General features: G+C 38.5%; 3 protein-coding genes across 3 annotated transcripts in view; 1 reads left to right on the top strand and 2 right to left on the bottom strand.

The window, feature by feature from the left end:
• Window positions 1-421: 421 nt before the first annotated feature.
• Window positions 422-31,376, top strand: LOC121862431 (nucleoporin NUP188-like; the record flags this gene model as incomplete). The annotated part of the gene is given in 18 exon segments (XM_042360727.1): window positions 422-570; window positions 4,358-4,500; window positions 5,049-5,211; window positions 5,326-5,515; window positions 6,147-6,354; window positions 7,043-7,264; window positions 8,796-8,949; window positions 9,698-9,846; window positions 11,617-11,748; window positions 12,168-12,289; window positions 12,530-12,687; window positions 13,248-13,471; window positions 17,342-17,467; window positions 17,779-18,072; window positions 19,457-19,573; window positions 19,829-20,032; window positions 24,703-24,888; window positions 29,648-31,376. Coding segments are annotated over 18 exon segments (3,100 nt in total), but the record flags the coding sequence as incomplete, so codon positions are not given.
• An 11,321-nt stretch (window positions 31,377-42,697) lies between these two features.
• Window positions 42,698-65,511, bottom strand: LOC121862430 (translation initiation factor eIF-2B subunit delta-like). Its single transcript, XM_042360725.1, has 8 exons — window positions 65,441-65,511; window positions 62,193-62,230; window positions 52,622-54,256; window positions 51,465-51,652; window positions 51,108-51,287; window positions 48,520-48,697; window positions 46,347-46,527; window positions 42,698-44,835 (listed from the first exon to the last, which is right to left on the bottom strand). Exons 2-8 carry the CDS (start codon window positions 62,202-62,204, stop codon window positions 44,618-44,620), a joined length of 2,592 nt encoding a protein of 863 aa, XP_042216659.1. The 5' UTR covers window positions 62,205-62,230; window positions 65,441-65,511; the 3' UTR covers window positions 42,698-44,617.
• Window positions 65,512-88,726: 23,215 nt separating this feature from the next.
• Window positions 88,727-122,020, bottom strand: part of LOC121862657 (small G protein signaling modulator 2-like) — a 106,292-nt gene continuing 72,998 nt past the window's right edge. Inside the window, exons 21-27 of the mRNA XM_042360977.1 lie at window positions 114,455-114,562; window positions 108,253-108,485; window positions 107,822-107,946; window positions 105,933-106,112; window positions 91,895-92,004; window positions 90,583-90,750; window positions 88,727-89,920 (exon numbers count right to left, since the gene is read on the bottom strand). Of these exons, the coding sequence (XP_042216911.1) occupies window positions 89,832-89,920; window positions 90,583-90,750; window positions 91,895-92,004; window positions 105,933-106,112; window positions 107,822-107,946; window positions 108,253-108,485; window positions 114,455-114,562 (1,013 nt within the window). The 3' untranslated portion in view covers window positions 88,727-89,831. The remainder of the gene's footprint in view (window positions 89,921-90,582; window positions 90,751-91,894; window positions 92,005-105,932; window positions 106,113-107,821; window positions 107,947-108,252; window positions 108,486-114,454; window positions 114,563-122,020) is intronic.

Raw genomic sequence — 122,020 nt, 5'->3', positions numbered from 1 at the left:
CTCACTTTTATAGGTAAACCCGTTCGTTATAGGAATATTGGTAGTAGGATCCGTTTGTTATAGCATACCCCACTGTAATCAATTACCACCATCTGTAGGTTTATTAGTACAGTACTGGTATATATTTATGATTTTATTTAATGTTTGTCTCCTTGACTAAAAGCTTGGGGGATGTAATAGTAATTTCAGTTTGTGTTAAAGCATAATATGACAGGTTCTTGCTCAGAATTGCAGGTAGCCCTGTTAATATTAGCTACAACCATTTCTGGTTAAGTTATTATGTAAGATTTCCAGTTGCTTTCATAGTTTATATTCAACATGTAACCTCACAAATGTTTTGGTTGTCTTTGATAATCAAGTACGTACCCATAATTATTTTATTAACTAATGTGATAAGTATTGACAAACATATTATGTGCAGAGTGTCACAGGTGACCCGACCCCCTGGAGCACTGGTAGCAGCACTGCTGGAGTTCCTGGCAGAGGTTGCCACTCAGGATGCAAAACAGGTGTGGGCAGAACTTGAAGGCAGCCCACTACTGCCCTTCTTAGCTTCTTCACAGAATACAGGTATAGGTTCTTTGTCACCATAAGTTTGATTGATTAAGCTTCATCTTTTTTTTTGTGTATAGTACTGCTCGGATATGAAGAATAGATGTCTAGAATGTCAGGTACAGTAAACCCTTGATAACTCGGCACATATGGGGCTCTCTGCCTTGCTGAATTATCCCCAATTCCGTCTTATCCAGATGCTCCCCCCTTCAAAAATTACAACAATAAAAAATTATTGACCCATATCCATATGTGTACATGTAATTACTAAATATAAAAAGGTAACACTTACAGCACTGTAGGTGAAGAATGAAGCATCATGGTAGGTGACACAGAGGTATAGTAGGTGACACAGATTGTTGGACTAAATTATAATTTTTACCAAAGGGGAGACAGTTGGGATACCTGAAACTTCTGGAAGATTCAGATAGTTGGAATTTGGATGAAATGAATTGAACTGTAAATTAAATAAAATCTAGGACATTGGATTTACCATAATAGTGGAGATGTTCTGCATACAGTGGCTGGCCTGACATGAATGGGGGAGGTTGTTGGGTGTTACTGGGCTAGTACGGCAGGAACTATATTTAACCAGGGGGTGTTGAATGTATAGTACTTTATACCTCAAATATTGGGGTGTACAGCAACCTCCCTTCCCACGTCCATGTACTGGGTGGAGTGAGCCGGCACACACCTGACCACAACAATAACAAACACCAGACTGACCAAGAGTGGAGCGAGTGTTACCCACGAGGCCAAATATGATGAGATTTACCCAGATAACTTTACAGTCTCCTCGATTTACAACGAGGTTCCGTCATGATGACCAGGTCGTAAGTCGAAAAGGCGAAAATAATTCATAGAAAATCTAAATGGGTGTCTCTTTTTCTTCTCAGCACCACGAGAACTCTCACTTTTACGCTTGCCAGCCATTTTAAAGGGAATTACAAACGAAAATTTTGTCAGTACACAGTGCGATCACTAACGTCGGGACTCGAAAATACGTAATGTGAAAAATATTTTATACAACCATGGCCGTCATATGTCCGGGTTGTCGTAAGTCGAGGAGAGACTATATATAACAAGAAATTTCCCGAATTACTTTTTAATGAATTCCGAGATCATATCTGTGCCAAATTATATGAAGTTTAGAGAAATGAATGCTGAGTTATCAAGGGTTTACTTAATTCTGAGGATTGTGTTCAGTAGACAAAATAATTAGCAGAGGTACAGTAGTAGGAATTTGGCTGTTTATTTACAGAATATAGTAACCTCCTGATAAGAAATGGAGTGGTGACACCTAAGCACTGTTTACTATTAAAATGTGTCTTGTAAAGCTGAAGAACAAATGGGAAGTACAGGGTTATGTTTATGGGGCTGGAGCCTCAGTAGATTGAATGTTGAATTTTATTTGTAATTGAAGATATAAAAATTAACTTAACTGACTGACATGTCATGCAATTCATGAATAATATCTGAAATGATCTTAGACTTAAACTGAGGCTGTAACCTAAATAAAAAATATATATATATTACAGTACATGCAAAGTGCTAATATGTGGATCCCAGCAGTGAGCATAATGTTTGGAAAAAAAACATGTGAGGGAGTAGTGAGGGAGTACATACTCATAACTGTAATGAAGTATTAACTAATAATTTTTTTAGATAATTTATTCTTCAAAGTTCCATAACCAAATTTGTTATGTTTTTTTTATTATCTGTGTATATAACTATTGATGCCTTCAAATTTAAACATTCTTGAATATGGAAAAATGTGCAGATGTTAATGACTATCAAGAACATGTGCATAGTCTAGGTCACAGGTGACAAATATCTTAAGTCTAAACCATTAAAATCATGGGAGAAAGACCTGCTGCTAAAAAAAAAATCTGTAATGGTATTTGCAAATATTTAATGTCCCCAGGGAATTGTAATTCTTCAAAAAATAAATGACTGTGAAACAACAGGGAAAAGGACTACCATAGCCTAACATATTTATTACAATCCATGGAGGGAATGAATGATTGAAGGGAAGGTCAGTGTTGCTGCAGATGTGGGCCACCTTACTGCACAGTGAGATAAAACCTGCAAGAATGTGATAACTATTTTTGTTTGTGGTGGATTAGCTGAGGCAAATATAAGATTGTGCCCTAAGAGGTACTGAGAGTTTTGGTGAAGACTTGTGTATACCAGTGGTTCCCAACCGTTTTTGGCTGCGACCCTAAATTTCCCAACAATACAGTGTCGTGACCCTCAGGCATATAATATATTATATAGCTTGAATGTTAAGCAAAAATTTGTTTGACTTTATGATAAGTACTATATTTTTTAAATTGTCTGAAGGCCCCTCGCGACTCTATTGAGGACACCCCGCGACCCTGATTTGGGTCGCGACCTGAGGTTGGGAACCGCTGGTGTAGAGGTAGGCAGAGATGGTTCAGGAATGTGGAGATAAGTGAGGAGATCAACTGGGTCCGTGATGACACACACTCACTGCTTGCATCTTATTTTTCAGAGTGATCTCAATGTGTTATGGTTGGTGGAACCATTTCAGACCCGGTTCCTTTGCAGTTTGGAGTCCCATAGGGATCAGTTTTGGGATCACTTCTGTTTACAGTCTTGCATCTCTGCTGGATGCTAATAGTGTTGCCTACCATTTCTATGCCGATAATAAACACTAATAAATGTTGCGGATATTGAGGAGACAATGAAATCCGTGATGTCTGATATTAAGACTTGGATGACTAGGAGAAAACTTAAGTTGAATGACGACAAAACTGATTATTGTCATCCGAGGAAATAGGAGAGAAGACGGCACAGATGATGTTGGCTCTTTAAACTTTGGGGAAGTACAACTCAGACCTGTCCATTTTGTTCATAATCTTGTCATGTACTTTGAATCAAAACTGAATTTTAAAGAACATATAAATTCAATGGTTAAGAGTTGCAAATTTAATTTTTGAAATCTATAAGTTGTGAAGCAGTTTTGGGATAGAGTGTCTTGTGACATTATTACATTCACTTGTTTTGTCTCGGGTTGACTATTGTAACACTTTATGGGTCTGTCTACCTTAAGAAAGTTCAAACAGTGTTGAACAGGGTTGACATGCTTTTGCTCTCCCACTGAGGACTTCCACTACCCCATTACTGATCAAATTGTACTGGCTTCCAATTAAAGCTAAGTTAGAGTTCAAACTCTGTCTAATGACTTTTATGACACTAATGTTTGGTGAGCCTAAGTATTTGGCCAACCTAGTAATTCCACTGACTACACATAGTAGTGATGATCCCTCACACCCTAACAGTACAGGAGTGTTCATTTACTGCTTGATCCTTTTCCTATACAACACCCAGATTGTACAACCAGTTGCCTGCATCCATGAAGCTGCTGACTTCTGTGGAGGCCTTTAAGTAACAACCTAAGTTCTCTTTTTTTTAAGTTTATGATCCTGTATAAGGTACAGTGATGGAGATTTACAGGGTTTAGGAAGTGTTACAGCTTTTGGATATACAGTATGAATGATGTATTTTAGTATATTTTTTTTATTCTCAGGTCTTAAGAAGAACTGGCACTTTTCAGAAACAAAAGACCAGCTATTATTATTCTTATGCTGTACAGTACTGTATTACTGGTACTGGGTCACATTAGATATCAATCACATGTTGTCTTCCCAGTGAAGTTTTGAATTCAAGGACCAATGGACTGCCAGCTCAGTACAGTATCCATCTTGCCACTGTACCCATGAACTGCTACCATGTTTTTGTTCTGTGGTTTGGGTTTTAAACATCTATGCTTTCTCCTTAGTTGGAGTCAAGAGAGGCAAGGGGGACCCATTCCTCGGATATCGTGCAGGAGGCCTCCGTGCCTTGGTCTGTGGAGAGGAAGCAGCCATGGGCAAATATCCCATACTCTGTTCTTATACTCGCTTACTAACTGCAGCCATCAAGGTTAGTTTCAGTATTTTATGTCTATAATCTATATCTTTTATGCTTTGTTCTTTATTAAATAAGACTTTTCTTTTAGCTTATGATTTCATTCTTTCTTTGCCATTTTGTGATTGATGGAACAGTAGTTGATTCATGTTTTAGGGTGCTGCTGGCAGTATCCCCAGGGTTAAATCGTGAAAAAAATCAACTTTTCCAAAAAATAATAAACAAAATAAATAAAAAATAAAATAAATAAATAAAAAATGGCGGGAAAATAGGTGGACGTTCTGGAGCATCACTCGGGGCCTAAGTTAAGGAGTTACATTGGTTTATTAGTGTATTATTTTACTTTATTAGTATTGTATGTAGTACAGTATAATACATTTAAAGAAATATTTATGTTTGCACAGTAATTATAAATGGTCCTCAAGCAGAAAAATCCAGCATTACCCAAGCGGTTGGTCTTCCCATCCATGCACCAACCATGTGAGGATGCGGCTAAACATGGTGCAATCTTTCATAAAACATTTAACAAAAACTCAGCCAGGATATAATTCTTTCTTTTTCAGGGAGGTGTTAGCAGTGGTTGTGTAAGGGGTGGCGTTGTATTTATGGCCAGAGAGGTAACAGGAGCTCTGCTGCGCTGGTGTTACAGCAACCAGGAGGAGAGGGAGATTGTGCTTGACCACTGCCTAGCCCTTCTACACCATACACTGGAAGCTTCCAAGATGGGTGAGTTTTTTCTGAACTGTTAGTCTTTATTTATTTCATTGATTGCATGAATATTGTATGAATTATCAGGGTTCCACATGAATACTTCTATACTCATGGTCAATTTTCTTACAGACACCAGTGTTCGTGATCTAGTAGTGAGGCAGCTTGTAGACAGAAGCAGTGCTGGTCAGACACTGCTGTCAGTGGTTGTGAGTGGGGCAAGTTTAGAGTCGGCATTAAACCACCCAACACACTCCCCCATATCTACCCACGCTCACAGACTCACACGTACGGCCCAGATGGCTCTTTCCATTCTCCACAGGTAGCTATTGTTTCTTTATATTTTAAATGCCACACTCAGAATAAATGTCTGGTTTGTATAGATTGGTATGTGTACATTAATGTGTGATGATGTTCATTGTTTACTACATGTGCTCTGTTTTGGACAAGATGACCACCTCACCATGCATATGCTGTTATGCTTGATGTGCCTTCACATTTGGAATGCCCATCCTGTCATTGGGGTTAATTGCTTTGTGTGTTACCTAACAAGATAGTGTAATGTTATTTTCCTCCTAGGGCTACATCTTTCCTTCTCTTCCAGAAAATAGGACTTTGCAAGCACAAACTATTACCTATTCATATCACTTTGCCCATTGTATAGTACAATACTATCTTTCAGGATTGAAATCTGGTCTTGCTTCACAGTACAGTATCTTGATCCTGTTGAGGGTGAATTTAGGCTTTGTTATTTCAGAAAGTTTTTAATGTATATATGATGTTAACCTGTTGGACTATAATGTATATTCATGTCAAATGACAGGTTGTGTTACCCAGGTTCAGCCACTTGCTTCTCAGTTATGATATGTATTTTCCCATGAAAATAAAACAAAAGTGTTTATGATATATGTTACCTCTTACAGTAATAACATGAACAATTCATTAATTTCTAGGTTAGTAGGTGAAGACAGCAGTATGGGAGGCCTAAGTCAGCTTCTTCGTGCTGCACCGTCCCTGGGAGTGACGCTGGGTGGTGGAGGACGCTCACTTGGCAGTAGCAGTCCTCCACACTTGGCGTTAACTGTGGCTCTATATGCCCATCAGCGGCTCAACCCTCGACTCTCCTACTTGGCTCTTCGCACTCTTACACGGTTTGCCCAGGTATAGTTTTTGTCTTTTCCATTGAAATTGAAATTTTCAATAATTTCAACTTACTTTCTTGGTCAGTTCAGAATTTATAATTGATTCCAGTGTGTATTGTGCATTCATTACATCATTTAGCTTACATTATCAGATGCAAATTCTTGCAGTGATATAAAAACAGGTTATAAACAACCATCTCTAAATTCCATTGCTGTTTCACATATTTGCCATTTAGGTTATTTTGAACAGGTAGCCCACTCTCCACACACCAGAATACAGTCCAGGAGAATTGTCCTAAGAATTCTCCCATCCCATAGCTTCCTCTTAACATCACTCTCCATCGACTGCCATCCTATCTTACTTGCTAATTTCCTCTACATCAGACTAATACAGTTTGTGTATCCCATAAATATTATTCGTACACTCATATTTGTACATAGAAGAATTTTCAGCTTTGAATGTCTTGTAAACACTGTTAATAGCATATAACATCATACTTTTCTCCCTGATATCACATGTTATCCTTATTGTTTTTTTACAAAGTTATATTTTAGTTATTGATTATCATTCACGAACATATAAATTTACAGTTTATTGCCTGCCTTTCTATCTGCTTGTATCAGTCTTCTTACCACTCTCAAGTAATGGGTTCATACAGTAGAGAGATACTGTAATGTGTTTTAATACTTTTTGCTTAATATTTCAGAAACTTGATGTACCTTTGGTGGCATGTTTTGGAAGTGAAGCCGATGGGATTCGAGATGCACTCTTACGACGCTTAGACTCGGCAACAGAAGATGTACGAGTGAAGGTCGCTCTGTTACGTCTCTTAACGGCTTCTACAACCCGCCAGCAGGGTCTTACAAATGCTTTCCTCACCCCACCTGAAAAACTACTGGACCCTCTTACTTCTCTTGCAAATCCATCAGTGAGTGTTAGTAGGTTATGTACTTCACCATATTAACATTATGGCTCTATCAGTTGCACATGCTCTTTAACATGGTGACTTAATTTATAAGACACCCTTTAAATGTAGCTTCATTGCAGGGGCCAATAGATATTCTACTAAGCAACTTTCTATTTTGGTTAATAATACACTTAAAATCATTCGTGATAATTAAAAAAAAATACTGTGATGCCTTACATAGAAATTCAGGAGTTAATATGCTCTGGAGTATTAATTTTTGTGGTGGGTTTAAATTGTGACAAGTTCAACTGCTTACAAGTTTTTTATTTTTCCACATTACTGTATATACAGGGGGTATATATGAGTTTAGGACTTGATCTAGTTGACAATGGTATTATTAGTATAATAGATAAAGTTCATAGTACTAAATAGAAGTTTATATGTCTTAAGGAGAATGATGGGTTCTTTTCTAATACTATCTACTTAGGTTATTCTTGTTATTATTGTTTTCAGCTGATAAGCTAAAGAAAGCCGTTAGTTTTGTCTTGTCCAATTCATGTTTCATTTTGTAATATTTTATTCAAGCAGATTAAGGGAATTTCTATGGGCTGTAATTGCAGTCCTCTTGTAGTAGATGTGTTTTTATGTTTTATTGAGTACAGGTATCCCCTGATTTATGATCTCCCTATCTACGATATTTTGTGTGAACGATGATGATGTGCAGTATTAAGACTGTTTACAATAAAAAAAAATTGTGTGAATGATGGTCATTGTTCAGCCAATGGGGAATATGAAACGCATCTCTGTGCGCAATTATCAGGGGAAGTCTACCTGTGCTCTGCCACCCGGTGCACTACAGTCCCAAGTTTTGTTCCATGGTGATCACACATGGCCATGATCGTGTAGCTCCACGTTTATCAGTCAGCATCGGTGTTGTTACTTATCATTGGTGTTTTTTTTTTGTTTGTTTTACCTTACAGTGAGAAGACATCACTTAACATACACATTGTACTCTGGTTTGGTGACTGTGAGATGATTTTTGCTATGTTTTTTTGTTACTGTTCAGTGCTTTTCCTTTGTTGTTGTGAGCAGGATTTGAGCAGTGTTGGCCACTATCATTGTTTTGGGTGGCAAGTTATGAATCTTTGAAGTGAGGCAGAGATTAACTGGCAACTGCTGGCACATGGGTGTTTTTGTGATGCAAGAAGTGGTTGGGTGACAAATGACATGATTGTGGTGGTGCAGTAGTAGATTATTGTGGTGCACTGTGGGTGGTAAGCCCTTATGTAGGTGATGAACCAGGCTGTGGCATCGTGGGTGTGGGTGGGGGGTCAGTGAGGACAGGAGGAGGGTGATGAGGCATAGATAATTTCAAATTATTCCAAGATAATAATAGCAAGTTGATTGAGGCGCCCAATACCGCCTGTCTTAAGACGACAATAACACAATTTGGGTAAATCTGCCAAAGACGATGATAACAGTTAAAGGGTTAAAGTAAGGCTGCAAATTATTTATTTGTTTTACTTATCCTCAACTTCATATAATTTAACAGACAAGAAATGAATCTGGACGAGAACTTGCCTTGGCAGTAGTAGAACTTTTGGATGCCTTATGGAGTGAGAAATACACTACAGCCACAGTATACCTCCAAGATAAAGAAGATTTCTGGAAGGCTTTGATTCATCCCATCACCACTGGTAAGCCAGGTGAGCAATACAGTATTACCCTTACAGTAAGCAACAACACAAATAAAAGTTGACTAAAACTACCCACCTGGAAAACTGTGTGGCCCTTCATCACATCTTATCTGTATTGGTTGTTATTGAAGAGTGATAATAATGTTCTCTGGTTGGCCTCAGTTGCCAACAAAAACTCAGCTGTGAGAGAACTTTTCCCTCTCCAACGATAATGTCTCTCTCAAGATTCTCACTTTACTCACACTCGGTGCTACATGATAGAATTTATTGATTTTCACTGTACAGTTTACAGTATCTCCTCATTGATGTGTGATGTTTGTTTCTGTGTCTTGTATTATTTTACATACCAATATTATGCAGGTTCATTAAACTTAAGGTAGAAACGAGTATTGGAATAATTTAAACACCCAACCTACCCTTTTTAAAGTGAACTTTTTTCTTTCATTTTAAAATCTTTAACTTAACACCTGTACATTGTTTTTTTGTCTATACCTGTACAGATATGCTGATTAAGAGTTTGAATAAATGGTGTTAATTAATAACCCTTAAAATAGAACATTTTGAGTCATTTAAATACCTGTTTTTTATTTGAAGAAAAAGGGTTTTCAGAAATTGTCAAAATCCTATTTTGTACAAAATTTCACTATTTATGGTATATTTTATTCCTGACTTACAAGTTCTGGTTAATTTTTATACTGCACCTTAATAACTTGGATATTTTTGAAAGCATAGTAACAGTATTTTTATTTTCCTGCAGGTGAAGTTAGTGACGCTGTAGTGGGTCACTCCCTCAAAGTCGTTGCTCGACAAGTGTTCTCCAGTAATACTAAACCCTCGGCTTCACTCAGATCAGCCATGGATCAGCTGTGTAATCCTGATACAGGTGCCATCTGTCAGTGGTCTAAGGTGAGAGAATATTTTAAATCAGGGGACTTGTGTACTGTATTTGTCATGATTTAATGGCATTATTATCAGTTAAAACCAGAAGTGTTTAGACTGCATAGTTCAGCGCATTTTGTAAATGAGAATTGGTTAGTGAGCAGTATAAGTTCACTTACCATGTCAAACGTAATTTTGTTTGTCATTATATAGTACTGTATACTGTAGGAGGATTTTTTATACAGAATTTGTCATCGCTACCAATTTCAAAACAACTTTGCCAGCAATGTTGAGTGTAACACCTAAATAAGCACACCACCATCCTCAGCTGTGAATTCAAACAAACTGAATGGTGCGAGCGATTACCTTAAGGGAGGGCAGTCAGGGCTCACCACAAGGGGCGGGGAACGGTGGAACAAAAGACACGGGATAGGTTGAGATGCAGGAAGGAGGGGGGTGTGTTATGATCATTGAGTGAGAATGTGTCTCTGCCCATCTCTCCAAGATGGCTGCCTGAGCTGACTCCTGTGGGTTGGGGGGGGGGGGATTTGAATTTTTGCTGGGACCCAAATTCGTATAAGCGGGTGAAGATTTCATTAAATGAGAGAGAGGTGGTAATTTGGGAAATTTGTTGAAGTGAATTTTCATTTCTTGAACATTCATTATGCGAGGGGTATCTATAATGTGATTGAGTAAATGGAACTACAGTCTCTCCTCGGCTTACGATGGGGTTCCGGACCGACGACCAGGTCGTAAGTCGAATTGGTTGTAAATCGAAAAGGCGAAAATAACACATAGAAATTATAAAATGGGTGTCTCTTTTTCTTCTCAGCACCACGAGAACTCTCACTTTTAAACTTGCCAGTCATTTTAAAGGGAATTACAAACAAATATTTTGTCCGTACACAGCGCGATCATTAACGTCGGGACTCGAAAATACATAATTTGAAAAATATTTTATACGACTGTGGCGGTCGTATGTCCGGGTGGTCGTAAGTCGAGGAGTTCCTGTATATCACTCGAGTAGGAGTAAAAAGTGATGTGGTCGCCTCGGCGCATGTGTCTTACATCTGTTATCACAGATTGTGCTTTACATTAGTACAAGTACTGTACAGTATCAACTATATTGCTTTAAACTACAATGTGTGGCAAGGGTGTGAAGCATTCTGGTAGTGGTGGTACACTAGTGGAAGTGAAGTAAAAGAAAGAAAAGCTGTAACTCATGAACAAAAATAAGATGTGATAAAGTGGTATGAACCCTCACCTCCTCCACCACTCGTCTCATATAACCATCGTCTCTTCTTGTGGTCAAAATGTTTTGATTTAAAAATAATTCATCATTAAAAGCTGTTGAGGGAGTCACACTCCACCACGTATTATCTCACCATGTTCGTCCTTCACTGCTCCATTTTCTATCATACATCAACACACACTGACACGTTGTAACAAGCATTTTTCCTCCTGGTAATGTTCTTATTCTATTAATGAATGATATTGTTAAACTAAAACACAGTTATTAATAACAAACAATATTATGAGAGTGAAAGTAGGACCCATTTTGGTCATGTTGGTGTTCTTGAACCTACTGCCACCCAACTCCTTAATTCCCATTGAATCAATGGTTAGTACAACATAATTTTTCTTTAATGTGGTGTTTTTCAGGAATGCAGCTACAGCATTTTAGGAGAAGTGACTGCACTCAGTTTAAGTTTAATTTCCAGATTATAGTTGAATTGACACATTTATAGAAATATTTGAAGAGATTACATCATCATTAACAACCGGTTTCCTCCTCAGCACATTGTAATGAGCCTTGAAAGTGGATCCAGCTCCAACAAAGATGTGAGTGAGTTATTGTTACCAGCATGGCGTGACTTCGTGGTGGTGCTAGTGGCCCGAGCCAAGTCTTGGCTGAGCAGTGACCAGAAGGTGTGTATGTGTGATTAACTATAATTGATGGTCAAAGGTAAGCTGTCATATTGTTACCATATGCAGTGAATTATTGTGAAGTGTTGGAAATCATTGTGGGTGCTGAAGATAAATTTTTTTTAATAATTAGGTAAGTTTAGGGTATGAGCAAGAATGTGTAACAATTCTAAGTACTGTACTGTACTGTATGGTCTTCACTCCCTCCTTATATTTTGCAAATTTGTCTTGCAACTCTCTTGTTATTTCACATCTATGAAGGTTCTGAATCCCTTGATCCAAGTCACACAAGACTGGGAGAGCAGTAAACATTATTAATGAAGAGACATTTACTTACTACATGAGTTATATATCTATTTTAAGAATGTAAGGTATTGAAATATAAGTATACTGTACTGAATTGTAGTTGTTTTTCTCTTTAGGTGAACCTGGCAAGTGATATACTTCATGCCTTGCTGCACCAGCTTGAACTGGATACAGTAGATGAAACATTAACCATCCTATTGGCTGAACTATACTTGTCTCTGGTTAAACATTGTGGAAAGTAAGTTGTCAGTACAGTATACTCTTAGTTATGGTACTACTAAGGATTATCCTCATGTGTTTCTCATTGTAAGTTTGGGTTGCTTTTATTCTGGGAATTCTCATCATAAAACTTGGACCCAAGTGAAAATTTACTGAATTGTATTAAAATATTTACATTGCTTCTTGTTTGAGAGTAGTTGATGGCTGCATATTTACAATCTTTAAAAGCACATAATTTTATTATTACTTTGTATTACAGGCAGTTAGCAGAGAAGGCAGACATATATATCAGAATAGGGAAGCTGTTAGTGATGGTGCAAGAGGCTGTTATGTCTACACCAACTCACTGTCAACTCTTGATCTTGGGTGCTGCACTAAGGATGGTTACTCTCACTGAGGTCTCTCACCAGTCACAAGGTACTCATTTTTGGAGGGCAGGATATGTTGTCTATTGTGGCTAATTTGGGACTTTAGATTGTAAACCAATATAGTTACTGCTGTTACTTGTAGGTTATTGGCTGACTGCCACTTGATTCAGTTGGAATATATTAGATGAGTGACTTCAATCTTTTAAACCAGTTTAAATTAAAAGTGGTTTAGAAAAGCCTGAATAAGTGTACAATATGTAATGTGCCTGGATAATTCAGTATATGTTTTCCTCTTCTTCTTCTTCAGTTGACACATCTAAAATCTCAAGTACAGTAATGTATTATTATACTGCTATCTTTTACACCAATGAGCCACCACTGGAGTATGGCAGGTCTGGAGAAAACATACAGCATTAGTCATTCTATACCCATAATGAATTACTGTATGTGAGTGGAGTTTCTGTATCATTGGGAAATTCCTTAGCAACAGTGACAAGTTAGGACATATAACACTGAGGTAGAAATGTTGATCTTAATGATAACTTTAAATAGGTTGTAATTCATGTTGTGTATGACTAATTTACACACCTTATTTATGCAAATCTGCAGGTCAAGTTTTGTCATTACTGAGCCCAGTGGTGGGTCTTATACAGCAGCACGGTAGGCTGGCTGGCTCAGAGGGTCACAGTTGTACCTCTGCATCCACCCTGGGTGTTGCTACATCCCTCCTACATCAGTGTCTCTTGCGCTGTCCTGTTGACACCGCCCAGCTGCACCTCACTCACTCAAATGTCATACCTGCACTTCTAAATGCCACCGAGATCTACATGAAGGTATGAACGCCTGCTTACTTGTTCTGAGTTCAAGGTAAACCCAGGGTCCAAAGTTTGCTTCCTCCCAAAATATAGCAGTATTGACCCCACATGAGATAAAACAGCACACCCACACTAGACAACAGTCAGGGTAAGTAAGTTCAGAGACTCATTCCTGTGATTCAGTTTCACCGGGTGGAGTTGAACCTTTGTCCATGACTGTACATATCTGGACTTGTTAAATATATAGGAGGTAAAATAATGCACTTACAGACACACTTGCATCATGTTGAAAATTCTTTTATTTTTGGACATAAGAGTATTCACATTTATGAACATTATTCTCATGTAAGGAAGCATTCATAGCTTGTACAGTGCCTAAGGAGGTACAAGTGCAGTATATGGTTTAATTTTAATGGAGAGTCCTCATATGAGTTACAATATTTGGTAAAGTGCTCCAAAACTGAGCGTAATAGGAATTACCGTATAAACAGCATGCCCGTAAAATTCGCGGGGGTAGGTTCTCAAGTTGGCTGCTAATAGCCACATCCGTGAATAACATTTGGCTACAGTTTTTTATCGTGTGCAAAGAAATGTATATTATCTTTATGTGTTTGACCTTAGGACAATTATTGTGTGTGTGTGTGTGTAATAATAATAATAATAATAATAATAATAATAATAATAATAATAATAATAATTAACGGTTTATTGAAAGAGCTTGGCAGCCAGAAGGCTGAAAATATACAGTTACATATTTGGGGAATGGGTTTCGAATTACAAATTATATACAAGTAACATAAGTGATACAAATAAGATACATAATAACTAGATGGGGAAAAGCTCAAATTACAGTTCATTTCAACATAGTGACAGTGCAAGGAGTAGTGTTTACTGGGAGTGAATACACTGGTAGTTATTGATAATTTTTACAATGGTTGGGACTGGGCTGTTCTTATAGCGATCAGTTCGTGCACGTATGGGCTGGATGCGGTTTTGTGTGTGTGTGTGTGTGCGTGTGTGTGTGCGTGTGTGTGTGTGTGTGTGTGTGTGTGTGTGTGTGTGTGTGTGTGTGTGTGTGTGTGTGTGTGTGTGTGTGTGTGTGTGTGTGTGTGTGTGTGTGTGTGTGTGTGTGTGTGTGTGTGTGTGTGTGTGTGTGTGTGTGTGTTGTGTGTGTGTGTGTGTGTGTGTGTGTGTGTGTGTGTGTGTGTGTGTGTGTGTGTGTGTGTGTGTGTGTGTGTGTGTGTGTGTGTGTGTGTGTGTGTGTGTGTGTGTGTGTGTGTGTGTGTGTGTGTGTGTATGTGTGTGTGTGTGTGTGTGTGTGTGTGTGTGTGTGTGTGTGTGTGTGTGTGTGTGTGTGTGTGTGTGTGTGTGTGTGTGTGTGTGTGTGTGTGTGTATGTGTGTGTGTGTGTGTGTGTGTGTGTGTGTGTGTGTGTGTGTGTGTGTGTATGTGTGTGTGTGTGTGTGTGTGTGTGTGTGTGTGTGTGTGTGTGTGTGTGTGTGTGTGTGTGTGTGTGTGTGTGTGTGTGTGTGTGTGTGTGTGTGTGTGTGTGTGTGTGTGTGTGTGTGTGTGTGTGTGTGTGTGTGTGTGTGTGTGTGTGTGTGTGTGTGTGTGTGTGTGTGTGTGTGTGTGTGTGTGTGTGTGTGTGTGTGTGTGTGTGTGTGTGTGTGTGTGTGTGTGTGTGTGTGTGTGTGTGTGTGTGTGTGTGTGTGTGTGTGTGTGTGTGTGTGTGTGTGTGTGTGTGTGTGTGTGTGTGTGTGTGTGTGTGTGTGTGTGTGTGTGTGTGTGTGTGTGTGTGTGTGTGTGTGTGTGTGTGTGTGTGTGTGTGTGTGTGTGTGTGTGTGTGTGTGTGTGTGTGTGTGTGTGTGTGTGTGTGTGTGTGTGTGTGTGTGTGTGTGTGTGTGTGTGTGTGTGTTTTCTCTTCATATGTCTCAGTTCATAGTTTTATATACAGTATCTGTATTTCTAACCCACATTAGAGTATTGTAATGATTTTTCCACAACTTTTATAGCATAACTGTTGACTTTTAGTAGTTGTGGAACTTATCCTAATTTTCCCATAAGATTCACTATACCCGTATGGCGTATGCGGATTGTGATTGGGTTTTTTTTTTTTTATCACACACGATAGTTGGCACTTAGTTCTGGAACTCTTAATTGGCAGGGTTGATGTAAACACTTGTTCTGGGCATTCTTTATTGTTGAGGCGTCTATATACACAGGTACTTAGTTTTCGAGAGAATGTATTGTGAATTCTCTCCAAGGGAAGTGTTTGGAGTACACTTTTATAGGAACACTTTAAGTGAAGTGTTCACCCTTGAGCGAGTGGTAATATTCTGGCTGTCTCCAAGCGTGAGAACGAGGAGAAGCCATCAAGCGATGTTATCTTAGTCAGCGTGACCTCGCTCGACTCCTGATGAAGCTATAGTCTCGGGGGGCATATATAACAGGAACAACTACCGAGTCATTGTTGAATAACTTAGTGAATAATTTGGTGTTATATATTTGGGTGAATATTTACATAATGCTAAAGATGCTGTTTCAAGATTCGCATTATGTTGTGTTTTTGTAGAATGCAACCATCACATAAAGCGAGTGTCAGGTGTATAAACGTTTATCTATAGGAGCTGTACTAATTGTGTTTGGAAGATTAATTTGATATCATAATGATCCTAAATAAATTCCCTACAAGATTGTTTAAAAAAATAACCTTAAACAAAATATTTTGACAAGTTATTCAGTAATGTTAGGAACTCAATTCTTTTATGAAAAAACTTAATAAATGTTTAAACCGGAGTCTATAAAATCAGTTCTAGTTACATTGGAAACACTATTTTATACCCAAATAATCTTGAATAGTTTATCTAAATATACTATGTTTAAAAACAAAAATCTATATGATATGGGCCATCAAATGGAGGTATTTCTGGGGGCACGAGGCGGAGTGTGACAGCCGAGACAGTACACACTGCTGCCAGACATATCAGAGCTCCTTCCAACTCCAGTGGCTCTGTGACTCACCGAGTACAGCTGTACTGAGAGCCAGCACCAAGCTGCTAAAAGTATATAAGAGACAAAGCAAAATTTACTTTTTAACCGTATGTTAAAGCCCTAAGGGGTTAAAAAAAAAGATCATTCATATGATGTATAAAAACCCTGAGGGTGTTAAGTCAGGCTAAAAATTATAGTAGGTTCAGTTTTCTTAGGTACCTTTACAGCTCCTCCCCGACTTACGACCTACTCAACTTACGTCCACCCGCACTTACGACCTGCCTCAGTCGTACCAAAATTTGGTCAAATTACGTATTTTCGAGTCCCAAAGTCAGTACACAGACAAAATTTTCATCTGTAATTCACTTTAAAATGGCTGGCAAGCTTAAAAGTGAGTGTTTTGTGGTGCTGAGAAGAAAAAGAGACACCCATTTTAGATTTTCTATGTATTATTTAAGCATTTCCGACTTACGACCTGGATGTCGGTACCTAACCCCGTCGTAAGTCGGGGAGTACCTGTATTTGGAAATCCCCCGTCCTCTGGAATCGAAAAGGCCTTCCCCTGCAATTTTTCATTTCATAATGGCTACAGAATACTGTATTCCTAATTACTGTATATGACTGAAAACTGCAATTTTTAGGTGACTCTGTATTCCCTTCCGTAAGATCTATGTTTTATAATTGTGCCAAAGATAATAATGGGGTGATGACTGCTGTGTGTATAGCTGGTCTAGGTGGGTACTTGACCATGATGAAACTGCAACCTAAGTTAAGTTAACCCTTCTCACCTAGGTACAATTATAATCCACCTCTCCATAGTGGGGGGATTCCTATGAAAATAAGTAAGATTACTCTCCCACTAATGTCTCTATAGTTTATCCTCACTTTATGTTTCCAGATTGGTGAAGAAGAAGTAGTTGGGGAGTTGCTACGCCTTCTGGCCACACTGTCTCGCATCTCTCAACTGTCCGAGGAATTTTGCTCTCAGTCAATATCATCAACACTTGTCATACCACCATCAAAAGTGAGTCCAGTGATTAAAGTTGAATTTATAAAAAGTTTCCAGAATTAGATGTACTGTATATAGGATGTCATTATACAATAAGTAGACTTATGAGGGATTTTCATGGCAGTTTTGTACATGTTTATTTGTTTTGTTTTTGAGGCAGTACAGTACATTACAGTACAGTACCAGGAAGAATGTGTGTTTATATGAGGCAGTACAGTAGTGTCATAAAAGATATCTCTACTGTAGCTACCCAAAGGGAACTTCATAAATTTCAATTGTGGAATATTTTAATTGATTTAGTTATTGTTTCTTCTGCCTTTTAACAGACTGATCTGCTTAGTGAAGTTGTTTGGGGTGTTGTATGGGGTGTGCACCATGAGGGTGTAGGAGGTGTGGAAGGCAGTGTGAATGTGGCTGCTGTCCACCTGTCAGCACTGTGTGGGTCCCTGGCAGCTCCTCATCGACAGCCGGGTCTTGCCCTAGCAACAGCTGCCCTCGTAACAGCACTTGCTCCTCATGCCTCGCTGTGGATTGTTCTGCACCCAGCATCACACTCTCAGCTGACAGCGGCCACTACACGATGTATCAACTTAACTACACACTTGCTCTGCACGCCCAGGGTATGTATTATTTTGTAAGATGAAATTGAATGTGGGGGGGGGTTTAGCCCGCTCAGGTACAGGACATTGATTCACGTCGGGGCCTGGGGACAAAAAAGTAAATAAATGAATAGATAAATAAATAAATAAATAAATAAAAATAAATTAGACCGTAGAGAAATACAGAATAGGAAAAAATAAAACAAATCAAGAGTGAGAAATGATATATAGTACAGTATATGTTTTGTTGTCAAAGTAAGAGAAACAATTGAGACCCTGCAATTGTATATATATGAGGCAGGAAGTCAGATCAGCATCCTGGGACTTGGTCACATTATGCTTCCGGTATCTTTCTTCCCAGGCGGTAGTACCTCCCTGTTTGATAGCTGCCTACTACCTACACTTGTATCCCAATTCATAAATTTATCTGTAGCAAATTCATTCCAATAACATACAGTACCAATTCATATTAATAAACAGGTATTGATTTGTTTTGATAGACTCCAACTAATGACATTAAAAAAAATATATACTTTAATAGTTGGACAAGGTTTATCACACCTTTCTATGGACTCATGTTATCTTAGCTCTTCCCCACAACAACACTGGACTGTGTATCAATTCTCACAACTCCCATAATGCTGCTCTAACTATCCAATTCTACTGCTCACTCTTGATGGAGCAAATAGTCAATCGGGCAGTTTCATTCCACACTTTACACTCGTACTCTTTCCCATTAATTAATGTTTTCGAGGCTCCATATTTTCTTCGTTGTTGCATTAATGTTTGGTTAATTTCAGTTTTCTGTCTCCTTTGCAACACATTGAATCAAAATACTTTAGATCATTCACAACCTCCAGCTCTTGTTCATTCATAGTATTATTACACTACAACTTCTTTCAAAAACCATTACTGTACCTGTACGTTTCTCTTTCAAGCTATAAAAAAATCAGTGTCCACAAGCTACAAATGACAACCTCTCATTTTCTTAAGAAGGTTCTCAGATTTCTTCCGAGAGCATGATGGTCATTAAATTATAAGATAGAAGTTAACAGATCCCTGGTGAATTAGCTTAAAAAAAAAAGACAAGTACTGTACAGTATAACATAGGCAGGTTATAGAACTATAAAACCTTTACTGACATTAAACAGCTGGTAAAAATTATCTAATATGCTCCCATATGTGGAAAAAGTGAAACACAAGGAACATGAAACATCTATTGGTGCTGACTGACAGTTATATGTTAAGAACCCAATAACTAATACTAAACTAACCAAAATAAACTGTTTCATTTGTAATTTTTCAAACAGAAAGTAATATACTAATATAATATAATAAGTACAGGTATTCTAATGCATTAATGAGTTGTTGTGAATTATTTATGTTGTATTGTTTATTGTGGCAGGTAGTACAGATGGAGCTGAGTGGTGAGAGGACCAGTAGTAGCGTTACATCTGATTCTTCTGCTACAACAACAACTATTTCTCCCAACACAACTGCTGTCCTCGACCAAATGTTGAAAGTTAGTTCTTAAAATCTGTTTCTTACTCATTTTACTTTCTAATGTTCCAATTGCACTTTCTTTTTTTTTTTTTGCTCATAGTTCTTGTTTGGTTGATTGTGGCTGTGACTGTTTATCAAAGTGGGATATATGGTACAGACAAGACTGACTTTTAGGTAAATGTTTTTGAATATTGCCCAAATATTTGTTACAGTAGAGGTGTAATATTATAGACATACAGTATAAGGATGCTGTGATTATCATTATGACTTGCAGGTACTGTGCGCATGTCTTGGTGCCATCCGGTCTTTAGGTCCTGATTTAACTGACCTTTTGTGTGGGCCGGGCATAGATGTGGCAGCTTGGACCCTTTTCTTCCATCCATCTTTCCGTCCAGTGTCTGCTCATGACCCAAGTGCTCAGCCTAGTTTGGCTTCTCTGACATCTGTTCTTGATCTCTATGATAGTCATGCATCCAAGGTAAGTTAAATGTAAAGGCATCCCTCAATACCGAATTGATTGGTTTCCTTGAAAATCATTTGGAAAGTGAATAACAGAACAAATGGGAAAATTTGGTTCAGTTCCCCAATAAAAAGAAAACCTCAATATTATACCTAAAATAAATTAAATTTTTCACAAACAACAAAAATACCCTACTTAACTACCGTAGTACCTAACTACAGTACTTTAATTTTGTACAGTGAGTGTGATAATTCGTGAAATACAAATTTGCATTCTTAAATTTGTCCATACCTCTATTGCTACCTCTTTTTTTTTATATTTAACAGTCAAATATTCATAATTCACCACAGTGTTTATTTACATCAATACTTCAGAGTACTGTCCTCATATGTGAGGGTTGGCCTAAACATTTTTGACCTGTTTTTACCAATCCTCTAAGGTTTTATGTCTTTCTGGAGACCCAGTTTTTAATTTAATTCATCCATCTCAGTCTCTGCCTTTCCCTGGCTTTCATACTCTCAACTTTGTCCATAAATATTTCTTTTATTATCTCCGCATCCCAATTTATACTGTGTGATTAAAGTACTCTATCTCATTTTTCTTTTTTCTGTGAATTTTAATTGTTTCTCTTGAAGATTTACTAATCTTAGTACTTCTTCATTTGTTTTCATTTTCAGTTTATCTTATTCTTATCATTTGCCTATAACACCACATCTCAAAGACCTTCAATCTCATTTTGGTGTCAGCTGAAAGTGTCCACACTTCTGACCCATACATCAGTCCTTGTCTTATAAAGACTTTCAGTGGCTTTTTACTCAAATTGAAGTTAAAGTCTCATTAGGTCTTTTAGATCAGGGATTCCCAACCTTTTTTTCACTGCGTACCGTGGTGTATACGTACTTCTAATATTTTTACAGAGTGGTAAGTGTGGGAGGGGCATAATTAACAGATTTGAGGACAACTTTAAAATGCAAAGTACAGTGTCTTGTGCTAATGTTCCATATGCTTTGCATAACCAACAATTATATACAGCATGCCCTGATAATTTGCGGTTCTCGTTTATTCGCAAATGACACCCTGGATGTACCCAAGAATGTTTTCTTCTTTTTTCTTTTTTTTACGGGGAATTGTCCACCCGGACACAGGTCATCGACCCACAACGGGGCCTAGGGGGCGAAAAAATAAGAGTAAAAAGAAATTAAAAATAGAAAAGAAAATGATTATATTAATCTACACCACAAAGATGCTGGAAAACCAGCTTTTTGAAGTGAGACAGATTGTATGAGTATGGAAACACAGAAGAAGGCAGAGCATTCCACAGTTTGGCTGTGTGAGGAAAGAAGGATGAACTGTAACGGGTTATTCTAGTGTGACCGACATCCACAGAGAAAAGGTGGGCACCTCGGGCAATACGAGTGTTACGAGCCCACGGCCTTGCCGGCGGTACACAGGATGCCAAATCCACCGAACTTTGCCCATTAAAGTACCTGTAAAAGAGAGAGAGTGAAGCAACATTGTGGCGAAGAGAAAGGGAAGAAACATTATCAACTAAAGGAGGAGAGATAATAAGATAAAATGCCTTTGATTCCATCTTATCTAACAGTTGTACAGAAGAGTCACCCCAGATATGAGAGCAGTACTCCAAGTTAGGACGAATGAATCCCTTATATACTTGAAGCAACTGCTCAGGAGTGAAGTAGCTATGACATCTGTACAGCATTCCCAGCTTTCAGTAAGCAGCTTTAGCTATATTGTGGATGTGTGGCTTCCATGACATAGTAGAGGAAATGGTGAGGCCTAGCATATCTATTTTAGAATTTGGCAGAATGATTGCATCCTGAAATGTGATTGGTTGGAGATCATCTAATTTGGAAAGTGTAATTGGTAAATAGTGAGTTTTATTACTATTGAATTTGACCAAGTTTCTGCCTCCCCATTTGGAGATGCTGCACAGAGCTGCATTGAGAGATGAAACAATATCAGCTCTAAAAACAGATCTTGTTTGAGAATTAGGGGGAAGGGAAAAATGTGAAGAAGATTGAAGAGTAGAATCATCAGTGTAAGAATTGATAGAATTAGTTGTAGTGTGAAGTAAATCATTGATAAAAAGAAGGAAGAGAGTAGGTGAAAGAACAGAACCCTGTGGAACACCACTATTGGTAGAGAAAGAGCAAGAAATTAATCCCTTGACAGCAACTGCCATGGATCAGTTCTCAAGGAAGCTAGAAATTAGAGAACAAAGTGGGGGAGAAAAACCATAAGAGGGAAGTTTAGAAAGCAAGACTTGCGGGTAGTTTTAAAGTTGCTGGTATTTTCGCGGCCGGGACAGGGAGCCATTCGTTCTAGAGACAGTAATTTCCTTTACCTGTAATGTAAATGTGTGTGTGTGTGTGTAGACACTCAAAACCCATACAAATAAATAATAATGGGAAAATCCTCTCACAAATAATAAGAAACAAAACAAAATTTAGAAAAAATATGAGTCTACCCTCAAGTAAACTCCGTGCTTTGTTATTAAAGTTGAGTTACCTTTAAGAACAAAGCATGGAGTTGACTTTAGGGTAGACTCACATTTTTCTACATTTCAATGCATTTTGTTGTCTTGTTTCAGATTATTTGTGAGAGGATTTTCTCATTATGTATTATTTATGTGTTTTTTGTGTGTGTGTGTGTGTGTGTGTGTAGTGTGTGAAAGACGCAAGCAAGGCAGGCAATACAGGTAAAAAGAAATAATTGTCCTGAAGGGCAAACAACAAAGGAATAATACAGTACTATGCATTTCTTTAAGAAGCAAGTAAAAAGTGTTCTTGTTGGTTCCTGTGCTGTTTCTTGAGTTCTACAGTGGCCACCATAAGTTGATGCATATGCAAAACCTTCTTTGAAGTCTTAGGCATGTCTGCTTCTGTAAAAACAGCAAGAAAGTGTAGCTTCAGCTAAAGTAGAGTGAGCATGGTGCACTAGGCTGAGTTGTGCCTCACTGGCTGGGGAGTGGGGGTCAAGTGAACACAGCTATCTTCTGACTCCCTGGCCCCTCTCTCGACCACCACACACCTTCCACAGTGTTGCCACGTTGTATGTTTTTGCTATTTCAACAAAAAATCATTAAAAAATAAAAAATTTTTTATGAAAGGTTGTATTATAATTCTTGTAAATATATCTATTAGAAAACGGGCATATGAAAGTGGAACACTCGGGATCTGACATAAATAAATAATTTTTTTTCAATACCTAGAAGTTATCATACCTCGGTGGTATTTTTAAAAGAAAATTAATAGGTTTCGGGGGGCACTAATTTTTTTTTTTTTTTTTTTAATTTGGAGATTTTTTTTAATAAGTGGGAATTTTTGGCAGATGAACTAAAGGTGGGGTGCAGACATCAAACTGAATCCCACACAGACTTTGAGGAGTCTGTAACTTCTCAGTCACTAAAACAGAGTTCAATGTGAACATTAGTGACGTCCTCTCACTGTAAGGTAAAAAAATGCCAATAATGACCGATAAACATTGAGCTCCATTTGCTTACACACATGTAACCACGAGGCAGCATTCGGGTAGGTGACGCCTCAGCTGACAAATGAAGTGAGTGATGCATTCCGTATTGCAAATAGGGAAAGGGTCTTAATATATCTCCATTGTTAATGCAAATTATCATACATTGGGATTCATAAATAGAGGTTTACCTGTACTGTATATACAGTACTGTAATTTAACTTCAAATTAAAAGAGAAGCCGAATCACAAGTTAATGCTCTTCCCTGACCACTCACTCCCACCACCAACCACTACCTCACAGTACCCACCACCACCACCAGCCACCTCCCTTTCCCCCTTCCCCTCCAACGTTCGCACACTAACTGTTAAGGACATAAGAAATGATTATCTTTATGTTTTTGAGCTTATGATAATCATTTGTGTGTGACTGTAACAGTAAAAGAAATTGAATTAAAATACTTACAATATATCTACTAAAAAATTGTGAGTTGAAAAATTACAACACATCTCAAGGGTTGGTCCTGTAGGGAGAGAGGTAAGGTGATGTAGTGATGGTGGTTGGTGACACATGTTCATTACGCAGGGCTCTACTTGGACCTACTCTTCTCAAGTGTTTTTGACCCGTGTGGGAGAAGGCCTGTGTTCACACGAGCGTGTTTCTCATGCTTCATTTCGTCTGCATCTGACAAGACTAATCACAGGCACTTCCAGCCCCTACCATAGATGCACCACAACTGATGCACAGGAAAAACATACTGTACTCATCATATGAAGAATTCTAGAATGCTCAGTGTATTTTTTCTCTCTGCATAGGATGAGCGTCTGTCCCATTGAACTTCATTAATTTCTAAATCTCACGGGTCCATAAGCTCGGAAAAAAAATGCTCGTGTTTGAAGCGGGCCTTGTGTCGGAATATGAGAGCTGTGGCTAGCCTGCCAGGTTTGAAATATTAATGTAGGGCAACAAAGTTTTTCATTTGTGAATAAGCAGGGTATGCTTTCAGAATATCGAATAGCGGTGTTAAAATATAAGTTGCGGTTTAACAGGGTTGCAAATAGCAAGGTATTCGTGTATTATTTATCAGAATTTGTAAATATAAATACTGTAGACCTCAATTTACAAAGCTTTAAAAGTTACCAATACTGTATTTCACATGTATTATATACACGAGTAATTTGAAACAAAAACCCCAACAGGAAAGTCGTGGAGTATCACCATGTCGTGGCGGTGCGCCAGAAGTTGGCTTAAGTGTGAGAGTATTAGCCACTTCTGCAGAACAAGCCTTGTTGCTGCTTCTAACACAGTCTACCTTGGCACTAATGAGTGCTGAAACTTCTCCACGTGATGCTCTACGTGTTCGCCATGGACTGGCTGATGAGATGGTATGTTCATTCTTTTTGTAGCTATATTTTACAATATCCACTTTACAATATACAGGGATAATGTAGTGATCCGAGAAAAGGACATTCATTAGTGAACCTCTTTTAAAAAGGTACAAACCCTGTCTCATGATCCAATACTGAGCCATTTTCCCAGTAACTGACATAGCACACAAATAATATAAAGTACCGTATATGTTATTATAAGTCAATAGAAATACAGTATAAATGAGTACTGTACTCATCAATACAGGCTGGCCTATATTCAGGGCATGCTAGGTTTGTGGTTCACACCCACAAGTCATGAAATAATTATTTAATCATTTAATGTAATTTATATAAGCACCCATGGCATTAGCCTTAATTACACATTGTGTTTACCAAAGTTTTTTCTTGACTTTTTATTCCACTGCTATGAAATGCTGCAGTTGTGTTGACATATCACTGCACACTTTGGGTGGGGATGTGGTAGGGTCTAAGGTGAGTGACCGAGGTGGGTAGCAGGAAGGAAGAGACAGGGTGGTAATGAGTGAAGGCACATAAGTTTCTCTGTAGCACATTGTAGAGTGTCTTTCCATTCCATATATCCATTTATTGTGCTGTATTTTAGAAAGTCAGTACAGTATTTAAAGCTCACTTTGACTATTATTTTGGATGCTTTAAAATTAATTTAATCATTCTTTTATTTTACATAAATGTGTGCTCACTGTGCTATTTATATACTTATTATAGGACTAATTATCGTAACTACTAATCTAAAGTGTTGAATAGCAGAACGATAGAAATAATGTAACAAATTTAGTTAGGAAGTTATATATACAGAATGTTGCATTTAATTTAGGTTATATTTAGTTAAAGTAATATTTAATAGTTACCCGAATTGTAAATAATTACCCCTGATTTAGATAATAGTTTTGCGCGAGTCTACATTCCTTTGTCAGCCATGCATCCTGTCATGCGTCCTACCTGCCATCGTCAGTTCCTTAACGATCCTGACCAGAGAAACACAACACTCACCACCTTCAGTAAAAACCGGTGATCATAGAGGGGCTCACCAACTAAGCTCCACCATTAATTACTGACCTCCATCCACATAAACAAACCTTGAGTATCAATTTATATTGTAGGATATCCTAAATTTATACTTTGTACACAGTTTGATGTAATATAAACTCCGACAATGCTACTTAAGGTAATCACCCATTTCGAGTGTTTATTTAATGCATTTAACGTAATGTAAATATTTCTTGTCCTGATATCAACCAATTCAGGACAACAACCATTTAGAAGTACTGTACATTATGCCATTTATTTTATAGATCTTAATGATCAGTACACACTTTCAATACTCTCCATAACACCACTAGTGTTTATTTAGACTGGAGGATGATGAGGTGGCCTGTGAGATGTTGCTGTTGTTATATTTATAAAACTACAAAAGTTGGGGAAAAATCATTTTGGTATGATACTCCAATGTGACTTAGAAATAAATAAAATTAAACAATAAAATAAGAAATATGAAGGGATGAGCATGGAGGAGGGGTGTGACCATGACAAGATAAAGGTTTGGGAGATGAACGTATGTGTGGAGGCAGTGGGCTGTAAATACATCATCACTCACCAACCCAGCCATGTTCCCTCCCTTCCCCGATGTGACTAAAGTGTCTTGTGTTACCTGTAGGATGGTTTGAGTGTGGAAGTACAGTAGCTATTTTTTGTGTATAAAACATATGCTATTGTATTTTATTGTTTATCATAGCAGTTTTTTTTTCATTTTTGGCATATACAATTTGAATTTTGTATGAATTAGGCAGAGTTGTAAAAAAGTACCGAACTTTGTTACTTAAGTAAAAGTAGTTATATTGTCAAAATGTTATTCAAGTAGAAGTAAAAAAGTATCTAATTCATAAAGTACCTTTAGTACTGAAAGTCAAAAGTAGCAACAAAATTATTACCTCAAATATTAAAATAAATCCCCAGTAAATTATAAAAAACTAGTTAAATAAAAATAAAAGACACAGCATTACATTTGTTTATTTGCAAATCTTTCTATTAAGATTAATCAGTAACTGTATCTCAAAATTATGGCTGTCCAATCAAGATCTTTTAGGCCTAAATATAAGCCCAGCATGATCTATCGAAAGGGAGTACAGTACATTTAGAAGGTTTTCTCCCTACAATCCATCGCAGGGATAGTGAACAGGCTGAAAATATTTGGACTTATGGTCCGCAGACATAATGTTGTCTCTGCTTGCATTTGGTTAGGATACAGACCTATCTGTAAGGATGTGATTTCTCTGTTCTGTTTTTTTTTCTCAGGTTTTTTCCAATTTTTTCCCATCGTTTTAGGCGACTCACGTGAATCACGTAGATCCGTTGAGAAAAATTGGAGGGGGTATGACCATGATGAGATAAAGGTTTGGCAGTTTATAACAATAATTGACCCTCTAGGGTAGATGGGTCTGCCATGTGAGGACGATGAGCCAGTATACAGATACTGCTCGACTTACGACCACCCGGACATACGACCGCCGCAGTCGTATAAAATATTTTTAAATTACGTATTTTTGAGTCCCGACGTTAATGATTGCGCTGTGTACTGACAAAATTTTCGTCTGTAATTCCCTTTAAAATGGCTGGCAAGCTTAAAAGTGAGAGTTCTCGTGGTGCTGAGAAGAAAAAGTGACACCCATTATAGATTTTCTATGTATTATTTTCGCATTTTTGACTTACGACCTGGTCGTCGGTCCCTAACCCCGTCATAAGTTGAGGACTGACTGTATAGTGGCCACACTACATGCTCATGCATTAAATCATATACTCTATTACTCATTGGCTGAGTATTGCTTGTTTTACATTCCATTCTTCGATTTTTTATTATTTAATTTACCAAAGATCAATAATGTCATACAACACCACTATTAAAAGCATTATAATATGCCCCTCCACCCTATCCACTCTCTCCCACCACCACTGGCAGGGAGAGGTGCTAAGCATTTTTCAATATAACAAAGTTTCTATAATAATTTTTTACTTTCTGATGATCACAAATTATTCTATAACCCGTACCATATTACACAGTTGTATAGGCAACTCAGTAGGGCGTGTGTGTGTGTGTGTCCCCCAGGAGGTCTGGGCTGTAGGGCGTGTGTGTGTGTCCCCAGGAGGTCAGGGCATGTGTGTGTGTGTGTGTCCCCCAGAGGTCAGGGCTGTAGGGGCGTGTGTGTGTGTGTGTGTGTGTGTGTCCCCCAGGAGGTCAGGGCTGTAGGGCGTGTGTGTGTGTCCCCAGGAGGTCAGGGCATGTGTGTGTGTGTGTCCCCCAGGAGGTCAGGGCTGTCCCCAGGAGGTCAGGGCAGGGCGTGTGTGTGTGTGTGTGTGTGTGTCCCCAGGAGGTCAGGGCTGTAGGGCGTGTGTGTGTGTGTGTGTGTGTGTCCCCAGGAGGTCAGGGCTGTAGGGCGTGTGTGTGTGTGTGTGTCCCCAGGAGGTCAGGGCTGTAGGGCGTGTGTGTTTGTCCCCAGGAGGTCAGGGCTGTAGGGCATGTGTGTGTGTGTCCCAGGTCAGGGCTGTAGGGCATGTGTGTGTGTCCCCCAGGAGGTCAGGGCTGTAGGGCATGTGTGTGTGTGTGTCCCCCAGGAGGTCAGGGCTGTAGGGCATGTGTGTGTGTGTCCCCCAGGAGGTCAGGGCTGTAGGGCATGTGTGTGTGTGTACCCCAGGAGTTCAGGGCTGTAGGGCATGTGTGTGTCCCCCACGAGGGGGACCCTACATAAAACTCTCCAGCAATAGGTTGAGAAGCATGTTAAAGCAGAAGTTGAAGCAGGAAGAAAATAAGAGGAAATTTTTGTAAAAGAAACAGAATCAAAGAAAACAGTGTGAGGAAATGGCTCAAAAATCAAGGAAGAGCAGAGAGGCCTTCCAACAATAAAAGCAGAAGCGTTTATTCTCCCTGATAAAATTAGCTGATGCAGTTAAAACTAAGAATAAAACCAAACCAACTTAGTGAATATTACTTGGGAAAGAAAACTGGTGCATTAGAGTTAAATCCCTTTGGTAAATATTAAATTTTGAATTCTTACACAATACAGTGCAAAAAAATCTTACCTTTTAGTTTATCTTCTCTCAGTAATGGTGCATAATTAAAAATATTAAACATTCAACTTGAGTAACGACTAAAATTTGTAAAGGAATTATTAAGACTATATGCTTGAAAACTATTGTTGCAATACACATACAGTACATGTTTGATTATGAGTACTGTGTATTTTAACTATTAGGCACTCACAAAATAAGTAATGATGTGAGAAATTTAGTTTAATATGGTAAAAACTTTCGGGTAGGTGTTTCACCGGACCCCAGCTCAATTTTATTTTAATTTTTTTATTTATTTATTTTTTCTATGAACCAATCACATCCCTGCTGTATACAATAGTCTGTTTTAGCTGTTATCTGAAAGGAAAGCACATTCAAGAGATTGTCAAAAATTATACCAAACACTACCAATAAATATTTTATAATTTTGTCATTATGAAACATTAGAAAAATCAAAGTCAAAGCCAACACTAGTAAAGGGATTAGTACATATTAATGAACATCCAAGGGGGACTTTTGACTCCTTATATTTATCCCCCAGCCAATGGGGGAGGATATACTGTCAAAACATTTGAATCTGCATTCGCAGTACTGTACTGTACTGAGAATAAGATTTTTTTTTCCTAACAGTGCTATATAATAATTAAATAGGATTGATTAAGAATCTCTTCTGCAGAATTCATTCTTCATGAGATGGTTGGGTCGACGACCAGCAGTTTCACCTCTACCATCAACCAGCACAGCTGTGCCTGGAGTCAGCAGTTCGGTTCATATTGATTTAACATACTTACGCCTTGCCCAGCAACTTGTAGGAAGATTGTGTGCCACTAAATGATAGTAAGTTATAAATATGCTGTAGTAAATACTGTAAGAAGAGCATACCAATATCATAGTATTGAGGAATTTGTCATCCTTTTGTGATAGATGGTGTACTAATCCAATACTGTACACTTATATACCACAACAGAAGAAATAAGTTTTCAGTGAAATGTACAGTACTGTGATTCTGGAGTTATAGGAATATGGTTAATATTCTCTATGCTGGAAACTAAAGATGTGTGAAGGCCTTGTGAATACAGTGCTCACCTCCTGTTCCTTGGGTTGCTGGTTTGTGGCCATGTTACTCCCAGGTCACCCAGTTGTAATGGTCACCTAACTTTACAGTTGGGAAGTGAAAGTCAAGTGCATTGCTAGTAATGTTGCCTTCATAGTGTACTAAAGCTTGGGAGACAGTGTGTTGTGTCTAGATTGACCCAGATATATTGGGCATAATAGAAAGGACAGTTATAATATTTGATTGTACCATTCAGACTTTAAGTGATTATTGTTTATACTGTACCACCATTAAAAAAAAATAATAATATATTTATATGAACATCTTTATCTTGTCTTTCATGTACAGCAGCTAAAACAACTATCTGTATATACTTTGTGGGAAACAATACGAAACCATGGACGATAAATTTCGGTATGTGAAGGCTGTCACTAGTGATGCGTAAAATTTCGGAGCATATCGACTCCCACCTGCACAGATAGTTGTTTTAGCTACTGTACATGCATAATTGTATAATGTCTTTTCAAATGGGAATCAGGAGCACAGTGTCAAGTCAGTATAATATCTCCTCGCCTAATTGGTATCAGTTTGAGTCCTGCTGCTGGCCAATGAATAGGGTGCCTCAGTTGAACTATTATAAGAAATGGTGCTGTACCTAACTACAATTGGGGAAATTCAAGGCAGTAGAGTGCAGTGCCAACCACACTGTCTCCTTAGTCTGCAGTATTCACACTGCCTGTAACAGGCAGGCAGGCAGGTCCATAGGATCCATTTTAAAGTTTTGGAAAGATAAGCATTTTGATATACAATAGTGCTACAAAGGATCGAGATTACTGGTATATTGAGTATAGGATGAAAATCATGGAACATTTTAATATTTTTTTTATTGCTCATCCTGTTTCATACTTTTGAAGGATACAGTACTCTAGTACTCCAAACCCATTTTTGGTGATGTATACTACTGTATTTATGTGTACAGTAAAAAACCCATAATTTCAAATATGAGTGACACCTTCTCCTGTGGGAAAAATACAACAGTACTTTTACATTATCTGTCCCAGTCAAAATTAATAAGTTTCCGAGTACTCCGGTACTAGATTTAGGGTTATCAGACAAAATGGCTCAAACACTTGGCAATGATGGAAAAACAAGTGGGAAAAAGCTTGTGTGATAGACCATAAATGTGTACACACACACACACACATGCACGTATATATATATATTTGTTGGGTATGAAATATGAGTTTTTTTTACTGTAAATGCCTTGTTCTGAGAGTTTAAGTGATACTGTACACATTTTGTATTGGTTAGAAAATACAGTAAAGATTTTTTTAAATATGTTTTTAAAGAAGATCTTTCATTGTAACCTTTGTAGAAGAGTTTAAATTGATAGGAAATGTTATCTATCAATCTTGATCCATTCCCCTCTACATCATTTGGAATAGGTGGTTAAAATATATCACCAAGACATAATCCATTCTTAAGTACCAGAAAATACTGTCCAGATACTTTGGAAGAGATACACCACGAGTACCAAGAAAAAGAAGTGTTAAAGAGATACTTAAGTGGAAAAAATTTGTTTTTTCAGCAACCTAGATATTCTTTTAAGGTGTACAATGGGTTTAACCCATTATTGGTCAAATTAGAAGATCTACATACTGTTCGAGCGACAATAAGTACTTAGCGGCCAATGTTGACCTGACGCACACAGCCCGCGATTTTTTTTTTTTTTTTTTTTTTTTTAGGTTAAGGTGGGGAATGAATGGAAGGCATGCTGGGGCTCAGGGCACAGTCAGACATGAGGGATAGAGAAGGCACAACGTATAGTCGTGGGGGTAAAGGTTGGAAAAGAAGTTTAACGAGTTAAACAGAGGGGGATGACACCCCCTTGTTTTACATATTACAGAGATTGTTGGCTAACTAAGAAACATAAGAAAATAAGGAGTCTGCAATGGGCCGGTTGGCCTGTGCATGGCAGCTCCTGTCGAGAGTTACTACCACTCTATCATCCATGAATCTATCTAGCCTCCTTTTAAAACTCTCCAGAGTTCCAGCACTTACTACAAAGTTGCTAAGCTTGTTCCACTCGTCCACCACCCTATTTGTGAACCAGTTCCTTCCTATCTCCCTCCTAAACTAAACTTATCCAACTTAAATCCATTGCTACGAGTCCTATCCTGCTCGGATATTATAAGAACTTTATCTATATTTCCTCTATTGATTCCTTTCACCCACTTAAATACTTCTATCATATCTCCCCGCACTCTTTGTCTTTCTAGGGAATGCAAGTTTAATTTCTTTAATCTATCCTGACATGGAAGGTTTCTAAGTCCCGGAAACATTTTCGTCATTCTTCGCTGCACAAACTCCAGCGAATTGCTATCCATTCTATAATAAGGGCACCAGAACTGAACAGCATAATCGAGTTGCAGCCTGACTAGCACAAGATATAGTTGCAATAAGACCTCTGCACTTTTATTATTTACACTTCTAGGTATTTCGAACATTAACGCACTGTTTTCTAGGCCGTAGGTCCGGGCTTACAAGTACCCCTAAGTCTCATTCACAAGTCGCCTTCTCTAGGTTGATGTTGTTATGGCTGTATACATTGACAGTATTTGTTCTTCCAATATTAAGTATGCTGCACTTGCTGGTGTTGAATTTCATTTGCCATTTTTCTGACCACTTCTGCAGCTTATTTAGATCCTCCTGTAGTGCATTTGCATCCTGCCCTGAATTAATCTGCCACCCTATTTTGGTGTCATCCGCAAACTTGCTTATGTCACTGCTGATCCCAATATCTAGATCGTTTATGTAGATTATGAAAAAGAGTGGGCCCAGTACTGACCCCTGGAGAACCCCACTGGTTACACAGCCCCACTCAGATTTAACACCATCCACTCTGATCCTCTGTGTTCTATCGGTGAGCCATGATTTTATCCAATTTAAAACTTTCCCCTCGATACCATGAGTCTTAACTTTTCTCAGAAGCCTCTGATGCGGTACTCTGTCAAACGCTTTGCTAAAGTCTAAGTAAATAACATCGTAATTTTTGTCATTATCTACTACCTGGAAGACTTTAAAATTCCCACGGTACCTGAAATGGTCCAGAAGGATTGATATATTTAACATGGCAACTCTCAAGACACAACAGATTGTTTAAGTAACTGCTGTCCCTCCAAAATGTTCTTCTAAGACAGATGATCCTCATGTGGTAGTGAAGGAAACACAGTAGTTAGTGTGATCACAGGAGTTTGGTAGTGGGTGCTGAGGCAGTGGTCACAGGAGTGTTGTGGTGGTGGTGGGTAGTGTGAGGTAGTGGTGGCTGGTGGTCACAGGAGTGTGGTGGTGGTGGTGGGTAGTGTGAGGTAGTGGTGGCTGGTGGTCACAGGAGTGTTGTGGTGGTGGTGGGTGGTCACAGAGGTGGTGTGGTGGTGGGTAGGGAGGTAGTGGTGGCTGGTGGTGGGGTTAGTGTGAGGTAGTGGTGGCTGGTGGGTCACAGGAGTGTGGTGGTGGTGGGGTAGTGTGAGGTAGTGGTGGTGGTGGTGGGTAGTGTGGAGGTAGTGGCTGGAGGTCACAGGAGTGTGGTGGTGGTGGTAGTGGAGGTAGTGGTGGCTGGTGGTCACAGGAGTGGGTGGTGGTGGGTAGTGTGAGGTAGTGGTGGCTGGTGGTCACAGGAGTGTGGTGGTGGTGGCTGGAGGTCACAGGAGTGTGGTGGGTAGTGTGAGGTAGGGTGGTGGTGGTGGTGGGTAGTGGTGGTCACAGGAGTGTGGTGGAATAATAATTCCACAAATAAATACATTTATATCATAATCATAGCATTATTTTCCAGTAATACACACTACAATACAACTACACTACTTTTAGCAATATTACTTTGATGCAACCTGATAAAATGAACAAACAATGAAAATAGAACAAACAAAAGTAGGTAATTATGTTCAGGAAGCTTCCCTGTGGCCGAGCGTGTGGCGTGACACACAAACGTCATCCGGGGTGCCCTAGATGATCGTTCCGGAACATCAACCGGGGCTGGATCGGTTTGGCCACCCCTGTTCTATATCCTCCTCTTCACCAGCAGCTTGCTCCTGTTCCATCAACATCAGATCTTCATTGGACGGATCTTTTTTGTGTGACTCCAACAACTCGACCACACCATCTTGATCAACGTCCTTGAACTGTGCACAATTTCTTGTTGCACCTCATTCAAGGTTTGAACCTGGGGAAACCTTGAAAGTCGTGGATGCATTCTGGCCATAAGTTCTTTCACACACCATTTATTGTTGTTGTTTTCACCTCATCCCACGTGCAGATGCTTCACTCTCGCTCTCCAGTCAAGGTCACCACGTGCTCGACTACTGTCTACCAAGATGCCTAAGCGTACTAGTACCCCTCCCCCTATTTCAAGTGAGAAAAAGAAGAGGAAAACCATCAACAATGGTGATAAGGTGAAGATTCTGAAAGAGCTTGAACATGGAGGGAGTGCCTCTGTTGTTGCATGCTGCTACAGAGTTAATGAAAGCACCATTTGTGGCATCAGACAGACGAGATTCATGCAGCATTTGCTGAACCAACAGTTTCCAAGACCACCCAACACTTACCGGCCACCACTTTACCAAGAAATGGAAGACGCTTTCAAAATATGGATTGAAAGCATGCACTTTTATTGGCCTCCAGAACCTAACCCTATTTTCCCCATTGATTAGATGTAATTATATATCGCAATTTAGGATATAATGAATATCCTTGGACCTTATCTCGCGTTATATCCTGACCCTACTGCATTATACATCCAAAAAGATGAATAAACTAAATAATTTTGTATTGTACAGTACTCACTGATGGACGGAGGTGGAGCGAGTGTGTGGTAGAGAGGAGGAGGGTGGCCAGTCACTGCGAGCCAGAGGGTGGCTCCTCCTTCCGCTATGACTGAGTGAGAGAGGGTGATGTGCCGTACAAAGTAGTCCATGACGACATTATAACGAATTGGTTGGGACGTTGTCCGTATCATGGTGTATCTAAAGAGTAGCGACGTTATTACGAAACAACGTTGTCGGGAGCAACATTAAACGAGGACTTACTGTACTGTATACTATTGGACACAGGCGAGTCTGTACAATATGATGGCATTGTTGAACTGCAATATGACCAAGAGTAAGGGAATACTAACTATAGTCGTTTCCTAGCTGATGGTACTAGGCTAAGACGTCCCCCCCACTTCTCCGAAAGTGTGACTTTGTTTGTGAATTCGACGGTAAGTAATCTTTATTTCAAACCTTTTTCCACTCATATCTTGAAAGTTAATGTTTTCAAGCAGTTATATCTTTATAGACATTAAATTCAGCATTAAAATGAGCCAGAACTGGGTATCCTTAACAGTTATAGATGGATTTATTTGTGATATATCAATATTAATCTAACATGTATGAGCCAATGAGCTGCAAAGAGGGCAGAGCTTGTACCCCCAACTAAAAAAAAATCGATTATAGTAATATTGAGAGAATGCAAAATGAATAGTAAATATTTGTAAAGTAAACTACATAAAAATATCAATTGCCCTTCTCATGTGAGCCTTTCTTGGTGGCTGAGGAGTTAGTGCCTTATCTTGTGATATGTCATAAAAACAATGCCTATACATAAAGCTATTATGTATACTGTACACTCGTAGTTAGTATCGTCCCTAATGCCTTTCTTGGTCTATACATGACAACTCTTCCTGTGTTTCCCTCCCAACTTTGATTGTCTGTCCACCAATTTTTTATCCAGGTAATAAGGTGAATCAACAATGTACCTGTTTTTCTTAATTCAAGACTCAGCTTTACCCCATCATTTACAGCAACAGGTGGCTGCAAACCTGAGGGCCCAAGTGTTGCATCATCAATGGCATAATCAAGCAGCCATCCTCTTGCACTGCCATCACTAGGTGGTTGCCTTCCATACTACTATCACACTGTTTCATACACAAATACAGTCACTCCTCAACTTACGACCACCTGGACATACAACCACCCCAGTCGTACCAAAATTTCTTCAAGTTTACGTATTTTCGAGTCCCGAGTTAGTGATTGCACTGTGTACTGACAAAATTTTCATTTGTAATTCCCTTTAAAATGGTTGGCAAGCTTAAAAGTGAGAGTTTTGTAGTGCTGAGAAGAAAAAGAGACACCCATTTTAGATTTTCTATGTATTATTTTCTCATTTTCGACTTACGATTTTTTTTTTTTTACGGGAATTAGCCCACCCGGGCACAGGTCAAATGACCCACAATGGTGCCTGGGGAGGGGGGAAGAACAAAGAAATTGAAAATAGAGAACAAAAAGGTTATATTGTGTTAATCTACGCCACGAAGATGCTGGAAAACCAGCTTTTTAAAGTGAGACAGATTGTATAAGTATGGAAACACAGAAGAAGGCAGAGCATTCCACAGTTTGGCTGTGCGAGGAAAGAAAGAGGCACTATAACAGGTTATCCTCGTGTGACCGACATCCACAGAGAAATGGTGGGCACCGCGGGCAAGACATGTGTTACGAGCCCACGGCCTTGCCGGCGGTACACAGGATGCCAAATCCACCAAACATTGCCCGTTAAAGTACCTGTAAAAAAGAGAGCATGAAGCAAAATTGCGGCGAAGAGAAAAGGAAGAAAGATTGTCGACTAAAGGAGGAGAGTTAATAAGACGAAATGCCTTTGATTCCACCCTACCTAATAGTTGGACAGAAGAGGAGCCACCCCAGATATGAAAGTAGTACTCCAAGTTAGGACGAATGAATCCCTTATATACTTGGAGCAACTGCTCAGGAGTGAAGTAGCTACGGCATCTGTGCAGCATTCCCTAACACCGTCGTAAGTCGAGGAGTGGCTGTGTTACACACTATTGTATGACACAAATCACTGTGGTCGGTGAGGATACTCCACAAATAATGAGAAAAATCCAGATGTGGCAACACTCTAGCTCTAGACCAGGTAGGCACGTATTGACACAGACTAAACAAAGCTGAAACAGATGCATCTCACTCTTCCTGACTGGGTGAGAAAGGGAGGGGAAGGCAGCTCCCATGACTTGGGTTACCAAACACTACCACTTGTCAAATATTTTACGCACTTGACATATTTTGGGGGGAATATATTTCTCCGTTGACTCTGAAGCACCTAGATCCTGCATATGTAAAGTTTTTGTTCCACACTAAGTTGCATCAATATCCTGGAATAGAGTTAATTAAAAATTCTATACAGTTGTACCCCACTTAACGCGGTCAATAGAACCCAGAGGGTCCCGTGTTAAGTGAAATCCGCGTTAAGTGAACAACAGAACATATGGGATTAATTCCAATAGAAACCGGCCCGACCCCCAAACTCCACTTTTTGAAGGCACATACCTATGTTGTAGTAAAAATAACATCTTAATTTTATGATGGTACATGCACACAATTAATACTTAAGAGAAATAGAGAAATACAGTCGCCAAGTTAATGTCCATTGAAATAATGGACTCAACTCCCTCCCCCTCTCACACTACACTGCCGGCTCTTCCCTCTCTGAGAAATTTTTGGGGGAAAACCACTAAATTTTAATAAATAATACCTCAAACTAAAGTTAGGATAATATAATTGACATTGCTGGATTCCTTGTAAGACCAGGAATATTTTGAATATAAATGTCATATATTTTGCACAAAAGATAACATATTTACTCAAGAGTGAACATTTTATCTAAAATTTGTATGTCTAATGCAAAATATATGATGTTTATATTCAAAATGATCACCAAATTATAAGAATTCCAGCAATGTAAATTATATTCTGGCCGGGTAATTTGTATGAATTTTATGAGCTAAAACAGGCAGTCAGGCAGGGTGGCGGGTGGGGCAAATCTAAAAATAGCGTCTGGAGCCGGACACTCACCGCGCATATGTGGAAAAAATCCGTGTTAAGTGAAAGTTCAGCTCTGGCGAGGCACCGCGTATATGATAAAACGCGTTAAGTGAAACCGCGTTAGGCGGGGTAATACTGTAATCAACTGTTCACTCTATATGATGGAATAACAGATTAATAGAATAAATGTATACAGGAAAGCCTCTGATAATGACAGTTCTACCGATGAAGATTCATATTTAAAACCCTGGTTAATTAAAGACCCAATTCAATTTACAAAGTTATTTTATAAATATTTAAAACAAAAATAGAATTAAAAGTAAAATAAAATTACATTTTCATATAAATAATAACTAAATCCTGATATGTATTATAAAATAAATATATACGGTATATAAAAAACAAACACACGCCTTCGTACGAATGCTGCCGGGCAGTTGCAACTTGGTGGACATTTTTTATTTTTTTCATGTACAGTATAGTCTGCATTTAGGCGGTCAATTGAACCTGTGGAGGATCGCGTAAAACGAGAAACTCGTAAATGAAATAACAGAGCATATGGGATTAATTGAAATAGAGACTGGGCCGACCCCCAAACTCCACTTTTTCCGACACAATTACGTACGTTGTAGTAAAAATAGTATCTTAATTTTATGATGGTATGCACACACACATAATATAGAAGAGAAATATCAATAAGAGAATAATATACTGTACGTTAGTAGAGATGGGTCGGCTTACGAGGATGGAGGCTGGTTCTCAGCAGCGCAAAAGTTGCATATCAACTCCTGGTCCATGGGCTGGATTAACGACGAAGTGTTGGGAGGAAGGAAGACCACTTTTACACTGGGGTGACGATCACCAGTAGGGGCGAGTGTCCTGGTGCGTTGTCAAGCAGCAACAAAATGTTGAATGGCACATTATTTTGCGCGCAGAATTTCTTCACGTCGGGAACGAAACAGTCGTCAAACCAGGAGAGGGACAGACCAGTGAACATCCACGCCTTATGTGAGGTTAGCCAGTGGACATTTAGCATGGTCATGTCCATGTTCTTGAAGGCGTGCGGCTTGCGGGCTGTGTGGATCACCGACAACTTGAGCTTACAGGTATCAGAGGCATTGGTGGTAAACAGGACGGTGATGCGCTCCTTCTGCAATTTCCAGCCCCAACACTTGCTGGCAGACTTGACAACGAAGGTCTCGAAAGGTAATTTCTTCCAAATCAGCCCGGATTCATCCATGTTGAACACCTGGTCGTCAGTGTACTGTCCTTCCTCCAAAACTTCTCGTAAGAATGGAGGAAAATCCATGGCGGCAGCATGGCCAGCACTCACTCCTTCACCAACAATGTTAATGTTGGTAATCTTGTTCCTTTTCTTAAACCCTTGCAGCCACCCAGAGGAAGCAGTGAAGGGTTTGGGGTCTGCAATTCCCATCTTGCGCGCCACTGATGAGTACAGTTCACGAGCGTAGTTCTGCACTGCCCGCGTGTCGGCCGCCATGTTCCGTCTTGCCTGACGAATTAAGTAGCTCACCAGTAAGTTCTCAGTCTTGAGCAGCACCTTATTCTGACAAGACTTCCCCATTGAAGCACCTGCAGACTTTGTGATGCTCATGTGTTCTTTAATCTTGGCGGCATCCTTCTTGATCATCCGGATCGTAGATTCGTTCACGCCATGCTGGCGCGCCAAATCAACTTGTCTCGTTCCTTTCTCTAAATCTTGCACGATCTTGTACTTAACTTCATAACTTAGGGCACGTCATATCTTCTTGGGCTTGGGGCGGCTTGGTCCAGGTAAATCAAGGTTTTTCTGGGGTGGTGGGGGGTCCAGCGGATGCCATTGTCGAACAGATTAGCGGGCACAAGAGAGAACAGTATACGTGGTTACTGAGAACAATGAGACTGACGCGGCTGGGTCAGTAGCTTCCCTCCCGTGCCAGGCCATGTCATATAACATTAGACCAATCACAGCTAGCGACGGAGGGAGGTAAGGATAAGTGGCCCAATCACAGTACGATGCGTCATATGACGTCAGTGATAACGCAACAGCGACATACTGCACATCCATATCCGCGCCACTTCCCGCGTATGGTCGAGAATGGACCGCGTGAATAAAAAATGCCATGGCGAGTCTGGACCTCTGGCTGCTCTCCGCGTAAATGACCAAATTTACCGCGTAATTAAAGCATTTTCATTCTATAATAATAATAATAATTAACGTTTTATTGAAAGAGCTTGGCAGCCAGAAGGCTGAAAATATACAGTTACATATTTGGGGAATGGGTTTTGAATTACAAATAATATACAAGTAACATAAGTGACACAAATAAGACATATAATAACTAGATGGGGAAAAGCTCAAACTACAGTTCATTTCAACATAGTGACAGTGCAAGGAGTAGTGTTTACTGGGAGTGAATACACTGGTTTATTACAAGTTATTGATAATTTTTACAATGGTTGGGACTGGGCTGTTCTTATAGTGATCAGTTCGCACGTATGGGCTGGATGCGGTTGTGTGTCGAACAGCAATTCTCGGACTAGGGATCTCAGGTGGTAGTAGGAGCCGGTGTCGAGGATGGTGTAGAAGCTTCTACCAAATTTGCAGATGAGGTCGTGGTGATGGTCAGTGAGAGTCGAAAGGGTCAGTGTGTTGAGCTTCTTGATATGTGGAGTAGGAAGGGGAGAGAATAATCTTGCATGCCCTCTTTTGCACTTTTTCTAGGTGTTTGGTGGCATTTAGGGAGGAAGACCAGGTGGGGGAGGCATAGGTGAGCTTGGGAAGTATGAATGTTGTGTAAACACTGAGGAGCTCGGGTGCAGGAACTCCGAGGGACTTGAGTCGGCGGAGGATGTGGAGACGGAAACTGGAGGATTTGACAACTTCACTGACGTGTGGTTTCCAATTTAGTTTGTTGTCTATGGTGACGCCGAGGAGCTTCGTGGAATCTACAACCTGGAGTGTGTTCGGAGCTAGAGTAATGGAAGGAGGTGGGACAATGTCGGAGGAGAGGTTGATGTGCATAACCATAGTCTTGGTATGGTTGATGGTGACATGGTTGTTGGTGGCCCAGTTTTGGAGACTGTTCAATAAATCCTGAAGGGCGGTATAGTTGGGAGCAGAATTGTTGACGCTGATCCCAATGGTGGAGTCGTCGACATATTTCCAGCGAGCAGGGGTTTCTCTTAGGGCATCATTGATGAGCATAAGGAAGCAGAGTGGTCCCATCTTGGTGCCTTGGGGGACGCCACAGGTGAGTGACTGAAAGGTGGAGACAGCCCCTCGGAAGCATACAGCTTGGAGTCGGTCACTGAGAAAGTCTGTAAGCCATGGTATAAGACTTCTGGCAAGGCACCGCGTAAATGACCAAACGCGTAAACAAAAACCACGTAAATGCAGACTATACTGTATCTGAACAGGACAGGACCAGGAGAAAAACTTTCTCAAGTATCTTACAATATTTTTGTGCCCCTATTCAATATGACTAAGACAGCAAGTGATGGTTTAAAAGCTAAAAGAAAGTGTATAAGTTTAGCAGAGATATTAGATGTATGAAAATGATATGAAAAGGATGAGAGGTCTGTGGATATTTCGCACACTTTGGGGATGGCGGACTCAACAGTCAAAACTATCTGTAAAAATTAAGAAAAAATTTAAGAAAGTGCTCAGTTGATGAAGAGAATTTTCAGGAGTTATTAAACAGTGACAGAGAAGACCTGACTAATGAAGAACTGTTGCAACTTGAACAAGAGCACGACCGGAACACAAACACACCAATAGATTACCCCTACCTCACCTTCTCGCAAATTTACGACAACATTGGCTGTGTCCTTAAGTTTTCGACTTTACCACTATTGGTGAGCATGAACAGTAATAAGAATTGCTTTCATATTCCTATGTAGAGAAATAATGCTATGTTCTCATGTGTGTGTATGTACATATGATGGCCTGGTGCAATCCATCTCATGTTTTTTACTTTACCCTCAAAGGTTACTTCTACTGTACAATCAAAGACATAAGTCATGTCGCGGTTTTATCTGAAGATTAAATATAACCCGTGAAACATTATGAGAGGCCCCTACCACAAGGCAAAGTGCACCAAAAGTTAAGCATATGTTTTCACCAAATTTCATAACATGAATTTTGTCTTTTATTGTACATTAAATAACATTAATTAAAACATACATATTTTTTTCTCATTAATTTCACTACAGCAACAACCAGGGTCTTATTTTCTTCAGTCTCAGATGAAGTACTGTCATTATGGGAGTAAGCAATGACAACAATAATGGCGTCCCATCTCCTCTTGTGTGACCATATTATTATTCATTTATAAAAAAGATGCATTCATAAACATTATTTAAAGAATATAGTTTGCATTTTTCATTAATTGTATTGTTTTGGGGGAAAAGAGGGTAAAAAGCCAAACAGAAGTGATGAAAAGGTCACACTTGGGAACGCATCTCATTATTATTGCTTTATTTTAATGGTAATTAATGATTCATGATACGATGATTCACCTTACACTGCAATATTGGAGGAAACATTACCATCGTTATTCAGGGCTCCACTGTATACTGTACTGTACAGTATACTGCATGTTAAAAGTGAACTGATGTTTTAAGACATGTTGTAATATATCAAACCCTCATTAACACTTTTGAGATTTAACTCTCATTTTGTGATACATTACAGTACAATCTTGGAACTCGGCAATGGTTCAGTGCAAACGTACAGTAGCTACATGAGTACTGGCAAGGCAAATCTAGATCTAGGATGTGTAAAAGAAAAATTCAACAGTCAGAGGGGATGTTTGTCTTAATGTCTAATAATCGTTACACTCAAAGATTTTCATCATTTACCGAACTATTCCAATTATTTCTGATAAAATAAATACCAACACCACAAATAAGCTAAGTTTGAAGCTCTAGAAACTGACCTTTAGTACTGTCTTAAACCATGAAGCTGAACAGATACTTTTTAATCACAACATTTAATAAAAAATAAATAAATAAATAAATAAATAATCAAAAATATTCTTGTTAATCCATTTGACCTCAAAACATATACCATCTATAGTCATGTTTTACTACAACTGTGAATTTAAAAAGTATCCATATCTTGCATGATACCTGAAGTAATGCTATTACAAAGACATTTGGAAAATAGTAAATATGCCTAAATCTTTAAATATTACAAGATGTTCCTTTATACAAAATAAAAATGCCTATCAACTATCTGTAACTGCTTTTCACGGAGACATTTTAATGAGCAAAATTTATTGTACAGACCAGCATCCTAATTTACCTTGGGAAACAATAAACTCAACTAATGTTGAATGTAGTACATTGGTTAACACTTTATTCATCTGTATGAATAAGTGCAAGAGTACTAATGCTTATTCTGTATGTACTGTATACATTCCATGGGATGCTATGGGGCAGTTTAGTGCTATACAGTAGTTCCCCAAACAATTGTGATTATTCATATACCGATGATTTGAACCATCCCTGAGACATTATACTGAACCTTAATTTCAATCACACAAGAACTTCCACCCTTTGGCCTCATGAATTGTGGCCTGTGTCAAAAGTACAAGAATGGATACTATCAGTGAGTGTTTGCAGCACTTCCCTCCGGTCACATGGGCATTTTGCAATTATCACATGCAGTCAGTGTCTTCATATTTTTCAACAAAAGAAACTTGCATTCTTGTGTAAAATGTTACTTCAGTATCTCCTAGCTTGACTGCTTTTTATTAAGGTTTACAGTTTAAGTAAAGCTGTTTATAAAATCATTTTTGGGTGTTGTAACAAACACTTCTGAGCCAACTTTGATCCACCGTTAACCCGGTGTAGGACGGGTTTCTCTCAGCTGAATAAAATACCTAAGTGTGCCGCTGCATTACAAAGGGTTAATTGAGATTGGCCCGACCAAATCTATCTTGAACCCTTCATTGATGCGGTCTTCCCTGCTGTTAATAGTAGTAGTCCAGTAGAATGACAAAATGGACTGATCCAAGTTGTCAAGTAACCAGTTTGTTAAAGTGAAATATCAGCATCAGTTACCCATGTGAGAATAAGCTAGACCAAAAGTACTTTAACAATGGCAGGAATTTCTGGACATCCTCAAGAGAAAAAACTGTGACTAAGTTTCATGATTTTAAGATTATGGTTTCCCAAGGCTTTACGATACAAATATATTATTGCAAAAGGGGCATTTCTGTCAAATAAACCACTTGTTTTAGGTTTTCAGTACCATCTGTCTATTTTGAGAATGATAGTCAGTATATTAATGGCATTATCATTAACAATCAGTGGGTTAATTTTGGATCACGAGCATGATTTTGTAGCCTGTCTCCACCTCAGCTACAGTCAACTTTTTACTAGCTTTCAATTTATCCTCCTATCTGTTCCTCAGCCAATAAGATTTAACATTTATTTATTTAAATCATTCAAATTACACAGGTGTGATTGAAATGTGTATGTCTCCAGAACTGTTGGAAGGCTTCATGCCATTATCTCTGCCAGTTTCACCCTCAAAATGCACACCTGTGCACAGCATTTGTTAAATTCTAAAATAATACGGTAATTAAAAAAGGCAGCCTGATATAGTGGATGACACTATCCTCATGAATTGAATAAACAATAAGAAACTGGTCACTATCCAACAATCAATCCTGACTTTTTTTCATTTTTTAAAAGCACCAAAATACTAATATTAATCTTGCCCAAGGATATCAGCATAGTTACGACGGATAATCACAGGTACAGCAGATGTTGGCAAAACACTTTGCTCTGTTACAAGAGCTGTTACCAGACAGGCTGGAGTCACATCATAGACAAGGCTCACTACATTCAATTTCTGCATTTGTCGCCAATCAACAAGAAGACCACAGTAATCTCTTGATGGACAGAAGACTACACGATCTGCATCTCCTAGGGGTGGGGGATTAATATTAAAATGATGAATCATGTTAAAAAATTCACATTTGTGGCTTGCTAAGAAACACTTTGCAATCCTTAAGAGACACTATCCAGCCAACCTAGCAATACATACTCATTTGAAAAAGATTCAAAACTGGAGGTATGTGTTATGCCCACTTCAGGGCTAAGACTTCCAAAACTTTAATAAATTCAAAACCCATAACACTAATGACCCATCTAAAGTAACCCAAGTGATTGCAAACTCTAATCCTCTGACAACTCTCAGAGACAAGAAGTTACTTGGGGATGTGGGTTAGGTCTGGGTCTCATTTGTATTCTTAGTGAGCCACAAGAGACTTAAGCAAGCTCAATTCACTCTTTCTGCCTCATGGTCCAAGGAAGGAGAACATTGGTTGAAGGAAGCACAGCTATAAAAGTTTAACTTAAACTATATCAAAACACAATTCAGTTATTATGTACTAATAATTAGCTAAGCTTACTCTTACAATAATTCCTAAACAAAAGGAAGACCACCAACACATACTGTGATGGAATTACTTTCAATCATTTCCCCCCAAACCTGTACAGGCAGAAGACTTCTTTGACTACCATAACTTCTTACCTAATCCTGAGGCTCCAAATATTGATAAAAGCTAAACAAGAAGCATATCCTAACAGATCCATAAGCATCTACAACAGCATTTACCTCATTTCTTTGGAGTTTGTTTGTAAGACTACTTAAAATTATAATTTTATTATAAAAAATATCATTTAGAGTAAATGTAAAGTACTAAATAAGTATGACCTGTAATAAAAGGAATTGTCTAATTAGCCAGGAGTTCTCGGTAGGACAGACTGAAGGCTACGTAGCAGGGAGGTTAAGTTAGATTGGAAAAATCATGTATTTTGATATACAGTATGAGAGGAGCTAGGTTTACACGAGTATAGTCAGTGCCAGCCTGTGTCTGCTATCCTCACATTTCACAAGTACCAAGCTTATCTTACCTAAGTGCAGTACAGTATTACCAAAAATTTTAAAAAGTTACCCAACAATAATTTAGAAGAGGTGTGCGGGTTAAGGAGCAGAATTGCTGTATTTTATGGCATATATGATGCACTTTTATCTGAAAATGGCAAAAATAAAATAAGCCTGCATACGGTAATGTGTTGTCTAATGGTAGACCCTGCTGCCATATGGCATCACAAAAATTGTGACCAAGTCCCAGGTTGCTGATCTGACTTTCTGCCTCATTTACACACAATTGCAGGGTCTCAATTGTTAAAGACTTACTGCATGATATTCCATATTAGTAGGAGTAAACAATAAATCTTAAATCCACTAAAACGAAAAGAAATAATGCTTAATATTCCCTATTGAAATACCATAAAATACAGTAATTCATGACACATTAAACAAATAACAATATCTCCGGTAGCCGAATCCCTCAAACCCGGACCTCTCCGATAACCGGAACTGAAATTTTCTTGGAAAATTGTTCCCAAAGCCGGAAGTTTCCACTCACCTAATTCATTAACCACCAGTGAGTCAGTCAGGTCATTATTGCAGAACTTATATGTGTGACAGAGCACAATAAAAGGTGTGTCATGAGTGACTGCAGCGAGGGCGAGGCTGGCAGTTCCACACATTCCTTGTACGGCTCCATTCATCATCACTGCTTCAGCTTCTACCACCACTTTCGTTACCTAAACAGATTTTTTTATTTGTAATGTAAGAATTAGGAACATCTTAAAATGCTAATGAAAAACTCCATCTCTCAACATGTATAGTACCCATGTTGCCTCATTCCACCCAGGTACAGTACTTTCAGGAAGCCGCTTCAATAAATTAACCTCAAAGGCTGCCCAAAGCAATGGCACTATAACCCTTCCTGTCACCTTACAGTACAGTATGCTGGTTACCTTCTCATCTCTTTTAACTTTACCCTTAAAATGGCTCTTTTCAAGTCTTAGTTACCAGTATCTTATAAACTTCAACCAACTTTTTTTTTACTTCTGTCATTCTTTTTTACTTTTGTAACTGTTCCACATTTATATATTTTACTACCTATCTTGTATTATTATCATGTCTTCTCCTCAGTAGTATTTATCAGCCTTATCTTTGAAATGTTTGACTCTTTTATATTTTTTTCAGTCCAATAGTTACATTTCTTTCTTATTTTCATTTATCACATATTTTCTGCCTCCATTATGCTCTCTTTGGAATCCACTACATACCAATAGCCTCCAAGTCTCATCAGACCTTCTGCACTCAAGTCAGTATTTCTCACCTTTTATAGTGATACTTAATATCCAGATTTCTCAGCTTCTCTCCATCCATCCTCATTTCCCTTTTATCTAATCCTTTTGGATAATATATAAACTGAATTAATTTCCAACTTTACTAATACAGCACAGTAGCCAAAATTCGGCAGTACAGAATAAACCCCTCCAAAAAGTCTTGTTTATTTGTTCCCCTTTAGTTACCTACACTAATACACACACACAAGATTTATTTACCAACCTCTCTTTGTACATCAATTAAAATTTTCTATGTTTATACTTACAGCCAGCACTCACCATCCTCCCCTGATACCTGTCACTCTCATGCTTGTTCCAACCAAAATTGCCTTCCTTCCTTCATCAAAGTCTTCTATACAATATAGTATTCATATATTACACTATGTACCCAAATTTTCTTACTTCTTTATCTTATTTACCTTATTCATGGAAGTATAAGAATAAATCAAGACATATTCATCTATAAAATTTAAAATTTCTTAATTTACACATACTGCCCTGCCACACAAGTGTGAGTCTTGGTGAAGTCTTAAGTACCATTCTTTGTGCCCTACCTCTATACTCCCCTTCTATATCTGCCTATCTAAGCCCTTCCCTTTCTTATTTTCTTGTTTGTTTCTATTTTTCTAAAGTCTTGTAACAGAGAAGTGCATTTTTAATTCAAGAAACATCCAATAATTTTAATCAAATTAATAGTCTACTAATTCATTCCCTCCTTCTCATACAGCCCAAAACCTTTTTTGACAATATTGTGTCTTCCATCATCACCATCAACAAATAGCTGCCATTGGTGGTCCACTTTAACCAAGTGACACAGTACAGTACAACCATCAATATCATTACATGTACACATAAATCAGTCAGACCGGTTTAACAAAAATATAACTTGAGAATAAAACTTTAATCCAGTTTTTGTACAAAATTTCCCTCAAGTTATCTATATAGCACAGGGGGCCCCCCAAGTTCACGGAATTTTATTTCACGGTCCTCAATTATTCGCGGATGACACCCTGAATGTACCCAAGAATGTCTGTGGGTAGTTTTAAAGTTGCCGGCATTTTTGTGGCTGGGACAGAGAGCCATTCGTTCTAGAGACAGTAATTTCCTTTACCTGTATTATATATATGTGCATGTGTAGACACACACACACATACAGAAAACAGGTAAAAGAAATAATTGTCCTAAGGGCAAACACATAAAGGGAATATATGTACACAAGTAAAAATGTAACCCCGCCCCCCCCTCCTCGCAAATGCTATTCAAGGATTTGGCAATTCGCCTTCATTTTGAGAGCCTAACCCCCACGAATTTGGGGGGTTCCCTGTATGTATTATTTGTACTGTAAGAGGAAGATCATGTTGCCAGAAATGAAGGTCTCACATTATAAGTCACACTCACCTTGTGCATTATGTGTGTAACATCTGTGATGAGTCTGTAATAGGTTGTAACTCCCAAAGCTGAGAGTATCTTGACCATGGCAGCACCAGAAGGAGGGTATGGAGTGTCTGCCACAACAACACTAACTCTACGGCCCACATTACATGCAGCTTCAACCACCTCAATCACCAGGGCAGAACTAAGAACAAAAAATGTAATGGTTGGTTTTAGATGAATTGCTTTAATACACTGAGTAAGTAATCAACCACTGTATACTGAAGCAAAAATTCACATGACAGGAATTGGCTTCATTAATCTCAAACCATGTACAGTACAGCAAAAGAAAACTGTAATACCCCATTTTCATTATTTTTCTTACTAGCTTTTGTATAATATGGACACGAAGTAGTACCTTAAGCTGTGTATTCTTATATTACTCTATTAATTATGTATAGTAAAGTATTACAAAACATGTGTTAATCCTATGTAATATTTCCATTTATTATGCACCATGTTATGTATGTGAATTATCATATTTACATATTATGTATTCAGCTTGTGAATGCTGGCATCTGTACATGCCAGCACGGAGTGATACAGAGAGTTGAGATCACTAGTCCTTATGGTGTGGAACCCTACGTCTATTTGTTTCCTCTGCATATCTCCCGTACGAGAATAAGAACCTATATTCAAGATAACAAGTGTTTGTGTATACCCTCAGTAGTGTAGAACATTTTGGGGGTACCAAAGACAAACATAGATGGCGCAGTGAGATTTCTCAGTGAGATACAGAGTGAACTTAGCCTTCCCGCCGGACTGTGTTAATGGAATCTCGTCTTCAGCTTCGCCAAGGATTTACAGCCAGACTACAAGCCTCAGGACTTACAGCGTTGTGAAGTGCTATGCTGTGTACAGTGCTGTGCTGTGAAGTGAAGTGTTCTGTGAAGTGCTGTGTTGTGTATTTTATATCAGAATTGTCTGTGCAAACTGCAGTCAGATGACTGAGGGAGCGGCCCAGCAGTACGTCCCCTCCCGCCTATGGTCATTGGGTAACTGAGCAGCGCGTTGCGGAATAAGAACCTATTTTCAAGATAACAAGTGTTTGTGTATACCCTCAGTAGTGTAGAACATTTTGGGGGTATCAAAGACAAACATAGAGCTTTAATCAAACTCACACGTGAAAGCATTACCCTTTAGAGCAGTGGTTCCCAACCCCTTTTGGCTGTGACCCTAAATTTCCCAACAATACGGCATATAATATATTACTGTATACAGCTTTAATGTTAAGTAAAAATTTGTTTGACTATGATAAGTACTATATTTTTCAAATTGTCTGAAGGCCCCTCGCGACCCTACTGAGGACACCCCGCGACCCTGATTTGGGTCGCGACCTGAGATTGACAACAGCTGCTTTAGAGTGAAAGAAGGTTAAATTAGAGTTTTATTTTCTGTACAGTATATGTCTAATGATAGAACATCAGTCCCAATGACTTGACCTGAGTAACTTGAATTCTCCATTCAACTAATGGCTTACAACATACAGTATTTGCTATATAAATACTATTATCCATTCAGTAATGAATATATTTTTCCTTGAACCCCAAAATCTTTAAAAAAAGTCTTACCAAAACAAATTGCCTGGAAAAATAAGCAATACTTGACATGTCTTCTGGCAGTACAGTAGTTGTGTCCAGAGATACAACAGAAGGTAAAGATTTTTAAAAACTATTATGTTAACTTTTTTGTTTGAGTTATGTGGCATATATTTTATTTTATTCAATATTATGAACTAGAAAAATTCATAAGAAAAAATTCACTTATTCAATAAATATTTTCCCTCATAAGAACTTCAACACCTACTAACATTAACACACTTTCCTGAGAAGCTGTTTTTCACTTAATGTTCTTTGTTATTTTATACATGATTATACATTATATTATTATTTACATACATCATTGGCATGTGTGATAGCTTGGCTAATTTGATTCACTTTTTCCATCATAACATTTGAATTTTGTGTCAAGGGATTTCGCTTTAATTATACATATAAAATACAGAAATTTAAACAGTAAAAGAAATTGTTGTTACAAACCCCTTCAATCAAGGGCTTCTGGGAACATATAAAATTTAGAATTTGATGGCTAAGCAGAGGGAGAAGGTGAAACTAAATCTTTGACACTAATACTGCAGTTCAAGCCACCCAACTGTTTTGTCCTTTTAGTTCCCTTTCCCAAACAACCTAAGATAGTGGACAAGTAGTAAGAAAGAGAAACACACAGCTTCAAATATTTCAATCCTGTTCAAATATGTCCAACAGGGCTGGATAAACTTCCAACCACTGGTAGTAGTTACAGATGATTAGTATTGACACGATGGTCAGCCTAAAAATTTCAGGTGCGTTTTGCATAAAATAAATTTTCTTTTCTCTTAGTTGGAAAACAAAGTTCAATAATGCCACCAGCCTCTGAAAGATACACCCACTAAATCCCCCATCCACTCATACAGACAGCATCTTCAGAGCACAAGTGATGCTTTCATATATAATTTCTTTCATGAAGACAGAATTCATCATAATTACTGTATACGAAAGAGAAGGATGATTACTTACTACCCAAAGGTGAGTATAACATCTCCATCCTGGATAAGCATGGCAGCATGTGAGGCTATAGTACTGCTGCCCAGGTTAATGTTATCTTGCACATATTCATCTATGGCTGTTCGCAGTTCATCCTTGGCTTGTGCTTCAGGCATGTTGGGCTCAATGCTGTTGATCTTATGCTTTAAAAATCTGAAATTCACAAACACAAAATTTATGCAATTTTGGAAATTCTTGTGAAGAGTACTGTACTGTACCATGCTCACAAAGAGTGGTACTGTACCTTCCCCTCTGCCAGTATACAAGGTCTCTAGGGTTATGTTAATGAACTTAAACTTATCATTATATCATATTACCAAAATATCTCACCGTATGGCATTGTCCATAGCAATGGCTTGAGGTCGACAACCATTAAGGAATGCCACATTTGGGAGCAGTTTTTCGGCCAAATCTCTGGAAAGATCACATGACTCTGGTGTTCGATAATCGTGAATAAATTGTTTAAGAGCCGCCAGTGTAGAAACAACTCTAGCTGTTGATCCATCCACAATACGATCCTATGAAAATTAAAAATTTTTAGTAAGGGGTCAAAAAATATATAAGTGATGGCCCAACATACAGAGCAGACCCCATGGATATACTGGCAAGCTATGATCTCTTCACATGCTGGAGACTTTAATCTATTTACAACATTACCTAATGTACTTTATTCTAACAAAAATATTATCAAATTTTGTTCTTCAAGTGATATTAAAATGCTGCTCAATACAGGAGCGGTACATTTGACTGAGAGAAAGATTACTAGACACATTCAAATTGGGGAAAATGTTATGAAAACTGAATTCCTATATAAAAAAAAGAAAAAAAAGAAAGATCATTCATTTGTTTCCCTAATTCTTTAATGTATTATCCAATAAATATGAGTTGTATAGAAAGGTCTTGTACACAAGACAAAGTATGAACTACTATAAGGTATCCCTTGCTATATGAATAGGTTAGGTTCCTTGAAAACCCTTCGTTAAGTGAATGTTCAATTATTGAATAACATTCTGTATGGGAAAAAATTGGGCTTGGTTCCCCAATGACAAAAAGATCCCAATATAACACCCAAAAAAATGAAATAGATTCACAAACAACAACAAATCCACATAACTACTGTAATTTAGAGCCCAACACATTACAAATTAATAGAATATAAATTTGGTACATTACGTTAAGGGACTATATTTGTGTAGGTGAGAACAGCTTTCATATAAAGTAGTGAGAAAGAGGTGTAAGAATAGAACATTTGTACAGTATAAGCAAATACTCAAGAGTGAACATTTGTATAGAGAGAGATACCTGTATTACTGCACGATTAGATCACAGTGACTGCTCAAATGCTAAGCTTCAACTAAATTACACTTCAACAAATATTGGAGTTGAGAAATATGGTTAAGATACCAGGGTTAAGATGGCCAATATATGAATTAAAAAGAAATTACATATAAAGTATACCAGTATATACTTTATATAAGATAAATTACCTTCATCTTTAAGCCAAGAGTTCTGACAGCTGGATGGATGGTGTCACAATTGACAGGTAATAAGGGGGGCTGGGAGGAGTATGGAGTGAGGTGACCCAATAAAGGAATCCTACGGTCAGACGGTCCCTTACTGAAACTCTTTCTGTCTTTTAATCGCCTCAAACCTTCACCTTCAAGTTTCTTCTTCTTCTGGGGTAGTCTTATTTTATTGTTACTAGGGTGAGCCTCTTCCTGCCCCTTCTGCTGTTTTTCTGCTTCTTGTTTGGCTTTGGCTGCTAGCTTTGCCTGTCTCTGGGCCTCCTGCTTTTCACGTCTCTCTCTCTTCAAATCCGCTTTGGACTTGCCAGCTGCATCACTCTGATCAGTTCCCTCAAGTGCTACAGATAACTTAGTATGTTGCTGGAGTTGCCCCTGTTGGTCTCCAGGCTGTATCTGCTGAGTGTTGGTAGCCATTGACATTACCTTCTCTTCTTGAGATTCCTTTTTCTTGTTCTCTACGTTAATATTTTTATAATTCTCCTTATCATTTTCACTTTTAGCTTTTTCTCCACCTTTTTTCTTTGCCTTTTTTGCTTCTTTTCGACCTTTTCTCTCACACTCTATTTCCTCCTTTGTCTTTTCTCCTTTATGCTGTGATGTAGTAGTGGGGGGAGAGTCTGTGGTTGAGGGGGGTACCTTCACTGGTGGTGGTCCTGTAATAGTTTGGCTAGTTTGTGCAACTGGTAATTTTATTGTGTTATTACTCATAGCCTCTTTACCACTGTGCTGAATGACAATATTCTCCAAAAGATTACATAAATTATCTAATTTATTTGTTTCAGACATGATGATGCCTTTATCTCCTTCAGATTTTAATGTGATAAAATTGGCATCAGATGTTCCTTTTGTCAATGATGTGCTTTGCTCTTTCACATCTGACAGTGAATTAGCCTTTTCCACACCAACAACTGGTATGAATGATGACAGTGTTTCTAATGTCAACAGTTGTGATGTAGTAATGGGAGGCAAAATGCAGTCCTGTGCAGGTGTTGGTTGTGGTGAGTTAGGTTTCCTGTGTGACTGCTGATTTTTGGAAGATCCCACTTTGGTTTGTTGTTGTTGTGGTGGTAACTCTAATGGTGCATCAGCCTCTAAAGTTATAACATTCTCTGATGCTTCTGGTGGTAAGCCTAACTTTGGAGGACTTGAGAATTTTGTATTTGGTGACTTGGGTTTTGGTGAGTCTGCTTTTGCTGATCCTAGTTTGGAAACTGGTCCATTTAATGGTGACTTTTTTGTCAACACCACATTTGAAGTGCCACCTTTTGGTGTCTCTGGTTGTTGGGGTCCAGTGGCGCACACCCCTGGCTGTGGCTGCCCTGTTTTCACTAATCTAGCACTGAGGGCTGATCTCTGGGGAGTTCTTTTTTTTGGTGATAAAGATTGTGGACTCCCTTTTTCTGGTGTGTTTGGTTGCTGGTGGCCTGCTACAAGGGGCACTGGTTTTGGCACTTCAACTTCTGAAGGCACTGACACAGGTCCTCCTCCCTGTAATGGCTCTCCTGGGATCCTCCCTGGACTAGGAGATGCACATGCCCCAGACTGAGACGTCCTCTTTTTGGATCGTTTTCTGGGTTTCCTACGTTTGGATCCTTCCTGTAAAATAGAAACTGTCAGTGTCAAATCATCTACAAAAAGATCATAACCAATTTTTTAATTAAATAATGATAAATAGGCAAGAAAAATCAGGCTACTTAAAAAAAAAAGCATAACTACCAATATAAAAATATAAAACAGCTACTAAATGAAATCTCATTTCACAGCAGACAGGAGACGGCTCGTGATTTGTGAGATTCCTCCACTATGGCAGATCCTGCCTGTCTTGTATTCTTGAGGCCAATACACTGCCCTGCTGGATCATTCCTGCTGCAATAATAGTTACTAACACAGTCAAACCAGGATTAAAAAGGTGGGGCCTCAACCCTCACCAGGTGCTGGAGTTACTTTACAAGCCAGCAAGCCATCAGGGATGATGATCCCCGGAGCCAGTTCACTTGACATGAGCCGATCAGTCACCAACTTAATTTATGAACTTCAATCCTGACATTTTCTTACCAATAAGGAGACCTAATATGGGATCCCAAGTCATGTATGAAGAGAACCAAACAATAAACTCCAACTCAGGACTGTTATCACACCTCAAGAAAAATAAAGAAAACTCGAGCTATAAGAGCTTCAGTCTGATGAAGATTCACCGCCCAGGAGGGTCAAAGTCCTCACTCAAGTAGAAAGACAGTTTTCTGGGAAGGTCTTTAAAAGTACACAGAGTCTCCACATTGAGATGAATCAACTTTGAGGCCTTACAAATTTCTATGTACAGCCACTCCTCGACTTACGACGGGGTTAGGGACCCCAATCCAGGTCGTAAGTCGAATGACGTATTGTAACATGTACTATATAAGAGTGTACATGTACGGAGGGAGTTCATTGGAGGACTCGCTATTCAAATAAAAGTATCTGAAGGCGGACTACGCGGGGAAACCTGAACTCTGAAGGTGAGTGAGAGTGGCAGCCTCACAGACATCAAACACTGGGAAATACTCCAAGGCAACCAAGCAGATAGAAAAGGAAACCTCATCAGCTACTTCCAAAAAAAAGGTAAGAGAGTGAAGGGAGGACATAGTGTAAATATTAGTGAAGGGAAGATGAGAGGACAAAATACCTCCAATCATACAACTTACCAGTAACTCCCCTCTTCCCTCATTACAGTACAAGAACCTGATACAACAGACACCCAACATCAGTGCGGGGATGAAAGGTCATGGCGACAGCAACCAAAGAGTTCCCAAGGACACACTAAGGATTCATAATATTCCCGAGAACGTACCCAATACGGATCAGAGCGGACGGGAAGAACCCGAAAAAGACAATAACAAAATGGATCGAGGAAATGGAGCCGAGGAAGGAATTCCTAATGAACTGGAATCCAGAAGTGATCCTCTACCAAAGCCAAGAGAAGACAATGGCCTACTGCCTACACCTAGTGAATGTGAGCAGCAAACAAACGAGGGAAGAATTGTATCAAGTACTAGCAGAAAACAAGAGGATATTCCCAATACAGGGACAAATACACAACCACCCAGCCAAGAAGAAGCCCACTATCATGGTAAATATAAAGAATGGCAAAGGAGGTCTGAAAGCACTACTGACGGGGTACTAAAAGGAACAAGAATACTACCTGACGGAGGAATCGGATCCATTCTCGAATTTGATGAAGATACAAGAATGAAGTATCACGATATTTACACCAGAGAAAGAGGAGGACAACAAGCTAGTACTAGCAGCGGAACACCAAGAGGAACAACAGAACTAAAGAAAAAGAGAAGCAGAGACAGAAATGGAGGAGATACTACAAGATGCACAAGACGTAGACTGGACTTTGATGATGGACCAGAGGCACACGAAAAGGGAGGAACTTCCAACACTACTGAAAAGCCTACCAGCGAAGAGGACGAAATGGACACGGGGGGACTGGAAGAGAGTGAAGATGATCAACAAATGGAAGAAAGGAAGTACTACACCTTCATCACAAGAGTCAAACTAACACTAACAAGAAAAGGAAAAACACCAAACTTCACCTGTACGGATCACGGTGACCACTGACACATCACCTTCAAAAGCACAAAGAACAACGTTGCAAGAAAAAGAAGAAATATCTGCACCTATCTGGAGCTTAGAGGCCATGCCAGCGACGAAGCAGCAGCATCAAAAATACTTATTCGACTATTCTCCAGGTGGATACAGTATCTTATCCGCTACTGAATAGAACGACTTCAGTATTTTGGTACCGTTGGTGCTGAAATCAGAAATCTAGTAGCATACTTGAGCGACAACAAAACAGAAAAAGAAATAACAGAGCACTAGGACAAAAAAGAAAGGATACAGAGTTTGACTACATCCATCAAATGATCATAACAAAAAAAAGCCAATACAGTAATAGAACTACTGAAGAAACAAACAGAAGAAGAGTTCAGAACTATGTACAGTACATAGGGAGTACTGTACATACAAACACAAGATAAAGAGTTTACTCCAATATACAAACAAGATGAGTCAAAGAGACAAGAAAATGTCGTCCAAATTCACACAAGAGGTACAAAAACAAATTACTAAATCCATTTTAAATGACCATCCTATAAAAAAGATGTTGCAACTCCCCACAACAAATAGCACTGGTAAGAAATCAAGATAAAATATTAAGCTTTAAAAGCGAAAACACAGGAAAGTTCAAAAGAATTTCCCCATCACACCAACCAAAAAGACAAAGGCTTTTAAAAAGCCACACCTCTAGAGGTCAGAGCCTCAGAGGACTAAAACCTCTCTAATCTGAATTTACTTCAAGATTAATTGCATGAGGCATCCAGACTGCCCTCAGATCTGGAGCCCAAGTTTGTCATGTCAAAAAGTCCTAACTCCTGAAAGCACACATTCTATTTATGTGGCTGAGCCAAGTAATGGGCAAAGCAGTATACTGTACAGTGGTCCCTCGATTAACGAACGGTTCAATTGACGAAATTTCGGTTGACAAATTAGCTCCCATAAGGATTTTCAGTTCCATTAACGAACAAAACTTTGTGCGCATCAGCTGATCGGCTAGTCTGCCAATACAGTAATTGGTTCTATGTTTACATTCGTTTCCAGTGGAGTAAATATCAAGAAAGTTGTGCTCTTGAATATATTTTCATTTTTTATATTAAAATTATTGGTCATTCTGAAATTTAGTTAACATATTAATAATATATACAGAACAGGGAACAGTTTTTGTGTGCCCTTCAGCTGATCGAATCACCCACCAACGCTTCTCAATTCAACTTTGTTTACAGTAAACATCGAATTTGTTGGTCTCTTGAATATTTTTGCATTTTTTATATTAAAATTATTTGTAATTCTGAAATTGAGTTAACATATTGATAATATACAGTGCAGAAATTATTATGAAACATAAAGAAGGCATTAGAACCAATGCACTCTGTAAAGATTATGGCATGTCATTATCAACTGCCTCTACAATCAGCTGTTTGATATGTAAACAAAGCTGCTGGGAATACGACATACACACCTCAAAGTTAGTAAAATACAGTATTCTATTGTTTTTCTATTTATTGTACAGTACAATACAGTACAGTACTGTATTTAGTTTATATTTAATATTTTGTTAATTCTATTACCGGTATACAGTACTTTGTATGTATACTTTTTCTGTGAGTTGGAACCAATTACCCAATATCCCAATTGTGTTCGTTAATCGAGGGACCACTGTACCGTACAGTGTATGAGGAGAGGTAGGAAAGTCAATCAAGCAGCTGAGAGGCTCAGACAGGTCATGTCATGGCTACTGAGCCTCTAGGCTCCAGTAGCCCCCAGTTTGCTCGTGTCCAGTCTACAGAGTGTTTATGAAGAAAGAATTCATCCAAATTTTTGTGTTACCCCTGTATAAGGAACAGTACTGTCCTGCTTGTAGTGTGTTATGTACATTCACCACAATACCAAAATTAGGCAGTGGGCAACAACTGAATCAGGGATGGAGCTGGCTTCAATAACCATATATTGGCTGGGAGAGTAGCTGCTAATATAGCAGTTACACTGGGAAGAAAATACTGTACTGTACAGAGTATCTGCCTCCATAATGCAGATAGCAGTCTGGACAAGGAAGGCTCTGCCACTGGGTATGCTGGAAGTAGAATCTCACAAGTTTCTTGTTGAATGACCATAAACAGGCCACAAAAAACTATAATCATAAAAGAGGTAGTAGCTACTTATTACCTATTATTATGATGGTGCCAAGTGGACACCAATAAAATCATTAACTAATTAAAAGTACAGTACAGTATACTGTACTATATAGCACTACATTAGCAGAATGTACAACAAAAATGCCTAAGTGACAACTATGCTAATGATATAAAGCTAAAATGACCAACAGGAATTCATTGACACTATTAACACAACATCTGTACAAGTTTGGCAACAACCAGTTCACAGTACTGTACAGTATATCACCATAATCAGATCTCACAATAATCATTCCTAACACTATCAAAAGCACTGTACAGTACAGTACTGTACTGTATATAGTGCAAACTAAGGCTATAGGAAACAGTCAATGTAAAAAATAAAATAAAATAAAAACACATATACTGTACTGTACACAGTAACTGGGTCAACACATAAAGAACCACAACAAAACAGATAACAATCCCAGATACAGCAGGAAAATATAGAGGAAGAGTAAAGAGTTTACAATTCTGTGCAAAATCCAATGTTGCATTATCAAAGGCTGATCTGTTTAAGAGCTAATCCTCTGTGGTGACAGAAGACCACTAACACCACCAGCAGGTCTTCAAGTTGCCACTTGAAGATAAAATACGAACACCCAACATCAGTGATGGCTACTTGGCAACTAAGGTAACCTCTTATAATGATGATGCAGTATATATATAGAGAGAGAGAGAGCGAACAAAATAAAAAGAGAAAAATGAAAATCATATTAAAATTAATTTTTAAAAATCCAAACAGTAGAGTAAAGCACTGCATCAGCTGATTTCTTATGTTGCAATTGCAATCATCTGGTAAACAGGACGACACCTCTGCCAAGAGTAAGCGAATTACTGTAGTGCTTCAGACATTTATGATGCCTCTTATCAGAGTAAACCTCAAACAGTCTTGGTTGCAACTGAACTTTGAGAAAATAAACTGTATATTGGTGATACCACACACCAACTCAATGTCTTTTTTCTGATGCTTGGTGTCATATCATTAAATAGGCCAAGTCACATCATGGTACAGTACAGCATTAATACATATCAACAAGTGATTTCAAATTCAACATTTTAAATCATCAAGACTTCACATGGAGAACAGATCAGTGAAATGGTTCAAATGAAGAGTCAAGAATCAGTACAGTATGCAAATACGGAGAGAAACAGACAACTGGCCCCGAAATCCTTTTTTCTGGTGGAGTCAGTACCCAGGCAGCTCTAGTATAGAGCCCCGGAGTTCTAGGACAACCCCCTAATGTAAGCCTGGGTTAATCTGTTGGGACATACCAATCATCCTTCTCTACCTCTTTCACAGTTTGCCCTAACCCCTTGTATACAGGTTACCCTTTGGGTTGAATAAAATTGTCAGGCATTAACAAGATAAAATATCAAAAGTGACGTCCCTGTTGTGAAGAGGTTAAATGAGAGGAACTTGGTGGTTCTTTTAGTGCCATGACTGCTCCATCAGCACTCACCACCCCAAGGCTATTGTTTGACTTATTTAGTTCCATGGCTTATCTACCATGGGAGGGAGGAAGGTTTCTGGCCTGTCTGGCAACAGGCTCCACGAGAAAAGGCATTTCAGGATTCTGTTGAAATCGTCTCCAAAAAGTAAACATAACATGCAGGTTAGAAATAAAGACAAAAACTAAGGATTACAAAGTCTAAATAAGGAAACTACAGGTATGAGGATTCCATTTCACTAACAGTAAGCTATCCACCACTATCAAAAGGGACATTAACCTACCTGCTTGACACACCAGAGAAACTAAGTGCCCCTAGAAAATCAAAGCCTGAAAATGATAATATAAAGATGAGGAGGTTTTTTTTTTTTACTCAACTCCTAACCTAAAACCAGTAAAGGAATAAAAAGAAGTTTTAGTCAAACTTAACCAGGAAAGCATAAAATATCCTACAAGGACAATGTGGATCCCACTGGGGACAATGGACTGTAGTGATGGCCATTGTGACAACTGAAGACTCATTTCCACTGAAAGAATCTCAGCTCTCTTGTCACTTTTACATTATAAATAATGAAATACAGTGGTATAGGGGAATGTTGGTGGTCTGCTGAGGTACTGTACTGTGAAGGATGCAGCCTGGGAGGACAATGATCTCCCTCCTGAGTAATGCTGCCAATCCAGGTATGATCCCTTCTAGGTGCTCACAAAATACTGAGATACTGTATATGGTTACGATAGCAATCAACATAAAAATGACACACTTATACAATAAAATAAAGTATGCACATTTAGATATCCTTTTGTACACTCTAGGACTAAAGTCGTGGACAGTTGCACAGAGCCTACACTACAGTATACTATTTCCACATTAACCTGGCCTGTAAGCCACGCCCCTCGTCTGTAGCTACAAATAGCTGATTGGTTCAGAGAAAATGTTCGTGTAGCTGTCCATTTATTCAAACTAAATATGTTCACAATTAGTAAGCAGATCTAATGTTAAATATTTATAATATCAGAATGCAAATGATTTCAAATTTCCTAACATCCTCTCTGAAGTATTAATGCCTTGAAATCACTTACTGATGTCAAGCCATTAGCATTTCAGAGAGGATGTTAGAAAATTTTGAATGAAGTCTTTTCATTATTTCTAAAATATCAAAATGAAAATTTTGCATTTTGATAGTCCAAATATTTAACATTATTTTAGATAATAACAGATCTGCTTACCAATTGTGAACATATTTAGTTTAAATAAATGGACAGCTACACAAATAATTTCTATGAACCAATCAGCTAGTTTTATAGAAAAGGGGCATGGCTTATGGGCCAGGTTAGCATGGACATACTACAGTGTGCCTCTGGCAGAGAAAAATCATAAGTTAAAACTATACTGTAATATGACAACAATAAAGTAATGAATAAAATAAAATAGTACTTTAAAAATCACATGCAGTTCAGAACAGCCCATCCAAGACAAAATCAGAGTTGTTTCAATTTCAAAACAATCAATATAAAATAAGATTTCCCAAGACTTACTGCAGCAAGAGGACAAAATTATGTCTTTTCCTACACAGTGAGCTGCTACAGGACATAAACAATGCAGTAGTGTGAAGGTTATGTACAGCTGCAAGTTATCCTGTCACAATACATATTCTGCTTAAAAAACAAAAAATTTCACATCGTACTACTTTAACTGTGACCTAAGAAACATCACTATGAAATTAAAAGGTCAAAAATCAAAGGGAGACAATGGGCACCTGGCTGCTGAATCAACAATAAGTATCCCAGTAGAGGTAGAGTAGTGTGTGTCAGCTACACTAAGTCATGTGAGAAGACTCAGGACTTCAGTAACCCACAGGGTGTTCATTTAAATCTTGTCTTAACAGCATTACTCAGGTTAAAGATAATGAAAAATGGTAAGTCTCAAAGTTCTAACACAACTTTGTACTAAGAAACTGCTACACACTACTAATTTATATCATGCATACAGCACATTATCTTTATGATGGGGTAAACCAAATGGAGGTACACTTCACCATTGCTGTACTAGATTTTGCATCTAATATTCAGGTCCTACCATTCATCCAGCTAGATGGTAGGCCAGTTTCTGAAGCTATTTATTCCACATGGACAAATAACAACAAAAAGATTTATTATACTGTACATAAATGTATTAACTGCCAGGAAAACACACTCAACTATCCTAATATAAAGCTTTAAAAATGCAGCCATGTGTTTACAGAGACTGTTAGGGGGTATTTATAGGGGATGGCTTTGGTGGGTTGCAACATCAAGATGTCCCATACTCACAGGGGGAGCCATGTTGCCTACACCTTGTGGTGATGCAGCTGTTGGGTGGAAGAAATCACTATTACTCTAGCTTTTATGACAAATAAATAAGAAGAAAGAGCAAATGGAGAAACAAAGTGATAAAGGTCTATATTTAAAAAGGTATAAAATGAAGACAAATTAAAGAGAACATGATAAAAATAATACTGATCCCGGCATCCCATTTCATAACCCAGCATGGAACATGTGACTCTCGTACAGTCAACAAGTCATAAATTTGACAGCAAAAGACTCCTTAGGACCCCTACCATGTGTGGTTAGAACCAATGACAAAAATATCCCAAACCCAAACTTAACCCAACATGACAAAAGAAACAAAGGAACCTAAAGAACCAAACCTGACTTCATGGTCAAAAAACTAAAAAAAATAAATAAATTGGAAAAAATTACTTAGAGTATTTTTTGCTCTATCTCCCTATACAGTACAGTACTGTATTCAAATCAATATACAGGTAATTCCATGGCTGACCTTTTCTAGATCTTAACCACTTTTACGAGGAATAGCCTACCCTGACACAGGTCATCAACCCACAACGGGGCCTGGGGGTATGAGTAAAAAGAAATTAAAAATAGAAGAGAAAAAGATTAAATTAATCTACACCACGAAGCTTAGAAAACAGCTACCACCAAATTTTTTTTTATTTCATTCATTTTTTCCACATACATTCTTATCATTGCAGTAAATATTTTTAAAGAGATGACAACTTTTTAATTACACTAAGTATTTTTTTTTTATCTTTAAGGTAGTTTTCTCTACCTACAACCATAAATTACCTGTAGTGGGCAGGGGATGAAGGATGAGGAAAATTGTGGGGTAAAACACCGTGAAAACTGATATGCAACTTAAATGACGCCTTTATGTGCTTTGTACATAAAGAAATTAATTATTTACCATTAATACAACTCTGAAATATCTGACGAGTCGCTGCCTGTCATCTGTCTGTTTACAACTGACCCACTAGGTCTGAGCGCATTCTTACGTCCACAAAAAACGTAAATTACATCATGATGCTTCAATAAAGTTGCTTTCATTGGTACCAGATATCATAATAAGTATTTTCTGTTTTATATGGTTAGTAAGTTTCTTTGGTTGGTTAGGTCAGGTTCTGTTAGGTTCTAGTAAATGTTGCCTCTTTTAAAATACTTACTATAGTGATAAGAACATCTGTGGAAAAAATGACCAAAATCAAAGAAATCCTTCGGGCGGTAGTGGTGTTCTCAGATATTACCCGGTATAGTGTCCAAGGTGTAATTCAGACTGTTGGTATCGTCAAGATCGCTACACTTGGTATTGGAGTATAAGATAGACATTTGTGGCTGCTTCGTGTCAGCAACAAGAAAGAGCAATACAGCTAATATTTTGCTCAGTACAGTACCTGCTCCAACACCAACATAAATATCATAACACCATACTAGCAGGAGTGGATCCTGGAATATGAGAAGGAAGGGGGAACATGGCAAGCACAGCAAGCTCATCCAGCTGGGGGTTTTGAAGGGGTGCTGTTACCACTCCCAGAATTTTCTTTTTAAATCTGACCAATATCACAGGCAATTTGAGACCATTATGAAGCCATGCTCACTTGATATTAGGAGATATTCTGAGGTCAATAGTAATTACTTTATACTATACAAAAATGCCTGAGTACAATACTGCATTAAAGAAAAAGTATTGGAATTTTCTGGTGAAAAGGAAGGTCCGGACCCCCAGGACCCACCTGGATCCGCCCTTGACTAGACCCCTTCATCCATCGAGTGGCATCACTTTATCCTCCCCCATCTGTTAATTAAGGGAAGTCTTGGTGGTCAATTTGCAGTAGTGAACCGTTCTTTCTTTGGGTATTAGAAATATGTTTTTTCCTATGGTTTTTGATGAGTTTGAATGGTTTTTGAGGAGTTTGAATGAATTTGAGACCACCCCCCCCCCCCCACAATCTTAAGTGAAGATGGAGAACAAGACCAAAATCCTTCAAAAGTCATCAAAAACCATAGGAAAAAAACATATTTCTAATACCCAAAGAAATATAACCTAACCTAACCTACCGATACACCCGTTTTGTGTAAAAACCACAGAAAATCACCCAAAACTAACCTAACCTAACTTAAATCAGACGATAAGCACACTGATTTTTACAGTTCGGACAACTCTGGTTGTTCTGTAATACACTATGTTTTCTAAAAAATGCAATGGCCTCTGTATTTTTCTGATGGAACTAGGCAATAGACATAAAATAATTGTGTTGACAATGTCCACACAGTTTTTCCACCTGTTCAGCCATACAGTATCTGGTACTGAAATTCAAAATTTCCCTCCCGAGTCCCGACACACCCACACACTGCCCATTGCCCAAGACAAAGACCTCTTATCCAATAATAAGTCGCCCCTCGCCCTGCGCTCCCCAATAATAATGTTACCCTCTACTTCCACTAAACAATAACAACTCCCACGCCCCCCCCCCCACACACACATGCGCTATAAATGAAGAAACGAACAAACAGAGACACGGGAGCACGAACTGAGGGGGGAAAGGGTTTCTCCGCTCCACGTAAACAAGGAATGGGGCCCCCCAGACTTGTGACATACAAATTGTCTAAACATCCGGAAAAACATATTTATAAGTAAAGTTAGGTTACCTAGTGAAAAACACTATGAAAACATATTTTTTTGACACTAACTAACCTAACCTAACTATAAAAAAAAAAAAAGTGATTTGCCCCAAAGATAATGTCAGAATCATCAACAACAGTAAGAATAATAGTGAAAAAATATATTATCACGTGAAAGAAGGTGAAGGTGATTGGTGGATAACGAAAAATAACAGTAATTTCCACTGGTCTCACAAGTGGGTGGTTGGTTACCTAAAGTAATTCACATATAAAAAAAAATATCCACAACTTCATATTCCTGTAATTTCCTCTAGCAACATACTACCGCCTAAAATAATTCTACCCAAGTTCTTCAATAATTTTTTTGTCAGTTCAATACCAATTAGGTGTCTTTAAACATTAACTCACATACGTTACTTGTTAAAGCTGCCCAGTAAAAGCTTGACGGTTTCCTCTCACTATCAAGCTTCAACCAGATAAAATAAATAATATACAGTTACTAACATTCTATAATTACTCTTTCCAATCTAATACAAATACAATGTTTCATCTACTACATCACAAAACAATATTTCTAAAACATCTTCCTAGTTACATCAGCTCACCTAAACATCCATATGTAAGATGTTTACTTGTGTGTCTTTTGTCTTCCTCTAGAGACCGCTGACTCACCCAGGTACAGATATTTGTCATGTGGTCGCTGGGTTAAACAATGATTACTGTCCACTCTATACAATGAATATTATTGGTATTGGTGTATTTTAATAATAATAAGATGAGTTACACAGCTTCGCCCTGGTTGAGACAGAATATGGAGTCTGATTTGTCCCAAGGGCTAAGTCACCCGCACCTCCTTACCAAATTTCAGATTTTTTTTTTAGATTGCCCCCGAGGTTGTTAGTTTATTGGGCACCCTCTTACATCCTGTGTAAGGTGAAGCACAGAAGCGTTTACAGTGCCCATCTGGGAAGCATGCGGAGTTCATGCTTGCCTTTATAACTCATGCATTAAGGGCGTAAAAGCCTAAAGGGTCATGGGTTTTGTCATCAAATTACATAAAGTGACAGAATGATGAGTGTATGGAAATTCCCGGTACAATTTATCTGTTTATGGCAAAGTGTGGCAGGTCCCTAATAATGTCAAGTGCCAGGCCTGTCGCTTGGAGGAGGGATATCTGGTCTGGGAGGGAAGAGGTGTTGGTAACGGCTGGGGACCTGTAGGAGGAGGTCATAGGGCAAGTGAGGATGTAGTGAGAGAGGATGTGAGAGTCGGTTGACCACAAAGTTTACAAACAGTGTGGCCAGGCTCAGGGATGCCAATGTACTAGGCGTGGCGAAGTACAATGGGGATGGAGGTGATATGGTGTGGTGGGACAGGTACAGTAGGGGTGGAGGGAGGCACATAGGCATTGACAATATTGAGGGACATACTTTTTAGTGTAATTGTGATGGCGTGTGTGTTGACATGCCGGTGGGGGTACAGGTAGCCGGGGGTGGTGTCCTCAGGTCCAATAGGTAGCCCTGGTGGAGACAGCTCAGACACAGTAGCGGGCGCGGCTTGCAGTGGGTGGAGGACAGGTTGAGGCACCACGTGTCGTGAAGATGAGGCAGGACTTTGCTCGGGGGCAGCAGGACACACTAGGGCAGGCTCGGTAGGCACTACACCAGTAGTGAAGGCAGCCGGCGGGGGAGTAAGCCCTGAGCAGGGGGGACTCACAGGGGGACTACCAGCTTGTGTCACACCAGAAGAGAGGAGTGACTGGGTGGCAACAGAGGGCAAGAGTAGGTCGGAGATGGTGGTACAGAGTGTAGCTCAGTACTTGCCAACAGTGCGTAACGAGACGTGACCGATCGCCCAAGCGGCTAACGAGCCAATCTTTTGGTGAAGAGGATAAAAAGAAAGGAAAGTAATCCAGAGACGTGACCGATCGCCCAAGCGGCTAATGGTAGTTAGTGGTGAAGAGGATAAAAAGAAAGGAAAAGTAATCAGAAGACGTGACCGATCGCCCAGAAGCGGCTAATAGAGCCGATCGGTAGTGAAGAAGGATAAAAATAAAAAGTAAGAGTGATATGATCTGTGTCATGTCACTGGAGGAGGGCACCGGTGGAAGCACAAGGCCTGACAGCATCAGAGTACAGACGGGGAGGAAGCCCTGTAGTAGTTGAGTTAGGAGAGGGCCGGGACTGCTGTTGCAGCCAGGTGAGGCCAGGTGTTGTTGAAGAAGGCATTGCTGGAGAGACAGAGGGGTGTGGCCCGGAAGACTGGGGGGGCGTTGTGGTAGACGCGGCCTTCGGGGAGGCTTTTCCCCTGGGACAGACGAGCGATTGGGGCATTGCCGTGAGTCAGTGAGTCAGTATTGTGCCGGCCGCCACAGTTACAATACATAGCCCACACCACCCCTATTAAGGTGGTCTTTGATTTTCTGGGCACAGGCGGCGGAGTTATGGTTACGTGAACAGAAGCGACACCTGGGACGATCACGTCGGCAGCAGGCAGTGAAGGTGTGACCCCAATGAGAACAGAAAACACAAAATGCAGGCCCAGGGTGATACAGTTCTGCATACAGTGGAGGGGGGAGTGGGTGGGCTTCCACAGTGGTTGGGCACTCCCTTCTGGGGTCTTCCCCCGGTAATGTCAACGTATACTAAGAATACTAGAATTAAAGTCACGCGCATCTTCGATGTCAGCGAATAGGGGAAACGTTTCACTAGGATGTGGCAACATTCATCAGCGTCTACTGGGGGAGGCACCAGGACAACTCCGTCAAAGTCAACAGTACTAAGTGTTTCACAGACCTCAGGAGTCTGAAACTTGATAAAGTTCTGGTTCTTACCTTGCCTGAATTGAATGTTGAGACCATGCTGTCTGTAGTACCTCATCATCCAATTAAAGCGTTCCTCTACAGTTTTCAGTGAGTCCATGGGGAAGTGTAGATTAAGCTTATGGTTGGCAGAGGGCAGGATGATAGGGTCCGTGGCATTAGTGTTTCCACTCCGGCTTGTGTTTCCCATAGAAACATTACCGTCACTGTCATAATCACTGGGGTCTGACTCTTGAAGGGTGTTGGATTCAGTATGACCAGGCTAGTTGGCGATGGCATCCGTATCAGAGATGTCTGCATCCATGAGAGAGTCTCTTCTGAGATGTTTATGTCGACCCCCCATGCTGGCAAAAACTTGCCAGCTGAGGGGACCTTTGTGGGAAGATCGGGAAGTCAAGAGCACCTATGGGCACATCTGTCCCCTTATGTGGTCACGCCACGACTAACCAAATTTCAGCTCGTCTTCAAAACTGTGGAAATGCATCCGAGTCCGACCCGCCCTGCTCCTCGTGTAGAGAGAGATGGAGCACGACCATCTCCTAGCCGAGAAAAGTGTGGGAAGCGGCCCTAGGGGCCCTAGACCACACACATCTTTCTATCAAATATTTCACATACATTAGCAACAAAGTAGAGGAGTAGTGGGTGTCCCCGACTGGCTTGACTTTTGTTGGCTGTGTCATGCACTTTGGTACTTTTACTTACTTTTATCCTCTTCACCACTGATTGGCTCGTTAGCCGCTTCGGTGATCGGTCACGTCTCTGTAACTCACTATTGGCAAGTACTAGGCATGTACCTGTACTGGCTCCCTCTTACAGATCCTACAGGAGCCACTCTAATGTGGCCCTTGTCATGTCGTCGGTGCATCCTCTTACACTTCGTAACATTGAACCTCAGCAGCCATTTCTTCGACCATTCTTGGAGCCCACAGAGGTCCTTCTGCAGCTCTTCACAGTCCACTTGGTTCTTGATTTCCCGAAATAACTTGGCGTCATCGGCAAAAATTTGTATGGAGGAGTGTACAACGTCAGGCATGTCATTTATGAAACAAACAAACAACAGTGGGCCCAATACAAAGCCCTGTGGTATCCCGCTTGTGACAGGTACGGATGATGATTTCGTGCCATTAATCACCACACACTGCTTTTGGTCATGTAGGAAGTCTTCTATCCACGAGAGGACATTTCCTCGAATTCCGTACCCTTCCAGTTTGATTTTCAGCCTTTCGTGGGGTACACTGTCGAAAGCCTTGGCAAACTCTAGGTAAATAGTGTTGATATTACTACGCCGTTCCAGAATATGGGTCCAAATATCCAATACCTTGAGCAATTGTATTAAGCAGGAGCGCCCCGGAATAAAACTGTGTTGGCAATCCTTTACGAGGTTGTTTCGTCGTAGATGTTCCATCGCGGCATCTCTGATAATACTCTCAAGTACTTTACATATTATGCTGGTCAGGCTCACCGGTCTATAGTTGTTCATGGAGTGACGGTCGCCCTTCTTGAAGATAAGACTCACATAAGCCACTTTACATTCATTGGGGACCTTTTGTTCATCCAGGCATTTACAAAACAGGATCTTCAGGGGCTCGGCAAGTTCATTGCTCAACTCTCTTAGCACTCTAGGATGCACCATGTCAGGGCCGGGACTCTTATGGACCTTTAGCTTTGACAGTTTATTTCTAATACCCTCTTCTGTGAACACAATGTGGGTCAGTGCTGTGTCGAACCGTCTGTCCTCAAACGCAGGAAGGTTAATCGCATCCTCTCTTGTGAACACTGAGGAAAAGAAGCTGTTCAATGCCTCAGCTTTATCCTGGTCAAAATCTGCATAACTACCATCTAGAAGCCTCAGGTCTGATACTCCTACTCGCATTTTTAATTTCAACTTTGCATAGCGGTAAAACGCCTTTGGGTTTGACTTGACCTTGCTTGCAACCAGCCTCTGGAACTCCTTTTCAGCCCTTCTACATTCTATCTTTGCTTGCACACATCTTCCTGTCCTGCACATCATTTGACCCAACCCACGTCTTGAATTTCTGGGTTTTCTTCTTAACTTTGTCGACCGCTGCATGGTTCATGTGTAGGGATCCGCTCGTATTCCTAGAGGCACTGGGTTTGGCCTTGGGTATATATTTATCAATCAAATGGGTCACTTTACTAGTTATGATTTTCAGCGTAGTGTCTGCGTTCTTGTGCCTTAATGAGTCAGGCCAGTGGATACCCCTCATCTCTTCCCTCATCCCGTTGTAATTTCCCCTGTAATATTTGCACCTTAGTCTGGTGTTATCTTGAACTAGGTAACAGTTAAATCTGAATGACAACACTCTATGGTGACTGGTGCCAACTGGGGCAAGGTGTTCCAGTTTGGCCACCATACCCTCCTCGTTTGTTATGATGAGGTCTAGTGGCTTGGGTGTTTGCTCCCCTCTGTAATGTGTCGGGTCTCTAACATGTTGGAACAGAAAATTATCTCTCAGAGTTTCTACAAAAAGAGTAGCAGTGTTATTCAGGTCATTTGGGGTGAACTTGTTTCTTTAGTCGATGTCGCCATAGTTAAAGTCCCTCATAATAAGGAGGTGGCTAGGGTTGAGCATCACCGTGTTGTCTATTAAGGCTTTAGGTTCCTTTGGTTTAGTGGGCCACAGTTTGGGGATCTGTAGATACACCCGACAATAAGTAAGTCCCTTCTCTTTAGTTTAATTTTACACCACTTGGACTCTTCAAAAATATTCTCTCCCTGTACCCTCACCTGGCTGGCTCCAAGGTCTTGTCTAGCATAGATAACCACACCCCTCTTGCAAGTTTCTTGAGAAAGGTTCGTAAATGAGTCATATCCAGCAATACTGAACTCACATTCCTCTGGGTCGATTCTCCTGTTCTTGTACAACAGTTCGACGACTCCCACAATATCTGGTAGGTGTACCTTCAGTAGTGTTTCAAACTCCTCTCTCTTATCAAGGAACGTGTCTGTATTAGTGTACTGTACATGACATTCAAGCCCGAATTTGTTTCACTGCCCTGCCCCCTCAATTCCCCCACCCCCATTCTCAGCTGCAGCATTTGCTACACACTGTGTGTGTTAGAAATGATTACGTTTACAGCTGCCTCCTGCTGATAGGCTAAGCTGCCACCTTGGGACGGTGGGGAGATGGTGAGGGCCATTGCGAGAAGGTAAATCAGACAAATAAATTATTGGGTCTTATGGGAAGAAGTTGGGTCGTTCAGATATTCAGACGGTCCGTCCTCAACGATCTCTCAAGAGTGAAGTACCTCCTTCTTTCACTTTTTTATTTTATCCTTTCACACTGATGATCGAAAGAGTCACACTGGTGTCACATTCTCTGGTAGGACTGAGATAAATCCTGGGTCTCCTCTGCCTGTTCAGAGAAAGGCTCATCTTCAGGAGATGCAGGCACTGTTTGGTGGCCTTCAAGAACCAACTCTGGTCCCCGAGATATGCTAGGGACTGTCAGTTGGTTGAAAATGTTCGAAGGAAGGCTACAAGATTGGTGCCTGCACTTCGGCACCTCAGCTACCCTGAGAGATTGGAGCGCCTGAACTTGCCTAGCTTATAGTACAGACGGGCAAGGGGTGACCTAATTGAGGTGTATAAGCATCTCAAGGGGCACTACTCAGTTGAGTGTCCTTACTTGGAGCTGGTGGACGTTCACCCCACAAGGGGTCACAGCTCAAAATTGAAGAAGCCGCAAGTCCAGAAAACTGTGAGGGCAAACTTTTTCGGAGTGAGAGTTGTGAACTTTTGGATCAATCTGCCACAAAGTGTTGTGAAGGCACAGAGTGTGAGCTCTTTCAAGACCAGACTTGACCAACACTGGAGCAGGTTCAGGTACATTCAGGAGCCGGTGCATGCCCAGTACTTGCCAACAGTGGGTAACAGACGTGATCGATCGCCGAAGCGGCTAACTAGCCTATCAGTGGTGAAGAGGATAAAAGTAAAAGTAAGTAAAAAGTGATCGATTGCCGAAGCGGCTAACGAGTCAATCAATAGTGAAGAGGATAAAACTAAAAGTACCTGTAAGTGAAAGTGACCAACTGCCTAAACGGATAAAGTAAAAAAGTAAAATTATTTCCTCAAGCATAAAGTTCTAAGTGGATAAGGAATTCTGTCATTTTTCTAATGGTAGGTTTAGACTTTAGACCCTTATTTGGTCACCCCTTCACAGATTATTGAGTGAAGGTGGTGAGGTCAGGTCAGGTAAATGTAATCATTAACCTCTGTGTTAAGCAGTGATCGATGTGCCGAGGATCAAAGACAGACGAGACAATCGTTGCGTGTGTGTGTGTGTGCTAATCCAGGTACAGTAACTCTACCTCCAGCCCAAAATATACCTAGCTTATTCTAATCTTACATTATAAGTGTCTTCATGAATATTTCAAGGGGGGATAAGAGAATCAGGACCTCTCATGCAGTGGCTCATGTCGTGATGCTGCTTCCTGCTGTTAGCCCACATTAGTGACAACATATGAACTCAATGTTGATTTTATAAGTGTTAAAGCCAATATTGACACCCAGTATGACCTAATGTTCGTAGTATTGTACACTAACACTCTTCTTTAAACATTTCTGCTTCTTTGGACCCCACTAGCAGGAGAGGGTACCTTTCTATAAAATTCTTAAACAAGGGCTCTGCAGTCAAACATGAAATCTTAATTTTCCCATTGTTTGTCTAGTCTTTTCATAAAGATGAACATATTTAGAGACACGCCTACCTAGTGAAATAAGCTGTTTACATGTCCACAATTAATAATAAGAAAGTGTTTTTGTCTCAGTATGGTGTGTGAATATGACTTGGCTTTTGATCAGCCTTGTAGTACCTCTCAAGGACTTCAGGGCATTCCATAGGCTTCAGCCAATCAATGCTGGCTCATGCCAGCCTAATTCGAGCATGCATTCTCTCTGTACTGTTAGCAATGGATCAATGGGGAGATTACTTTATTCTCACAGTGCCCAGGCAGCTTCTTTTTTTTTCTTCACGGGAATTAGCCCACCCGGGCACAGGTCAAACGACCCACAACGGGGCCTGTGGGACTGCCTTTATAAGAGCAGTCCAAGCTAGAATAGGTCTCTCTCTCTCTTTCTCTTCATCTAGGCAACACCACCTTCTCCCAAAACTCTACAACTTCAGCACTGTCTCACAGACATCCCACAACTTTAGCTCTGTCTTTCCAATGTCCCAGATATCCAACACTGCCTCACTGACATCACCTGACTCCAGTTGGATTAACACTTCATCTGGTTTGTCTTGCTAACTTTACAATCTTTTGTATATCTGGATGAAACCAAGATACCCAAGTGTTTGACCACTTCTGGACACTGCTAAGATCCATTTTGAACTGTTTCTTGTCTTCATCAGATGGAACATGTCTGTCCAGTACCTGCCAACAATGCATAACAGACACGTGACCAACTGCCCAAGCGGATAATGAACTGATCAGCAGTGAAGAGGATAAAAGTAAAGTAAAACGAATTTCTTAGTACACTTGTCAAAGGGAATAATATCATGATTCAACTCTGCAACACACAGGACATAAGAAAAATCTACATAAACAAGGAAAGATTTATTTCACTTCATGACAGTCATACATGGCACTTAAATGATATGTTAAATAAATTAGTTACTTTTTAACATGATACATACAACATAAATACTGTACCATTAAAACTTGTAATATCTCTGCACATCTGACACAAGCTATGAAAGAGAACTCTATATTAAAACTTTGCTGTGGAATACTGTATTAGATTAATGAAACTAGTCTGCATCACTACTTCTTGTGCACTGGTACTTGGGACTAAGGATTGTTTTTAATTTAGACTAAAATAAGATACTGCTGCAAACTTACAACATATTTATGTATTCTAAAAATTTAATTTAGATGTGTATAAATAAGTCATGACAAAACATAATATAAACAGTTTTGAAAAGAAACTGGATTAATAAACAGAGTAATTATGACTGTGGGAATACTGGTATATATGACCATCATAATGATACACATACTGTACTGTATATGATATAAAACTCACTAATTACACCATGATAAAGGTATTATATATGGGGAATATCGATACCAAAGTAGAGTTAGAAAGTTATAAGATTTGAATGAGGATCCAAGTGACCAGTACACAACACAACAAACTTAACCAGAAATAAAATATTAGATCAAGATAAGGACATTACTACAGTGACTGCAACAGCTGAGGAAGTGCAATATGGCAAGCAGTAAATATTGATATCCATGTATGCAAAGATTCTGTATGGGACAGTGTGCTCTATATGTAGGAAAACAATGAAGACGATAGAACTACAGTAGAAGTGTCAGTATAAAGATTAACTTCTTTACACAACAGTTTTCACAAAGTAAAGTGCATTATAAATACTACATGCTCATGATGCATTAATGACAAAATAAGTGATATCTATAATGCCATTAATGTTTTGATGAGTAAATGAAGGAACAGTCAAGATGCCGGCTCTTGACAGTACAGTATATATGAATGGGTCTTTCTGGTACACTACATTTAGAGACTACTTGTCACTTGCTGCAGGGTAAGAAGTTTGGTCGGGAGGAGGGCACAGCAATCACTCATAACAGCATGAAACACATGTACAGTATTTGTAAGTACAGTGGTACTGTACAATATTACCCCCTAGATATCAATGATTTTTAACCATTGACTGTTGACCTGGATTTTAAATAATTACAGTACTGTACTGTTCTTCTGAAGGATGCACTTAGAGTTTTCTCATTGGATGTGCTGGTGTTTACATGGATAGAACAAAATTAGTAAAAACTCACAATAATTTAGAATTTACAGTTCTTAACAATACGTACCAATGTTATGTGACTTGGAATGCAGTCAATGGCTTTCATCTTCAATAAAACATTTTTAAATAAAGTAAAATACAGTATTTTAATACCTTGTGTAGGATTTTAGAATAATATTACCTTAAAAATGTTTATAAAAATTAAAAATATGTTTATCATTCCATAAAAATACTACAGGGTACGGTAACTTATAATTCATGATTTAACGTCAGGTTAACTAAAATACAGTACGATCGTATGGCCTGTACTATACTGTGACGTACTAAATTGTGTTACAGTTATGTTTAGTTGTCAGAAATAAAAAGAAATAATCATAAAATAGAACTGAAGCACTACTGTACTGTACTGAGAACCAGAAAATAAACGTAGCCACTAGATTCTCCGTAAATTGAAGCATATTTTTAGGTACTGTACAGTGCACTATGACTAAATCTTGCATTCACAAAGTTTTCATATGCAACACGTCTTGTATCTTAACTTGGTATTTTGTATATTATATTAAAACACCATTGACTTAGTTAATGTCTGTTAGCTGATGTAAAAAATAATGTAGTTTGTATCTGCAATATATAAGGAAAGTCTATTTCCTTATAATGACACTCTTCATATAAACTTTCAATACACATTTGTCATGTAGATTGCATGAGGAAAGAGAAAGTGTAGTGGCAGGTATGAGAAGTTCTGACACTGAGTTAAGAAGAATCCCTGCAACACGACACGATAGACTCATAATCTATAATGATCTACAACGACATGGATCGACTTGCCTAGTGTATGAAAGTTAGGACAGTGTTCTTACCCTTAATCTAAACCTCTACCAAGCTCCTGTGAGGATAAAGTTTCTATAAGCAGCATTTGGTTGAAAACTAATTTTTCTTATTCTGTACTGTAACTGTTTTAGTGTAGCAAGAAAATTTGAAATACTGTATTACTAAAATAACATTTAGAAGATAAATCTTTCTGAATCTTCAAATTAATGAACCAATTTACTCTAATGAAACTTTAGTACACACAGACAGGCAAACACAGACACCTGAACACACACACACACACACACACACACACACACATATGGCAACAGGAATCCATGTAAATGTCTGTTTAGAAAGTAGTTTGGTTCAAATTCTCAAGGTATTACAGTAGTCAGGTAATCCTGTACTGCAATAATAATAAAGTTAAAAAGAAACATAACAAATGAGCATGTGCTTTAAAAAGATGTGTGAATGATTGGTTTATCATATTTAAGTTTTCTTGTGAAACAATGATGGTGGGTGACATGAATAATTACCAAGTTCACAATTTGTTGACAAGAAACTCAACTCACTGTGGCAAACCAATGAGATTAATAAACCTTAATTTTTCGTTTTTTAATTTTTGATAAAGTGAGCTAAGTAAATTAATTTAAGTTATATAGGTACAGATATTACAAATAAATTTTATAAACATTTTTATAGTAAGGACTTGCATGTAACTAATATGATTACTGTACTTGCATATACAGTACAGGGGACAAAAGCAAAATCTTTAATTCACTGATGAATGAATCTCAAACAGTCATAGAATCGCATTTTTTATAAGCACTGGCGAAGTTTTCTGTTGTAAATATAATGTATAGTAATGTATTGCCAATTATTTCACCCCTTGGAATGGTAATCATCCACATTAACTTCAAACCCTCCCTTGGCTTTTAACACAAGAAGGATTCCAGTGTGTCAATGGGTAATAGAAGGAGTAAGCAGAGTAAAGTAAACTATCTTAAAAGTGGTGTCCTTACCATCAGAGGAGTACTGTATATAACTATTTTTGACTTATAGGAGGGTGTTCCATCTAACTCAATTAGATGTTGGTATTTCCAGAAACTTTGTACATTTATATCTAGAGTTGTACTTTTCATCTACTGTAGTTACCTATAAAGAAGCATAATAACATCTCAGATAAAAATGGAGAAGAGCTAAATTAATGAAAGGTCATACAGTAGTTAGCTGTATGTATGTGTGGACAATGCAAAATTATACTACTCTTGTACATTTAAGGTCCAGTCCTGACATTTTAACTACAGTTGAACATAATGCCTTCAACTCAGAGAATGAATGTACAGATATATATTTAGCAGCATCTTTTACTTCTCTCATAATACTCTTTTCTCATGTTTTATATGTGAGATAATAAATCTATTTTGAAACAATAAATAACATGAGCATAATATACAGGACAGGCAAATAATACCATACTGTGAATAAATCATTTACAGACACAGTTTACAAACACAATATGTGTACAGCAATTATTATGAGACAAGCAAAAGGTTTTACATTGATCCTCTTACTCTGAATACAGTACATGGACAGCTGTAAACCCAGAGAGAAAGTACAGTATTATAAAAGGATCAAATTTTATATGAGCAGTTCTTTCTTTAACTATCTAAACAAGATTTCTGTACTGTATTACCTTGAGAGGAATATGCATATACCAGTGAACACTATCCAATATACTGTACACCTATGGTTATGTGTACTCTGGTATACAGGTCCATTAATAAATCCTATCATATAAAAAGTGACACACATAATAAAATAATGAATGTATACATCCATACACTATGCATCAAAACATATAACAAGACTGCAGGAGCATACTGTACTTAGATTCATTGTGACAGTTCACCTGAAACAGCTGCACAGTAACAATTAACAATTGGAAATGAAGCGCTCATCAGTTTTTACTAGTGAGAAAACACTGCTATATTCAGCCACCAATCTCCAGGATGATTTGAAGAATGGTTGGCTAAATTAATGATAAATAATCACATTGTATAACAAAGCATTACTATTTCACAATGTGTTGTGGTATCATTATCACTGATTATTATCTGTATCAGTGTTAAAAAATATTAAAGTTTACATGGATATAAAGTACACAGCAGCACTTGGAATTGGACACAACATTAAAGACATTTTTACAGTACATAATTAGGGATATCCCCTGTGGCATAACTATGGGGTGGACTTAGTGGCAAATTGTTATGAACCAAAGGAGCCTGTGGGGGCCCACATATAAGTTTATAGTTTTCAAAATTAAGAAAAAACCCCACTACGTATAGTACAGAAATGCTTTTAGTATTTTTATTATTTAAAATTTAATATCCAGAAGCCCACATACAGGGTAAGAAAGTGAATGTGCCATTGAATCTCAGTTAGACTGGCACTGGTAACACTGCTTCAGGTGAGGAGTCAATAGTTCTGAACTTAACAGTTGACATTGGACCAGGAACTGACTGGTACCTGCTGCTTGAATTGATAATACTCTTGTGAGTAGAGGAATCTATAAAGCAGACTGCAAAAGTTATTCTGCGAGGATTATGAGTGCAGTGAATAAGACGGAAATACTGTAGTAAAGATAGCTTATAAATAGTTTCTATTAAGAAGCTGCTGGAAATTAATGTTGATCATGGTGTTTGGGACCCTGTGAAGTGTTGGTGGTTAGTCTAGCCTGATAACCTATTGGACTTTACCTTTGCTCTTTCGGAATTTCCAAAGAATTTTTTGGATTTGCTCGACATAGCGTAGGCTTAAGGCAGTGATGAGCCTGAAGTGGTAAAGTAAACTGTACAATACAGTATCTCCAATAGTGATGCCAAGGACAACAATTGATGGAAATGCAAACATGTGACTATAGTGACACCATTGTTGAGGGAAACATTATACTGTACTGTATGTACAGTTTTATGGTGTACAAAAAATAAATAAAGAACCTTAACAGCATTTACTGAAGTGACAGCATTTTTATCTTTATAAGTTAAAGTCTTTAAATAATGGTTACAAAGTTTAAATAAGTAAAAATTAGCATTGTATAGTACTGATAAAAGGGAGGGGAGCCTCCCACATACTGCACAGCTAAATTTGAATTCGTTGCATAATGTCTTTCATTCTTGTCAGTTTCTTTAACTTGTTTAGCAAGACTACAAAGTTACAACCACAGCTCATAATATTTTAACAAGTTGAACATTCCAGGTGACAAGAAATGGGTTTCCACAACCAGTTATAATTCAATGTACGGTACTGTACTGTACAATACAGTACTAAAAATTAGTTTCTGATGTACTGTTACACTCATTAAATAAAGATAATTACTAAATAACCAAATCCAGTATGTATTACATATCAGTTTTTTCTAAAAAACAATTTTTGTGATATAGTCCAGAATGTGACATCTAGCTTTATACCTAGTATTAACTCGCCAGGCCAACATACAGGCAATTAAAACATCTAATAATTACTTAAATACGTAATATTAGGAGGAAACGTCGCTACCTGGACTTAGGGAGCATGTGATAATTTTATATGTTTCATGGAACTTCTGGTAAAATATGACCCAGTTCTTAAAAAGCTAATCAGTCAGCTGAAGGGTTAAATTAAATACATGAGCTCTAAGGTTTAAAATGAACTGATTCAATTGCTTTCACAAAAAAAATAAGACTGAATTGATTTGTGTCATTAGAGCAGCCTCATTATTTCTATTATTTTGGACACAACCTGGAACATTTCTAAAGTCTATGAGATGTGTGAGGTTTATTGTTATTGTTCCATTGAACGTAATGAAAATGGCAAGCCAAACGCTTTGTGTATCAATGAATAATTTTTAGGTTTCTATAAAGTTAAGGAACAATCAGCTGCTGCATTATATGGACAAATTTGACAAAACATTGAATATAAAGGACTCTTCATTTGGAGGTACAATGGTGCTAATAATATGGGAGGAATACACAGCAAAGGAAAGTAACTGGTCCCAAGTCCAGTGCAATTTATAGTCACTGTGCTGCTCATAAATTGAATTTAGTCGGGTAATGATGCAGTGAAAGGCGAGGCAGAAATGGCTCAGTTTTATGTTGTTCAAAGAATGTAAATTTTTTTGGATTAAGTATCAAAAGCTGGGACATATCAGTGAGCTTAATTCCTAAGTTATATACTGTACTAATCAAGGATTAACTATAAAAGGGATGAACCTAACTATATGGGCTGGACATTTTGATGTAGTATTTGCTCTTACAGTAAGATTTTGTGAAGTTCAAAAAGCTCTGGCCAAAATAATTTGGTATACAGTGCAGGGTAGTTCAAAATTAGAAAATATACAATGAGGCCATTGTACATAAGATACATCCTGAAAATTTCAATTTATTGTCTTTTAGTTTTCCAGCGCAAAATTTTGCAGCATAAAAATTTAATGTTAAAAGCTGCATCAGTCAAAAACAGTTGATCTGGCTGCAGCTGCCAAGTTCTTGAAGGTCTGTTTGGACAAACTGCACAACTGCAGGAGCCAGTTTGAATACCTAAAAGAGGAGGCAGTTCTCCCTGACTTTTGAAAAAAAAAAATGCTGAGAACTGTGAAGCAACATTTTAATGAATTTCATGAAGACCAAAGATTGACAGATCCAGAAAGTTTGTTAATTTTTTTATCGTGCTCTGGACATCTTCATAAATCAGTTGAACTCTTATTTCACTAACCTTCATGAAGTTGTTTCCCACTTCATTGTAGAGCATTTCAGACTTAAAGCTGCTGAGAGAAGCAACAAAATTTGCCAGCAAATATATGTATCAGAATCCATTACCCAATAACTCCTCAGCATGAGATCCACTCTGACAGGTAAAACCAACCAAGTTTCTACCATCAGGGACTCACTAGTTTATTTCTCATAGAGAACTATTCTCTATCAGCAGGTTTTTCTGAGTTTTATATGGCCTTGTTATTGTTTTTGACAAAGCAAATTCTGAGTGGTCTACCTCAAAAATAACAATTATTAATTCAATAAATAAGGTTAAAGCACCATGAGTCAGCAATGATTACCTAGACTGGCACTTCTGTCAATTGAACTTCAGTGAAATCACTGATCAATTTGTGGCAGTGAAAGGAAGGAAGAAATATTTTTAAAGGTATTTTTTATAGGATACTGTCGTAAACCTGTCTCAAACTCTGCAGTTTATTTTGTATACTATTCAAGCACTGACTCTGTAGGTGTTGAAACATATACTGTATTGTACTTCAACCAAGAAAGTAAGGAAGATATTTTTATATTATATTCTTTCACAAACTCTTCTATGTTTACATATGCTAAGTACTGATTTCACAGGTTCTGAAATATAAACTGATGTTCATCCAACTGAATTTTTATTTTTACTTTAAAAAAAAATAATTCTTCTTGCTCATTTATTATATTTAATTAAATAGACAGTGAAGCTTAATGGGCTCTACATAAATTTGTTTCATGTTATCCATAAACATTTTTAATTTGGGAGGGACTCAGGGGGGGAGGGGGTGTCTTCAGTAACACTTTGCCACAGGAGTTTCTGCTCTAGTTACGCCACTAGGTATCCCTGAAAAATGTAGATGCACAGTACACATTTGTGACTGTTCAATTGTCTACACAGACTAAGTTACTTACATGCCAGTAACAAGAATATCGAAAAATTCATCGATCTGTTATATCAGATGGTAACTCACACAAGCTTATATAAGATCTGAAAATAGTACTGATGAGGAAGGCTAAGTTGCTAAAAATATTCTTACATAAATGCCATTGCAAAGCACAATACAACAATACACCTTAACCTGTAGATACTAGATTTTACCAAAAATATATTATAAATCTTATTTCCCAGACATCTAGTTTCTACCTTAAGACTCAACCACACATCCCTTGCACTCACTTCATATGCTGTTCTATGTCCTTATTTAAAAGTATGCCACAATAATAATCAATCTAACTTCTTGCACAAGTTTTGTTCACTTATGTGTACCTTTCATTCTCCCTTGGGCCAGTATTCATGAGATATCCTCAAGTAAACTACAGTATTATTATGGGAATCAGCTATTATGATGTGGTTCTCAAAAAAGTTTATTTGTGTTTATTTTAACAGATAAATGGTAATTTTAACAATACAGTAATCCATTGAAACAAACTTCATGATAATGGTGATAATTCCTTTAGTTATACATATTGTCCCCACAGGAATGATTCATACTAAATCATAAACCCAATACACTACTGTTTATCTTAAGCAATATTTTTCAAACTCCTAAGGTGATTTTAACTCAGGAGACACAATTATTAACATTTTCTTAGAGAAATTTTTTTCATTTTAAATATAGTACAGTATTTTGATCTTGAAATAAAGCAAATTATGGTAAAATATAATGAACAGTTCAGCATAATATCACCGGACTGTACTGAAGACTACTGTATTAGAAACAAAAATATATATTGTTCAAGATGAGAGCATCTCACGAACACACTTGTTATTGTCTGCCATCTTTTCCGGAGCTGTCAAATAAGGGAAAGGAAGCTCACATCTGGTACTAGCCATCATCAACTTAAAAAGCTTAAACCAATTTGGGAATTGCTCTGGACTTATAAATAAATACAGTACCTTAATATTATGTAATGCAAAGCTTCAAAATAATTTTATACAGTATTTCAACAATATATCAAAATAATATCTTGAATTCTGAAACTATTATAGAGTCCTTTACCTCCATATATCTTTTGTCTATGTTAAGACTAAGCAAAATCTTAGTTTTGGAGGCACACACTTTTACCAAAATATTTGTGCTACATTTACTACCATCCTGTGAAAAGAATATTGTATTCTAGTTTTACAAGAACATACCATTGATGATGCTTTTGCAGTATAGTTTATAAAACAGAAAATAGTAATGATTCAGGTTACAATTAATGTTTGAAATATATACATTAACTATGCTCATGATTTTTTAATTGATATAATATAATCCAATATTTCATATTCCCTCAACAATTGTTTCCAATACATTTATGGTAATGCTTCCTGGGTTGACCATCATATTGGAACAAGACAGATACTCAGTTACAGCACTTTATCATATGAAGGACCGCCAGTAGTAATGCCATTGCAGTTCTATTCAATTGCTCTTTGATAAAATATCTCAACGCAGTGAAAATATTGGAAGCACAACTGTCACCATCCCCTAAACTGTATTTAACATAGTTTAAAATCATGACTTGCAATAAACACAAATCTGAACCCTTTCACTGTGTCATGTGATTTTCATGAACCTACAGTACTCTAAAACTACAGAAATTGGACAAGAACTGAAGGGTGTCTTGGGCAACTGTATACTATAGCAAGCTGGGAATTTTCTGCAGATTCATGGACTTTTGCATTTTTGTTCTAAACTAAGACTTCCTGAGAGCAATGTTAATCTGGGATGAGATGTGTAGAAGAGGTAAGAGACCAAATTCTAGAACAGAACTGACCAGTCAAGACTTGAAAACAGGATGTTTTCATTTTATCAGAATTAGATTACAGTATAGTCTGGATTTAAGCGGTTTTTGTTTACGCGTTTGGTCATTTACGCGGTGCCTTGCCAGAATGAAATGTTTTAATTACGTGGTAAATTTGGTCATTTACGCGGCAAGCGGCTGGAGAGGTCCAGACCGCCACGCCATTTTTTACCCACGCGGTCCATTCTTGACCATACGCGGGAAGCGATGCGGGAAGCGACGCGCATTAGGCCGCTCTTACGTTATCGGTGACGTCATATGACGTATCGGACTGTGATTGGGCCACGCATCCATACCACCCACGCATTCCCTCCGCCGCTAGCTGTGATTGGTCTAATGTAACATGACGTGCCCTGCCACCAGAGGGTAGAAGTCGCTGACCTAGCCGGGCCAGTCTCATTGTTCTCAGTCCAAATACAGTTCTCTCTTGTGCCCGCTATTCCCCTCACAATGGCTTCCGCTGGACCGCCACCACCCCAGAAAAACCTTGAATTACCTGGACCAAGCCATGATAATGTTAAGGAAATCATCGAGTTGGGGCAGAAAATTAAGCTCATCCTTGACAACTACCCAGACAAGCATCGGCATGAAGTGTCTAATAATCATCTGACGAAAGTTATGGAGCCGTAAATCCAGATCTATCTCGACAACATCAATGCTAGTCGTCAACGTAGTGTTAAGGACTTCTTCGCCCGCAACCCACCACAACCACAGCCAGCCCAAGTCAGTGATAGTGACAGTGAGGATATGGACTTTGAGGGGTGTATCTGGGAGGCCCTACAAACCTCTGCGAGTAGTGAAAGTGATTCACCGGAGGGCAACTAATCTGCCCTCTGCCTCGGAACCAGCCGCCATCCACGTGTGCCGACCCAGCTTTTCTACTAACGTAAGTGTTAAAAAACCTAATATTATTGATATTTCTCTTAATTATTAATTGTGTGTGCATACCATCATAAAATTTAGATGTTATTTTTAATACAACGTACATATTGTGTCGGAAAAAGTGGAGTTTGGGGGTCGGCCCAGTCTCTATTTCAATTAATCCCATATGTTGTTATTTCATTTACGCGTTTCTCGTTTTACGCGGGCCTCCACAGGTTCAATTGACCACGTAAATGCAGACTATACTGTACAGTAATCTGAAGAGACCACAGCCAAGCTTATCCAGTGACTGAATGATGATAACAAGGTGTAAAACTAAAAATGATGGCCATATACATTTTTGTATCATTGCTTTCAAAAGGGAAAATCATGCCAGTTTCCTGGCTGCTGCTGCAGATCTTTACTAGGAATGAACATGCCAGCACAATCATGGTACAGTACTCATGATAGATTTGTTAGCCTTAATAACATATAATGGTTAGTGTCATGGAAAAGGATGCTGAAGACAGGACCAGGCACATTACCTGAGGACAAACTTGTTATTGAGGTGAAAAACACCAAGAATAAGAAGTAGATGGCATATGTACCTGTGATCAATAAATTAACTAGAAAGGAAAGGAGAATCAGAACTAGTGGAAAAAGCTTCAACAGCAATCCCTAATGCTTGGTCAGAGGACTTGGTCCTTTGGTCCACACAATCATCTTCAATATATATATATATATATATATATATATATATATATATATATATATATATATATATATATATATATATATATATATATATATATATATATATATATATATATATATATATATATATATATATATATATATATATATATATATATATATATTTATATATATATATTATTTATAGACATTCCCATGCTAAAAATTATATTATCAATTGGAGAGTTTGTGTGACACTTTAAGAGATTTTTAGTATCTTCTTCACAAATTCCATATATGACATTAGATAGATTTATCTGATACCCTGTACAGTACTGCAGTCTCATGTGTGTGAGTATATCTTCTTGTTGACCTTATTTCTTTTGTATTAAAAATATTTTTTTTACAAGACTTGACATATACAGCTTACTAGCCATTAGGGGAGTTGGTCTATCCAGTGTTAGTACAATACAGAAGGAAAACAGACCCTGGGAAACCTGTCATGTTTGGTGGTGTCACATTGTGAGATGTACTTTTGAGTTTTTCCTTTTAAAGAATAACTAAATTCTCCAAATTAAAACTGAGAAACTATAGAAGGAAACTCCCCTTCAAATTATCATTAAACTGAAGAGTGAAGTCACAGTTATCTCTATAAAATGGTACCACAAAAATGAACTGAGGCAAAGCCGGACAGAAAAAGGGAAAATGGCCATAAAATATTGATGATGGAATGAGAGATGACTCAAGTAGATATTTGCATTTTTTTCTTCTTCTCTGTATCTTGTTAACCAAATCAATGTTTGTCCTGTAGCATCACATTTTGTTAGTTTACTGAATGTGACATGCACAGGGAAAGGGTTTAGTGACAAAATCACATTAAACCTCTTAAGATAAATAGGTTGTTATGTCTGAACAGCTTTTAATTCAAGGACTCAATTTAATGTCAATGTTGGGAAAATAGATGGTATTAAATTATTTGTTATTATAGTTTCTCTGAATAACACATCAGACTTGACCAACACTGGAGCAGGTTCAGGTACATTCAGGAGCCAGTGCATGCCCAGTATCTGCCAACAGTGTGTAACAGAGACGTGACCAATCTCCCAAGCGGCTAACGAGCCGATCAGTGGTGAAGAGTATAAAAGTAAGTAGGTAAAAGTAAAAGTTCACATGTTTAATAATCCGGGAGTATGTTGGTATCATTGGACTTACTAAAAATTTAAAGTGGAAGCATGATATCCATTTATGATTAAGAGGAAGGAATGAGTGACCTACAAGATCTGTATCATTGTTATCACCTGACAGAGCCTGCCTTTGCCAGAGAGCCTCATATGTTTATTGCCAGCTTGCATTACTCAGGTAAATGATGACAGATAATAATCTTTTGCTCATTTGTATCAGGGTTGATCCAAGGATGTGAGTCACTTTAATCAGGTGCTTGTCTCAGGAACAGTGAGGCTTCAGGTCTGTCTATTACACCCAATATGGGTTCAAGTCAACAATGATTCCTTAGATTTCATCCATGACAAGGTGCTTCAACAGTCCTTAAAGCACTCACTTAATCCAAAGGACTTTCATACACAAATTTACCCTGAATCAACTAAGTTAAAAAGTGCTACTTTCAGCTAAGCTTATTCAACATGGTCAGGACAATATACTGTGTCACACATGTCAATCAACTCTGGTAACAGCAGGCTCTGCCAGAAGTGATTTAGTAGTATGGTTTTTGTAGGTTATTCATTGATGAAGTGAAGGTCTTCAATACCTGTAAGGCAGTTTTCAGCAATTTTACAAATTACAGGAAAATATTTTTTTTAGTTTATCAGTAATTTTTCCTCAATACATTTAGGACCAATTAATAACAAAATAAATCTACAGACATTATTTGAGTGTGTTTATGACCTGTTTAAAGTAAGCCAAGGTCACCTCAGTAACTTAAGGGAGACAACCACTTTAAGGAAAATCCTGTAATAGGCTCATATTTGTGAGATAAAATAGGTCATATTTAATGCTAATTACAAGATTAATCAATTAAAGGTGTGTTCTAATTTTGTGGCTCTTACCATCCTCTAAATAAAGCTGTCAACTGACATAACTGGCCAGAGTTAATTAACCTATTGTGTGTCTTTAAGAAATAATGACTCATACAGTACCTTAAGATGACAATTAAGTTATTTATATCATATATGATATCCAACACTGTACTGTAAATGTGTAAAGTGATAGAACTACAGTACATGATGATCACTTAGGGCCAGGATAGTGCAGTAAAAGTTACATCATTATTCTTCCAAAAATCTTCTTATGAGACCCAATTAATGCAACCTTTCTATCTGCTTTGAGTCATGCTTAGCTATTGACTTGAATTATACTGCAGCACAGTTTATATTATTTATGAGTAAACAATTTTCTATACAGGTAAATAGCACACGTCTCTCATAAACATCCCTGACCATATAATTAAAATACTTACTAGTACGATTCATATGCAGACCTGTACTGTATGCTGCAACGTCTTGGCTAATTCATATAATAAAGCATAAATACACATACATTCAAATTAAATAATGCACTTGGCTCGTACAGACAGCTAACACGTACCCCCTTATACACAAGATCGGGTAACTCATAAAATTTTGTCACACTGCATTTGATTCACAGTCACTGTGATTTATTTGTATTCTTAAAAAAGTAGTTTATTTTATTTATATTGTAATAAAATTTTATTCTTCAAATCAAATATATCCAACATCCATGAAATATATAATCTTCTCTATAAACTTTAATTTAGAATTTCATTGTATATAGATTTGATAAACCTTCAATATGTATACAGTATACACATAAGAATAAAAAAGTAAATATTATATGTATATATGTTTGTAACATTGAAAGAAATGAAAGATATTTGAACATTCGGGATTTGAACCCAAGACCCCAAGCTTTGCCGGGGTGGTGTCCCCCTCAGTTCACCACCATCACTTCTCTCACTGATCACTGAGCTAAATAAAGATCACATTACCAGTTACTTGACAAAATATATATATATTACATGTCAGAAGATCTTACCTCTCTCTAACAACCCATGATACTGGTAGAGAAGCTGATAAATAGCATATTGTCTACTCCCAGTCTATTTGCATTATGACTTTACTTACTTTTTTTATCCACTTTGCCACTTGTTGTGCACCACTGTCAGACATTGGGTATGTACAAGATCTTGAATGTACCAGAACAAGTTTGTGTCAAGCCAAGACTTAAAGGAGCTCACACTTGGGTGATATCGCAGCATTTGCTGAAAGATTATTCCAAAAGCTCATAACTCTTACTCAAAAGAAGTTAGCTCTGAATATTTTCTTTATATATATATATATATATATATATATATATATATATATATATATATATATATATATATATATATATATATATATATATATATATATATATATATATATATATATATATATATATATATATATATATATATATATATATATATATATATATATATATATATATATATATATATATATATATATATATATATATATATATATATATATATATATATATATATATATATATATATATATATATATATATATATATAGTGAACTAGTTCACTAAATCGAGTTAAAAATAACGGAAAAAATTCCTTCCAGTAAATCGAGAGTATACTGTACTGTATCTCAAAGGGCATTACTCAGTCATATGTACATACCTGGAGTTAGCAGGTGTCTGCCCCACTTGAGATTACACCCTCAAGTTAAGAACATAAGAATGGAGGAAACTGCAGCTGGCCTACTGACCCATACTGGGCAGTCCCATTTACACCCAACCCCTATTGCTCATATATCCATCCAACCTATGTTTGAAGCTATCCAGCGTATTCGAGTTAATGATGGTGTTTGGTAACTTGTTCCACTCATCCACTACTCTATTTCCAAACCAATATTTACCTATCTCGTGCCGAAATCTAAATTTGTCTAATTTTAAACTATTGCTACGAGTTCGCTCCTGGTTGGATAGTTTGAGTACCTTTGATATATCACCTTTGTTTACCCGACTTCCATTTATACACCTCTATCATATCGCCCCTCACTCTACATCTCTCGAGGGAATGCAAATTAAGATGCTTTAACCTGTCTCTTTACTCAAGGCTCCTAATGCCCGGGATAAATCTTGTCATTCTCCTCTGAATTCTGTAATACGGTGACCAGAACTGAATTGCGTAATCCAAGTGAGGTGTCACAAGTGCAAGATATAATTATTAGGATGACCTCTCTAGTCTTGTAACTAACACTGCTTTGTATGAACCCAAGTATAGTACTTTGTTAACCTTGTTTCGAGCAAATACACATTGTTTACTTCTTTTAAGATTCCTACTTATCAATACTCCTAAATCTTTCTCACAGTTGGATTTCTCTATAACATCATCGTTCATCTGATATCTGGTTTCTCTGTTTATATCGCCTCAACAAAAAGCTTCAGAGTTCATCTTTAGAGTTAGAGTTGTGAACTCTTGGAATACCTTCCAGAGAATGTTGTCATAACCCTAGAGTAAGTGTGAAATGCTTCAACACCAGACTTGACCATCACTGGCATATATTCAGGTACATACAAAAACTTTGGCATGCCTTATACTGTACTGTACTGTACTGCCAACAGTGCCTAACAGAACACTGACTGACCACTTGATCAACTAGTAAACTGACAAGTGGCAAAGAGAATAGAGTAAAGAGCCGACATGACACGGCTGACAAATACAACATCTTATCATCCACTAAATATAAAAACTCAAAATATGAACTGAAGCAAACAAACTTAAATTAACCTAAAGTAAGTGTAGATTAAGCTAGGTAGGTAGGTAAGGTTGGGTTAGGTTAGTTTCTGTTTACACATGAATTTAAAATATGGCTGTTGCTAAAGAAAACCAGCAAATTTATTCATCAGTATATATAAATAATGTACTACCAAGAGGTAAGGCCTTCTGAAGCGTAGTTTCTATATTTTTTGTTTGGTAATGAATTTGTTATTGAACTCATCTGTCATGTATATGTATGTGTTTATTCATGTTTAACCATATGATCAATTTATGAATACTGTACTGTACATGAAAATACATAACTAATTTTTACTACAAGAAATACATACAGTAAATAAATCTATCAGAAATACCTTCAGAAATGAATGAATTCTGGGCCCTCATGTTCTCCATCTAATGATGTACCAGCAGCAGTTGCAGGATTATTCAACTTGTTTGAAAACCTTACTGTAACTTGCAAATGGAGGTCTGTAGTAATATGCTCATATTTCTACAACAAAAGGTATGTTGTCTGGATCCATGGGTACAGTATATAGTTCTTACCCTTAAGTTTTAGTCAGCTCAGTTTCAGAGTTCATCATATACAATAAATCTTGTCTCTTTGGCACATACATATTGTCAAGTAGATTATTTGTTCTCAATTAATGTCTGAAGCTGAAGGACAAGATTCCTAGCTGTGTGGAGAACAGTTTTGGCATCATGTCTCTCGGCCATTTCTGTTGGAGAAACAATTAATAAATATATTATGTTGTTTTATTTTGTTCTCTACTGTTAAAGCAAAAAATAAAGTTAATATTCATACATGGAATTGTTTTTTAATCTATCTAAAAATACTGTAAACTCTCATGTAACAAAGCAGTATCAGAGGAGTCACTTTAGATTAGATAATTTGGCAGACTGAGAATTTTCATATAAAATCATAAGAGTAATTTTGATATGACATAATCCACATGTCACTTACTGGACAACAAAATCATTAACTCAACCAATTATCATTAAAAGGAAACAGTCATAATAAGTACATATCATCTTAGGCAGCTTGAGTTAGAAATACCCCATCATCTGGAATTTTCAACCTTGCAATATAGACAGGCCTTCCCCCAATTAGTCCAGATTATAAGAAGTTTACTGTATCATGAAATATCTACATCTCACCACTGGTTACATGCTAACATATTTCAGTAGTGATAAAAATACCCAAATCTTGATAAAAAACAGTACCTGCTACACAATAACTTGTGCACTGCTAATAAAAATGATGTGTGCCAGAGTTCTTACCCACTACAGTACCAAGAGACACCTTTACTGACTGAATTATTAAAATTCTCTGATACTACAGTAATCCCTTAAGGAAGAAGTAGTGAAAAGAAAAACTCACCATTGAAGAACTTAATGATATCTGTGAAGTCCATGTTGTTGTCTAGGATGATGTCGCGATAATATTCCACTAAGGCCAACGCAATGAAGAGGACGAAGTGAGCGGAGGAAGCATGCCGTGCTGCCCATATAGATTCCCACACCGTGAACACATCATCGTACACTAATTCTGCGGACAAAGAACAATATAGGGATACATATAGCGTCACAGCGTCCCCCAGTCTTTGTTAGGCTTCCACAGCGTACGTGTGTGTTTAAGTGTTTTTGTTCTAAACACTGTACTGTAACCATTCAAAATGGCTTCCAAGTGCCCATCAAGTGTTAGAGATGCTAGTATTATGAAGAAGCAATGCAAGACCATTAGCCTTGCTTCAAAAATGGAGGTTTTAAACCCATCACACACTCGCTCCACCTCTGCCTATCAGTGAGTACAATACCAAATTATTTAGTTTATTTATCTTTTTGGATATATAATATGTATTTTCTATAAAAAATTCCATTGAATTGATGTATATGTAATGTATTTTATGGGGCAAAGGGAGGCTGGGGAACGTAACTAGCGTATTTGATCTATTTCTTATGGGGAAAATTTATTCCGTTAACGTTGTGTTTTTCAAGAACGTAACCACGACGTTCAGTGAGGACTTACTGTACTGTGGAGTACAACCTAAATAACTACACATCATAGGCAATTAAAAAAATCCACTGACTTCTTTTCCTTTTCAGAGTGGTAAATTAAAACCAATCTGATATTCACTTCCTTCCTTATAGTAGCTAGTGTGGGAGCTTCATGCCTCCATCTAAGTACACCCAAAGAACTTACTTGCTGCTAATACAAAAAATATTTAAAGTTAAACATACTGGTTTGAAGACACAGTGTAACATAGAGTACCCACAATAACTGCTATATAAAGTACTTGCTTCTTATAATTATTTTCATAAATCACTACACACACTTAAAACTGAACAAATTTATGGATGGAGAAGTGTGAAAGCTGAGAGTAAGACTTTTGAAATTTAATCATGATGGCACAGAAATAAAGTTGTGACATACAGGTATTATTTGGGTGATTTTGCTAAATTAATGGAGTTAGATGATGAGTTACAGTGGCTGAGTCTTCACCTCCTCTTTTAATTATCAGTGGTTCAATCCCAGGGCACCTTGAGTCCACCCAGCTGTTAATGGGTATCTGACTTTATAGTTGAGGAAGTGAAGGTAGTCAAGTTCAGTGCTGGCCATGTGGAGGATGGTGCACATGAGCCTCAGTCTACAAAAACACTGCTACATGTAATACTCTTAATTATTGACAAACCTCTCTTAAAGTCGAGGAGGAACCAGCGGTAACAAAAGTAGAAGTGGGTGTAGTCTCCGTTCTGATGCATCAGTTCGAACATTTCAGAATCCAATATTTGAATCAGTGACCTGAAGTGGAGCAGAAACACTCACAGTTAGATAGCCAGGTTAAAATAGAATGACAGGTAGATAAATTTACAGTATCCATTAGATCCAATATATTCCAAACACTTCATTGCATTTATATTAAATTATGAAAAAAACATTTTTTTATAAGAAAAAGTTTTTGATATAGTCCAGAATGTGACGTCTAGCTTTATACCTAGGTATGTAAATGCCTAGCATTAACTCGCCAGGCCAACATACAGTGGTCCCTCGGTTAACGAGCACAATTCATTCCAGAAGGTTGCTCGTTAACCAGAAAACTCGTTAACTAAAACCATTGTTTCAATGGGTTTTAGGGTAATTGGTTCTAGCTCACCGAAAATTGCCTAAAATCAACAAAAAAGGTAGTAAAGTACACTTACTTTGAGGTGTGTATGTAGAAGGGTCCTGGATGATGATGATGATGATGATGATGATGGGAATTAGAATGGGGGTGGAGGAGAAGGGAGAAGAGAAGGCATTGGGGTGGAAGAGAAGTCACCCCATGGCGCGATTTCACCCATAAAATTTTAGTTCTCTTGGTGTAATTCAAGATTATTTTCTTTAAATCAACACTACACTGCATTATATATTGTCAATATGTAAAATAAATTTCAAATTGACCAATAATTTGCTTGGAAACACAGAAAAAAGCGTTTAGTTTAAGAGAGTCTCAAGCAAAATGTTACCTCCACTGAAAAGACACAGAGACTGACGCCTGTATGGTGTGTTGACAGGCTGTTTGGCGCGCATAAAACTAGTTTCCTGTACTTCAATTATGTTCAATAATTGTTAAAATGACAAAAAAATTTAATATTAAACTTTTAAAATTATTGAATAGTATAAACTTCTTGATATTTACTAAAATAGTAAGGAATTTAAGCCCTAGAACCGATTACTGTATTGGCAGACTAATACTACAGCTGGTGGACTGCCAAATGCAAGCGAAAACATGTGGAGGGTCGCTTGTTAAAAACTCGTTAACCAAAGTTAAGAATCTTAGGGAAGGTAAATCGTTAACCGAAATCTCGTTAACCGAGGCGCTCCTTAACCGAGGGATCACTGTACAGGCAATTATAACATCTAATAATTACTTAATTACGTAATATTAGGAGGACAAGTCACTACCTGGCATTTACAGTATAGTCTTCATTTACACGGTCAATTGAACCCGTGGAGGTCCGCGTAAAATGAGAAACGCGTAAACGAAATAACAGAACATATGGGATTAATTGAAATAGAGACTGGGCCGACCCCCAAACTACACTTTTTCTGACACAATAGTACATTGTAGTAGAAATAACATCTTCATTTTATGATGGTATGCACACACAATTAATATTTAAGAGAAACACAGTCGCCGGTTAATGTCCATTCGAATAATGGACTCAACTCCCTTTCCCCCCCTCTTCCCACGCTCGCTGGCTCTCAGTCCCTGAGAAATGTTTGGGAGAAAAGACTAGGTTTTTATGTTTAGTAATAAATTATACCTCAGACTATGCTTAGGATAATATAATTGACATTGCTAGATTCATTGCAAGACTGCGAATAATTTGAATATAAACGTCATATATTTTGCACAAAAGATAAAATTTTTGCTCTCTAATAAAATTCTTAAATTAGATCTAAAATTTGTATGTCTAATGCAAATTTTAGGTTGTTTATATTTAAATTAATCACCATCTTATAAGAATTCCAGCAATGTAAATAATATTCTGGCCGGGTAATTTCTATGAATTTTATGAGCTAAAAACAAATATCTTCAGCTGGGCGACCTTGTGTGCACCCTGCCCGTGCAAATGATGGAATGAACTGCGTAAATAAAAATTGTCGGTCTGGCAAGGTGCCGCGTAAATGACCAAACGCGTAAACCAAATCCGCATAAATCGAGACTATACTGTAATTGCAATTCTCAAAACCCCCTCCCGCACCCTCCATCACACGCATTGCTACCGCCATCTCTTGCCCTAGAGCGAGCAGTAAACAAATGTCAACTCTCGAGGGGTGGAGATGGGTGGGATGTCGACGTCGCATTCTGGACTATATCACAAAAACTGTTTTTAAAAAAAACGGCTTTTATTCAATCCAGAATGCGACGTCTAGCTTTGATTACCCGAACAGGAGGTGGAGAGGGAGGTGACATTGCGTATAAGGCTCCGCTAGCTTAGGTCCAGATTATAATTATATACTTTTTGGAATATTTTCCAATACAGTAGTCCCTCAATTAATGAACGGTTCGATTAACGAAATTTCGGTTAAGAAATTAGCTCCCATAAGGATTTTCAGTTCGATTAACGAAATCCTTACGACAAACACGTTTTGTTGTGCGCATCAGCTGATTGGCTAGTCCGCCAATACAGTAATTGGTTCTATGTTTACATTCGTTTCCAGAAGGTTGTGCTCTTTAATATTTTTGCATTTTTTATATTAAAATTTTTAGTCATTTTAAAATTTAGTTAACATATTGATAATATATGCAGTACAGGGAACTAGTTTTTTGTGCGCCCATCAGCCGCTTGACTCACCCGCCAAAGCGTCTCTGTTTAACTTTGTTTACAGTGGAGGAAACATCGTGTTTGTTGGTCTCTTGAATACAGAGAATTTTTACATTTTTACATTAAAATTATTGGTCATTCTGAAATTTAGTTAACATATTGATAATATATAGTGCAGTGCAGTGTTGATTTAAATAAAATAATCTTTAATTACAGCTAGTGAACTTAAAATTTTATTGGTGAAATTACTGCATCAGGCATGGGTGAGAAAGATGATTCCCCTCAGTGTTCCTCTCCAAAAAGGAGAGAGGATTTTCTTGTTAGAGAATCTGTCAGTCCTTGAGCCTTGATGATTGAGACAAAACACTGCCGCTCTGTTGTCCATGGCAAACAGAAACGACATGTTTTTGAAATCTGAGTTTGCCAACAAAAACAATAGGACTACTGCTAATTCTTTTATGTTTATGTGTTTGTCTCAAAGGGAGTTGCTCCACTTCCCTTGACGGAACTCTCCTTTTGAGGAATGATATCTCTATCCTATCTCGAACGCGTCCGTACAAACGACCCAGTCTGTTTGAGGGGGAACCCAGGGAGATGAACTGATTAGTGTCCAAATTTGTCCACCATGACAGATGAATCTTTCTCTGAATAGGGAGAGAAGAAGCAATATTGTTGTTTCTGTGAAGCAACTTCGACCCCATGTGAATAAGTTGCTTCTTCCTTAACTTGCCCAAAGGAACTACTATGGTGGCAAAATTCAACAGACCCAGTAGTTTTTCCCAATCGTGCCAAGAAACCTCTTGCTTTACTCAAAAGGCTTCTACTTGGTTTATCACATTTGTTACCTTTGCTTCTGGTAGACTGACTGACTGCTGATTGGTGTCCCAATGGAGACCTAACCAATCCAATTTCTGACATGGTAGGAGATTTGATTTGACCTGGTTTATCTTTAATCCTAGGTTTTGAAATAGTACTAGTGTACGTTGGGTCGCCCTTTGACAGTCTTCGAAAGAGTTTCCCACTATCAGCCAATCGTCTAGATAAGCAAAAGTTCTTATGTCCTCCTTCACAAGGATCTCCCTGGGGATGTTTGCCAGTTTTGTAAACACTTTTGGTGCAATTGTCAGGCCGAATAGCATCACTGTTAATTGATAACTTACATCCCGCACTGTGAACACTAGAAACTTTTTGTACCTGGGAGCAACAAGCACTTGATAATAGGCATCTTTGAGATCCAAGCATTGGGCGGAAGTAGATGCTTCAAAAGATCAAAAGTGAGCATCTTGAAACTTTTTTTTTTAACGAAATTGTTCAGGATGGAAAGATCTAAAATCTACCTGTTTTCTCAACCCCCTAGACGACCCAGCTGTCTGGCTTCATTGGAAGGGAATGGTTGCTGATGTGGTGGAATAAGGTCTCCTTCCAGTTCTGAACAAACGGCCACCGCTACTACTTCTTGAATTGTTATCCCCTCTGAAGTTTCCTCTAAGTTGATAACTGAGCCTAGCAGCTAGTCCTGTTCCCCTGTTAGATCTTCCTTTTTTTTCTGAAAGGTCTTAGACCTCCTGGGAAGAATAATATTAATAGCTTGCTCAACAGCTGATCTATACTTAACTAATGTTTATTCATCAAACAAAGCAGGAGAAAGAGGGGAAGAATGTAGCAATAAATAAGCACTACCACTTGAAGCATTATTAGTGGCTTGCTTCCTTAGCTGGGCTTTTAGTTTTAGGGCTTTCAACAACATTTCCAAAAATGAGTTGTACAGGGAATATGGAATCCCTTGTATAGCAGCAGCAAAACATTTGTTTACTTCTGAACTGTCCTCATAGTCCAGCACCAAATTTGTCAATAACTGACACAACATGATTGCAGACCAAATATCCGCTGCCAACTTCCAAAATTTGAACTCTTCCTGCAACAGTGCAGAAGCAACTGGTTTCAAATTTATTTCATAGCTTATGTCAGCATTTTTTGGAGGCGACAAATACTGGGAAAGTCCATATAAGGAACTTTTTTGTCATTAAATTGGAACTTAAAAAAACTAAACTTTTTTAACATTCCTATCTGCGGGAATGAATGTTAAGTCTTTCAATATATTAGCCCAGACTTCATCTAGTTCAGAGATCATTTTGGGGCAAATATCAGGCCAAGAAACTGTAGTATCACCTTCTAAAAACAATGAATGATGACCCACAGTTGCTTGGCCTTCCTGTCTCTTTGTAAGTGCTGAGAGATCAGGAAGTTTAGAAACATTTTCATAAAATATCTTAAATAAGGAAGACTTAGGTCTTACCAATGTTACCCAATGCCTGTTGGGATCATCCTTACACTCAATGTCATCCATCAGCTGCGTGGCAGTTGACAGCAGCCTGTTTCCACTCATAGTAACCAACACTTTTGCCCTAGGTGGAAGTGGTTGCCAAAATGGGGACAGGATGAAGTCAGTCTCAACAGGTTCTCACAGCTCTAGTGACTGAACACTATTAGTACCAACTTCCTCATCCTGATTCTGGAATCCACTAAAATTGGACTGACTAGGTTCTTGCCTTAAATTTCCAATAACCTACTTTACTTAGCAGAAGCAGGTTGGTCTAACTGGGGATTAAGTCTCTTACCTATCACCCATAATTCTAAACTTTCTGCCAACTTGGGATCTTTCCAATGTTTTACATTGGAATATGACCTTGAATATGGCTTTGAAGAGGCCATATATTCCCTTTATTTTTAATTTGGATCTTTGATAATTCCTTCTTATCTCCTGCAGCTTGATTATTTAAAAAATTTGATCATAACAAACTGCACAATCCAATGGTGAAAACAGGTTGTCTGAGACACAGCTGCTATGAATTATGCAAGCCAAATGAGGATCTAACTTGGTTATCCAAGTGGCTCTACATCCTTAATAATTATATGTAGTATGGTCCCCTTGGGTCCTGGGTGAAATACTACTACTGAAATCACATCTTTGTATGTAGTGTATGAGCTGAGCTCTCCATTCCTTGTAGTTCCTCACTCAACACTAGTTCCCCAGGGACCGTTCCATGGTCTCCTCCATCATCTAGCAGTCCAGACAACTGTCCTTCATCCTCCAGTTGCACATCACTCATCTAAACTAGGAGGAACACCATGAGTCACATTGTATCATCATAATAATACAAGGGAGATTGCATTTTCTCCCAAACATAATCAATATGACTCATAACTGTGATATTTTAGTAAGTTATTTCATTTAATATCTCTTATTGTTATATAAGTCACCAGTGTGACAATCATAAACAACTAACTCACTATATCATACACCTCTCCCTTCACTTATCTCAATTATCCCTCAGCTCAATGAACTTTGTTTCTTAATCAAGCAAATTTCATTTTAGAGCATTTATATTTTGAGGAATCACCAAGTTCTCTATTTGTTACCAATCAGGGTGCACAGACATCACCGCTTCAACTAATTAGCTTGAGTGATAATGCCTGAGTGAGCATCAAGTCACCCGGAAGGGTTGACAGTGCTGAGCTGCTACCATAGCGTTCCATTGGCTAACATCGTTCACCATTACTCTAGCAAGATGTATTGGGTTGAGAATTCCACCCTGAATGGTTCTCATTTAACCCATACTGAGGATACAAGGTCCATCCCAACATAACTCTAGATTGCTAGTCAGACTGGAAGGTCAGCGTCCGGAAGGATCACTAAGACTAGCAGCCTCACTAAAGTTCACCTGGATAGGCTAAACCAGCTACTGAGGACATTAATAAAATAGAGCTATGAAAACTTAACTCTGGCCTGCATGCTGAGAGTAATCAGAAAACTCAGGGCGGAAGCCCGAAAAGTTTCGTGAACGAACATGAGAAGAGGGAGAAGGATGGCCACATATATTATGGTATTCATTACTTGCACGGGTATAATTGGGACAAAGAAAAAATTTATATACAGTATATATATACAAATATATATCTATATATATATATATATATATTATTTCAGTGAAGACGAGCCTGGAAGGGTGAAAAACAACGTCATTCACTAAGTGACTTGAAAGCAGAGGAAATTAGTCACTAAAGATCGACTGTCTTCCTAGAGATAGAAGACGAGCCGTGGTCGCCATGCTTGACCAGACCGTGCTAAGATGTAAAAATACCAAAAATAAAATCCTCGTGGCACATAATATTTCAGCTATTACAACACAAATTAGCCGAGCTTTCCTTGTACGTATTTACAGCTGATTTGCCAGGCAAGAAGATGACGGTAGCAATGTGTGTGATGGAGGGTGCGGAAGGGGGTTTTGAGAATTGCAATTGAATGCCAGGTAGTGACTTGTCCTCCTAATATTCCGTAATTAAGTAATTATTAGATGTTTTAATTGCCTGTATGTTGGCCTGGCGAGTTATTGCTAGGCATTTACATACCTAGGTATAAAGCTAGACGTCGCATTCTGGATTGAACAAAAACAGTGATACACATTTACTAATGCTAAAATATGCAGACTATAAGAGATTATTCATTCTAATCTTAAAAAGAAATGCCATTGAGATAATTTAATTTTTATACACTGTGATATCATTGACGGTTGATCATGATAATACAACTGTATTCTAAAGGTAAAACCTCTGATCTAAGTTTACATCATCATAGATCCCAATTTAAAGGTATGCAATGAAGCTAATATGACTGGTATTATTTATAAAATTCTGATTAAAAAAAAAGGAACATTTAACAACAGCAGTATGACAAAGAAGCAAAGTTATTTCTCAATCAATAAAAGTGTTAATAAGAGGATGAAGATTTCTTTGAAGGAACTAGATATCATTCCATCAATAAGGACATAGCTGGTGCAGGGTGCTAGAAATCCCACTTCCCCTCAGAAACTTTGGAGGAAGGAAAAGAAGAATGGCAGATAAGATAAAGTGAAGAACCCAGCAAGCATAAAATACTGTATGTTTGAATTATAGTCTTTTCTTTTTTCTTTTTCTTTTATCCTCTTCACCACTGATCGGCTCGTTAGCTGCTTGGACGATCGGTCACGTCTCTGTCACGCACTGTTCGCAAGTACTGGGCATGCACCGGCTCCTGAATGTACCTGAACCTGCTCCAGTGTTGGTCAAGTCTGGTCTTGAAAGAGCTCACACTCAGTGTCGTCACAACACTCTCTGGCAGATTGTTCCAAGAGTTCACAACTCTCACTCCGAAAAAATTTGCCCTCACAGTTTTCTGGACTTGCGGCTTCTTCAATATTGAGCTGTGACCCCTCTTGGGGCGAGCGTCCGCCAGCTCCAAGTAAGGACACTCGACTGAGTAGTGCCCCTTGAGATGCTTACACACCTCAATTAGGTCATCCCTTGCCCGTCTGTAGTACAGTGGGGTATGCTATAACGAATCTAATTGGTTCTAGAACCTTGTTCGTTATAGCATTCGTTCGTTATAGGATTAATCTGTTCCAGGCCCCCAAATACAACCACTTAACACTGAAAAATATAATATTAAATTGTAAAAATTGTAAAAAGTGCATAAATATGCATCTAAACCCTTGAAATAAAGAATATCATTAATACTTGTAATACAGAAACAATAAATTAGTAAAAAAAAAAAAATTATAATGTTCGTTGTACGAGTTTCGTTCGTTATAGCATTATCAATTTTATAGGTAAAACCGTTCTTTATAGGAATATTCGTAGTAGGATCCGTTCGTTATAGCATACCCCACTGTATAAGCGAGGCAAGTTCAGGCGCTCCAATCTCTCTGCTGAAGTGCAGGCACTAGTCTGGTGGCCCTCCTTCGAACATTTTCAATCAACTGACAGTCCCTAGCATATCTCGGGGACCAGCCGGGGTGACAGTACTCCAGATGGGGAAGCACTTCACTCTTGAAGATCGTTACGAGGGACGGACCGTCTAGATATCTTTCAGCTCATTGTCAACATGCACACCTAGGTCCTTTTCACATTCAGTTTCAAATAATGCAGTTTCTTCCTCCCGTTGGGACATATGATACGCCTCCTTACCGTTGGTAAGCCCCAGGTTCATCCTCTTACACTTCGTGACATTGAATCTCAGCAGCCATTTCTTTGACCATTCTTGGAGTTCACAGAGGTCCTTCTGCAGCTCTTCACAGTCCGCATGGTTCTTGATTTCCCGAAATAACTTGGCGTCATCAGCAGTCATGTAGGAAGTCTTCTATCCACGCTAAGACATTTCCCCGAATTCTATACACTTTCAATTTAATTTTCAACCTTTCGTGGGGTACACTGTTGTAAGCCTTTGCCAAATCTAGGTATATATTGTTGATATTATCACCCCGTTCCAGAATATGGGTCCAAATATCCAATACCTTGAGCAATTGTGTTAAGCAGGAGCGCCCCGACATAAAACCGTGTTGGCAATCCTTTACAAGGTTGTTTCATAGTAGATGTTCCATCGCAGCATCTCTGATAATACTCTCAAGTACTTTACATATTATGCTGATCAGGCTCACTGGTCTATAGTTGTTCGTGGAGTGACGATTGCCCTTCTTGAAGATTGGACTCATATAAGCCACTTTCCATTCACTGGGGACCTTTTGTTCATCCAGGCATTTACAAAACAGGATCTTCAGGGGCTCAGCAAGCTCGTTGTACAACTCTCTTAGCACTCTGGGATGCATCATGTCAGGGCCAGGACTCATATGGATCTTTAGCTTTGACAGTTTATTTCTAATACCCCCTTCTGTGAACACAATGTGGGCCAGTGCTGTGTCGAACCGTCTGTCCTCAAACACAGGAAGGTTAATCGAATCCTCTCTTGTGAACACCGAGGAAAAGAAGCTGTTCAATGCTTCAGCTTTATCCTAGTCAGAATCTGCGTAACTACCATCTTCAAGCCTCAGGTCTGATACTCCTACTTGCATTTTTAATTTCGACTTTGCATAGCGGTAAAATGCCTTTGGGTTTGACTTGACCTTGCTTGCAACCAGCCTCTGGAACACATTTTCAGCCCTTCTACACTCTATCTTTGCTTGGTTTCTGGCTCTTGCATACATCCTCCTGTCCTGCTCATTGTTTGACCCAACCCACGTCTTGAATTTCTGGGTTTTCTTCTTAACTTTGTCGACCGCCGCGTGGTTCATGTGTAGGGATCTCCTTGTATTCCTACAGGCACTGGGTTTGGTCTTGGGTATATATTTATCGATCAAATGGGTCACTTTACTAGTTATGATATTCAGCATAGATGTAAGGGCGGTAACGAGCGGGATGGTTGTCCACTGCAAGTTTGCTTGTTCGCGGCCCTACTAGGGAGGGTAGACAAAGGTGAGAGGCTCGCTGCTGCCTTGTCGCACACCAGAGACTAGCCAGCCAGCACCACAGCTGCACTTCCCCCGCTGTTCGATCCAACTCTGGTCGTGTACTCATCTGAGGCTCCTGGGGCTCGTGGACTGATTCCCCAGTCCTTCACTATTTGGCTGTCAAAATCCGGACACCAGCTCCGGATACTACTGTTGCTGCCACGTCATCGCCACTTCCTCCACGCCCTATCCACCGTCCGTGCCCTGGCGTCTCTCCTGTGTGGCAAGACATCGCCCACCAAGTGAGGAAGCTGCTGTGGACCTTCCCCCTGAGAGCGGACCACCGTATTAACGGAACATTCCACCGGGCTGTCGCTGTAGGAAATATCTGTACATTGTTTGACTCCCGTAATTGTTTGACTCCCGTAATTGTTTGATTCCCTTAATTGTTTGACTCCATTAATTGTTTGACTCCCATAATTGTTTATTTGATATTTGTGTGAGTGGTGTTAATTATTGTGATTATTTTCGTAGTAAAGAGATGTCAATCTCTAACAGTTGTTTGTTACCCCTTGGAAACCCATGGTTCTTGACTTTCCTTTTATAAGAACCTGATTAGGCTGGCAAGGGATTTATATCCCAAAGGCCAGGCAATTACAGTAGTGTCTGCATTCTTGTGCCTTAATGAGTCAGGCCAGTTGATACCCCTCATCTCTTCCCTCATCCCGTTGTAATTTCTCTTGTAATATTTGCACCTTGGCCTGGCCTTATCTTGAACTAGGTAACAGTTAAATCTGACTGACAACACTATATGGTGACTGGTGCCAACTGGGGCAAGGTGTTCCAGTTTGGCCACCATACCCTCCTCATTTGTTATAATGAGGTCAGGTGGCTTGGAACAGAAAATTATCTTTCAGAGTTTCTACGAAAAGAGTAGCAGGGTTATTCACGTCATTTGGGGTGAACTCGTTTCTCCAGTCGATGTCGCCATAGTTAAAGTCCCCTGTGATAAGGAGGTGGCTAGGGTTGAGCATCGCCGCATTGACTATTAAGGCTCTTAAGTTTCTTTGATTTAGTGGGCCACAGTTTGGGGATCTGTAGATACACCCGGCGATATGTAAGTCCCCCTCCCTTTAATTTAATTTTACACCACTTGGATTCTTCAAAAACATCCTCTCCCTGTACCCTCACATGGCTGGCTCTAAGGTTTTGCCTAGCATAGATAACCACACCCCTCTTGCAAGTTTCTTGAGAAGGGTTCGTAAATGAGTCATATCCAGCAATACTGAACTCACATTCCTCTGGGTTGATTCTCCTGTTCTTGTACAACAGTTCTACAACTCCCACAATATCTGGTTGGTGTACCTTCAGTAGTGTTTCAAACTCCTCTCTCTTATCAAGGAACGTGTCAGTATTAGTGTACATGACATTCAAGCCAAAATTTGTTCTCGGTAACGTCTCTGCTCTTAGTAGTAACCTCGCCCCCCCACCCCCATTCTCAGAAGCTGCAGCATTTGCTAAGTACACTGTAATTTGCAGGGTGCGGTTAGAAATGTCATTGTGTACAAATTTACACGGTGCTGTGATGGTAACCACAGTAGGGTGTGGTTAGAAATATCATTGTTTACACGGCGCTCGCCTCCTCCTGTCTGATAGGCGGAGTTGGTGCCACCTCCCGGGTGGGGGTACAGCGGGCAGAGGGTGCGCTGCTGCCCCCTGGCCACTGTGTCGGCACACTTGCTTCCACTACCCTCCTCCTGAATATAACCCATGTACAACCATCCCCGTTCCTCCTTGGCTCCTCCCTCTTCTGCTTCAAGCCCTGCAGGAGCTTCTTGTGCTGTTCCTTCTGGATTACCGTGCGATCTGTGTGAATGAATACATTCCGAGATGCCTCGCTCCCTGCTAAGTTTTTTGCCTGCCGAATAACCTCTCATTTCTCCTCCTCGCTCACTAGTGTGATCCTGAGGGGGCGAGGCTTATACCCCTACTTTTGTCCCAGCCTCCTCACATCCTGTGGGGTTGATGGCATCTTCAGAACCTCTGTACAAATATTCTTAAACTGCATCTTATCATGTGTTATCTTACTCTCAGTTCCCTCTGCCTGGCTCTCAGGGACTCCAAAAGCTACTACATTGTTCCTGCATTGGAAACGTTCCTGTTGTTCCTCCTCTCCCTTAACAGTAGGTCCGCTAATTTTCATTTCTTCTACACACTTCTTCAGAGTCCCTAGCTGCTGTAGAACCTTTTCTGATCCTGCATTATTCTCCACCACCCCCCGTGGCCCTGCTAATACCTCAGCATAATTCCTCTTAGCAACCACCTCCATTCTATCGGCTATTTCTTCAGTCTTTGCAAGGATCTCTTTCCAAACTTGCTCTAGCTTGGCAACCAGCAAGGCTCCAGCTTCATCTATTTTTGTCCCTAGGGAAAGCGTTCCCTTATGGCTTGCTATCGCCTCTTTCACCTTGACTATGCAGTCAGGGCAATACAAGCAACAGCCATCATGCTTTACAGCAGTTAGCATCTTCCTAAACGTTGCCTTGCTCAGGCCTGTATCATCCATATCCATCAACCTCCTGCAGTAGTCACATATCATTTATATCCCTCATGGTTGTTGTTGTGGTAGGGGGTGGGGAGGTGCAGACTGTGTATAGATCTACACCTCTTTAAAAATAAAGAAAATAAAACAATACATAGCGGCCCTCTGCTGGTTTTAACCTCCCCTGTTGCCTATTGGGTTGTCTTCTGTTTTTCTTCTCTTCTTTTTATTTTTATTTATTTCAATTCACTTTGGCATTTCTCAGTATCTATGTGCTATCTTTATATACACTGCATTTTGCTATGAATAACGGATTTTATACACCCACTCAATCCTTTAGAAATACAGAAAAATGAAATAAAACTTTCTTTGGGGCAGTAATAGAATGCCTTTAAGGATAGCCAAACTTGTTGATTTCATTTATTTTTTATTTTAACTAGTATTTCCTTATACAGGTACCTGTACTGTACTTTCTTTTCCTGTTCTCATCGACAACTATATCTCTTTATACTATCATTGTGTACACTGTATCTCCCTGTAAATAGTGTATTGTAGGCACAGTTTCAGTCTATGAGAAAGCACACAAACAAACCAGGCAAATAAATTATTGAGTCTTATAAGAAGGTCGTTCAGATATCTAGACGGTCCGTCCCTCGTAACGATCTTCAAGAGTGAAGTGCTTCCCCATCTGCAGTACTGTCACCCCGTCTGGTCCCTGAGATATGCTAGGGAATGTCAGTTGGTTGAAAATGTTCAAAGGAGGGCCACCAGACTGGTGCCTGCACTTCAGCACCTCAGCTACCCTGAGAGATAGGAGCGCCAGAACTTGCCTAGCTTATATTACAGACGGGCAAGGGGTGACCTAGTTGAGGTGTATAAGCATCTCAGAGGGCACTACTCAGTTGAGTGTCCTTACTTGGAGCTGGCGGATGCTCGCCCCACAAGGGGTCACAGCTCAAGATTGAAGAAGCCGCAAGTCCAGAAAACTGTGAAGGCAAACTTTTTTGGAGTGAGGGTTGTGAACTCTTGGAACAATCTACCAGAGAGTGTTGTGACGGCACCGAGTGTGAGCTCTTTCAAGACAAGACTTGACCAACACTGGAGCGGGTTTAGGTACATTCAGGAGCCGGTGCATGCCCAGTATTTGCCAACAGTGATTGACAGAGACATGGCCGATTGCCCGGGCGGCTAGCGAGCTGATCTTTTGGTGAAGAGGATAAATGAAAAGGAAAACTGCTCAGAGACGTGACCGATCGCCCAAGCGGCTAACGAGCCGATCAGTGGTGAAGAGGATAAAAGAAAAAAAAAAATATATATAATTTAAAGTCTCTGTGGCACCTATAACACGACTTGGTTTCAGCTGGCAGTGGTGCGTTTCCAGTTTGCTTGCCAGTTTGTTTTCACTTTAAGTTATTTACAACCTCTTCCGCAGTCACTGATGACACTATGAACTGATTTAACTAAAGGCACAGTAGTCCACTTCCTGGTTGGCCTTTATTACAGAAGCATAGAAAAATTAAGTTACAATCATCTTAAAAAACATGAAATATTTCACATACACTCCTCTATTATCACCTTGAAGCAGTTTAAAAGAGGAAAAAAAAAAGCAAGTCTAACCTCATATTGGCAAAGTGTTGATCCATTGCACCACCATTTGGGAAATTATGCGACATGCGGCCCATTAGATTACAGAAACATGAGTAAGTAGATGCTTCGTCATCATAAATAACAAGAAGTGGTGCTACTAGATCACACATTCCTTGCATGTATCCAGTGTCGAGATGTTCCCATACATATCTGGAAAAAATGCAAGAATTATCAAGGAACAACATATATATTGAGCCTGAGGAGTCTAGTTTCATGGCAGAGAAGGGATTGAGGCATGACTTGTGAGGATTATGACACTTTTTCAGTAAATAACACTTCAACATAGCTATAAAGCTAGAGTGACATTGTAGAGTTTAGTTTCTTAGTCAGGCACTCATATATAGACAGAACCTTATGTCTGATACAGCTGCCTAAACTGTCATGGAATGGGTGGACCTATGGAAGAAAAACTGTAAATCTTTCTACATCCAATAAGTAAACCCCTGAGGCAGATCCTAGGTGGGTGTAGTGGGAGGGAAGTAAGGCAGGTGTGGATGTACTACTCGCTGTACTAGTGGGTCTGTCAGTTCTCTGTTATGCACTATTACAAAGCAACAGTTTATACTCCCATCTTTCCCTAGAATAAAAATGGTTCACCTTTCCCTAGAATCAAATTGGGAAAGTTAACAAAGTAAGGAGATGAGAGTCTAATCTCATATACATTCACTTTATTATATTCAGCAACATTCAGGTTGTTGTGCATGACTAATGTAGTATACAAGAAAGAAATCCACACAATTAAGAATTTACAGAAAAAGATAACAAAACTGGCACCCAGAATGAAAATTCTGTTTTGAAGACTGTCTCAAGAACCTTAATATGCAATCAATGGATAACTGCAGGATACATGGGGATATGAATGAGACTAAAAATCACACAGAGGCTATGTCATGAAGGGGCCATCTACTACTGAGGTTAAATAATGTCAATACAGTTTTAAGCTGTTGAAAACATGTCCACACACCAAACTACTTAATTACATAAGAGAGGAGGAGGCTGAAGTAAAATGGAATGTATGCCTTTTAACCAAAACTGTACTATCTGAGTCAGGGTTTCTTTGGAAGTTCAGCTTTTTCAGGATCTTTAAAGACGATGACTAGAATATGGAAATGAAGAAAGCAGCAACCAATGATTCTAACTGTGTACAAAATTATTTGTCTTCAATGAATTTATGACCACATCCCACAAAATATGATGAGTAGTAAAAGAGGCAACTGCTGAGAATACACGGAGGCCGGATTCACTACCAAGATCAGAGACGTTACCGAGGACTTTGCTGGATAAGAGAGTAGAGTTTGAAACCTTACTCAAGACACATCAATCCATATCGAAGGCATTATAAAACTGTTGTATAAGAACAGGAGAATCGACCCAGAGGAATGTGAGTTCAATATACTGTAGATGAATATGACCCTTGCAAGAGGGATGCGGGTATCTATGCTAGACAAGACTTTAGAGCCAGATGGCGACATCAACTGGAGGAATGAAACCAAATCAAGTGAATTTAATAGTCTTGCTACTCTTTTTGTAGAAATTTCTGAGAGACAATTTTCTATTCCAACATGCTAAAGATCCGACTCACTACAGAGGGGAGCAAACACCCAAACTGCTGGACCTCATCATAACTTACAAGGTATGGTGGCCAAGCTAGAATACTTAGTCCCCGTTGGCACCAGTCACCACATGACATTGTCCTTCAAATTTAATTGTTACTTGGTTCATGATAAGAGCAGGCCAAGCTTCAAATATTGCAAAGGTGATTACAATGGGATGAGGGGTATTCACGGGCCTAACTCACTAAGAAACGAGAATGCAGATACTCTACTATTGTCTTTTAACACAAAGAAGCCATGACTTACGTGCACATAACATTACGCAGCTTCTCAAGGTTGTCTTGAGTAAAATACCAGTAGTTTCGGTCACACCTTTGTACATCTTTGTCAATGCGGTGAAGATTTAATCCAAAAGTTTCTAGTAGTTCCATCTGGTGAAGAGATACAGTATCTCTGTAAAATATCTAAATAAAAGTCTCATAATGCAATGTCGTTTAGATCAGATGAAAAATTTTCTATTTGAAATTTACATGAAGAAACTTACATATCTATTTTCATATTTTGACACTGTTAATGGCCATGATTTCATTGTATGGTCCTCCAATTCACAAAGTATTGGTATACCAACAAAATTTGATAAACTATGTACTCCATTTTAAGACAAAATATGAGAACAAAAAATTAAAGGGGTTTTGCTGTACAATACATCTGTTCATGGAGTACAGTACCATACTCACTGAATAAACTCCTCCTTGAGAGGATGCTGGAGAAATACAAGATGATCTGGATTCCAAACTGTGGCCATCTTGGTTCTCCTCAACTGCTAAAGTATCCTTGTTCTTATGATCATTTCCTGTTTCAGTTTCTGAAGTAACATCTCCATTTTCCTTGACAATGTCTTCCTCACCATCATTTTGAGTGATACCTTTCACTTCATCGTCAGCAGCATTTTCATCTTCCACGCCATTCACTGGAATACATTCAAGATCATTATCTTGAAGTGACACAAACAGCCTCTTCCAAGGTTACTTCAAACTCTGAACTGAAGAAAGTAAGTAATCATTCAAACATGTAAGTACAGGAAAAATGAACAAAAAAGGAAATATGAAATATCAGTAAGAGTAAGACAATTAATAAGAAGAAATTAAATTGAAGGAAATTTGTAATTCAAGGAAAAACAGAATGTTGCATGAGCAAAATGAGTTACAGTCATGGTACAGTACTCTGGAGTTGAAAACTCAACACGTATTATTAAAACGTTTGCAGTACAGTAAATGTCTTAACAGAAGCATATACAGTATCATGATGATACATAAGCATTCCTTGGAGAAAAAACATGTAACAAAGCATTTCATATCACATAAAAATCTATAAAAAATGAAGAAAAAAAGAAAACAAAAGACATGCTGTATTCATTATGAAATACAAAATAATGTTTTGCAAGACACTGAATAATAATGTCAGATAAAAATTATTAATAAATAAAGATATATATTATGCTTTATAAAAATATAAAAAAGAAGCTTTGAAAATAATTTATGGTCATCAAAACGGAGAGGAGTATTGACGGCACTCTGGAGGTGTTCCTCAAATGTGAGAGTTGACACACTGGTGGGACTAAACACATCTTTATCCTTCTAAAGTTCTAATACGATTTTGCGGTGAAGTTACATCCATGAAACAAAAGACTTCCTTGTAATACTGTACTTGTATTAATCTGATAAAATCTAACAAAAAATTAACACATAGTATTTACAAAAAATAGTTTTTGCTGTCAGAATCTAAGAACTAGTATTCCATATGTAAAAAACAAAACAAGTTAGAGCGAACACAAATAAAGGTAATGTACTTTACAGTGATGTGTAAAAGCAGGTATTGAATGTACTTTTGAGACAACTGGAAAGAGCAATAGAGGAATGTGATGGGTAAGAGGAGACGAAGAGGAGGAAATGTAACATACGGGGGAGGTCTAAGTTAAGAGCTCCAAGTATTAAAAAACATTTATTAACAGTGTAGAGTAAGAGACTTGAATGTTAAAATATATTCATTTCTCAGTATGGAGAAGGGAATGTGATTTATCTGCTATTATTAAGAGAGAATACGTAGGGCAGTATGTAATGAAAATAGGTCAATGTGAACCGAAGGTGAACATACACCTTCTTGTTTACACCCAGTAATAGTAACTCATAAGTTAACAGTATGCAACAGTCAAGATGGTCGAAGATTAGTAACAAGAATCTTAAAACAAAGTGGATAAAAGTAGAGACAAAATTTATGAACACAAATGTAAACAAACAATTATACAAAAAGCTAAATTAACATTGAAATGCTAAGGAATCAATTCAATAATGTATCGGTGGAAATAACTGAGAGGAAAGTCTTCAAACAAGATGAAAGGAATAGCATGATGCAGTTAAGATATACAGAAAGTGACAGAAGAAAAGGCAGGATAAATGTTCATATGAAGTGAGGAATAGAAGCTAAATAATAAAGGTTAAAAATACAGCCCACTTGAATACCATGAATAAAATGTAAAAGATGATTTTGGAAAAAGGGGCAGAGTATGTGCAAATTTCTGAGAAAATGCGAATCGGGTAGTTTTAGAGGAAAGGGAAACCTCTGTGAATGGTGCTTTACTTTATCCTCTTTACTAGCTCACAAGTCAGTTGGTTGGTCGGTTAGTTCTTCGTTACACACTGATGGCGAGTACTGAGCATATACAGACTCTTGAATGTACCTGAACATGTGCTAGTTGTGGTCAAGTCTGTGTTTAAAGGGCATCCCACTTGGTGCTGTCACAATTTTCTTTGGCAGGTTATCCAAGAGTTCATGAGTCTTACTCCAAAAGGTTAGCTAAGACAGTTTTCTGAACTGACAGTTTCCTTAATTTAACCTGGGGTTGTGACCTCTATAGGGGTGGCCATCTTATAACTCCAGACTGAGAACAAGAGGACCCCAGTGTGTGGGACCAGCACTAGATGGATATGGTACACTGGACATTGTTGAAAAAACAAATATTTAATTCTTAATTCATTACCAAAAGCATTTTTTAAAATACAAATATCATGCCTAAATGTAAGTACTGTAACATGATCGCAAACTTCCTTATCGGCACTTTTAACATTCTCTTTCACTCATGATATATGAGAGCAGCCAATCGCAATGCACCTCACTGAGCCAATCAGCATACTTCATACAGACTGTATTGGATTTTGAGTGAGAATACAGTACTGTAGTTTGTTTATAAGTTGAGTTCTCTCTGTTGTTACTGTATCCTGCATATTGTGTATTTAAGTAAATTATCAAGCAGAAATAAAGCTAATTTCTGTAGAGTTATGACTCCAAAGTCCATCTTACCACAGTAATGAAAATGACAAAGAGCAAAGAAGTGAAAGTTAAAGTGTTTAATAGTGTGAAATGAGGCATTGGTACCATGGCAGCTGGATGTGAGATTGATCTCGGTGACTCTTCAGTAAAAATAATTATGATGAACAAAGACATAATACACCCTCCTCTCGTCTAACGCGGGGGTTACATTCTTGAAAAAACACTTAATTTAAAACCCAGGAAATTAATCATAATTTTCCCATAAGAATACATGTAAATGGCACAGGTTAGGGGAACCATCGAGTATGAACAGTGCTCTCACTTAAACCAAGCACGCAGCCAACCTCCGACACACGCTCTCCTCTCTGAAGGCGGGTGATCACATTTAATTTCACGTCCATTGTAGTTGTTTTTCGTGCCCTTTTAGCTTTAGGCACCCCAGAGGAGGCAGATGGATGATTTCCAGACATGCTCAATGGGGAAAACAACGTTTAACACTAAAAAGGTACGTGATAAACACACAATGCAAATGAGAGCAGAGAGAAAAAGTAATGCTGGTGTGAACTGAGAAAGTGATACGCGGGAAGCTTGCTGGACGTGGTCACAGTTGTTGTACAAAATACTTCATTATCATCATTACCTTCATCATTAGTAGTAATATCTTTATTATTACATTATTATAATTATTATTATTATTAATAATATTAAAATCGTTGATGTTGATATGACTGCGACTTTATAGTACAGTAATAACTTACAAGCACCTCACCAGGCATCACACACGACTCCACTGCCAGGCGACCAGGTGAATACACGCGGCAGATTTAAACTGTCTTGAGAGCTTTATTTAAAAAATAGGTGCGCGTAAATTAGCTTTTGGTATTAAGTGAACAATCGCGTTATTCCAAAAACGCTTAAATCAAACGCTCGTAAAACGTGAGTTACCTGTACTGTAATGGCCAAGATGATTATTCAAGTACTGTACAGTAAGTCTCACTAAAGTAATATGATCTCCAAGTAGTGTAATGGAGCAAATGTTAAACATTTAGGATGACGGCAGTACAGTATCTCTCTTTTATTATACTGAGGGATTTAAAAAACAAATATAAAGGGAATTAATAGATGTCTGAAGGTGTGACCAGTCTTGGGAATTACCATAAATTTTATTTTGTGGGCATAACTCAATATAGTAACTTATGTACTGACTGTGGTGCCCCTTTAACCCTTTCCAGTTGATTGTTGCACTTTAGAATTTATTCTGGCTATTGTCAGATAATTTTATTCAGCTTTGGGAAACCTCCAGATGTCAAGGGTTAAAGTGGTTATAAGCTTCTATTGATTCCCCCCACCAGCCTTGCCTTACATACTGTAGTATTAACTTGGCAACTGATAATGTGCTTATCTTTCCTGATATGTGAGTAGAAAAAAAAATAGGATGAATAAGATCAAGGAGAATAAATAAAAAGGAAAAGAGGAAGAGGGGAGATAAAACAACAAGAAAGGAAGGAGGATAAAAAAGAAGGGTAAAAGTAAAAAAGGTACAGAATATAAAAAGAAAATATATTAAAAGAGAAAAAGAAGGAAAAGGACAAGAAAAAAAGGAAGAGGAAAATCTATAAAGAATAAGAAGAAGACATCTTTACCACTAAGGTGGATAACTAACCACTGCAATGCCCATCATGTACATTATGATACAAATACCTGCCAGCTGTCTAATATGTCCAACACACAGTGGAAGTATTGTATATGGTCAACTACCCAGAGAAATTTATAATATCAATCTTTCAAGAATTGTCACTGTCTGTTAAGAGGTCAGATCTGAGGTTCAGAGTTGGCACAATGTTTTCTTTGTAAGTACAGGCTTTAAAATCAGTGTTTTGTTAACTATGAATCACTGAACTTAAAAATGTACAAAAATTCAGGTGTACGAAGGAAAGGTAATAATATATCTCTGTAACTTACCTGGAGTTTTGTACACACAGTATTTAGGTTGGCATGACAGAGGCTTTAAGGCCCATCGACAAGTCTAGGAAAAGTGTGTTGTACACATGCTAGGTGCCAGCTGAATATTTCGTCTGGGAGATGGATTTTAACAAAGATAATACTCTATGTGGAAATATTTTGTTATGTTCCGCCTCCAAACACTTGCTTAGCCACTGAGCAACACCTCTCCTCACTCACTACAGTAGGTGAGATGCTTAAGTCATGATGAAAAATTAAACTAAACAAAGGAAATTAACAGTAGCTCAATAGTACAACATAGCAAACTGCCTCAGAAAAAAAAAATGTGACATTCGATTTCTGCTCATGTGTAAGTTTTCACTTATAGTATGATGACTTGTAAATATCCTATGTATTCTGTACAGTACTGTAAAATCTATTGTGTCAAAAACTTGCTCCTCCATACATGTTATATTATCTCCTTCAACTCTTTTCACATAATTCCTGTTCTCCCCTTAACTAGAATTTTAATATTCCTTATACAGCACAGTACACATCATTATGTAATCTTATATCTTATACTGTACTATATATGACTGCATTAGCATTCCTCTTCTCTTCTCATAATTTTTTAATATACAGTAGTCATAATTTTCTTTACTGTCAGTACATTTAACAATACTCATTTCTCTCTCCCTCCTTCCTTCCAATATATACTACATAAATACTGTACTGTAAACTTGAAATCTATCTTCACCAAATTCATGTTTGTTTTTTTACTTAATTCTCAAAATTCTCACAATTACATGCATATCTTTACATTGTTTTGTGTACTGTACTGTACTGTACAAGTATATCCTTCAAAACTTTACAAGGATGTTTTGTGTTAATAGTGGTACACTTGTGTGGCTCCATCAACAAGCTGGCTCATCAGCTAAGCCAACTTTCAGTATTTTCCATCACTACACATTAACACGTCTTATCTGTTATATTACTGTACCGCTTTAGAGAAAAAAATAATTTCAGTTAGTTTACCAAGTGCGTATTAAAAAGAACAAGAATAGTGAAATGATAGATTACAATGAAATACTAAAAATTCCAAATATTTCCAAATGCAATTGTTTTATCGGATATACAGTACATTTGCTTTGCTTTAGTATGTTATCATCATAATATTTCATGGTGAACAACTGGTGTATGTGACTGTTAAAAATTGTTCGCTTGTATATATTGTATATATCCTAACATTTCTTACAAACATTATGTAGTGCTGTACTGTACATGCCAGTAACTTATAGAACCTATGTTGTATCAAATCTTAAATAGAGTTAATATAAGATGTAATATCTCTAGTTTGTTTACAGATGAATATGTATTTTTTGCAGTAAATACCTATACTACATTATTTGTACTGTAAACATTTGTATAAGACACCAATTATAAAGTAAAACTAATATTCAATTAATTTATGCATATTCTGTCTTGTATGGTTGTAGATATGGATTGCAAAGTTGTGTGTGTTTAAAGGTTTTTGGTTTATGCTGCACTTGTATTCTACATCATTGGGTGGACCTCCAAGTATTGTCTTTCCTGCAGAATAAGCAAAATCAAAACATGGCAGAGCTGCGAGAGGATCATAAAGCGGGCATAAGAAACACAATGACTACACACCTACGTCAGAGTGGCTGCCACTGTCTAGGGAGGCTTTGCTAACTATAACTGGGGTGGTGATGGGGGGGTTACATGTCTCCACGGTGAACGAGGCACTAACACAGGCTGCTGTAAGAACGGAAACACTAAAGATACACACAAACACCAATGCTACTAGAGTAAACAAATAAGAAAATAAAGAATGATTGGTGTCATCAGTGCCATTAGAGAAAATTAAATTCTTACAGGGTTTATTACTGCTATTAAAAATATCAACAGCAACCAGTTTATGGATAACTTGAAAATAATTGTAAAAAGATGAACGTTGTTTTATTTCTGCAGGATTAGGTTCAGTACCTTGGTGATTTGGTATAAATCTCAGATGTTATCTCCTATGTGGCTCCATCATTATATCATTATTGTATACAGTACTGTACTATAAATGAAATGCCAGATGCATCACTTCACTTATTGCTGGACTCTTGATTGTTGTATTTATATTACAGAAAACAAACTACCCGGTACTTACTAATTAGTGTTTAGAAGAGAAACCCCTTCTTCTATGAAAAGTAAAATATTGTACCAAAATACTTTCCAGTCTGAAAGAAAACATTCCTCACTACAAATCAGTCTCTTACAAAATTCTAATCAGTTTGAATTTCTTATCTATACAGTAATTGGGCATCAGCTAAACACAACAAATGTAGGATTATATTGGAATAGTATATGATAAATTCATTATTGTAAATATCCATTTGTTGTAATGCAGACCAATAAATCATTAAAAAATTATCTAATGTTTTCCCTTCATCCATTCATTAGTATTCTTATAAATATGTTCTGCTATGGTGTTCCCCACCCATAACAACACCCCAAAACTGGTTTACTCATCACACAACACAAGCCAGCATCACTCTCAAGCGGCACTTTCTTCCCAATCAATCTTTCTAAAATATGTGCTGGTAAACCAGATGACTATCACCAAGTTTTTATGTCCTGTATCTCACAGATTTAATGGCTATTATCTCTATCAAGGTTTCTTACTGCGGTATAAGAAATTAAGTACCTGATGGCACATGCATAATGAACTCTATTACAAATGGTAAAATTTAATTAGTACATTACCAGTAAAAGTGACTATGAGCCATTTGCATCTAGTAGTACTGTAATAATGTACTAGAAATGAGAGTACTGTACTTCTTTTGTATGTTTCAGATGATTTAAAATTTTATACTTGAACAAGCAAGGCATCAGATCTTCAAATTAATTGTAACACATATAAGTCTTGACTAGTTTCCAGGAATGATAGAAAACAAGTACCGCCTGAGAAGATATTGGAAGCATAATGTATTGTCTAATGGTAGACCCTGCTGCCATATGTGACCAAGTCCCAGGTTGCTGATCTGACTTTCTGCCTCATTTACACACAATTACAGGGTCTCAATTGTTTCTCTTACTTTAACAACACAACATACATATATTGATTCTCAATCTTGATTTTTTTTTAATTTTTGTATTTATTTATGGCTCTTTATTATTATTATTATTATTATTATTATTATTATTATTATTATTATTATTATTATTATTATTATTATTATTATTATTAATAATATTATTATTATTAGTAGTAGTATTATTATTATTAGTAGTAGTATTATTAGTATTATTATTACAGTATTATTTATTCTTATATATTTTTATAAATTTTATTACTATTATTACTTTTACTTTTATCCTCTTAAGCCACTGATCGGCTTGTTAGCCGCTTGGCGATCGGTCGCGACTCTTTTCCTTTATATTCTTCACCAAAATTCGCTAGCACGCCAGGCGATCGATCACGTCTCTGTCACGCACTGTTGGCAAATACTGGGCATGCACCGGCTCCTGAATGTACCTGAACCCGCTCCAGTGTTGGTCAAGTCTTCTCTTGAAAGAGCTCACACTCGGTGCCGTCACAACACTTTCTGGTAGATTGTTCCAAGAGTTTACAACCCTCACTCCGAAAAAGTTTGCCCTCACGGTTTTCCGGACTTGCGGCTTCTTCAATCTTGAGCTGTGACCCCTTGTGGGGCGAGCGTCCGCCAGCTCCAAGTAAGGACACTCAACTGAGTAGTGCCCCCTGAGATGCTTATAAACCTCAACTAGGTCCCCCCTTGCCCGTCTGTAGTATAAGCTAGGCAAGTTCAGGCGCTCCAATCTCGCAGGGTAGCTGAGATGCCGAAGTGCAGGCACCAGCTTGGTGGCCCTCCTTTGAACATTTTCAACCAACTGACAGTCCCTAGCATATCTCGGGGACCAGATGGGGTGACAGTACTCCAGATGGGGAAGCACTTCACTCCTGAAGATCGTCACGAGGGACGGACCGTCTAGATATCTGAACGACCTTCTTATAAGACCCAATAATTTATTTGCCTGATTTACCTTCTTCTCACAATGGCCCGAGAACTTCAGCTCATTGTCAACATACACACCTAGGTCCTTCTCACACACAGTCTCAACTAGTACATTTTCTTCATCCCGTTGGGACATATGGTCCTTACCGTTGGTACGCCCCAGGTGCATCCTCTTACACTTCGTGACATTGAATCTCAGCAGCCATTCCTTCGACCATTCCTGGAGCCCACAGAGGTCCTTCTGCAGCTCTTCACAGTCCGCTTGGTTCTTAATTTCCCGAAATAACTTGGCGTCATCGGCAAACATTTGTATGGAGGAGTGTACAACGTCAGGCATATCATTTATGAAACAAACAAACAACAGCGGGCCCAATACACTACCCTGCGGTACCCCACTTGTTACAGGTACAGATGACGATTTCGTGCCATTAATCACCACACATTGCTTGCGGTCATGTAGAAAGTCTTCTATCCACGCTAGGACATTTCCCCGAATTCCGTACCCTTCCAGTTTGATTTTCAGCCTTTCGTGGGGTACACTGTCGAAAGCCTTGGCAAAATCTAGGTAAATATTGTCGATATTACCACCCCGTTCTAGAATATGGGTCCAAATATCCAATACCTTGAGCAATTGTGTCAAGCAAGAGCGCCCCGGCATAAAACCGTGTTGGCAATCTTTTACAAGGTTGTTTCGTAGTAGATGTTCCATCGCTGCATCTCTGATAATACTCTCAAGTACTTTACATATTATGCTGGTCAGGCTCACCGGTCTATAGTTGTTCGTGGAGTGCCTATCGCCCTTCTTGAAGATAGGACTCACATAAGCCACTTTCCATTCACTGGGGACCATTTGTTCATCCAGGCATTTACAAAACAGAATCTTCAGGGGCTCTGCAAGCTCGTTGCACAGCTCCCTTAGCACTCTAGGATGCACCATGTCAGGTCCAGGACTCTTATGGACCTTTAGCCTGGACAGTTTATTTCTAATACCCTCTTCTGTGAACACAATGTGGGTCAGTGCTGTGTCGAACCGTCTGTCCTCAAACGCAGGAAGGTTAGTTGCATCCTCTCTTGTGAACACTGAGGAAAAGAAGCTGTTCAATGCCTCAGCTTTATCCTGGTCAGAATCTGCGTAACTACCATCTTCAAGCCTCAGGTCTGATACTCCTACTCGCGTTTTCAATTTCGACTTTGCATAGCGGTAAAACGCCTTTGGGTTTGACTTGACCTCGCGTGCAACCAGCCTTTGGAACTCCTTTTCAGCCCTCCTACACTCTATCTTTGCTTGGTTTCTGGCTCTTGCATACATCCTCCTGTCTTGCTCATCGTTTGACCCAACCCACGTCTTGAATTTCTGGGTTTTCTTCTTAATTTTGTCGACCGCCGCATGGTTCATGTGTAGGGATCCCCTCGTATTCCTAGAAGCACTGGGTTTGGTCTTGGGTATATATTTATCGATCAAATGGGTCATAATTTTATTATTATTTAATTGTATTTTTCCCCCCAGGCCTTGATGTGGGTCATTAAAAATGACCTGTGCCCGGGTGGGCTTATGCTTGTAAAAAAAACAAAACAAGGAATAAATAAGTTAAGACAAGTGAATTAAAAAAAAAAAATTATGAGAGTTCAGTAAAAATTCACCTCAGACAACCACTCATCTCAACTGTGTCTATACAAAATGGGAAGTGGTTGTAGTACTGCTCCCTGTAACATGGCATAAACAATAGACCTAAAAATTGGACTAATATGGTAATGCATCTTTACTCTTAGAGAGAGCCATCCTTGATGTCACACTATTTCAGATCAATGAGTATGGTATACAGTACAGTAATATTTTCAATAGCCGGAATTTAAATATGCTTGGAATTTTTCCGGAAAATTCCCTAAATTCCGAGGTTAAAAATCAGAAGCATTTTCTGGAGGGAAAAAAAAAAATCCAGGTCTGGGAGCAAATATGGATTATGAAATAATGCTCAATTACCGGAAAATATGAGAAAATGGCGAGAAAATCACTCCAAACCTTTCTGCTCAGGGCCTGGGGACAACGGTTCTCGGCATTATGAAAGATTATGCCATGTTTAGCCACATCATCACGTGGTTGGTGGGAAGACCAACCTTTTGGGTAATGCTGGATTTTTCTGCTCTGGGTCTATATATAATTACTGTGCAAATATAAATAGTCATTTGTGCTACAACATGATAGTTGTGTTCTTGTGAAATCTCGTGCTGTAGAAATTCGCACAATAAAAATAACAGGGCTTATGGAGAAAATAGGGTTAGGTGCATATTACTTTGGCCGTGATCTCACAGATTTGCTAGCACTCAAGCTTGTTCCAGTAATAGTGTTATAGCCTTTCTTTTACGTTCACCACCGGCAATTCGATCACCAGAACGCTTCTTGGAAATTTTCTTCTTATCTTGTCTTTCCATATTCATGGCTAACACAACAAAATTGGAGAAAACAGCAAAAATCACGGACACTTCACAAAGAAATCAACAGAAACCGCACGATTCAACTGATCATGTGATGTAAACAGAGAGCGCTGGTATAAACCGTTATTAGTCCTCACTACGAAACATTCTTTTTACTTATTATTTTCATACAGTATTTATGGGTAACAGCTAAATTTGCAAAAAAGAACGAAATTTACAGAGTACCTCTCAAAAAACACTTCACAAGCAAAACACACGAATCAATTAAACATGTGATGTCGAACGTGAACTGTAAGCATTGCATAACCTCGCGCCACGCTACACTTAAAACATTGTGGATGGAATCGTGTTGTAGCCAACATTCGTATGCATAAGTTCGCGTTTTACAAACAGCGTTCCCCTATTCATCAATCGAGTTACAACCAATTCGCGTTGACAAAACATGCATTGTAGCAAAAATGACTATTTCTTTAAATGTATAATACATACAATACTAAAAAAATAAAATACGTAATACAGTAATAAATCAATGTAATTCCGAGCTGAGATAATGAGGCGAAGGGTGAGGTGACGAGGCAGTAGGTGAGGTGACAAGGCACTAGGTGAGGTGACAAGGCACTAGGTGAGGTGACAAAGTCAGGTGGTGAGGTAACATGCTAAGACACTCATGCCCGTATTATTAAACAACATCTTCCCTTGAAGAGGTTCGTCGTGTTTCAACCCGAGTTTTAAACTAAATGAGTCCTGAGGGACACCGCAGTACAGTACTTAACAGGGTGGTGTGCCGGTAAAATTAACTAATTCCAATAAAATTAATTTATAATATTGGAATTAGTTAATCTTACCACCACACCACCCCATTAAGTACTGTACTGCTGTGTCCCTCAGGACTCGTTTAGTTTAAGACTCGGGTTGAAACACGACGAACCTCTTCAAGGGAAGATGTTGTTTAATAATACGGGTGATACACAGCACACATATTAACAGTACTGCTAAACCATTGTCTTATAACATTTTACTTTATAATTTCTATTTTAAAATTAATTGATACATGATGGCTTGATTTGGCTACTGTTGCACTTAGACAACTGATCACTGAATAAACCAGGGCGTATGGAGACACATTATACACTAGTGATGTCACGAAGCTTTGAAACTGTAACCACAACTGCTGAGCAACTGCATAAATTATCATCAACCTGTACTCAAATGTACTAAGTTAATTACTAAATTTTTTATATCTAGTGCAAACTATGGAATGTTTATACTCAAATTAATCGCTATCTTACAAGAATTCCAACAATGCAAGTTATATTCTGCTAATTCAAGTCAGTGCCATTTTATAAGTGAAGAACTTAAACTCCTGCCTTTTATAATTCTCGAGTCCCTGACAACTATGTGCTAATCTCCCCTCCTGGCTGTCAACACCCCCTCCCAGCCAGCATGGGAGGCAGATGGTGGCGGGTGATAAGGATCTTATATGAAGGTTGTTTTAGGCTTAAAGTTTTTCTTTTATGAAATGTCATAGACTTGACTTGGCAGAATATAACTTGCATTGCTGGAATCCTTGCAAGATATCGATTAATGTGAGTATAAACATCTCATACTTTGCATTAGACATAAAAATTTTAGTCCTTTTTTTTCCCTTTCTTTTATCCTCTTCACTAAATGATCGGCTCGTTAGCCGCTTGGGCGATCGGTCACATCTCTGTTACGTACTGTTGGCAAGTACTGGGCATGCACCAGTTCCTGAATGTACCTGAACCTGCTCCAGTGTTGGTCAATTCTGGTCTTGAAAAAGCTCACACTCAGTGCCGTCACAACACTCTCTGGCAGATTGTTCCAAGAGTTCACAACTCTCACACCGAAAAAGTTACCCCTCACAGTTTTCTGGACTTGCGGCTTCTTCCACCTTGATGATTAAATCTTAACGTAGCAAAACAACAATCCACATTAGCTCCGGACCTCCCTTGAGCTGTGACCCCTTGTGGGGCAAGCGTCCGCCACCTCCAGGTAAGGACACTCGACTGAGTAGTGCTCTTTGAGATGTTTATACAACTCAATTAGGTCGCCCCTTGCCCATCTGTAGTATAAGCTAGGCAAGTTCAGGCGCTCTAATCTCTCAGGGTAGCTGAGGTGATGGAGTGAAGGCACCAGCCTGGTGGCCCTCCTTTGGAGATTTTCAATCAACTGACAGTCCCTAGCATATGTCGGGGACCAGATGGGGTGACAGTACTCCAGATGGGGAAGCACTTCACTCTTGAAGATCGTTACAAGGGACGGACCGTCTAGATATCTGAACGACTTTCTTATAAGACCCAATAATTTATTTGCCTGATTTACCTTCTTCTCGCAATGGCCCGAGAACTTCAGCTCATTTTCAACGTACACACCTAGGTCCTTCTCGCATTCAGTCTCAGTTAATGTAGTTCTTCATCCCGTTGGGTCATATGATACGCCTCCTTAGTGTTGGTATGTCCCAGGTGCATCCTCTTACACTTCGTGACATTGAATCTTAGCAGCCATTGCTTCGACCATTCTTGAAGCTCACAGATATCCTTCTGCAGCTCTTCACAGTTCGCTTGGTTCTTAATTTCCCTAAATAACTTGGCGTCATCGGCAAACATTTGTATGGAGGGGTGTACAGCGTCAGGAATGTCATTTGTGAAGCAAACAAACAACAGCGGGCCCATTACACTGCCCTGTGGTACCCCGCTTATGACGGGTACACATGATGATTTCATGTCATTAATCTCCA

The sequence above is a fragment of the Homarus americanus genome, unplaced genomic scaffold (assembly GCF_018991925.1).
Source record: "Homarus americanus isolate GMGI-L3 unplaced genomic scaffold, GMGI_Hamer_2.0 scaffold31037, whole genome shotgun sequence".
Taxonomy (NCBI): Eukaryota; Metazoa; Arthropoda; class Malacostraca; order Decapoda; family Nephropidae; genus Homarus; species Homarus americanus.
This window is presented reverse-complemented; position numbering and strand designations above follow the sequence as displayed.

Bases quoted from the DNA above. Each gene is read 5' to 3' on its own strand.
- LOC121862430 (XM_042360725.1), bottom strand. The intron at 48,698-51,107 runs GTAAGTAATCAT...TTTTGTTCTTAG, and splicing joins GTTATACTCACCTTTGGGTA to TTCTGCCCTGGTGATTGAGG. The intron at 44,836-46,346 runs GTGAGTGGAAAC...CCCCACCCCTAG, and splicing joins ACTGGTGGTTAATGAATTAG to GAGATGCAGATCGTGTAGTC.